The sequence below is a fragment of the Bos taurus genome, chromosome 3 (assembly GCF_002263795.3).
Source record: "Bos taurus isolate L1 Dominette 01449 registration number 42190680 breed Hereford chromosome 3, ARS-UCD2.0, whole genome shotgun sequence".
NCBI classification, from domain to species: Eukaryota; Metazoa; Chordata; class Mammalia; order Artiodactyla; family Bovidae; genus Bos; species Bos taurus.
Window position 1 is genome coordinate 8139665 of NC_037330.1, and position 129362 is coordinate 8269026.

Consider the following 129362-nt stretch of genomic DNA (forward strand, 5'->3'; position numbering starts at 1 on the left):
GACTGGGTTGATCTCCTTGCAGTCCAAGGGACTCTCAGAGTCTTCTTCAACAGCAAAATTCAAAGACATCAATTCTTCCATGCTCAGCCTTCTTTATGCTCCAACTCTGACATTCATACATGACTACTGGAAAAACCATACTTTTGAATAGACAGCTCTGTTGGCAAAGTAATGTCTCTGCCTTTTAATACACTGTCTAGGTTTGTCATAACTTTTCTTCCAAGGAGCAAGCATCTTTTAATTTTATGGCAGCAGTCACCATCTGCAGTGATTTTGGAGCCCAAGAAAATAAAGTCTCTCACTGTTTCCATTGTTTCCCCATCTATTTGCCATGAAGTGATAGGACCTGATGCCATGATCTTAGTTTTTTGAATGTTGAGTTTTAAGCCAGCTTTTTCATTCTCTTCTTTCTCCTTCATCAAGAAGCTGTTTAGTTCCTCATCGCTTTCTGCCATAAGGCTGGTGTCATCTGTGTATCTGAGGTTATTGATATTTCTCCCAGAAGTCTTGATTCTAGCTTGTGCTTCATCCAGCTCAGCATTTCTTATGATGTACTCTGCATATGAGTTAAATAAGCAGGGTGACAATATACAGCCTTGACATACTCCTTTCCCAATTTGGAACCAGTCTGTTATTCTATGTCCGGTTCTAACTGTTGCTTCTTGACCTGAGTATTGGTTTCTCAGGAGGCAGGTCAGGTGGTCTGGTATTCCCATCTCTTTCAGAATTTTCCACAGTTTGCTGTGATCCACACAGTCAAAGGCTTTAGTGTAGTCAATGAAGCAGAAGTAGATGTTTTTCTGGAACTCTCTTGTTCTTTCCATGATTCAAGGGATGTTGGCAATTTGATCTCTGGTTCCTCTGCCTTATCTAAATCCAGCTTTCACATCTGAAAGTTCTCAGTTCATGTACTGTTGAAGACTTGCTTGGAGAATTTTGAGCATTACATTGCTAATATGTGAGATGAGTGCAATTGTGCGGTAGTTTGAACATTCTTTGGCATTGCCCTTCTTTGGGATTGGAAGGAAAACTGATCTTTTCCAGTCCTGTGGCCACTGCTGAGTTTTCCAAATTTGCTGGCATATTGAGTACAGCACTTTCAAAGCATCATCTTTTAGGATTTTAAATAGCTCAGCTGGAATTCCATCCCCTCCACTACCTTTGTTCCTAGTGATGCTCCCTAAGGCCCGCTTGACTTTGCACTCCAGGACGTCTGGCTCTAGGTGAGTGATCACACCACCGTGGTTATCTGAGTCATGTTGATCTTTTTTGTATAGTTCTTCTGTGTACTCTTGCCACCTCTTTTTAATATCTTCTGCTTCAGTTAGGTCTGTACTGTTTCTGTCTTTTATCGTGCCCATCTTTGCATGAAATGTTCCCTTGGTATCTCTAATTTTCTTGAAGAGATCTCTAGTCTTTCCCATTCTATTGTTTTCCTCTATTTCTTTGCATTGATCACTGAGGAAGACTTTCTTATCTCTTCTTGCTATTCTTTGGAACTCTGCATTCAGATAGGTGTATCTTTCCTTTTCTCCTTTGCCTTTTGCTTCTCTTCTTTTCTCTCTATTTGTAAGGCCTCCTCAGACAACCATTTTGCCTTTTTGCATTTCTTTTTCTTGGGGATGGTTTTGATCACCGCTTCCTGTACAATGTCACGAACCTCCATCCATAGTTCTTCAGGCACTCTGTCTATCAGATCTAATCCCTTGAATCTATCTGTCACTTCCACTGTATAATTTTAAGGGATTTGATTTAGGTCATACCTGAATGGCCTAGTGGTTTTCCCTACTTTCTTCAATTTAAGTCTGAATTTTGCAATAAGGAGTTCATGATCTGAGCCATAGTCATTTCCCAGTCTTGTTTTTGCTGACTGTATAGAGTTTCTCAATCTTCAACTGCAAAGACTATAATCAATCTGATTTCAGTATTGACCATCTGGTGATGTCCATGTGTATTAATTATATTTATCATATTGCACATTATGTCCCTATTACTTATTTAACTTATAACTGGAAGTTTGTGCCCTTTGACCATCTTCATCCAGTTCTGCCTCTCCCTAGACTGCAAATCTAGTATTTTGCTTTCTCTTTAAGTTACTTTTTAAAAAATGTTATTTATAGTTTTTTTTTTATGCCAGAAGGTATGGCACGTGGGATCTTAGTTTCCCAATCAGGGATGGAACCTGTGGGCCCTGTATTGGAAGGGTGGAGTCTTAACCATTGACCCACCAGGGAAGTCCCTGATCTTTTTTTCTATTAGTTTGCTTGTTTTTGAGGTATATTTGATATACAATACTATGTTAGTTCCTGATGCACAACATATTCAGTATTTCTATACACTTCAAAGTGATTACCATCTGTCACTATACTAAGATACTACATTGTCATTTACTATATTCTGCACACTGAGCATGCACAAGCACCATACTGTATATTTACACTCCTAATTCATTTACTTTGTAATTGGAAGTTTGTACCACTTAACCTCCCTCACCTATTCCTGTCCTCTAGGCCATCACCCCTTTGGTCTCAGTTATCAACTTTCTTAGGGTATGAATTTATTTTTATTACTTTTATACATTACCATCACCGACTGGATGCACATGAGTTTGGGTGAACTCCGAGAGTTGGTGATGGACAGGGAGGCCTGGCGTGCTGCGATTCATGGGGTCACAAAGAGTCGGACACGACTGAGCGACTGAACTGAACTGATACATTACCTAGTCAATAATTATCAAATGTTTTTAAAATTTAAAAATCCCATTAAGACTAAATAGAAAGAAGTGTATGCGACCTAACTTTAAGTGAAAATGTCAGTGGCTATTTTGTGGAATGGGTAGCCGAATTCAAGCATGCTAAAAAGAAAAAGACACACAATATCATGAGAAGAGAGTAGTCTAGTTATGTAAAGGCGAAGTTATAAACTTTTATTACACAGACAAAGAAGATATGGACACATTAACAAAATTACAAAAACGAGAATTTCTCCAAAAATTAATTGGTAGCGTGATTTCGCCTTCGTACTCCTGGGGGCGTCCAAGCTCCACCTAACCCCTCCTTCCTCGTTTTTTCCCGAAGGCTCCGAGGACCAGCAGCTGGGCAGCGCGCGAGCCAACCAAGACGCCCCGGGATGCCGGGACAAACCCGAAACCTGGGCCCCTGGGCCAGGCGCGCCGAGGAGGAGGAGGGCCGACTCCGAGGCAGGGACCGTGCACAAAAGCCACTTTCGTCGCTTTAACTGTTCAACCCTAGAACCCTAACCCAGGACCAGAAGCCTGAGACTTGGGCAAAAAGCGGCCTAGGTTTCCCGGAAGCCTGAGAGGTCCGGTAGCCGCAGCCCGCGCGGGGCCCCGCCCGCACTCCCGCCGGCTCGACTCAGCCCGCGGAGGGCCCCGCCCCGCTCCTGCCCAGGCCTGCCGCGGTCGGGCCTTCCGGCGAGTCAGGCCTGAGTCAGGACTGGAAGGCTGGGAAGGAGCGACGGTTTCCCGGCATCGGGATCAGCATGACACGATACCAGCCACGCCACACATCGGTGGGAGGGACATGGAGTACAGCGCAGGCAGCCTCCTGCTGGTGTCCCCAGCTAGGCCCCAGGAGCTGGAAATGACTCGGCCTTGTCCTTGCTCCCAGGCGAGTGGTAAGCCCATGGGTCGAACGCTTCTCACTCGTGTGCGTGTTCCAGCCGGGTCCAGTTTACTCAGCTCCTCCAGCTCTACCCTAATCCCAGTGTTAACTGCAGGTTGACATTTGCCATGGGCACTTGCCATCTACCTCTAGAAGGACTAAATCCTGTGCTGTTGCAGCTGCTGACCATCAACACCCTCTGATGTTGAGGGCAGGAATGAGGCCCTCTGTGCTGGGGTGGGGTGGGGTGGGGTGGGTGGAGAAAGGAAACTGGCAGGACAGTTCTTTAAATAGATATTTGCAGGAGCCGCCTTTACGAACCCAATTCTTTTTTGTAGTTTATTTATTTACTTTTGACTGTGCTAGGTCTTTGTTGCTGCACATGGGGTTTCTCTAGCTGTGGAGGGCAAGGGCTACTGCTACTCTTCACTGAGGAGCACCGGCTTCAGTAGCTGCGGCGTGTGGGTTCAGTAGTTGTGGTGGCTTAGGCGCTCTTTGGCATGAAATCCTCCCGGACAAGGGATTGAGCCCAGGTTCCCTTCATTGGCAGGCGGATTCTTATCCAATGTACCACCAGGAAAGTCTCATGAACCCAGTTCTTGAATCTCCTCATATCTAGAAAATCACTGAAATCCTTCAGGGTGATGACTGTTTTCATGATTAGCAGAAAGCTTCATGAGACTAGCAGAAACCTGGAAAAAAATATGCAATCAATTGCATATATTCCCCTTTCACCAAAATCACGTATATACTGACATTCCTCCTTGCTTCGTCGGAGCAGTTTCTCAGAGGCATCTGCGGTGTTGTTTACAGGCTGCAGTCATTTTGCTATCCCAGTAACTTACAAGGTCGTTTAACCATTTTAACGATCTTATGAGATAATCATATGGGTAATTTTCCAGGTCACATGTCAAAACGTTACAGGTGAGGAAATAAGTTGTAAAGCGACGTGCCTGAGTTTCCATTCTAGTTATGGAGCTAGACCCAGACCCAGGTCATTTATACCGATTGTCCACAAATCCCTTTTTAAATCAGAGCATCTTGTCTTGGAGTTCTTGGAGGGGGCGACTGTGAGGTTCCAGTTAAACAAGGGAATGTGAGTGCCAGCCCTACCATGGAAGAGGTGGATTGCCTGGCTTCTGACGACAGACTGAGGCAGAGGGGAGACTGAGGTTGGGGTGTCAGCAGTGCTTCTTGCTGCCTTACACACCGCTGCTCTGGCTGTAACCCTTGTAGAACACTCCCAGATACTCTAATGAAACCCTGAGGTGGGGCTAGTGCTGGAAGGGCATCTGAGCTTCCCATTTCGGAGGAATGGATTTAAAAATAAAACAAACCCCAAAACCCCTAAGAGTAGGAAGTGAGAACTTGACCCGCCATCTGGTTGAATCAGTCACACTGGGAGTTGTTGGGGGCAGGGTGGATGGAGAGAGGAATGGTTTCTGAATAGATTCAATTCCCATCTCCTTCCAAGGAAAGACACCTGGACAAGAACAAACATCTTTCGTAGAAGTCCGGGAATGGGACAAGGCAGAGATTTTGCAGCTAAAGGCAAATGAATGGGGTGGGTCCATGGACCTGAGCAATTACTATCAGGTTGGCTAAAGACCCAACAGAATCAGCTGCAACTTAGCACATAGTACCTAGGGACAAGGCCACCCCAACACATCTGAGAGCAGTAAGGTCCCAGATGCCAGCCACAGGGACCTGAGGTTGCCTCCTTTTTCTGCTACCTCTAGGCCATGGTAGCTCCAGCTTCCCCTAGATGCCACCTGGAGGGGATAAGAGAGTGTTCTGGTTGTCTATTGCTGTGTAACAAACTATTCCAGAGTCGGGAATTTGGAAAGAGAATGAGGGGAGAAGCAGTTTATCTCTGCTTCTGAATTTCAGCTGAGAAGACTTAGAGGCCAGAGGTGACTTGATGACTGGGGACTGGAATCATCTGAAAAAATTATCTATTTCTGCATAATCACCTTAAAATTTAGTGCCTTAAAATAACAATTTATTATTTCTCATGGTTCAGATGTGAATTCGGCTGGAGCCAGAATGTCAGTTTAGCCGTAAGCCTTTCTCCACGTGACCTTTGTCTCTAGCAGAGTAACTGGTCTTCTTGCATGGCATGGAGTAGCAAGAGGGAATGCTTCAACCAAGGCAAGCAGAAGCTACAGATCTGTTAAAGCTCTCCCCTGAAAGTTATGTATCAGTACCTCCATTCCATTCTGTTGGTCAAAACAGGTCACGGGGCCAACTTGGATTTAAAGAGTGGGAAAATAGACTCTACCTCTTGAAGGGTAGTTTTCCAGGTCACATTTCAAAAGAGTTTATGGGGTGAGAGACATTGCTGTCATCTTTAGAAACACAGTCACTGCTACTACTTAAACAAGAACAAATGCAGAGATTTTTAACTGGACAGTTAAAGTTTCCCCATTTCTCCACATCTTGTAGGCTACAGGTTTAAGAACAGGTTAGGTCAATTATAACAGAGGCTACATGTTTTCCTGTGCATTGTTGTTGTTCAGTCACCAAGTCATGTATGACTCTTCAACCCTGTGAACTGCAGCATGACAGGCTTCCCTGTCCTTCACTATCTCTGGGAGTTTGCTCAAACTCATGTCCATTGAATCAGTGATACCAGCCAACCATCTCATCCTCTGTTGCCCACTTCTCCTTGTGCCCTCTCTGAATGTAATGAGTAAATTGTGAGCCACTACACATGTACAAGCTAGATGTAGAAAAGGCAGAGGAACAAGAGATCAAATTGCCAACACCTGTTGGCTCATAGAAAGAGCAAGAGAATTCCTGAAAAACATCTATTTCTGCTTCATTGACTCCACTAAAGCCTTTAAATGTGTGGCTCACAACAAACTAAGGAAAATTCTTAAAGAGATGGGAATACTAGACCACCTGACCTGCCTCCTGAGAAAGCTGTATGCAGGTCAAGATGCAACAATTAGAACCCGACATGGAAAATGGACTGGTTCCAAAGTGGGAAGGGATTATGTCAAAGCTGTATATTGCCACTCTGTTTTTTATAACATATGCAGAATACATCATGCGAAATGCCGGGCTGGATTACTCACAAGCTGGAATCAGGATTGCCAGGAGAATAACCTCAGAAATGGAGATGATACCCTAATGGCAGAAAACCAAGAGGAACTAAAGAGCCTCTTAATGAAGGTGAAAGAGGAGAGTGAAAACCTGGCTTAAAACTCAACATTTAAAAACCTGAGATCATAGCATCTGGTCCCATCACTTCATGGCAAATAGATGGAGAAAAAATGGAAACAGTCACTTTCTTGGGCTCCAAAATCACTGCGGATGGTGACTGTAGCCATGAAATTAAAAGACACTTACTCCTTGGAAGGAAAGCTATGACAAACACAGACAGTGTATTAAAAAGCAGAGACATCACTGTCAACAAAGATCTGTCTCCTCGAAGCTATGGTTTTTCCAGGGGTCATGTAGTAGTGAGAGCTGGACCATAAAGAAGACTGAACACTGAAGAACTTATGCTTTTGAACTGTGGTGCTGGAGAAGACTCTTGAGAGTCCCTTGGAGATCAAACCAGTTAAATGAGGGCTTGAGATTTCAGATTTTGAGAGTCAGTTCCTAGGCAGGTTGATAAGAAGTCCAGGGTCCCCGAGGAGGAGAGAGGAGTCTGGGGCTCTCAAGGAGGAGAAAAGGACAAACTTTTTTTTTCTCTCTACATTCCTTAGTCTTAGTCACATAAAACATTTTTTCTTTAAGCCCAGAACTGATGATTACACAACAAACAACTCAGTTTAAACTCTATACTAAGGATTATAGAACAACAATGTATCCTGTTTAAGGACAGTTTCTCCTTCCTGAAAACCTTCTGGCTAATCCTGTTATCTTAAAATGTAAATTGTGGGAGTGGGTCTAGTAGATCTTTACCAACTTGAGACATTCTTTTGATTTATTTTAATAAGTAATTTAAAAAGTATATGACTCTCTTGCTTAGACTAGTGAGGAGGGCACTCTCCGTCCCCCTTCTGATGTCTGTGTCAGAAGCGTTCTCTGTCCCCTTTCCTACTTTAATAAAACTCTGCTACATAAAAGCTCTTGAGTGATCAAGCCTGGTCCCTGGTACCAAAGGCAAATCTTCTCCGGAGATCAGGAATCCGACACCGTTCACTGTAAGCTATCAATTTTAGGATCTGGACTTTTAGAAACAGGTCAGTTTGCGAGTTGGAAAACTGATTCTTCACCTTCAGTTTAGTTCAGTTCAGTCGCTCAGTTGTGTCTGACTCTTTGTGACCCCATGAATCACAGCACGCCAGGCCTCCCTGTCCATCACCAACTCCCGGAGTTCACCCAAACTCGGTGATGCCATCCAACCATCTCATCCTCTGTCGTCCTCTTCTCCTCCTGCCCCCAATCCCTCCCAGCATCAGGGTCTTTTCCAATGAGTCAACTCTTCGCATGAGGTGGCCAAAGTACTGGAGTTTCAGCCTCAGTATCAGTCCTTCCAATGAACACCCAGGACTGGTCTCCTTTAGGATGGACTGGTTGGATCTCCTTGCAGTCCAAGGGACTCTCAAGAGTCCTCTCCAACACCACAGTTCAAAAGCATCAATTCTTCGGTGCTCAGCTTTCTTCACAGTCCAACTCTCACATCCATACGTGACCACTGGAAAAACCATAGCCTTGACTAGATGGACCTTTGTTGGCAAAGTAATGTCTCTGCTTTTGAATATGCTATCTAGGTTGGTCATAACTCTCCTTCCAAGGAGTAAGCGTCTTTTAATTTCATGGCTGCAATCACCATCTGCAGTGATTTTGGAGCCCCCCAAAATAAAGTCTGACACTGTTTCCACTGTTTCCCCATCTATTTCCCATGAAGTGATGGGACCAGATGCCATGATCTTTGTTGAGCTTTAAGCCAACTTTTTCACTCTCCTCTTTCACTTTCATCAAGAGGCTTTTTAGTTCCTCTTCACTTTCTGCCATAAGGGTGGTATCATCTGCATATCTGAGGTTATTGATATTTCTCCCAGCAATCTTGATTCCAGCTTGTGCTTCTTCCAGCCCAGCTTTTCTCATGATGTACTCTGAATATACATTAAATAAACAGGGTGACAATATGCAGCCTTGACGTACTCCTTTTCCTATTTGGAACCAGTCTGTTGTTCCATGTCCAGTTCTAACTATTGCTTCCTGACCTGCATATAGGTTTCTCAAGAGGCAGGTCAGGTGGTCTGGTATTCCCATCTCTTTCCCACAGTTTATTGTGATCCACACAGTCAAAGGCTTTGGCATAGTCAATAAAGCAGAAATAGATGATTTTCTGGAACTCTCTTGCTTTTTCCATGATCCAGTGGATGTTGGCAATTTGATCTCTGGTTCCTCTGCCTTTTCTAAAACCAGCTTGAACATCTGGAAGTTGACAGTTCACTGAAGCCTGGCTTGGAGAATTTTGAGCATTACTTTACTAGCGTGTGAGATGAGTGCAATTGTGCAATAGTTTGAGCAAGAGAAGGCAATGGAACCCCACTCCAGTACTTTTTCCTGGAAAATCCCATGGATGGAGGAGCCTGGTAGGCTGCAGTCCATGGGGTCGCGAAGAGTCGGACACGACTGAGCGACTTCACTTTCACTTTTCACTTTTATGCATTGGAGAAGGAAATGGCAACCCACTCCAGTGTTCTTGCCTGGAGAATTCCAGGGACAGGGGAGCCTGGTGGCTGCCGTCTATGGGGTCACACAGAGTCGGACACGACTGAAGTGACTTAGCATAGCATAGCATTGAGCATTCTTTGGCATTGCCTTTCTTTGGGATTGGAATGAAAACTGACCTTTTCCAGTTCTGTGGCTGAGTTTTCCAAATTTGCTGGCATTCTTCAACTTAACTGGCTGTATATCTTGGACATACTGTTTAAGCTTCCTATGTTTCAATTTTCTTATATACAAAATGTACTAATATTATTCTCACTTTACATGGGGCTTGCAAAACTTAAGTTTAAAAACTTTGGCTTTAATAGCTCAAAAATTTTGATGATTGTGAGAGTGAAAACTTTGATCTAGACTTTTTAGGCAATCAGTGACTTGGCCTTATTTCTGACAAAAGAAGAAGGAGAGGATAAAATTTGGGAGTGGTCTGAGGCAGTATGTTCTTGGAGAAGAGGACATTTGAGTGATTCATGCATGTGAAAAGGAGGGACACAGAACTCTGGAGAGGTGTGTTCCTCCTGGTACTTAAAATTAGACCTGAGATCTAATCCTAGCATCATTCATTAGTACCTAGTCTCATTGTTTTTTGGCAGTCTTGAGTAGAGTTCACTTTACACATTACTTTAAAAAAATTTTCTTATTGTAAAATACATATAAAATTTATCATCTTAGATGAACCCTTAAAAAGGTACAGTTCATATTGTTGTGTGACCATCACCCTTATCCATTTCCAGAATCCTTTTCATCTTGCAAAACTGAAACTCTGTACCTATTAAACAATATCTCCCCATCCCCATTACCTGTGCCCCCCCAGCCCCCATCTGTACGATTCTACTTTCTGCTTCTGTGATGTTTGATCATTAACGACCTCATATAAATGGAATCAGTATTTTCAGTATTTTTCTTTTTGTGACAGGCTTATTTCATTTAGCATAATGTCTTCAAGGTTCATTCAATGTTATAGCATATGTCAGAATTTCATGCTTTTTTAGGGCTAGTAATATTTCATTGTATAAACTTCACATTACTTTTTGTTATATCAAGAACTTTGGCCCTTTATAACATGCTTCTTATATTTTGCACACAGGAAGGGTCACCATACATAGTCGGGTCAGTGTTTTCCCTCTAGGATTTCAGTTCACCTTTTCAAAGGAGGAAGTGAAGGCAGAACAAAGACAGGAGTGACAACGGACTACAATAATCATTCAAGTGAGTGGTTATTTCCTGGACAGTATTCCTGGCTAGATCTGTAACACAGCAGGCCCCCAGAGCTAAATTAAGGAGTTAGATTTGGGGAAAGGGGGTTATCGACTCATGTATTTATTGGTAACAGCTTTATTGAGATATAATTCATAGACCATACAATTCATTCATTTAATGTTATTTAATTCATTCCTTTAACGTCATGACTTTTCACATATTCAGATTTGTATAACTGGTATCACAAAATGTTAGAAAATTTTCATAGTCCCTGAAAGAAATCTTGTACCAATTTGCCATCGTCCCCAGTTCCCTCCTCAGCCCTGTGCAACCGTTAATCTACTTTCTGTCCATACAAAGATGCCTGTTCTGGAAATTTCACGTAATGAAATCATATAATATGTGGTTCTTTGTGACTAGCCTCTTTCACTTAGGTCAAGGTTCATCCATGTTGTAGTGTGTATAGATAATTCATTTCTTTGCTTACCAGATGAGAGAAATAATAGCAGGAATTAACTTCTTTTTATTATTCAATAATGTTCCATTCTGTTGATTATACTGCATTTTATCTACTCATCAGTTTTTGGACATTAGAGTTGTTCCTGTTTTTTAGCTATTATGAGTATTGCTGCTTTGAATACTCATGTCTAAATTATGTGGACCTATGTTTTAATTTCTCTTAGGTATATACCTAGAGGTGGATTTTTAAAAAATATTTTTATTTTATATTGGAGTCTAGTTGATTTATAATGTGTCAGTTTTAGACAAACAGCTGAGTGATTCAGTTATACATATATCCCTTCTTTTTCAGATTCTTTTCCCATATATGTTGTTACAGAATACTTAGTACAGTTTTCTGTGCTATACAGTAAGTCCTTGTTGATTATCTGTTTATATACATATGTGTGTATGTGTATATATATGTGTGTGTGTATGTATGTGTGTGTATATATATATATATATATAGAGAGAGAGAGAGAGAGAGAGTAGTGTGTACACGTTAATCCCAAACCCCTAATTTATCCTTCTCCTGCAAGGAGTTAGGTTTTATAGGACCAGAAAATGAATTTAGGAAACTAAACTAACTGTTCACTTCTTTTTGTATTCTTATTTAAAACTGTAAAGGAGATTGGAGATACATGCTGAGGTGGCAAGCACTGAACGTTCTCTACAAGCCACCATGAGACAGAGAGAGGGGAAGGATGGCACACACTTTTAGCAACTGGAGCAGATGTTAGGAGAGTTTCTACTCTAAAGGCGTTTTCCTCTGAGTAGTTCCCACTCTGAGGTCAGATGAGACCCTGGACAGCCCAGAACACAAGGACCCTCCCCCTGTATCCCCACAGACCCCTGTCAGTGTGGGCTAGTCTCTGATTCTCCTCCTCTGCCAGGACCGGACCGTGCCAGGGCCTTTCCCCATGACCAGCCTCTGAGGAGGCGGAGCTTTCACACATCTGACCCCAAGGGCCAGCGGGTCTCTGGGAGAGCTGCCTGGAGTTCACCGCATCACACCTTATCTGGCTCAGGAGAATCACTCTTGATCTACTCATCACTATTTCTCACCAAGATTTTCCCCTAAAGCAACTCCATGGGGGGAGCTATTTCCCTGAGTACACAGCGACCCCGACACATTAATCACGTCTTTCTGGGCAGAGGTGGTGGCAATCCTCCAACAAGAAGTTGAAGTCCCTTTCCTTTCTGGATTGAACAACTAGATTTTCTTGGCTCTTACAGTCTCTCCTGTCTCTCCTCCCCACTCCACGCCCAACCCCATTCCGGCTTCCTTTTATTTATCTTTTAAAATTAATTAATTTATTTTAATTGGAGGCTAATTACTTGACAATATTGTAGTGATTTTGCCGTACATTGACATGAATCACCAGCTTCCTTTTAAAAGTTGACTTTGTCCCTGACTCTGGACTTTAATACTGACGTAATTTAAGGATTTGGAGACAATGGGCAAAATATTTCTTCCTTTGTAGTGTAGGCGGACTAGTTGGAAAACTAATCTCCACTAGAGGGAGACTTCATCTTAAGAAAGAAAACGATATGGAATTTGTGATGTTTAATGGAAGTAGATAAAATATAGAACATGTAGCTGCTGCTGCTGCTAAGTCGCTTCAGTCGTGTCTGACTCTGTGTGACCCCAGAGACGGCAGCCCACCAGGCTCCCCCGTCCCTGGGATTCTCCAGGCAAGAACACTGGAGTGGGTTGCCATTTCCCTCTCCAATGCATGAAAGTGAGAAGTGAAAGTGAAGTCGCTCAGTCGTGTCCGACTCCTATCGACCTCATGGACTGCAGCCCACCAGGCTCCTCCATCCATGGGATTTTCCAGGCAAGAGTACTGGAGTGGGGTGCCATAATTCATTTATATAGCTGTTGCATTTAGCCAACTGTCTCTTCTTTAAAAAAAAAAAAAGCTGTTATTTCCACATTATTTTCACAATGATAATTCATTTTATGTAGGAATTACTTTTTGTTTTTAACTTAATTTTATAATTATGTAAAATATTTACATAATTACTTAAATATTTACATAATTTACTTCCCTGGTGGCTCAGATGGTAAAAGCCTCTGCCTACAATGCAGGAGACCTGGGTTCTATCCCTGGGTCAGGAATATCCCTTGGAGAAGGAAATGGCAGCCCACTCCAGTATTCTTGCCTAGAAAATCCCATGGACAGAGAAGCCTGGTAGGCTACAGTCCATGAGCTTGCAAAGAGTCAGACATGACTGAGCGACTTCACTTTCTTTTACTTTTCTTTAATTTTATAATTATGTACAATATTTACGTATTTTTCATGTGTAATATTTGGGGGGCTTCCCTGGTGGCTCAGTTGGAAAAGAATCTGCCTGCAATGTGGGAGACCTGGGTTTGATTCCTGGGTTAGGAAGATCCTATGGTGAAGGGAAAGGCTACCCACTCCAATACTCTTGCCTGGAGAATTCCACAGACAGAGAAGTCTAGTGGGCTACTGTCCACAGGGTCGTAGAGTCGGACACGACTGAGTGACTAAGCACGCGCAGAAAATATTTACATGGTTCTAAAATCAACTGTACAAAACAAAGTATATTCAAACAAGTTTATCTTCTGTCTTTTCTGCATTATTTCTCCTCTCTCTAAAAGTAATCACTAATCATACCACTTATTTTTCCTACGTTATTTTTTCTATTAGAAACACACGTGTTTATCAGTTCAGTTCAGTCAGGTAGCTCAGTCATGTCCCACCCTTTGCGACCCCATGACTGTAGCACGCCAGGCTTCCCTGTTCATCACCAACTCCTGGAGATTACTCAGACTCATGTCCACCAAGTAAGTGATGCCATCTAACCACCTCATCCTCTGTCGTCCCCTTTTCCTCCTGCCCTCAATCTTTCCCAGCATCAGAGTCTTTCCTAATGAGTCAGTTCTTCCCATCAGGTGGCCAAAGTATTGGAGTTTCAGCTTCAGCATCAGTCCTTCCAATGAATATTCAGGACTGATTTCCTTTAGGATGGACTGGCTGGATCTCCTTGCTGTCCAAGGGACTCTCAAGAGTCTCCTTCAACACCACGGTTCAAAAGCATCAATTCTTGGGCACTAAGCTTTCTTTATAGTCCAACTCTCACATCCATACATGATGACTGGAAAAACCATAGCTTTGACTAGACGGAACTTTGTTGGCAAAGTAATGTCTCGCTTTTTAATATGCTGTCTAGGTTGATCATAACTTTTCCAAGGAGCAAGCGTCTTTTAATTTCATGGCTGCAGTGATTTTGGAGCCCAGAAAAATAAAGTCAGCCACTGTTTCCACATCTGTTTGCCATGAAGTGATGGGACCAGATGCCATGATCTTAGTTTTCTGAATGCTGAGTTTTAAGCCAACTTTTTCACTCTCCTCTTTCACTTTCTTCAAGAGGCTCATTAGTTCCTCTTCGCTTTCTGCCCTAAATGTGGTATCATCTGCACATCTGAGGTTATTGATATTTCTCTGGCAGTCTTGATTCCAGCTTGTCCTTCATCCAGTCCAGCATTTCTTATGATGTACTCTGCATATAAGTTAAAGCAGGGTGACAATATGCAGCCTTGACGTACTCCTTTCCGGATTTGGAACCAGTCTGTTGTTCCATGTCCAGTTCTAACTGTTGCTTCTTGACCTGTATACAGATTTCTCAGGCGGCAGAGCAGGTGGTCTGGTATTCCCATCTCTTTAAGAATTTTCCACAGTTTGTTGTGATCCACACAGTCAAAGGCTTTGGCGTAGTTAATAAAGCCAAAGTATTTATTAAATAAATAATTTTTATTAAATACTTTTTTTTATTAAATAAATACTTTTTTATTAAATAAAGCAGAAGTAGATGTTTTCCTGAAACTGTCTCGCTTTTTCAATGATCCAACAGATGTTGGCAATTTGATCTCTGGTTCCCCTGCCTTTTTTTATATCTCCTTTTAAATATAAACAATAGCGCACTATTCACATGTCCTCCACCTTTCTTTATTCACTTTAAAGTATTTCTTGGCGATCACTCCATAGCAGCATCTTCCTCACTGCTTTTTTACAGTAAAAAGTACTGTATAGTACTCCTTTTTGTGGAGGTACCATATTACTGACAGACAGTTGGGTTGTTTCCAGTCTGTAGCTATTACAAATAATGTTGTATACAATAGTGTACACTTTTCATACTTCTGTTAGAGTATCTTTGGGATGGGTTTCTAAAAATGGATTGCTTAATCAAAAGGCCCTGATAATCGTGCTAGTTAGATACTATCAAAGTCTCCATTGTGGAGGCTGTACCATTTTACATTTCCGTACTCAGCATATGGGAATGCCTGCTTCCTCACAGACTCATCAACAGAGTATGTTATCAAAGTTTTGGATGTATTCAGTCTCCTGGGTAAGATGTGCTATCTCCATGTACTTTTAATTTCCATGTTTTTAAAATTATGAGCAATACTGAACATTTTTCATATGATTAACAGAAATGTGTATGTCTTTCTCTGTGATAGGCTCATTTTATCAATTCATCTGTGGAGATGAGCATACATTTTTTTTTACCTTGGATCCATTAATATGATTAACTACATTAATGAATTTCCTCTGACTCTCCATTTTTGCATACATGGAGTATTATCCACTTGTTTATGATACAAATTTTTTAATGTATTATTGGCTTCTGTTTACTAATATCTTATTTAAGATTTTTATATCAGTATTAGCAAGTGAAGTTGATCTATAGTGTTTTTTGTTTAGCCTTTGTCATGATTCCAAAATTTAGGTTTGGGAATCAATATTACACTCACTTCAGAAAATGAATTTGAAAATGTTGGTCTTTTGAAGCTAAGGATTTATTTTTTTAGGTTTGATATTATCTTCTGTGAAACTATCTGGGTCTGTTTTCTTTTGTGGGGTAACTCTAATCAGTTTCTCTAATTCTTTTATGTTAAATGGTCTGTTTTTACTTTGTGTCCACATGAATCAATTCTATTAAATTGGGATTTTACACAAAATTATATACTTAATGTAGATTTTCAAACATATTTACATAGACTATTTTAAAAGTTCCTCTTCTATGTCTCTTTCTTTCTAGTTTTATGTATTTGTGGTGAAATTCCCCCTTCCCTGTTTTTTGAGTAGTTCTGCTAAGAAGTTGTTAGTTTTTTCAAAGAAACATTTTTGGATTTATTTGTTAGTTCTACTTTTGTTGTTGTTTTCAAACCCATTAGTCACTGACTTTCTTTTGACTTATTTCTTCCTTTTGCTGTTATTTGGTTTGCTTTGCTTTTTCCCTTAATTTTTTGAGTCATAATGTTTATTCATTTATTTTTGCTTTTAAACTTTAATTAATTTTTTATTATAAATCTTTCTCTGACAGCTGTTTTACCTATTTCCCATAGTTCTTGTTTTCATTATTAATATTTTCAATTTGTTTTGCATTTCTCCTTTGACCCAGAAGTGGTTAACAGCAGGTTTTTAAATTTCCCACTTGGAAATTTAAATTGGACTTTATTGAGATTTTTTTCTGTGGCCAAAAATGTTTCCAGATGGCACAGGTGATAAAGAATCTGCCACTGTAGGAGACTCAAGAGACTTGGATCCCTGGGTCAGAAGGAAATGGCAACCCACTCCAGCATTTCTTGCCTGGAAAATTCCAAGGACAGAGGAGCCTGGTGGGCTACAATCTGGGGTCACAAAGAGTCGGACATGCCTGAGCACACACATGCCATGCCAGAAGATGAATGTACACGTTTCTGTGATTTTTGTGAGTCAAAGATATGCATTTGTTGGTGTGTGTGGGGGTCCATATTCTCTATTATCAAGTTTCAGAGTTTAATATATTTTAAATATGCCTTATTTATTGTGTTGTTTAGGTTATCTTATCTGTACTAATTTCTTGTCATTTTCTCTCCCTAGATCTGAGAAATTTGTTAAAGTTCCTGTTACTGTTAATGTGTTTCTGTTTCTCCCATTTTAAGTATAATTCTTCTGATTTTTTAATTGTGGTAAAAATTTCTTTATTTCTTTTAAACCTTTTAAGTCAGAATCCTACTTTCTTGGATAATCACAACCGCAACCCCTGCTTAAATTACAGAAAAAATTCTGGTACATTTTTAGTCATTTATTTTTAGGCTTCCTGAATCTCTTCAATTTAGATATATTTCTTTTATACAGCATAGTGTTGGAATTTGCTTTGGTAGTCAATATGAAACTCATTTTAACAGGTGAGGTAAGCTTATTTATATATTTACTGATGTAGTCAATATGTCTGGCCTTAGATCCGCCTTACTTTTTTTAAAGTTGTTTATTTTTGGTTGCACTGAGTCTGTGTTGCTGCGTGCAGGCTTTCTCTAGTAGCTGAGAGTGGGGGCCACTCTTTGACTGGCATCCGAGGGCCTCTCCCTGCACTGGCGCTCCTTGTTGTGGCGCATATGCTCTGAGAGCATGGGCTTCAGTGGCTGTGGCATGGGGGCTCAGCAGTTCTGGGGTAAAAACAGGCTTAGTTGCTGTGTGGCATGTGGAATCTTCCCCCACCAGGGATCGAACTAGTGCCCCCTGCATGGCATGGCAGATTCTTATCCACTGTACTACCAGGGAAGTCCTGCCTTACGGTTTTATGTTACATATTTTTTGTATATTTAGGTCTCTCACCATATGATCTATTTCATTTGCTTCCTCCCTCCTTTTTAAACATATCTTCTGATATTTAAAAGAGTTTGTATTTTTGTTCTAATGGTTACCTTTATCCTAATACTTTTATTATATAATATGTAAGTTCTGTCTCTTTTTGGCTATTGTCTATATGAGCATGTGAGATGATCGAAAATGTATATATTGGTCTCTGCCCACGTTTTTTCCACACAGCTCCTGACCCTGGTAAATACCTAAGTGATAAAGGCTCTGCTGCTGCTGCTGCTAAGTCACTTCAGTCGTGTCCGACTCTGTGTGACCCCATAGACAGCAGCCCACCAGGCTCCCCCGTCCCTGGGATTCTCCAGGCAAGAACATAAAGGCTCTAGGAGCATCTTTTATGCTAACATTTGGTGTTTGATCCTGGTTCCTAACAGAGTGCTTGGAATTTCCTGGGTAATAGGGGTGCTTTTGTTCCCAGTGAGGTGATTCTTGGTGGGCTCCTGGATGAAAGCTGATCACAGAAAGACCAAATTGTGATTAGAGACTTAGAATTCAACCCCACCCCCATTCTCTGTACAAGGGAGAGGTGCTGGAAGTGGAGTTAAGGATGGATTAGACCTGTGTGATAAAGCCTCCATGGAAATCCCAATAAGATAAGTAAGGTTTGGAGAGTTTCCAGGGAGAGTGGCAGGCCTGCAGAGGATATGGGAGCTCCACACTGCTTCCCACACACCTTTCCTGAGCATCTCTTCCATCTGGAGGTTCATCAGTATCCTTTATCATATTCTTTTAAAGAAATTTTATTTTGGCTGTTCTGGGTCCTTGTGGCAGCACACAGGCTCTTTGTTGCATCATTCGGACTTCTCTTTTTGTGCCACGCAGACTTAGCTGCTCTGTGGCACGTGGGATCTTAGCTGACCCACCAGGGATTGAACCCAAGTCCCTTGCACTGCATGGTGGATTCTTCACCACGAGACTACCAGGGAAGTCCCCTGTCATTGCCTTTTATAAAAAGCAGTAAAGAGTACTTTCTTGAGTTCCGTGAGCCATTCTAGCAAATTACCTAAACTCAAGGAGGGGATTATGGGAACCTCTGACTTACAGCTGATTGATTAGAAGCACAAGTAGCAACCTGGACTTGGCAATTGGGATCTGAAGGGTAGGAGGGCAGGCAGTCTTGTGGGACTGAGCCCTTAACCTGTGGGGTCTGATGTTGTCACCAGATATTATCTCCTTGAGCTAAATTGTAGGATACCCAGCTTGTGTCATGGAATTACTTATATGGGTAAACCTCCCCCTGCCACATCTGGTGTCAAAAGTGTTAATAAGATAGTAGTGTGAGAGTAAAGGAGGACTGAAGTTTTTCCTAATATACAGAGCAATATTGAAAAACTACCTAGGAATCTCTTAACCCCACCTCTCCACCTGCCCACCTATTGAATTCCTCTAGCATCTTCATACGTGGTACTTAGTGTGTGTGGACTCAGTCACGTCCAACTCTTTGCAGCCCCATCGCAGGAAAGAAAATAGGGTCAGAAATTTGTAATCTATAGAGAATTTTTGAAATCGTTTCTATATTTGCAGCCAAAATTTTCAGTATTTACTGTGTACACAACTGTGTCTTCAGTTCCTATAAAAATATATAGAAAACAGGAAGTTTAAATACTTCAAAGACGGGCCAATAGCTGGTTGGATAAGATCCTGTTAGCTCAGGAAAACAGGCAAAAGCCAAGTCTCCACTCTAAGACCCATCATCACCTGCCCCAGTGAAATAGCATGCAGGGCACTTTGGAGCCATCTGGAAGAAACCTTCAAGAGCTGTTCGCTAAACTATGTAATAGATGAGATGATACCACTCTAATGGTAGAAAGTGAAGAGGAACTAAAAAGCCTCTTGATGAAGTGAAAGAAGAGAGTGAAAAGCTGGCTTGAAATTCAATTTTCAAAAAACTAAGATCACAGCATCTGGTCTCATCACTTCAAGAAAAAAATAGAAGGGGAAAAAGTGGAAGCAGTGACAGATTTTATTTTCTTGGGTTCCAGTATCACTGTGGAAGGTAACTGCAGCCATGAAATTAAAAGACGCTTGCTCCTTGGAAGAAAAGCTATGACAAACATAGACAGCATATTAAAAAGTAGAGACATCACTCTGCCAACAAAGATACATATAATCAAAGTTATGGTTTTTCCAGTAGTCATGTATAAATGTGAGAGTTGTACTATAAAGAAAGCTGAGTGCCGAAGAATTGATGCCTTAGGATTGGAACTGGAGGAATCAACCTACCTGACTTCAGGCTCTACTACAAAGCCACAGTTATCAAGACAGTATGGTACTGGCACAAAGACAGAAATATAGATCAATGGAACAAAATAGAAAGCCCAGAGATAAATCCACGCACATATGGACACCTTATCTTTGACAAAGGAGGCAAGAATATACAATGGATTAAAGACAATCTCTTTAACAAGTGGTGCTGGGAAATCTGGTCAACCACTTGTAAAAGAATGAAACTAGAACACTTTCTAACACCATATACAAAAATAAACTCAAAATGGATTAAAGATCTCAACGTAAGACCAGAAACTATAAAACTCCTAGAGGAGAACATAGGCAAAACACTCTCTGACATACATCACAGCAGGATCCTCTATGACCCACCTCCCAGAATATCGGAAATAAAAGCAAAAATAAACAAATGGGACCTAATTAAACTTAAAAGCTTCTGCACATCAAAGGAAACTATTAGCAAGGTGAAAAGACAGCCTTCAGAATGGGAGAAAATAATAGCAAATGAAGCAACCGACAAACAACTAATCTCAAAAATATACAAGCAACTCCTACAGCTCAACTCCAGAAAAATAAATGACCCAATCAAAAAATGGGCCAAAGATCTAAATAGACATTTCTCCAAAGAAGACATACAGATGGCTAACAAACACATGAAAAGATGCTCAACATCACTCATTATCAGAGAAATGCAAATCAAAACCACTATGAGGTACCATTTCACACCAGTCAGAATGGCTGCGATCCAAAAGTCTACAAATAATAAATGCTGGAGAGGGTGTGGAGAAAAGGGAACCCTCTTACACTGTTGGTGGGAATGCAAACTAGTACAGCCACTATGGAGAACAGTGTGGAGATTCCTTAAAAAACTGGAAATAGAACTGCCTTATGATCCAGCAATCCCACTGCTGGGCATACACACTGAGGAAACCAGAAGGGAAAGAGACACGTGTACCCCAATGTTCATCGCAGCACTGTTTATAATAGCCAGGACATGGAAGCAACCTAGATGTCCATCAGCAGATGAATGGATAAGAAAGCTGTGGTACATATACACAATGGAGTATTACTCAGCCATTAAAAAGAATGCATTTGAATCAGTTCTAATGAGGTGGATGAAACTGGAGCCTATTATACAGAGTGAAGTAAGCCAGAAGGAAAAACACCAATACAGTATACTAACACATATATATGGAATTTAGAAAGATGGTAACGATAACCCTGTATACGAGACAGCAAAAGAGACACTGATGTATAGAACAGTCTTATGGACTCTGTGGGAGAGGGAGAGGGTGGGAAGATTTGGGGAAAAAAAAAACAAAACACATATAACTTCCAAGCTAATGGAGAGAGATGATAAAGTAATAGAAAATAATCCAAGAAGAAGGAAAGAAGAAGCAAATAAATAACTAAATAAAACAAAGACATGCGAACAGATAGGATAAATAGTAAAAAGCAAGTAATACAGTAGCTTCAAATTTTACTTGGACAGGTAAAGTTGAACAACTAAAAAAAAAAAAAAACTGTTTATGTTAAACACCATTAAAAAAATTTTATGGAGGGAAGGGACATATGTATACCTATGGCTGATTCATGTTGACATTTGACAGAAAACAACAAAATTCTGTAAAGCAATTATCCTTCAATTAAAAAATTTTAAAAATCTTATCTTGATGTGTTCATCTCCAGTGTGACTGTATTTGGATATAGGGTTTTTAGGAGGTAATTAAGGTTAAATGAGTGAATAAAGGTAGAGGTCCTAATCTGAGGATGACAGCCATCTTTCTCTACCATGTGAAAACACAGTGAGAAAGTAGCTGATTGCAAGCCATGAAAAGAGTTGTCACCAGAATATGCAATCGACTGGCTCCCTGCACTTTGACTTCCAGTCTCTAGAACTGAAGGACATAAATGTCTGTGGTTTAAGCCATCCAGTCTATGTTATTTTGCTACAGCAGCCTGAACAGATTAAGACACTAGCTGAGTCAGCACCCTTTCATTAAAAAAAAAAAGAAAGCTGAGTGCCGAAGAATTGATGCCTTAGGATTGTGGTGCTGGAGAAGACTCTTGAGAAGCTGAAGCTCCAATCCTTTGGCTACTCGATGCAAAGAGCTGACTCATTAGAAAAGAACCTGATGTTGGGAAAGACTGAGGGCAAAAGGAGAAGAGGGCGACAGAGGATTGAGATGTTTAGATAGCATCTCGGACTCGATGCATATGAACCTGAGCAAACTCTCGGGGGTGGGAAGGACTGGGATTCCTGGCGTACTGCAGCCCACGGGGTCTCAAATAGTCGGACACGACTTGGCGACTGAAAAACAACAACAACCAAGTTTTTACTATTGAGGCTACTAATGATTCTTCTGGTTTTAAAATTGCCATGGGGGGAATTCCCTGGCCATCCAGTGGTTAGGACTGAGATTTCACTGCCAAGGGCCTGGGTTCAATTCCTGGTTGGGGAACTAAGAGCCTGCAAGCTGCATGACAAAAAAGGGGGAAAAAATTGCCATAGGAAGTAAAAATACACTGAAAGTTCAAGTAGAAACTTTTGACTGTTACTAATTAGAAAGCACTAAATGAGATAGTTTACCTAACAACACAACTTTTCTTTAATGTCTGGGAAGAGATGCAGGATAAAAGCAAACTTGAAGATCTAACCAATCTATCAAGGCTTCAAGATCTCTGATACATGGTTGGAGAGGGAATGACCTCTAGAAGGCAATTTGGCAGTATCTATCAAATTGCACATAACTTTTGACTTCACAATCTTATTTCTATAAATTTATCATACAAATATACTCACACAATGAAAAATAACACATGTACAAAGTTAGTCATTGCTGCATTGTGATAGCAAAAGTTTAAAAACAAACTAAATGTTCAACAACAGGAAACTGGTTAGATAAATTATAATACATCATCAGTGTGATACTATGCAGCTATAAAAAAGCAAGGAACCTCTTTATGCACTAATATTTAATGATATTCAAAATATATCTTTTGATCTTAAAAACGAAGTAGTATGTATGCTGTGATATATGAAAAAGGTAATGAATAAAATATGTTTTTCTATGTATTATTTCTATCCTTTAAAAAATTTGTTTTATTTTTATTTCATTTTGTGAAGCATGTGGGATTTCAGTTCCCTGATCAAAGAACAACTGTGCCCCTTGCATTGGGAACATGGAGTCTTAACCACTAGACCGCCAGGAAATCCCTACTATTTCTATTCAAAAGCATGGAAAACTACACAGAAAACTGATAACTGACTGTGGGAAAGTTATTACCTATTTGTTTAAAAGAAGATCCGCTGCTTCAAAGCAAAAGTTTTACCTTCTATGGTCTCTCTCCACTTAAACTAACCAGCATTCTTTCTGTTCTTCCCATTCCCTCCTGCTGCATTAGTTAAGACTCTTTCTCATAAGGTTGCAAGAAAGGTATGAACCCAAGTTATCTCAGGATGGTGGCTGTCAGTGAGGAAGCAAATCAGTTGGCTGATTTGAAGAGGAAAAGGAGATGGAGGAAAAAAATCTCCCTTCCTGATCATGTTCTATCGTCCAGATTCTAATACCCTCTGAGACCCAAACTATACTATCTACTTTTGAAATCTGTTATGAATATCCTATAACTTTATAAAAAATTCTCCCCTTACCTGTTTCAGGTAACCTGAATATGTATTTCTGTTTACTGGGCAGTCTTGAGCCAAATTAATGCTAAAATTATTGAACACTCACTATGCATCAAGCACCTACTAGGCATGTTATGTATGTTTAATGCTCAAAACTAAAATATGCTCATTTCACACCATAAGGGTACTCAGATCCAGGAGGATCAACTAACTTATCCAAAGTCACACATTTAGGCAGAACTAGAATTTAATCCATGCAATCTGATTCCAGTGCTCAAGGTGGTAGCTGCCCTCAATTATACAGTTCATACATTTCCTCTAGACACAAAGTAAGTTTGTTGTTCAATGGCAGATTATCCCAATCCAAATAAAAGATTTCTTAATGGTCTAAGGAACAGTATGAAAAGGCAAAAAGAAAGGACACTGAAAAATGAACTCCCCAGGTCGGTAGGTGCCCAATATGCTAGTGGAGATCGGTGAAGGAATAACTCCAGAAAGAATGAAGAGACAGAGCCAAAGCAAAAACAAAGCCCAGTTGTGGATGTGACTGGTGATAGAAGCAAGCTCCGATGCTGTAAAGAGCAATACTGCAGAGGAACCTGGAATGTCAGGTCCATGAATCAAGGTACATTGGAAGTGGCCAAACAAGAGATGGCAAGAGTGAACATCGACATTTTAGGAATCAGTGAACTAAAATGGACTGGGATGCCATTATATCTACTACTGTGGGCAAGAATCCCTTAGAAGAAATGGAATAGCCATCATAGTCAACCAAAGAGTCCAAAATGCAGTACTTGGATGCAGTCTCAAAAATGACAGAATGATCCCTGTTCATTTCCAAGGCAAACCATTCAGTATCACAGTAATCCAAGTCTATGCCCCAACCAGTAATGCTGAAGAAGCTGAAGTTGAACGGTTCTATGAAGACCTACAAGACCTTCACAAAAAACTAAAAGACGTCCTTTTCATTATAGGGGACTGGAATGCAAAAGTAGGAAGTCAAGAGATATCTGGAGTAACAGGAAAGTTTGGCCTTGGAGTACAAAATGAAGCAGGGCAAAGGCTAACAGAGTTTTGCCAAGAGAACACACTGGTCATAGCAAACACCTTCTTCCAACAACATAAGAGAAGACTCTACACATGGACCTCACCAGATGGTCAACACCAAAATCAGATTGATTATATTCTTTGCAGCAAAAGATGGAGAAGCTCTATACAGTCAGCAAACACAAGAACGGGAGCTGACTGTGGTTCAGATCATGAACTCCTTATTGCCAAATTCAGATTTAAATTGAAGACAGTAGGCAAAACCACCAGACCATTCAGGTATGACCTAAATCTAATCCCTTAAAATTATACAGTGGAAGTCAGAAATAGATTCAAGGGATTAGACCTGATAGACAGAGTGCCTGATGAACCATGGATGGAGGTTCATGACATGGTACAGGGGGCAGTGATCAAGACCATCCCCAGGAAAAAGAAATGCAAAAAGGCAAAATGGTTGCTGAGGAGGCCTTACAGATAGCCAAGAAGGGAAGAAACACTACAGGCAAAGGAGAAAAGGAAATATATACCCATTTGAATGCAGAGTTCCAAAGAATAGCAAAGAGAGATAAGAAAGCCTTCCTCAGTGATCAGTGCAAAGAAATAAGAGGAAAACAATAGAATGGGAAAGACTAGAGATCTCTTCAAGAAAATTAGACATACCAAGGGAAAATTTCATGCAAAGATGGGCACGATACAGGACAGAAATGGTATGGACCTAACAGAAGCAGAAGATATTAAGAAGAGGTGGCAAGAATACCCAGAAGAACTATACAAAAAAGATCAACATGACCCAGATAACCATGATGGCGTGATCACTCACCTAGAGCCAGACATCCTGGAGTGCAAAGTCAAGTGGGCCTTAGGAAACATCATTACAAACAAAGCTGGTGGAGGTGATGGAATTCCAGTTGAGCTATTTAAAATCCTAAAAGATGATGCTTTGAAAGTGCTGCAGTCAATATGCCAGCAAATTTGGAAAACTCAGCAGTGGCCACAGGACTGGAAAAGGTCAGTTTTCATTCCAGTCCCCAAAAAGGCAATGCCAAAGAATGTTCAAACTACTGCATAATTGCACTCATCTCACATGCTAGCAAAGTAATGCTCAACATTCTCCAAGCCAGGCTTCAATAGTACATGAACCGAGAACTTCCAATAGTTCAAACTGGATTTAGAAAAGGCAGAGGAACCAGAGATCAAATTGCCAACATCCATTGGATCATCGAAAAAGTGAGAGAGTTCCAGAAAAACATCTACTTCTGCTTTATTGACTGCGCCAAAGCCTTTGACTATGTGGATCACAACAAACTGTGGAAAGAGTACCATCTTCTTAAAGAGATGGGAATACCAGACCACCTGACCTGCCTCCTGAGAAATCTGTATGCAGGTCAAGAAGCAACAGTTAGAACTGGACATGGAACAACAGACTGGTTCCAAATCCAGAAAGGAGTACATCAAGGCTGAATATTGTCACCCTTCTTATTTAACTCATATGGAGAGTACATTATGCAAAATGCCGGGCTGGATGAAGCACAAGCTGGAATCAAGATTGCCAGGAGAAATATCAATAACCTCAGATATGCACATGACACCACCCTCATGGCAGAAAGTAAGAAGAACTAAAGAGCCTCTTGAAGAAAGTGAAAGAGGAGAGTGAAAAAGTTGGCTTAAAACTCAACATTCAGAAAACTAAGATCATGGCATCTAATCCCATCACTTCATGGCAAATAGATGGGGAAACAATGGGAACAGTGACAGACTTTATTTTTTGGGCTCCAAAATCATTGCAGATGATGATGTCTGTAGCCAGGAAATTAAAAGATGCTTGCTCCTTGGAAGGAAAGCTATGACCAACCTAGTTCCAGTTCAGTTGCTCAGTCGTGTCCGACTCTTTGCGACCCCCATGAACTGCAGCATGCCAGGCCTCCCTGTCCATCACCAACTCCCGAAATCCACCCAAACCCATGTCCATTGAGTCGGTGATGCCATCCAACCATCTTATCCTTTGTCGTCCCCTTCTCCTCCTGCCCTCAATCTTTCCCAGCATCAGGGTCTTTTCAAATGAATTAGCTCTCCACATCAGGTGGCCAAAATATTGGAGTTTCAGCTTCAGCATCAGTCCCTCCAGTGAATACCCAGGACTGATCTCCTTTAGGATGGACTGATTGGATCTCCTTGCAGTCCAAGGGACTCTCAAGAGTCTTCTTCAACACCACAATTTAAAAGCATCAGTTCTTTGGCACTCAGCTTTCTTTATAGTCCAACTCTCACACCGATACATGACTACTGGAAAAACCATAGCCTTGACTAGACGGACCTTTGTTGGCAAAGTAATGTCTCTGCTTTTTAATATGCTGTCTAGGTTGGTCATAACTTTTCTTCCAAGGAGCAACAGTCTTAATCATGGCTGCAATCACCATCTGCAGTGATTTTGGAGCCCCCCAAAATAAAGTCAGCCACTGTTTCCACTGTTTCCACATTTGCCATGAAATGATGGGACCAGATGCCATGATCTTAGTTTTCTGAATGTTGAGTTTAAGCCAACTTTTTCACTCTCCTCTTTCACTTTCATCAAGAGGCTTTTTAGTTTCTCTTCACTTTCTGCCATAAGGGTGGTATCATCTGCATATCTGAGATTATTGATATTCCTCCCGACAATCTTGATTCCAGTTTGTGCTTCATCCAGCCCAGCGTTTCTCATGATGTACTCTGCAAATAAGTTAAATAAGCAGGGTGACAATATAGAGCCTTGACGTACTCCTTTTCCTATTTGGAACCAGTCTGTTGTTCAATGTCCAGTTCTAACTGTTGCTTCCTGACCTGTATACAGGTTTCTCAAGAGGCAGGTCAGGTGGTCTGGTATTCCCATCTCTGTCAGAATTTTCCACAGTTTATTACCACAGTCAAAGGCTTTGGCATAGTCAATAAAGCAGAAATAGACGTTTTTCTGAAAATCTCTTGCTTTTTCAATGATCCAACAGATGTTGGCAATTTGATCTCTGGTTCCTCTGCCTTTTCTAAAACCAGCTTGAAAATCTGGAAATTCACAGTTCACGTATTGCTGAAGCCTGGCTTGGAGAATGTTGAGCATTACTTTACTAGCGTGTGAGATGAGTGCAATTGTGCGGTAGTTCGAGCATTCTTTGGCATTGCCTTTCTTTGGGATTGGAATGAAAACTGACCTTTTCCAGTCTGATGGCCACTGCTGAGTTTTCCAAATTTGCTGACATATTGAGTACAGCACTTTCACAGCACCATCTTTTACGATTTGAAATAGCTCAACTGGAATTCCATCACTTCCACTAGCTTCGTTCTTAATGATGCTTCCTAAGGTCCACCTGACTTCACATTCCAGGATGTCCAGCTCTAGGTGAGTATGAGTGATCACATCTTCATGATTATCTGGGTTGTGAAGATCCCTTTGGTACAGATCTTCTGTGTATTCTTGCCACCTTCTTAATATCTTCTGCTTCTGTTAGGTCCATACCATTTCTAGACAGCATATTAAAAAGCAGCTATATTACTTTGCCAACAAAGTTCTGTCTAGTCAAAGCTATGGCTTTTCCAATAGTCATGTATGGATATGAGAGTTGGACTATAAAGAAAGCTGAGTGCCGAAAAATTGATGCTTTTGAACTGTGGTGTTGGAGAACACTCTTGAGTGTCCGTTGGACTGCAAGGAGATCCAACCAGTCTATCCTAAAGGAAATCAGTCCTGAATATTCATTGGAAGGACTGATGCTGTAGCTGAAACTCCAGTTCTTTGGCCACATGATGCGAAGAACTGACTCATTAGAAAAGACTGATGCTGGCAAAGATTGGAGGCGGGAGGAGAAGGGGACGACAGAGGATGAGATGGTTGGATGGCATCTCTTACTCGATGGACATGAGTTTGAGTGAGCTCTGGAAATTGGTGACCGACAGAGAAGCCTGGCATGCTGCAGTCCATGGGTTGCAAAGAGTCTGACATGACTGAGCGACTGAACTGAACTGAACTGAATAGTCTGTTTCAGGCATTAGAGAACTGAATCAAATCATGAAAATATCGTGAGGCCTATTTTTTCAGTGGGGCCTGTATGAACCCTTCCAACTTTGAAAGAGTTGGTTTGATGAAAGAACAACAGCTGTACCTGAAGTCAAGCAGTCAATCAGAAGAACGGCTAAAATTTAATACGATTTTATTAGAAGCTTGTAAATGCCTGTTACTAATTATATTACAATTCCTGTAAGTGTCTGTGAAACACTAAGTGGAGAATTCACATAGGACTCAGGCAGGATTGAACCATGGATTTTAAAGAGACACAAATAACTTAAAATGGTCACGTCTCCCCACAGAAGAATGGGCTAGAGGATCCAGAAAGAGACCCAAATATTCGGGAATACAATAAAGGTCGTATTTCAAGTCAGTAGGAAAAGACGGCTTATTCAGTAAATGATGCTGAGACAACTAGTTAGGTATCTAGAGACTGACCTCAGCTTAGTCACCAAAACAAATACCAACAGAACAAAAATTTACATATAAAAACTGTAACCAAAAAAAAAAAAACTGTAACCAGGGGTAAATACTGGAACTTACAAAAAGCTTTCAAAGGATAAGATCTGGAAGCACAGAAAGAAAGAGTAATATATTTGACTACATAAATATTAAGAAGATGTCTATGGCAAAAAAAAAAAAAAAAAGCCACAAACGAAAATTAAATGAAAACCTGGGGGAAAATGTCTGTAACATAGTTGACAAAGGGCTGATTTCCTCAATACATGAAGTTTCAGACAGTTAATATAAATGATCAACAGCCCAATAGCAAATGGCGAAAAACATGAAAGGCTATTTTCAGGGGGAAAAAAAAGAAACAAAACATATAAACATAAGGGGGAAAAAACTCATAATTAAAGAAATGAAAATGTAAAAAATGAAACACCACGTTTCACCTACAGTTAAGAAGCAATACAGTGTAGTGGTTAAAACTGATTGCTCTAGAGTCAGAACACTTGAGATTGAATCCTGGTTCTACTCCTCACTGTGCATTCTCTTGTTTCCTAGGCCTGGGTTCTTGTGAGAACAAAAGGAGAAAATATTATAAAAAGCAATGAAGACTGCATGGCTTATAGTAACCATATTAGTTCTTATTATCGGGTGGACAAAAACAGGGAAACCATTGGTGTAGTGTTGGAAAGCGAGTGGAGAACTAGGCGCTCACGTGTACCACTAGCAGATGTATAAACTGGCAGTGTCTTTGAGCAGCAATTTGATATTGTCTACTCGTGTTCTAAGTTCATAAACCCTGTGAGTTTGCAGTTCACTTTTAGAATTATCCTACTAATCACATACATTCATAAAGACATATGCTTCTCTCTCTCTATATATATATCTTTATACTCATAAAGCCATATACTTCTCTCTCTCTCTATATATATATATATCTTTATACTCATAATGATATATAGGTAGATATAGATTTTCATTGCAGCAATGTATGTAACAGCAAAAGACTGAAGATGACCTAAATATCATCTAAATTAGACTAAAAAATACATGATGGTATACCCTAAAATGGAGAAGGCGATGGCAGCCCACTCCAGTACTCTCGCCTGGAGAATCCCATGGGCGGAGGAGCCTGGTAGGCTGCGGTCCATGGGGTCACTAAGAGTTGGACACGACTGAGTGAATTCACTTTCACTTTTTACTTTCATGCATTGGAGAAGGAAATGGCAACCCACTCCAGTGTTCTTGCCTGGAGAATCCCAGGGACGGGGGAGCCTGGTGGGCTGCCGTCTATGGGGTCACACAGAGTCGGACACGACTGAAGTGACTTAGCAGCATACCCTAAAATGAAATAATATACTGCTATGAAAAAAATCTCCAAAATGGTCAAAAAAGCAAATCACCAAACAATGTGGACAGCTTACTCCCATTAGTCTAAGAATGCCTATAATATTTCTGGAAGGAGACACAAGAAAATAATAACAGTAGTTGCCTTTGAGGAGCAGGAATGGGAGCTGAAGTCAGATGGAGATTTGCTCTTCATTAAATACCCTTCTGTAAAAATGAAACTTTTTTCCCCATGTACATTTTTTTAAATGAAACAAAAACTAGTTAATTAAAAAAATAAGAGTGCAACCATCGTATAACATTACATCTCTATTAGAAAAGCATACCAGCTAAAGACAGAAGTTCTAAGAGAGATGATGCTTGCTTAAGTATAATCATGGCTTTAGGGACCAAAATATCACTCTAGAGAGTGATGAGAACCTCAGCGACTGAACATACGAGTCTCCTTTCCAGACCTCGTATTATCCATCTGTTAACTACCTCTAAAATAAGAGCTGTTTCTACCTCCACCTCTAGAAGTGTATGAGTGTTCTTCTACTTGGTGTATTGATTGGAATAAGTACTTTGGGGGAAGAAGGACGGGAGAAGGACTGACAAGCATCCACCAAAATGCTCTCCTGGTTCTCAATGATCTATTTTTTTTTTTTTTTGACAACTTATTTCTTAGTTTTTTTCCTTTCATCTTAACACCTTACACATAAACTTTACAATTCAGAAAGCACAATTCCACTTTCTCCCTAACAACCCAGTAGATAGGTCTGATAATGCCATTTTAGATGAGCCTCAGAGAGGTCGCCTAATCCAACAGATTAGGTTTGTGTCCTAGCATCACCACTTCATCTTCTGAATCTGTTACTTTCCACACTACAGCGTTCTTTCATCCTCCCTGCTCAGTCTCATGGCACCAACTATGGATTCCAGTCAACCCAGCCTACATCAAGCACCTGTATTCTTAGGCTGTATGATTCTAGAGAGTGATGGTAGAGACAGGAGTCAATTAAGAACAAAGGATAAGATATGTTTTTCTTCCTGGGGACAAATCTGAATCGACTGCTTTTTAAAACATCATTCCTTTGTTCTGTCTGAGAAAATGAAGTAGTGTACCCTGTAAACAGGGTCTTCGCAGTACTGAGCACATGATCTAGATACTCTATTCACTTTACCTCGTTTCCCCGGTTAAGGTTCTGTTATATCATCTTCACAATACAAACGACTACAGAAATTCAGTGAAGGGATGTCAATTGCTTTATATCACACAGCTCCTGTGTTCCTGTGTTGAATAAGGACTCAGACCCCAGTGTCTGGCTCTAAAGTATGTTGTACATTACACCACTCCACCCAAAGAACAAGCACTGCTCTTGGGCTCCATGATTTGCTAGGGTGGTTAAAGAGCCCAGTCAAAGACAATCTGGAAGTTCTTAAGCATGCTAAGAACCTAGAAGTTACGCTAGAAAAGTCAGGGCTGCTATTCAACCAGTTTTCCCCCATTTATTTACTCTGTCCCTCACATCTCTAAAATGAAAATGCACCTAAGTTTCAGGGGAGAATACTGGGGGCACTATCAGCCAATAAAATGAATAACAAGAAGCAAAAGGCCGCCCCTAATTGCAAGGCCCTTCCGCAAGGGCTGCCTTCTGCGGTTGCCAGGCAACAAAGGTAAACAGCAGGAAGTGGCAGGATCATGGCCACTAACTACAGTGCCAACCAGGTAAGCACTTTTTTCCTTTTCTTTAACATTTAATTTTGCCTTCCAGAGTCCACCTTTTGCCTGACCCCTCCCATAGGATTCTCATTACTGAATAGACAGAAAAAAAAAGTGCTATGTGATAGTATTTTTTTTTTTTTAACTTCTTGGCTCTCAGGGGAGGGAGGGCCTAAAGTACAAGTAATAAGTATTTCTGCATCAAGATTGTAGGCTCTAATCCAGAGGTCAGCAAATTTTTTTCTGGAAAGGGCCAGAGAGGAAATATTTTAGCCTCTGTGGGCCAAGTGAATAAAGATACTATATAGGTATGAGAGAAAACATTTTCCATAAAGTTTTTGACAAAATTCAAAATATAACAGTATAATTTTTTATATTATTAGTGAAAAGAATGAAATTCTTATAGGATGAGAAAATATTTTTGCTTAATTGGAATACAAAGTTAGTGTTCCCTTTTATCAAATCAACTGCCAATGTTCATCTATTAAAAACAGTTCTTAGCTTTCTCAGGTCATCTCAAAACAGACAGGAGGATGGATTTGGCGCATGGGCCAGAGTTTGCTGACCCTGGTCTAGACCAGTACTATAATAAAAAGATAATGTGAATCACAAATGTAACTTCAAATTTTCTATTAGCTACATGCTGCTGTTGCTGCTAAGTCGCTTCAGTCATGTCTGACTCTGTGCAACCCCATAGACGGCAGCCCACCAGGCTCCGCTGTCCCTGGGATTCTCTAGGCAAGAACACCAGAGTGGGTTGCCATTTCCTTCTCCAATGCATGAAAGTGAAAAGTGAAAACTAAGTCGTGTCTGACTCTTCACAACCCCAGGCACCGCAGCCTACCAGGCTCCTCCATCCATGGGATTTTCCAGGCAAGAGTACTGGAGTGGGTTGGTAGCTACATGAGAAACATTTAAAAGAAAAAGTTAATTTTAATAATGTATTTAATTTAGCCTGGTAAGTCCAAAATATTATTTCTAATATTTAATCAATATTTTAAATTATAGTTACATGTTTCACATTCCCTTTTTTTGGTACTAAATCTTCAAAATCCAGTATTCTTTATATAGCTGATCCTTGAACAAGGCAGGAATTAGGGCACAGATCCCCACACAATTGAAAATCTGCATCTAACTTAACAGTCAGCCCTCCGTATCCAGGGTTCCACATTCACAGATTCAACCAACTACTGATCATGTAGTACTATAGTACATATTTTTTGAAAAAAATCTGTAAGTTAACTTGCACAGTTCAAACCCATATGTTCAAGCGTCAACTGTACATACAAAGCACCTCAACTTGGACTGGTCATGTTTCCAGGGCTCAAGAGCCACACGTGGCTAGTGGCTTCATGTTGGACAGCACACAGACAAAACGACTTACCTGCTCTCTGCAGTGAGTTAAAGCTTACTTAGCATGGTTGTTCATGCCTCTGGTCTTCAAATCTAAAGAACTGTGTCTAGCTATCATTTCCTGGGCTTGGGACCTTTGAGTCTCAGGGATTCTTATCTTTCTCTCCACAGTATGAGAAACCTTTCTCACCCAAGTATCTGCAGAACTGGTCTCTTGCGAAGCCAACAAAAGAGGTATTCCAGCTTCAGTGCACCCTCTTTACGTCATGCTCTGTAATTCACTGGCACCTCCTAAACTCTTTCAGCATTCTTTGCATTCCCATAGCCTCCTCTCCCTCGGCCCTTAATTCAAATTTAAGCCCTTCAGATACTTTCTCCCACTTTTCCACTCCATCTTCACAAGCACTTTTCTCTCCACTTCTACCCCAGAGGATTTCTTCCCATGAAGGCTACACTCAGATTATTGCCAATGATCGTGGTCATCTGTTGCCTTCAGTGCCCCGTTCCAAGGTGAGATATTCATCTCCATTCTCATCTAAAAAGTTAAAGAACCAAGGCATAGAACTGGAGTAACAGAGGGAAGACTTGTAATCTCCTGCAGCCACTACTTGGAAGATTAAAGTGCAACCTAATTCACATTGTAACAAGAGTGCTCCCAAACTTCCAGCCAACAGGATAGGTTTAACACCCAGAACTCCTTAAGTTGATGAATGACTGGTATAAAATGAACACCTTCAGGTGATAATACTTATATAGTGGGTACCCTGCCAAACTTAGGCTAAGGATGTAGAGTTTAAGCCAGTGGAGGTAAAGGGGATTAAAAAATTAGGGCAATCTAAATGAGAAAGGGGAAGAGACTGGGGAAGTTATGCTTTCAGTCTTGTTTCATGACAATCCCAAAGGTAAAAAGATGGAACTAAGACAAATAGAACAGACCTGCCAATAGGCCAGTTACTGAGAGTAAGAAGCCCTGTTGAGGAATCCCATCTTTTTCCATTTAGGCAAGTCCCTGGGGCTCCTTCATGGGCACCTGGCAAATGCCTCTGAAGGTACCCCCTGCTCGGGCGACCCTGACCTCCCGTACAGCTGCTGGTGCTGCCTCCCTCACCAGATGGATACAGAAAAATCCTGATTTACTTAAGGCTTCCAATGGGTTGCGTCCTGAAATCTTCGGCAAGGTATCTATTTCTCCCACTTAACCTCAATCCTGTTTCCTTTTCAACCTCAGAAATGTCTATTGTTATACTACCACAATCCCAGCAGGGGGAACCTTTAACCAATTCTGTCTAGTCCTTAAGCAACCTCTTTGGGATGAAGGGATAAGCTAAGGACATCTTATCCACCCCACACATCTCCCCACTTCACACAGTACAAAATGATCTGATCTCAAGGGGAGGTTAATGGTACCAATTTAACTCGTATTTGAAACCTGACTTCTTGCCCATGGGATGGGGAGAAGGGGATTTAGAATTGAGATGGATTGAGAATGATCTAGGCCTAACCGCAAACATAACTGTCTCTTCTGTTCTACCCGACAGCCCCATGATCCAGACAGTCAGAAGAAACTCAGGAAGTCTATCACAAAGACTGTACAACAAGCACCAAGCCCCACCATAATCCCAAGCTCCCCAGCCTCAAATCTCAGTTCCCCAGATCAACTCCAAAGCTCACATCCCTCTGCAGGTCACACTCCGGGTCCCCAAAGCCCACTCAACTCTCCAAAGTGCCCACCTGGAAGCCCGTGTTTGCCCCACGCAGGCCGTAATCTAGCCGAGGTCTAGAAATGCAAACCTGCAACTCCGTAAGGGTCTAAGGGACTGAGTGGCCTAAGGAAGACCCCCCTTAATCAGGGAAATTACAGATGGGAATAAAGGCAAATTTGTAAAATAAACTTTTTTTTGTTATTGGAGTATAGTTGCTTTACAATTTTGTGTTAGTAACATTGTATGTTGAGTCTTTTACTGACTTGAAATTTTTCTCTTCAGCTCTTGAGGTAGGAGGTAGATGGGCACCCTCCACCTCACTCCCCCAAGGTAAAGCAATTGGAGATTCATTCCCTATAAATTGAAACTCCACTCCAAGGCAATAGCAGGACAATTAAGGGAGGAGGCTGGGCCCTGTTCAAACCATTTCTCACTCTGGAAGTCAGGAGACCTCCCCAACCACACATGCGCAGAAAGGCTCCTTGCAGGCAGAAGCAGGGAGCAACGCCAAGGGATGCTCTACCCATAATGCCTCTTCAGTAGAATCCACCTTGGCTAAGAGATGTGTGCACTCATCTGAGAGAATCCTGATATACCACATATGGAGTGTGAACCAGACAAATCAAAATGATTGGCCAAAGGAAACCAACAAGAAATGCCTCATAAAAGTAATTCAAACTGCTTCGAGGGCGCATGTCTGGGACAGTCTGCCTGTGTGCCTATCCACATGTATTATACTCTTTTTTCTCTTAATAAATACCTTACTTGCTTCACTACTTTCTTTGTGGGAATTCTTTTCTGCAAAGTCGAAGGGCCAGGGCCCTTGCCACTGACCACTGGTCTAGTAACTAGGATTTGGTGCTTTCACTGCTGCGGCCCAGCTTTAATCTCTGGCTGGGATACCAAGCCCTGCTCTAAGCTGCTGCAGGCCGAGGCCGCCCGAGGTCACTCTGGCCACCTCTTTTAACCCATAATTAGAAGGGTTGGAGGAAATAAATACCCCCTCACTTTTCACCCCGAGCATTAACTTCAAAGTCAGAAGTACGACCATTGAGAGTAGAGCAGGTGTATGTGTATTTGGAGGTGGGGAAGAAAAGCAACGGGATGCCAGGGTAAGAGACGTGACCCTTGTCTAAGAGATCATATCTGATCTGACAGAACACACAGGGGAACTAAGAGTTGTAAAAGCAAAACTTAAGCAAAAATACAAATATAACTTGAAAACTAAAGCTACAGAAGTGATTAGGAGACAGAGAAGAAAAATAAAGGACGACACGTAAGTAGAAAGTTGGGGCAGAATTACATACATGATGACCGCTCTGCCACTCCCAACCCAATCACCTGAATGATTAAGTCATAAGTCGTAAGTTGCTCAGTCGTGTCCGACTCTTTGCAACCCCATGGGCTGTAACCTACCAGGTTCCTCCGTCCATGGGATTTTCCAGGCAAGAATACTGGAATGGGTTGCCATTTCTTTCTCCAGATCTTCCCAACCAAGGGACTGAACCCGGCTCTCCGGCATTGTAGGCAGACGCTTTACCATCTGAGCCACCAGGGAAGTCCAGGGAATGATTAAGAAGCCAAGAGTGTCCCCTATCCATTTCCCAGCCTCTCATTTCTGTTTATCTTTACCCCTGTTCTGCAACTTCCTGGCACTGGCTGTTGGATTTAATGTGCTTGCCAAAGCTTTCCCAGTTCTGGTACCCAGTTGTTCCCTGGTGAGCACGGATGCCTCACTCTGAGGACAAGCACAGAGGGCGTCTGGTGTGCACTGGAAAGCCTGTAAGTCGCTCATTCCTGTCCAACCCTTTGCGGCCCTGTGGACTATAGCCCACCAGGCTCCTCTGTCTGTGGGATTCTCCAGGCAAGAATCCTGGAGTGGGTTAGCATGCCCTTCTCCAGGGACCTTTCTGACCCATGGACTAAACGCAAGTCTCCTGCATGGCAGGCAGATTCTTTACTGTTTGAGCCACAAGGGAAGCCCCCGGTGTGTGCTGGAAAAGGCTCCAAAGACTTCTCAGGGCCAGTATAGCAAAAAGGGAGACGTGATCATCACTTAAAGCCAAAGACTACTAGGAGCTGGGATGAAGACTGATGAAGCAGCCAAGCAAGGTCTTCCTCTCCAACTGACACCAATCACAGTCACTGCTGCTTCTCTCCAACCAAAGCTTTAACTGGCTGGCGAGCAGCTCAGTGACACACTAAGATCAGTCGCCCCAGAGTTTCCGGAGCCTATCAAAACAGCACTCCCGCCACAGGGAGCTAGGGGCCCAAAAGCCCGGCCTATATGGATGGATTAGGAAAGTAGCAAGTTTTCTCATAAAACCATAAATGTCTGCCAGGTTTCCATCAATCTCTTTCTTACCTCCACTCTCCCCTCCGCTGATTTACATACTTGGCTCATGGTCCCTTGGCCATCCCCTCCATTATTCCACTGGATTATAACTTGCTGAACTGTACCTTGGGGCTTCTAATCTGTTCTCAGTGGGATTCTGGAGTTTATAAAAAACTAAAAGCTCTCCACAGCTTAACTTCCTTTCTCCTGCTCCTTTCTTCTCTGAGGTTTCTGTATATTAAATCCCTAGCCACTTTTATTTGATTCCCTGATAATTTTTGAGTGCTCACTTAAAAGGACAAATTGCTTCCCTCCGGAGGAAGGCAGGATTGGGGGATGCAAGCACCTGAGAGGAGGAGACCAGAGGGAGACCAGATGGGGCAGGGAGGAAACTGGCTCCTCCTCCCCAGTCGCCGCTGTCTTGGTTTCTCCAAGTATCAACAAGAGTCAAAGGCAAAATAATAATTTTAATTCAGTTTCAGAAAAAGATGTCACGTGATTCTGGATTAGAAAACATGACAGTAAGAGGTTTGGTTTTTCTGGAAACACAAGGAAAAGAAATAACCCGTAACAGATTCAACAATAATTTTCTGGATTTTCTTCTTGCATCAAAAGCTATATATCTTCTCCCCAAGACCTGCTCCAAGAGCCAACTTAACTCTTCTTATCTCCCGCTAGCTGGGACAGGCTAATTCTCCTGCACCCCCACCCCTCTCCTTTCAGTCACACTATGTGGGCGCTAAAGACCCTGGGCTCTGACCAATGGACAGAATTGTCCTTTGAGCCAGCAACCCACAGGCAGTGGCACCCGGATCCCCACTCCCAGTCCCCACGGCAGAGGCCACAGAGCTGGCATTGTTTCCACTGTCTCAGGAAAAAGGAGCCAAAGGCTGACCCTCAGCATAAATCAAGGCCTAACATGGAGAGAGAAAGAAGGCTCCCAAGCCCAGAGTAAGCTGCAAGCCGGGGGCAAGAAAAGGGAGTTTTTGCAGTCATTCCATCCTTAGAAATAAGGAGAAAACTGGACCCTTTTCCACCGTTATGGTTCTGTAAGGTGCTCTACTGCTGAGCTCCAAGGGGATCTGCAAGCAAAGAAGGGTCTAAACAAATCAGAATAACTTTGCCCTGGCCAAAGACAAGAGTAACAAACAGGAAGACAGGTCAATGTGATAATTTGTAGGATGATGACACTGGGAACTTCGGCTCTTCACATGGCTGCCAGCCCTACAGAGGACAACACAGTAAGAACCAGGACAGCCACTCCAGACTGGTGTAGCTGGGAAATCGTCAGGCCTTTTCCTAGATCCCACATCTGTAAAAATAAGAAGAAAAAATTTCAGCAATCAGGGTCCTGGTCACTCTCATAGCTCCTTTCTCAGAAAAGAACTCCACTTAGGAAACAGGCAATTTCTCTCAGCATGATTCTAGAGAAAAGCACTTCCTTATTCTGACCTTCACCTTCCTCGAAACCCACAATATGGTACCTGCCACCCTCTTATCCCAATGACAGCACAGGGAATCGATCCTCAGTCCCTATGTGTAAGAACTTTCAGACTAAATAGATAAAACTTTCCCTCGTGACAACAAAACCAGATCAAGGTTTTCCAAAGTGTGTTTCTCCAAAAACTAGTTTCACAGAATGTTAAAAGGCATTACAGGTGGGAAAAAAAAGTTCTGAAGTCAAATAAATTTGGCAACTGTTTAAATACAAGACTTCTTAAACAACTTACTAATGCACACTGTTAATCTCCAAAATGGGGATATAATACATGGTTTTTTAGATATAGTCAACCTCTGAATCCTCTTTGGGAAGCAACATTTGTCCATTAGGGAACTAGTATTTTTTTAAAAAAATACTCTTTAGGGAATTCCCTGGTGGTCCAGTGGTTAAGACTCCACACTTCCAATGCAGGGGATTCAATCCCTGGTGGGGAAATAATCCCACGTGACTCAAGGCATGGCCAAAAAAAACTACTCTTGGGATCTAGACTCAATTTTGTTTTGACTGTGACATGCCCCCACCACTAAAAAATATCTTTTTAGTTAGTACCCAATGTCTGTGTATATATATCTTATATATAAAAGTTCATGAAACAATAAGCAATATTTATCAACACCTTCTGTGTTATATTCTGTACGGTATATTCTATTTAAAGTTCTTTTTTGTTGGTAGCAACCCACTAAATAGATTTTCTACCCACGGAGTCAAAAAACACTAATTTAGACTTTCTTGTGTCCTAGGGACATCAACATATCATATTCTAAAAGCTCTCCTAGGGCAAAAGCAGAGTCTTCAGGTCTCACACTTTCCACACATGACTGCATCAACACAAAGAAGCCCACACTTTAAGAAAGCTTCAGAGAAAAATTAGAGCCTGGAAAAAACTCAAGATGAGAAGATGTCCCTACCTCAGGTGTCAAACAGCTTCTACCTAGATAAGATTAGGAGTCAAAGAGGCAAACAGTTGCTTGCTTATAAAGGAATAGTTCAGTTCAGTTGCTCAGTTGAGTCCAACTGTTTGCGGCCCTGTGGCCTGCAGCACACCAGGCCTCCCTGTCCATCACCAACTCCTAAAGCTTGCTCAAACTCATATCCATCGAGTCAGTGATGCCATCTAACCGTCTCATTCTCCCCTTCTCCCACCTTCAATCTTTCCCAGCATCAGGGTGGGAAATGAGTCAGTTCTTCGCATCAGGTGGCCCAAAGTATTGGAGTTTCAGCTTCAGCATTACTCCTTTCAATGAATATTCAGGAATGACTTCCTTTAGGATAGACTGGTTGGATCTCCTTGCAGTCCAAGGGACTCTCAAAGAGTCTTCTCGAACACCACAGTTCAAAAGCATCAATTATTCAGTGCTCAGCTTTCTTTATGGTCCAGATCTCACATCTATACACGACTACTGGAAAAACCATAGCTTTAACTAGACAGACTTTTGCTGGTGAAGTAATGTCTCTGCTTTTTAATATGCTGTCTAGATTGGTCATAGCTTTTCTCCCAAGGAGCAAGCGTCTTTTAATTTCAAGGCAGCAGTCACCATCTGCAGTGATTCTGGAGCCCAAGCAAATAAAGTCTGTCACTGTTTCCATTGTTTCCCCATCTATTTGCCATGAAGTGATGGGATCAGATGCCATGATCTTAGTTTTCTGAACGTTGAGTTTTAAGCCAGCTTTTTCACTCTTTTCTTTCACTTTCATCAAGAGGCTCTTTAGTTCCTCTTCACTTTCTGCCATAAGGGTGGTGTCATCTGCCTGTCTGAGTTTATTGATGTTTCTCCCAGCAATTTTGATTCTAGCTTGTGCTTCATCCAGCCCAGCATTTCGCATGATGTACTCTGCATGTAAGTTAAACAAACAGGGTGACAATATACAGCCGTGACATACTCCTTTTACAATCTGGAACCAGTATGTTGTTCATGTCTGGTTCTAACTGTTGTTTCTTGACCTGCATGCAGATTTCTCAGGAGGCAGGTCAGGTGGTCTGGTATTCGCATCTCTTTCAGAATTTTCCACAGTTTGCTGTGATCCACACAAAGGCTTTGACATAGTCAATGAAGCAGATGTTTTTCTGTAACTCTCTCGCTTTTTCGATGATCCAATGGATGTTGGCAATTTGATCTCTGGTTCCCTTGCCTTTTCTAAATCCATTTTGAACATCTGGAAGTTCTTGGTTCATGTACTACTGAAGCCTGACTTGGAGAATTTTGAGCATTATTTTGCTAGCATGTGAGATGAACGCAATTGTGCAGTAGTTTGAACATTCTTTGGCATTGCCTTTCTTGTGGATTGGAATGAAAACTGGCCTTTTCCAGTCCTGTGGCCGCTGCTGAGTTTTACAAATTTGCTGGCATATTGAGTGCAGCACTTTCACAGCATCATCTTTCAGGATTTGAAATAGCTCAACTGGAATTCCATCACTTCCACTAACTTTGTTCACAGTGATGCTTTCTAAGGGCCACTTGACTTCGAACTCTAGGATGTCTAGCACTAAGTGAGTGATCACACCATCGTGGTTATCTGGGTCCTGAAGATCTTTTTTGTATAGTTCTTCTGTGTATTCTTGCCACCTCTTCTTAATATCTTCTGCTTCTGTTAGGTCCATACCATTTCTGTCCTTTATTGTACTAATCTTTGCATGAAATGTTCCCCTGGTATCTCTAATTTTCTTGAAGAGACTGAGAGCTCTAGTCTTTCCCATTCTATTGTTTTCCTCTGTATCTTTGCACTGATCGTTTAGGCTTTCTTATCTCTCCTTGCTATTCTTTGGAATTCTGCATTCAGATGGGAGTATCTTTCCTGTTCTCCTTTGCTTTTCGCTTCTCTTCTTTTCACAGCTATTTGCAAGGCCTCCCCAGACAGCCATTTTGCTTTTTTGTATTTCTTTTCCATGGGGATGGTCTTGATCCCTGTCTCCTGTACAATGTATGAACCTCATTCCATAGTTCATCAGGCACTCTATCTATCAGATCTAGGCCCTTAAATCTATTTCTCACTTCCACTGTATAATCATAAAGGATTTGATTTAGGTCCTACCTGAATGGTCTAGTGGTTTTCCCTACTTTCTTCAATTAAATCTGAATTTTGTAATAAGGAGTTCATGATCTGAGCCACAGTCAGCTCCTGGTCTTGTTTTTGCTGACTGTATAGAGCTTCTCCATCTTTGGCTGCAAAGAATATAATCAATCTGATTTTGGTGTTGACCATATGGTGAGGTCCATGTGTAGAGTCTTCTCTTATGTTGTTGGAAGAAGGTGTTGCTATGACCAGTGTGTTCTCTTGGCAAAACTCTGTTAGCCTTTGCCCTGCTTCTTTTTTTACTCCAAGGCCAAATGTGCCTGTTACTCAAGTTATCTCTTGACTTCCTACTTTTGTATTCCAGTCCCCTATAATGAAAAGGACATCTTTTTTGTGTGTTAATTCTAGAAGGTCTTATAGGTCTTCATAGAACCATTCAACTTCAGCTTCTTCAGCATTACTGGTTGGGGCACAGACTTGGATTACTGTGATACTCAATGGTTTGCCTTGGAAATGAACAAAGATCATTCTGTCATTTTTGAGATTGCATCCAAGTACTGCATTTCAGACTCTTTGGTTGACTATGAGGGCTATTCCATTTCTTCTAAGGGATTCCTGCCCACAGTAGGAAATATAATGGTCATTTGAATTAAATTCACCCATTCCAGTCCATTTTAGTTCACTGATTTCTAAAATGTCAATCTTCACTTTTGCCATCTCCTGTTTGACCACTTCTATATATGCTAAGTCACTTCAGTCGTGTCCGACTCTGTGTGACCCCATAGACAGCAGCCCATCAGGCTCCCCCGTCCCTGGGATTCTCCAGGCAAGAACACTGGAGTGGGTTGCCATTTCCTTCTCCAATGCATGAAAGTGAAAAGTGAAAGTGAAGTCGCTCAGTCGTGTCCAACTCTTAGCGACCCCATGGATTGCAGCCTAACAGGCTCCTCTGTCCATGGGATTTTCCAAGCAAGAGTACGGGAGTGGGGTGCCATTGCCTTCTCCGCTTTTTTTTTTTTTTTGACCACTTCTAATTTACCTTGATTCATGGACCTAACAGTCCAGGTCCTATGCAATACTGTTCTTACAGCAACAGACTTTACTTCCATCACCAGTCACACCTACAACTGGGTGTTGTTTTTGCTTTGGCTCTGTCTCTTCATTCTTTCTGGAGTTATTTCTACCCTCTTCTCCAGTAGCGTATTGGGCACCTACCAACCTGGGGAGTTCATCTTTCAGTGTCGTATCTTTTTCCCTTTTCATACTATTCATGGGGCACAGTGCTTTCAAAAAAATAAAGGTACAATGCTTTACAGAAAAATTGAGTCCTACTGGGTGGTGGTGATAGGGGGATACTCTCTAGCATATCAGAGACCCTGTCACTTCCTACTCTCTTTCATCAATTCCACCCTCCACTCCATTAGATTTTTTTTTTCTTTTAATGTATGGGTAGCTATGCATTTACATGAATATGAATGTACAGGGAAAGTTCTGGATGTGATCTTGGAGAGACAGCAGTGAGCAGTCCTAGAGAAAGATCTTAGTTCCCTGCCCAGGAACTGAACCTGGGTAGCCTGGATGAAAACCAGGAACCCTAGCCACCAGACCACCAGGGGATAGAGCCCCATTAGATCTTCTGGCAGCACAACTGTCAAGCTCAGAGTGCAAGAACTATGGACTGTCACAGAGAACAAAATCCTGTCCCACTCAGAGCCAGGACTTGCTAGAAGAACAAACAAAAGCAGATTTAAGGGCTTAAGAAAAGCCCTGACTGAGTTCTGACATTTTATAAAATCTCTTCCTCTTCCCTCCCCCCATTCTGAGACAAAAGCAAATATATGGCAAGTCCCTGCCTGAGCCAGGATGCCAACAGAGGAAGCTGATCAGCTGATTCTATTGGAGAGCTTTGTTCCGTGGAATAAGAAGTCATTAATGGAAATGCTCTCCCTCTCTCCCCGCTCCCCGAGGGAAGTGAAGTCATTTTGAATCAAACTGAACACTGCCCCAGGGAACAGTTAATAGATACACTTAATTTAATAGGTCATTTAGTCTCTCGCTTTTCTGATTCCATTAAACTGTCTATTGGACCAGACTAAAATTCAGAAAGTGCTTGTCTCTAAGCTCTAATGTGGAAGTTACAAAAGGTCAAATTAAGGCAAGAACATCCAACTGCCAGATGGCTCAGGGTGAGAGAGAATGGAAAACCATAAAGAAGGAAGCTGTAATTATCTTCCTGACAAAGGAAGCAAGACCAGGGGTAGGGAGACCACAAAATATAAATCTTAAAAGTGCTGTAGGAGATTGATCCCTGAGCTGGGGCAGGTTTGATTCCTTAAAAAAAAGGGGACACCAGTTTGAACTGACCCCAAGCTCATGTAGGAGGCAACTTGGACAGAGTTCAGCTGTCAAAAGATTTCTAAACCCAATATTGAGATCCTAGACACTCGGTTTCTTGTTGAAGTTGGTCCCATTCTAATAGTTCAAAACAAATAACAAAAGCAGTTAACATAATCCAATATCAAGTTAATAATAATCAGTATATTTGACTCCAGATATGTCACTTTGTCTTGATGGGAAGATTAAGACTTCCCATCAAGCAGTAACTATGTTATCTAGTTCATAAATGAACCTCCAGTGTCTACAACAGTGCCTGACACAACAGGTAACAATTTCTGTCTGATAAATATGCCTTCTATGCCAGATATGTGGCCTGGCTTAAGGGGTCTCCTTTAGTAATGACCCTCTTAAAACTGGAAGAATTCACGGAGATCCTGAAAGCATCTGTCAGGTCTATGTCCAGTGCTCAGCTACATCACCAGCTGTGCTGCCTGGCAGTGCCCAGGCAATCTAGTTTAGCTTTGTCCAAGAGGCCCTTGAGCAAACATCCAGCACAACTAACTTTAAGAACAGTACTAAACCCAGACCAGAAAAGAGAATCCTCTGAGCCTCTCCATTCCTTGCACCTAGAAAATGTACAAGTCTACAATTAACTTACCAAGTGTCGGATCCCATTCCAGGTGTGATACATGAGAGGGAAGACAAGTGCAAATTTGGCTGTGTGGATCAGTGCTGGCCCCAAACACAGGGACTTCACAAATTCCAAATGAGACTCAAAGCTCCCAGGGACCAAGAGGGCTGACAAGCCAAAAAGAGAGACTCCTGAGGAGAAACAAAGTAAGTCCATCACAGCAGTCCATCAGCTACAACCAGTAAGACACATAAAACTGGTTTCTATGACAGTCCCTAGCACTTCACACAATTCTAAACCAATTTAAAATGGGGAAGATTTAAACTAATGTTCACATGTGTAGTAGGAGATAGGCTCCATGGAATCTGACTCCAATCTCTTAAAATTCAGAATATATATTTTAGCATCTTAATCCTTCATCCAACATTGCTCTCTATAAAAACTTTACCTACCACTTTAGACGTCACCTCTGCTGTATCTATATCATCTCAGTAAGAAAAAATAAAAACAGTATACTCGGTTCAAGAAAAAGACTGAGAAAAAAAAATTTTTAATCAATCAAATCTCTACCATACAAAAATTTAACTCAAAATGAATCAGAGACCTAAATGTAAGAACTAAAACCATAAAACCAAGAAAACACAGGAGTAAATCTTTAGGACTTTGGATCAGCAGTGGTTTCTTAGATACGACACCAAACCAGAAGCAACAAAATAATAAATTGGAGTTCATCAAAATTAAACACTTTTGGGGGCCATTTCTCCGTTAGTCTGGAAGGACGCTGATGCTGAGAATAACTACCATGGCTTTCAGTTCTTTGACGAAACTTCAGATTGTTGGAGCATTCACTGTATTCCGGGGGTGCAGCTTTCTGTAAGTTTGCTGTGGCTGAAGCAAGAAAGCAAGCATATGCAGACTACTACAGAAATTATGATTCCATGGAAGATTTTTGAGATGAGGAAGGCTGGTATCTTTCAGAGTGCAAAGTGATTTCACAATGTAAAAAATTTCTTTAGGTTGAGTTCCATGGAAGTTTTGTCACTGAACTGTAATCTGAATTACAAAACTATGACTTAAGAATAATGGAATAATTTGTGTTGATAAATCAACAAATACTATGGAAAAAAATAAAAAACTTTTGTGCTACAAGCAATGCCAACAAGAAAGTAAAAAGACAACATATACAATGAGAGAAAATTTTTGTACATTGTTATGTCTGATAAGGGACTTGTATACAGAATATATTAAAGACCCTTATAGCTCAATAATAAAAAGGCAACCTAATTTAAAAACAGGCAAAGGATGTGAATAAATCTCTCTCCAAAGAAGTAAAAGGTCCATAAGTATATGAAAAGATGCTCAATACCATTAGTCACTAGGGAAATGCAAATCAAAACTATGAGAAGCCACTCCACACCCACTAGAAGGCTATACAGTTAGTGCTCCACATTCATGGGTTCTGCATCCAAATGAACTTTTAGTCCCATACATCCGTCCCCTTCCCTGTCTACTCCCCACTTCCTCTCACTATATACACACACCTGGGAGTGGCTGGTGATCAAGCTAATGACCAATGGCCAATGATTAATCAATCTTGCCTAGGCACTGAAGCCACCATAAACTACAGGATTTGGACAGCCTCTAGGTTACTGAACACAAGGATGTGCTAGGAGGGTGGTGTGCCCAGAGAGGGCATGGAAGCTTCATACACACTTTGCTCTCTGTTCCTGTATATTTAGCCCTGTGTTATCTCCTCCATTGGTTTTTATTTTGAAAACCAGTATGTCTAAATAAAGTGTCTTCCTGAGTTATGGTGAGCTCTTCTAGTAAATTATCAAAACTGAGGACCGGGTCATGGGAACCCTGGTTAACAGCTGCAACTTTATATATATAATTCTCAAAGTCCTAGCAAGGCATTATAAGCAGAAAAGGAAGTGATGATACAGTAGCTAGTGAGAAAGTTGGAACTGAACTCAGAAATATCCAAAGTTTGTGCTTTTTCTCTACACTGTCTCAGTTGGGAATGACCAGGGTGTAACATATCACATCTAAGAATCAATAACTCATGTCCCATCTCATGAAAAGCCCAGAAAAACAAAACAGGGATTTCAGAGTTCCACTAGTTACTTTATAATCTGTCAGTTCTTTGGCTTTTCCAGAAAAGAAGTGACTACCTGAGCAGGTTTGCCTATACAGTCAAGTGACCTCTCACTGAAGTTCTGATTTTCAATCCGACCTATTTTTAAAGACTATCCAGAACATTCAGGACCATTCTTCTTCCCATTCAAGTTAACTGTACAATTTATTTCCAGCTGCGTTCTTCTAACGTATCTGTTGTTTGGCACTCATTCATTTCATTGCTGTACGTTGCATTTTGATTACCCTTTCCCAGTCTTATTCACATTGCAGCTTCAACTATGCCATTTTTAAGGAATTTATCTAATTTCACCTATATTTTTACACTGTTGCTATGAAAAATCACAAGTATTTTAATCCCTTACAGAACCTAAGCAATGGAAAAGTGTTACTGGCTTCTTTTTCCATCTTTTAAAGAACTGCTTGTAAAGTTCTTCCTCAATAAATTCTATTTAAAGTCAAACTAGTGTCATCATGCTTTTTTAGTTCAACATGCTCTTTAGAGTATCAGCCACAAAATCTCTACAGTATGAATAAACACCTAATCATGGATTTGTCTAGCCCAGTTTGTTCTGTTACTGAAACAAATGAGAACATAAACCTTTTTTGATTTCTTATGGGATCAAGTTCCACCTTTTTTGATTTCTTATGGGATCAAGTTCCAACTTCTCGACACAGCGGTCAAAGTCCTTTACAGCCCAGGACACTTCCCAGCCTTATCTTTTGCCACTTTTTCCATAACACAACTCTTAAACAAGTCCATCTAGTTATCATGATCCAACCTTATCTTCTGCCACTTTCGTAACACAGTTCTTAAACAAGCAGACCTACTTATCATCATCCAAGATTCTGGATGCTTTGCAAACCCTGTGCCTTTGCATCCAGTGGCTTCTCTGTCGGAATACAGAGAAGCCTCCTCTACCTCCGTTTCATGAATTCTCCCACTCGTTCTTCTTTCAAGATCTCTGACTCCTGCAGAGTTGGTCTCACCTCTGGGACCTCATATCTCTATTAAAAAATTATCCCAGTGCATTACAAATATTTATTTGTCTTATTCCTTAGACTCTTTTACCCTTGAGGGTAGATGCTTTTATCACTATCCAATTTCTAATGCATGAAAGAAGATTAATTAGAAGTTAGGAGGAACTGGTTCCAAATAGGAAAAGGAGTATGTCAAGGCTCTATATTGTCACCCTGCTCATTTAATTTATATGCAGAGTACATCATGAGAAATGCTGGGCTGGAAGAAGCACAAGTTGGAATCAAGATTGCCGGGAGAAATATCAATAAACTCAGATACGCAGATGACACCACCATTATGGCAGAAAGTGAAGAAGAACTAAAGAGCCTCTTGATGAAAAGTGAAAGAGGAGAGTGAAAAAGTTGGCTTAAAGCTCAACATTCAGAAAACTAAGATCATGGCATCTGGCCCAATCACTTCATGGCAAACAAATGTGGAAACAGTGGCTGATTTTATTTTTCTGGGCTCCAAAATCACTGCAGTTGGTGACTGCAGCCATGAAATTAAAAGACGCTTACTCCTTGGAAGGAAAGTTATGACCAACCTAGACAGCATATTAAAAAGCAGAGACATTATTTTGTCAACAAAGGTCCATCTAGTCAAGGCCATGGCTTTTCCAGTGGTCATGTATGGATATGAGAGTTGGACTATAAAGAAAACTGAGCGCTGAAGAATTGATGCTTTTGAACTGTGGTGTTGGAGAAGACTCTTGAGAGTCCCTTGGACTGCGAGGAGATCCAACCAGTCCATCCTAAAGGAGATCAGTCCTGGGTGTTCATTGGAAGGACTGATGTTGAAGCTGAAACTCCAATACTTTGGCCACCTGATGCAGAGAGCTGACTCATTGGAAAAGACCCTGATGCTGGGAAAGATTGAGGGCAGGAGGAGAAGGGGACAACAGAGGATGAGATGGTTGGATGGCATCACCAACTCAACGGACATGGATTTGGTTGGACTCCGGGAGTTGGTGATGGACAGGGAGGCCTGGGTTGCAAGAGTTGGACACGACTGAGTGACTGAACTGACTGAGGAGGAACAAACATTTCTGAACTGACCACCATAAGCAAAGTGACTGACATGGTTGCATTCATTTAGCCTAAAAATCACTGGAAGGACAAGAGCAGTTTGTTTATTAGGTTAATAGTTTCCATTACTGGGCTTCGCTGGTGGCTGAGAAGGTAAAGAACCTGCCTGCAATTAAGGGAGACCCAGGTTTGATCCCTGGGTTGGGAAGATTCCCTGGAGAAGGTAATGGCTACCCACTACAGTATTCTTACCATGGACAGAGGAGCCTGGCAGGCTATGGTCCAGAGGAGCCTGGCAGGCTATGGTCCATGGAGTCGCAGAGCTGGGCATGACTGAGTGACTAAGACACTCACAGAAGCACCCACTGAGTGCTAGAGGATATGAATGGTAAATAAAACAGATGCAGGGCCTGCTATCTGAAGAGTTTACAGTCTAATCAAAGAGACAGATGTATAAAAAGCTGTGAAGAAACAGTGCAATAAGAACTATGAAGGAATAGTGTTGTGAAACTGAAAACTAATAACAGAACTAGAAACAAACCAGAGCTACTATTTTAGGTATGGTGGTGAGTAAAGTATCCTTTGAGCTGACAATTTTGTGGAGAGCTACGAAAGAAGGAACTAACCACACACTCTGTAGCAAGAGGTAGGAGCGGACATTTCAGATCAAGGGAATAAAACATGCAATGACTCTGGGATGAGAAAGAGTTTAACCTGTTCCAAAGAATTCAAAGACAAGTGTGGCCAGAATAGAGTACGAAAGGGGAGAAACGGCTGGATGACTTAGGCAAGGGCCAGATCAGGTAGAGCATTTTAGGTCATGGTGGAGAGTTGAATTTTAATCTAAGTGCAAAGGCAAATACTGTAATAGGAAGATCCTAAGTGTGACTTGATTCAATTTATTTTCAAGAGATTTTTACTGTTCTTGCTGTTGTGTGAAAAATAGATTGGAGGAGTGCAACAAGATTGCAATGATCACAGCTGCTGGGACTGACTTCATTTCAGGTCAAATGATCCAATTCTTCTCGCCATTTGGTCCAGTACACACCATCTTCCAAGAGACTACTGCTATCAAATTTATCATGCTTCTCATCCCTGTTTTCCTAAGTCAACACCCAGAGTGTAGTTTCTTGAAATCCCATCAACTCTGGAATAGGCACTATTAATATCTTAAAATGAGGAATTAACAGAGGCTTACTGGTAGGCTGCCGTCTATGGGGTCGCACAGAGTCGGGCACAACTGAAGCGACTTAGCAGCAGCAGTAGCAGTAGAGAGGTAACTAAGTTACTAAATCATCCACCTAGCAAAAATCTGTTCCAGTTTTGAAGTAGGGACTTTCAGAATTTAAGGGAAACATGGTAACTACTATTCTACAGCAATCAGCTACTGTTACGGAATTAAAGGAAAAGGTTTGGGAAAAAGGGTATACATGCTAACAAATACAAGATTATTCAAAGGGGTAAAAACAGAAAAAAATAATTATTAAGTTCAGCTGTGAAAAAAATACATACAACTTTAGCCATACTTAGCAAACTAATATTTCTTTACACTATAGTCTATGAAAGAGTCAATATCCTCTTTTTTCATTCAGTAGCGATAAATATACTGAGATAATAATGAACTGTGTGTATACTCAGTCATGTCCTACTCTATGCAACCTCATGGCTCTATGCAACCTCATGGACTGTAGCCAGCTGGGCTCCTCCATCCATGGAATTTTTCAGGCAAGAATACTAGAATGGGTTGCCATTCAAGATCCAGGAGATCTTGCCAACCCAGGGATCAAACCCACATCTCCCACAACAGGAGGTGGATACTTCACCACTGAGCCACCTGGGAAGTCCAATAATTGAAACTATAGCCTAATAAATAAATAGTTCTTGTTCTTCCAGTGATTTTTAGGACTGAATCTGTTTTATAAACACCACCAAACTAAGCAAAAAGCATCAATCTAAAAGTTATGAGAGTCTAAGTACGAAAAAATAAAGTAACTATGAATTTATAGTTAGAACAGGCTAATCCTAAAATCTATCCTATTATTTAAATGCAAGTATGTTAAAAATCAGAAACTGTACAGATTCTCAGACAACACCAATCATCCTTATACCTGGATTCCATTATTACTTTACCAACCACAGAAAAGGTAACACAGGAATAACAACATCGGATCTTAAGATAGGAGTTCCTATCCTTACTTGATTACCAACAAAACTAATCTAATTTTGAATCACAGACTTAGTTTTAGATAATTTCTCCAATGCCTCAGCAGTAGCTTCCTCAATGCAGGATCCCTGTACTTGAGCCACTAGTCCTGTTGATGACCACTTCAGTAAAAACATACTCTATGGAAGACTAGGAGGGACCCCAAAGGATATTATGAAAAACAAATGCTGCAGCTGTATTTCATATTATATAAATAAACAAACAGAAATTGTGGTTTGTTACCAGGGTCTTTTTGAGAATGGAGAATGACTTAGTATTTCTGTACTTGATCAATTCCAGGTGACGAAAAATGGGTGTTAAAATGGATTTTCTGAAAGAATAAGGTTGATGATTAATCCGTATTTCTGTACTTGATCAATTCCAGGTGACGAAAAATGGGTGTTAAAATGGATTTTCTGAAAGAATAAGGTTGATGATTAATCTTGGACTGTGTTTGGTCAATGTTCTGTCAGCCAGTCTATCTCCATTATATTTCTGTATCTGTTCTCTGTAATGTCAATAAATATAATATCAGGACGTGCTGGGAATAGTTTAAAAACTGGATAAGAAAAAATAAGAAAAATTTTTAAAAAAGGAAAAAAAAAACTGGTTAAGAAAAGAACGTGAGCATTGTGGGAACTCATAATTAACAGTTAAAAGAAATGAATAAACAATAAACTTCAATGGACTTATCGTTTTCTCTAAATTAAGCTGCTGGGTTGCCAAGGAGGCACTATCAAGAGCCACAGAAATAGCAAAGTTTTTCAAAGAAATAATGTGTGTATGTGTTTGTGTGTTCATACGCAGATAAAAACATACATACATACCTGCACTCAAGGCAATACCAGTGCCACGGTGGCAAATGGACATCGCCATGGGAAGAGACCAGCTGAAAAGAAACACACAAAGGCAATTTATAAGAGGAATAGAGGACACCATTGTAGAGAATCTATCTTGGAAAAGGAAATATAAACTACTTTGGAAATAGGCAACTATTTATCACAAACCAAAACCAAACAGCTTTCATATTCCTGTGTTTTTCACTCTCCAGTTTAAAAGTAAGAAAATGATTTATTTAAGAAGTCCCTCCCTTTTCTAGACTGCATCACTAACAGAGATGAGAAATTAATTAAGACTCAAATTCCTTTCATAAAAGAACATGGGTCGAAAACATCAATTAAAGTTGCATACAGTTAGAAAATAAACACTAGAATACAACCATCTGGGTCCTTCCTTTCCTCCAGTAGTAAGACAGAAGTAGAAGAAAACTTGAGTTTTATTTATCTACTGTTTCATATAACATAGTCATCCATGAACTTTATTATTATATAACCAAAAATATCCAAATTGAGCATATCGTTCATTCCCTAGTAAATTACTTAGCCCAAATTTAAAAATCTAATTTTGCTGGATTTAGTATATGTTTCTTAAATCCACAGGTGTTTTGAAATACTCTGTCATCAAACCCTTTTAAAAATCATGTTCTCATCTGTCAATGCTTTTCCTTAGAAGGATAACCAATACTTGTATAATCTGGACCTAGTTCTCTTGCTCAAGAGAGAAATGGTTAGTAAAATGGAAAGAACAGGCATCTTTGGATAAAGTTAACATTCATCCTGGCAAGTCAGCTTAGATAGAGAATGTTGAGCATAATCAGACTACATAATCCATACACCAAAGGAAAGGAATTCCAGCAGATTGAAAAGATCATGAAAAGAAATTCTATGTAATAAAAATGGTCACAGTAAAAAAAGAAAAGAGCAATGTTTATGTAATAAAAAGGTCACAATAATAAGTGTAATAAATAATGTCTATGTAATAAAAATGGTCACAATAATAAGTGTAATAAATGTCTCTGTAAAAAAAACTCTACGTTAAAAAATGGTCACAGTATTAAAAAAAAAAAGAATAATGTCTAAAGAAACCAAGAAAACTGACTAGACACCACTCTAGGTTAACTCAGACTAACAAGATAAATATAAAAGGCAGAAGAAGAGCCTCGTAACAAAGGACAATCAGAGAACAATGGCATAATTTGATCAGAAGAATCAGGAGACTAAAACCCAGAATGAGCTGAGGCTTGCAAAAATGTCAAGGACAACAAAAAGGGGCTTTTAAGATTGTACTCAGGGAAAGCAAGCCTCCGAACTGGGGCTGACGATTTTATGTTAATGGATGACAGAGTGCAAAGCAGATTGCTCAACTATTTTATTTGTCAAAGAGAATGATTATCAGACAAAAAAAGACAGAACAAATATTGATTTGAGAGAACTGGGGGGAAAAAAAGTGGGGAAATTATAAGACATTACTTTGCATTCCAAGTGCACTTAGGACTCCTGGCCAGATGAACTAAATCCCAAGAGCTAACACATGAAATATAACCACTGATCTTGTAATCTTTAAGAAATACTGAAATGGAAAATGGGAGTGATATGAAGTCAAATGTTAACCTAACTTTAAAAAATGGTTAAAATCATAGACTTGTTAGCCTAGTACTGAGCTGCTAAAGGAAATTTTCTTTTCTAAATAATCATGATAGTATTTCCAGTCCCATACGATCTTCTAGAATCTTGTCACTCCTCATCACACTATATTTATATTTAGCCGCTTGACTCTGGGCAGAACTTCATGACTGACTGCCTCAAGATACAGAGCACAGATCTGGCACCGCATGACTTCCAAATCACTTGTGCTCCTTCTGTCCCTTCATCCTTCTTTCATGCTGTAAGGAAGCCTCAAATAATCTATGCAGAGAGATCAAGTAGAAAGATCAATGCAGAGAGAAAATGAAGGCCCCTCTAAAAGCCAGAATCAACCCAAGACATGTGAGTAAACGAATCTTCAAATTATTTCACCCCAGTTTGTGTTTTCTCATTGAGGCCTCAGAAATCATGGGGCAGAGACTAACAGGTCACCCCCACTATTTCCTTCTGAACATTATGTAAGAGTCTAGCACAGAAAATCAAGACTGATTCAACTCAGTTAGAGAAAAGTGACGATTAGAAGCCAGTAAGATTTCCTTTAGGAACATTTTTTTTCAGGAAACACTGAGATCCTTTTCAACACAGGTTATATCTTATTCACCTTCGTATTTCAACTTCAAAGAGTACCAGGCACACTGAGCAATTAACACACATCTCCTGATTTGAAGAGTGTTAATTCTTTTTCCTTTTTTTGACTGTTAGTAGAATGTTAACCAATAAAAAGCTAGAGACACAGGATATATGAATTTCAACAAGTGATCTAACAATCATACTGCAAACAATACCATCAAAAAACCAAAAAGCAAAGAAGATACATAAATGGCCAGTTAAGTATATGAAAAGATGTTCAACATCACCAATCATTAGAGAAATGCACATTGAAATCACAATGAAATACCTCTTCACATTCATTAGGATGGTTATTATTAAAACAACAACAAAAACAGTAAATCACAAGTGTTGGTGAGGATGTGGAAAACCTGGAGCCCTTGTGCACACTGCTGGTGGAAATGCAAACAGTGCTACTGCCCCTAAGGTCAATACGCTGTTTTCTCAAAAAATTAAGCACAGAATTACCATAATCCAGCAATTCCACTTCTAGGATATACCCCCAAAGAATTGAAAGCAGAGGTTCAAAGAGATATCTGTGTGCCCATGTTCATAGCAGCATTATTCACAACAGCCAAAAGATAGAAACAATCCAAATGAATGGATAAGCAAAATGTGGTACATATGTACAATGGGATATTATTCAGTCTTAAAAAGAAATGGAATTCTGATAGATTCTTCAACACAGGTTAACCTTGAGAACATTATGCCAGATGCAATAAGCCAAATACAAAAGGAAAAACATCATGTGATTCTACTTTATGAGGTCCTGGTGGCTCAGCGGGTAAAGAATCCACCTGCAATGTGGGAGACCTGGGTTTGATCCCCAAGTTGGGAAGATCCCCTGGAGAGGGAAATAGCAACGCACTCCAGTATTCTTGCCTGCAGAATCCTTATGGACAGAGAACCCTGGTGGGCTACAGTCCATGGGGTTGAGAAGAGTCAGACACAACTGAGTAACTAAGCACAACATACAGGTAGTCAAATTTATAAAGATGGAAGCTCAAACGGTGGTTGCCAGGGGCCGGGGGAATGGGAATTACTGTACAGAGTTTTGGTTTGGGAAGATGAAAAGATTCTGGAGATGAAGAGCAGTGACGGCTGCACAACAACGTGAATGTACTTACTGCCACTGAACTGTACACTTAACAATCAATAAACTGGTAAATTTTGTTATGTATGTTTTACCACAAATTTTAAACAAGGATAAAAGGCAATCCAATATAAAAATGAACATAGGACTTGAATATTCATTTCTCTAAAGAAGATATACAGGTGGCCAGTAAACACATGAAAAGACGTTCAACATCAAAAAAGGTCATCAGGGGAAAAAAATAGGCTTAGATCTATTTTACATAGTTTATGGTAGAACTAGAGCCACTGTGCAGACTGCAAGGAGATCCAACCAGTCCATTCTAAAGGAGATCAGTCCTGGGTGTTCTTTGGAAGGACTGATGCTAAAGCCGAAACTCCAATACTTTGGCCACCTCATGCGAAGAGTTGACTCATTGGAAAAGACTCTGATGCTGGGAGGGATTGGGGCAGGAGGAGAAAGGGACGCAGAGGATGAGATGGCTGGATGGCATCACCGATTCGATGGACATGAGTTTGGGTGAACTCTGGGAGTCGGTGATGGACAGGGAGGCCTGGCGTGCTGCAATTCATGGGGTTACAGAGTCGGACACGACTGAGCGACTGAACTGAACTGAATTGTGCAGAAGATATAAGTTACAGTAAGTTCAATAAAGTAAGGGTCTTTCTGATAATACGAGAAATTTCCAAACTGGAAAAGGGTGATGTGAGTTTCTTGTCACTGGAGGCATGCAAGCCTAAGTAGACATTTGTTTATGAAAGTACTGCAGAGGAAATTTACTCATCTGTGACTTTTAAACTTTTTTCTTTTTTTGAGTAGCACCCTTTCTTCAAAGGCAAAATCCTTAAAGTCAAGTTGCTTTGGTTATAGCCAGGTCTAAGGGCCTACAGTACAATCTGCATGTTGGCCAGCCCCACACAACTACCCACAGAAGTGGGTAGTTGTGATACTTAATGGAATATCCCAAGCCCCAAGCAGCACTCTTAAAACCAATGTGGTTGAAAATTAAATTAAAATCTAAGAACTCTTCCAACTCTAAATTTTTAAAATATTTTTCTAACATCTTTTAAAATGACTTGTTTTCCTGAAAATGCAATTCCCTATATATACTTTTGCTTTGATAATAACAGTTTACTAAGAGATAAAGAATACTTCAGAAAGGCTAACTTAACCATATATTTCCATGCTACCTCCAAAAATTTATAAAAGTTAGTAACAGAAAATATGACTCCAGATATCTCAGGTATCTTTCCCAGACATATCACCTTGGAAACAGCCCCATGTTTCCTGCTATTTCTTTTCTTTTTTTCCCATGAGTATGTCTAGAGTTTCATCATCAGAAGAGCAAACAAAGTGGTTTAAGTCTCATCCCACCAGCTTATTATCATTTGTTAATATGACTTGTGAAAAAAGGCTTTAAATATAGACTCAAGGTAATTTGACAAATTCTTCTTCATTATAATCCTCCCCCAAATCTCTCATCTCTTAAAAAAAAGTTTTACCAGAAAGTAGCAAACACTTATTCATCTTCTTCTGTTTTAGTAGACTGTCCAATTTCTACAATCAGAATTATTTCAGGAATCTAGTTTGGAAAAAATCTGAAGGGTTGTGGTATTTGTGGAGGTGGTTAAAAAATGACCAGCTTCCCTGGCAGGAACTCAAGAAAATACGGTAGCAGAACTCAAGATGCTTTGCTGGGTTAGGAGTTTTTTGGGAAGACACTAGCATAACAGCCATCAATGCTACTTCTGAGGACAACAAATTAACAGAAATAGATGTACATATGTATATACTCATATATACACATGAACATGTGTGTTTGTGTGTGTGTGTTTGTACTTATGTATCATAGCTCTGTCAGGAAAAGTCTAGAAGCAATGATATCCTGTTAGCAGTGAGCACATCTAGCACCCAGATCTTGATTTCACAGGAGTCATCTTGAAAAATTTCCACCAGCCAAGTCTGGGACAATCTGAACATCAAAATAAATCAGAGTAATAGTGTAACTCTGGGCAAAACAAGAATTGTGAAGTAATGTGGTGGTGTGGTGGGGGGGGGGATACACACACACACACACACACACACACACACATCTGTTCCTAGTTTCTGAACCCTTATCAGTGTGTATGTGTGTGTGTGTGTGTAAAACATATCTGTTCCTAGTTTCTGGACCCTTATCAATCTCCTCACTGATACCGGTGCTAGGAGGATCTTTTTATTTGGTCTTTGACTCTGGTTCCCAACACACAGTTCCTAAATCCCTTAGAATTTCCTGGGAGGTAAGAGTGACCTCTGTTCTAATGAGGTGACTCTGGATGGGGGCTAGTTGCCAGAAAGACCAACCCGTGACCAGAAGCTTGGACCTTTCTGCCCCACCCCCACCTCCATCCAGGGAGGGAAGGGCTAGAGATTAAGTTAATAACTGATCACGGCTACATGATGAAGCCTCCATAAAAATTTCCAAAGTACAGGGTTTGGTAAGTTTTCAGGTTGGTAAATAAATCCATATATCAGAAGGATAATGCACCCCAACTCCATGGAGACAGAAGCTCCTATGCTCAGGATCCTTCTAGACACAGAGGGACCTAAAAGGGCACCTGGCTATTCATCTGTATCATCTGTAATATCCTTTATAATCATAGTAAACTTAAGTAAATGTTTCCAAGTTTCTTGAGCCATTTTAACAAATTACTGAACCCAAGGAAGAGTTTGTGAGAACTCTTGATTTATAGTTGGTTAATTAGAAGTACCAGGTGGCGCTAGTGGTAAAAAACCTGCCTGCCAATGCAGGAGACATTAAGAGACATGCATTCGATCCCTGGGTCAGGAAGAACCCCTGGAGAAGGGAATGGCTCCTCACTCCAGTATTCTTGCCTAAAGAATCCCATGGACAGAGGAGCCTGGCAGGCTACAGTCCATGGGGTCGTGAACAGTCAGACACGACTGAGCAACTAACACTTTCAGTTAGAAGTACAAGTAACAAGCTGGGATTGGGGATTGGCATCTGAAGTGGGAGGCAGCCCTGTGGGACTGAACCCCAACCTGTGGGGTTTGTGCTAATTCCAAGTAGTTAAACAACTAAATGTAATACATGATCCTCAGTTGGATCCTGGACCTATAAAGGACATTTTGGGGACAACTGGCAAAATCTGAATGGGATCTGAGGATTAGGTGATTAACACAGGATCAATGTTAGTTTTCTGACTGTGATGGCTATAGTATGGAGAGTCTCCTCAAATTTAAGAAACATACACTCAAGTATTAAGGGACTGCAGCAGGCAGAAAGATGTCCACATTCTAATTCCTGAAACTTGTGAATATTTACCTTAAATAGCAATGGAGAATTAAGGTTGTAAGTGAAATTAAAGTTGCTAATAACCTCACCTTAAGATAAGAAGGCTATCCTGGATTATCTGGATGGGCCCAATATAATACAAAGGGTCCTTAAAAGTGGAAGGGGCTGGCAGAAGGAGGGAATCAGGGAAGAAATGTAACAATGAAGAAAGTTTAAAGTGATATGATGGGAGAACCTGACACACCACTGCTGGCTTTGAAAATGGAGGAAACGGGTTCCAAGCCAAGGGATTCAGAACAGCCTTCAGAAGCTGGAGAGAGCAACAAAACAAATTCTCCCCCAGAGCCTCCAGAAATGAACGCAGCCCTGCCAACACCTTAATTTTAGCCCTGTAAGACCTAAGCCAGACTTTGAACTACAGGACTGTTAAGATAATAAACGTGTTATTTTCAGTTACCAAGTTTTTGAGTACTTATGACAGGAGCAATAGAAACTAACACAGGAGTAATGAGTATCATCATCGCTGCACTTTTCAAAAATCATTCAGACATGTTAACACACTGGGAGTCTGCATAAGGGTATACAGTAACACAGCACACTATTTCTGCAATATTTATGCAAATCTGAAATGATTTCAAAATAATTTCTTTTAATTAATAGGAATTACATTTTGATTTACCTCTAGAACTTTTACCTGCTACTACTAAATTCCCTGGTTCCAGAGCCCTTACCCGTAGATGCTGATATGGGGAGACAAAGGACGGTTTAAAGTAGTGTTCTTACTCCAGAACCTCTCCATCTCTTCTTTGGCTGTGGTTCCCAAAGGAACAGCACTAAAATAAAACCAAAAGGTTTAAATGATTAAAAGTAAACTTGGTTTAAAATTTTACATAATAAAAAGTTAAAGGTAAGCTGGGCTAGATGAACCCATATATTAAGAAAACAAGTCTGTCCACTCACCTTATCTTTCTGCTAAGTACGACTCAGCTACTAATAACCTCAACCACCCAATGAGGTCATATTAGAGAGCAACTCTTCTTCTCAATCCCCCAACACCCAAGTACAGTAATGGAAGATTAACTTTCTTGTTGGGCAGCAGGGCAAATACAATATTTCAAAACCATTTACATATCACCCAGGTCATGTGTGATATCTCATACATTACCACCTGCTCTCATCTAGCTCTTCAAGACTCCTTTCCAAGTTCTCAAAAATTGAGAACTAGATTCAGTTCAGTACCTCTAAATAGTTTCATGATTTTTCTCGTCACTAGGCTAGGCTGATGAAACAGGAGAGTGAAAAAGTTGGCTTAAAAGTCAACATTCAGAAAACTAAGATCATGGCATCTGGTCCCATCACTTCCCATGATGTTTCCCATCACTGGGAAACAGATGGGGAAACAGAGGAAACAGTGAGAGACTTTATTTTGGGGGGCTCCAAAATCACGGCAGATGTCGACTGCAGTCATGAAATTAAAAGACACTTGCTCCTTGGAAGAAAAGTTATGACCAACCTAGACAGCATATTAAAAAGCAGAGACACTACTTTGCCAACAAAGGTCCATCTAGTCAAAGCTATGGTTTTTCCAGTAGTCATGTATGGATGTCAGAGTTGGACTATAAAGAAAGCTGAGTGCTGAAGAATTGACGCTTTTGAACTGTGGTGTTGGAGGACTCCTCAGAGTCCCTTGGACTGCAAGGAGATCCAACCAGTCTATCCTAAAGGAAATCAGTCCTGAATATTCATTGGAAGGACTGATGCTGAAGCTGAAACTCCAGTACTTTGGCCACCTGATGCAAAGAACTGACTGATTTGAAAAGATCCTGGTGCTGGGAAAGACTGAAGGCAGGAGGAAAAGGGGATGACAGAGGATGAGATGGTTGGATGGCATCACCAACTCAATGGACATGAGTTTGAGTAAGCTCCAGGAGTTGGTGATGGACAGGGAAGCCTGGCGTACTGCAGTCCATGAGGTTGCAAAGATTCAGACGTGATTGAGCGACTGAACTGAAGCTAGGCTGAAGCCAATTCTTAGACAGCTATGTTCAACAATTTAATTTACTATGTACCTACATTAAACATGATCCATCCCCCTCAAGAAAAATATTTCCCCAAATATTACTTACAAATTACAAAAGTTAAAAACAGTAACTTCATACTGGGAAAAAACTCAGCAAACATTTCTGTATTCAAATGGCCAAAGTTAAAATCACTGATAATGGGACAAATGACAGCATATGTCCCTGATGTGATATAGTGAGGATAAAACATCATTAATGTATTACTCCTGCCAAAAATGCATAACCTAACTCATTAGAAATCAGACAAATCTAACTTGAGAAAAACTCTGAAAAATAACTGACCTGTATTCTTGAAAAAAGTCAATGTCATAGAAGACAAAAAAGGCTAAGAAATAGTTCCAGATTAAACGATACTACAGAAATAAGACAATTAATATAACATGTGAGCCTAATTAGATCCTGGAGAGGGGACAGACAGTCTGTTTGGGACAAATGAAAAATCTGAAAATTGACTTTATATCAAGTAAGATTAGGTCAAAGTTAAATTTCCTGAGTTTGATAACTGCATTTGTATAATTATTCTGTGTTTTATAAGATAATGTTCTTGTTCTTAGGAGAAATTAGGGTTTATTTTGCTGTGCTGTGAGATATGTGAGATCTTATTTCCCTGACAAGGGATCAAACCCATGCTCCCTGCAGTGGAAGTGTGGAGTCCTGGCTATTAGAACACCAGGAATTCCCTTAGGAGAAGTATTTGGAAGAGGTCATGATGTCTGCAGCTTAATCTCAAAGAATGCAGAGAAAATCATACTAATTAAATTGTGCTGAACCACACTAAATTATCAGTATTACACAAGTTTTGAGCTACAAAAATATAATTTCATATGGCACAACCAAAAATATAGAGTGGTATGTAAACACAGCAAAATGTTAACAACTGAGAATATAGGTGAAAGGTACGTAGAACTTCTTTGTACTATTTTTACAACTTTTCTGAAAGTACCAAATATGTCTACTCTCCCCCCGCCCCCACCCCAGGTGCATTGCTCAGCATGCAGAATCTCAGTTCATGGAACAGGGATTGAATCCAGGCCACCACAGTGAAAGCCTGCAATCCTAACCACTAGGAAACCAAGGAACTCCCTAAAAGTATGAAATATTTCTAAAATTAATAAAAGTTAAAGGGGGATTAAAAAAATAAGTAAAAAGTTATGCTGCAACTACTGAAACCCTCATGCCCTAGAGCCTGTGCTCTATGATAAGACAGGCCACTGCAGTGAGATGAGCCTGCACTGCAACTAGAGGAGCCCCTGCTTGCCACAACTAGAGGGAAGCCCTCACAGCAACGAAGATGCAGTATAGACAAAAATAAATTAATTAAAAAAAAAAAGTTAAGGGGTACTTCCCTGGTAGTCCAGTTAATACTCCAACCTTCCAATGCAGGTGCACGGGTTCAATCCCTGGTCAGGGAAGTTCCACATGCCGTGGGGTGTGGCCATAAATAAATATTTTAAAGTTTTTTATAACAAAAAAAACCATACAGGGGCAACTGCTGAGGTCAACAGACTAGAAATGAATACTGTAAGAAGAAACAGATTTAACTCCTGGGAGCTGCCCAAAATTAAAGGTTACAAGAAAAAGGAAGTACAAAAGGAAAAAAGACTAGACAGAAGAGAATTAAATATCAAGAAAGGAACCAAAAAATGGAGCAAATAAATGATTTTTAAAAAAGCAGAAAAGCTTAAAGTGAGGAAAATTAAGAAAAGACCAAAGATATATTCAAATTCCTTCTTTCTTCTACTACCAGGTAAGAAAACTAGAGACCATGGTCACTAAATTTTCAGCCAACCATCTACAATTACCTGCTTTCGTATATATCCCCAAAATCTCAGTCAAAAACCTACTGCTTTTCTCTGATGAGAAAAAGTTTAAATAATAATAATCTCCACAGATTTAGGAACTTACTTTCTGATACAGAGCTGAGGACTAAGGTGGGCACGGAGGCAGTGACGGCCAACATGTCTGCAAGATAAGAGAACCAATAGTCAATAAACATTTAGAGACCATTTTTAGTGTACCAACTTTAGTGTATCAACTTCTCTATTTTTGTACTGTGTAAGACTTTAGGGTGGAGGGGAAAATTAGGAATAAGATGAGAACAATGACAGTATCAGGATTTTGAGATTTATCTTCTAGTTGGAAAGCTACAACTTTAATAACTTGAGAATAATCACAAACATTATTTTCAAATGCAAAATAAGGTTTTAGCTAAACACAAATAATACAAGGTAGAAGAATAATCAGAATTGGTTAATACTCAACAAAGAAATATAGAAAGTGGGACTTCTCTGGTGGTCCAGTGGTTGACACTCCATGCTCCCAATGTAAGAGGCACAGGTTCAATCCCTGGTTAGGGAACCAGGATCCTACATGCCACAAGGGGCGGCCAAAAAAAGAAATATAGAAAGCAATTTTTTTCAAGCTAGGTCTTAAAGGAGGTGATGGTTAAAAGACAGGGTTTTTTCTGGGGGGAAAAAAAAAAAAGGCAGAGGGACAGAATAAGCCACTGGCAACACCAAGAACTGTGTGTGTGCTGTGTGCTAAGTCGCTTCAGTCACGTCTGACTCTTTGCGACCCTATGGACTGTAGCCCACCAGGCTCCTCTGTCCAAGGGATTCTCCAGGCAAGAATACTAGAGTGGGTTGCCGTGCCCTCTTCTGTGGGAGCTTCCCCACCCACAGACTGAACCCACATCTCTTTACATCTCCTGCATTAGCAGGCGGGTTCTTTTAGCACTACCGCCCCCTGGGAAGCCCCCCAAGTACTATACAGCTTAGCTAAAGCAGACACCTGCACAAATGGATGAATTTAAAAGGTTTAAAGAACAGGGGTTTGAAGAGTGAGGGTCTAAGTATTAAACTGTTATTTTAGGGAACTACCACCAGGTTCTAGACAACCCGGATGACCTTGAAGTGAAAAAGGCCATCATACAATAATGCAAAAAATATGAGAATGCAGATTTCTCTGCTATCCACATGAAAAGGTACTTGAAGAGGATACACAAGCTTTCCACTAAAATGCTGCTATTTTTTAAATAGCAATCAATACCAGAACTGCTTTTCAAGTCCAAGACTAAAATGCGCCCAGCCATTCTACCTAAAGAAGCTCTGATCCAGCGTTTACATGGTATCATGAAAAACACATGATCACTACACCCCTTTAACTCACATTACATCAAATCTTTAAGAAAGGTATCAGAGTGAAGCTCTGGGACCAAAATTAAAAATACACTGAGATTCTACAAAAGTTTATCATATATCCACTATGTACATGGGGGATACGAGATCACATTAAGATCCAACACTTCTAAAAAAAGTGCATGATGTCCCTCACATCATTGATATCAGAGGCATAAACATTTCAAGAACCTTATGTTTTACACTAGAAAACTAGAAGGGCCCACTACTGGAAGGAAAAATAATCCAACCAACACTTCCTTCAGCTCTTCCCTCTTCCCAGCTTTGGAGGCAAGGGGTGAATACAGACATTGTGCACCCAAGACTCCCAGAAAGAAAGAAGTGGGAACAAATCTCTTTATATCAATTGAAGTAATTGTGACTCTGAAGTTGCAGGGCACGCATTCCTCACACCAGGCTAGGTCCAGTTACTCAGCTACCCAGCGAGAGTTTTCAGATGTGGGTTGGAATCTACAGCACTCTCTGTCTAATGCTATTGTTTCCCAGACAAATACCAATGTAAACTTTCCACAAGGCCCTAACAGAATCTGGTTGCACAACTACATAACCTTATTTGAAATATGACAAGAGTAGATGTTTAATCTATCCTTGCCTTTCATGTGAAACCAGAAACCCTGAAAAGATTTCTTTTCCAACCCAGGAATAGCACTTTATGTTACAGCTAGAAAGTAACAGTAGTTGCCTTGTTTTGTTTTTAAAAAACCAGAACTTATAATTTCCATTTAGGGCTGTCCCTTTCTAAATGCACTACACATGTCTCCCCCTAAATGTAATCATTGCTCAAATTGTTCCTGAAGCTCTTCCCTGTATCGAGGCAACAACAGTAATGTAGAAAGAACACTGGACAAAGTAATAAAAGTCAGACTGGAGGTCTAGATTGCCCTAATGTATATAGTGAGTAACTGAGCTTCAGCTTTTTCATTTGTAAAATGGGATTGATAAAACCTACATTACTGATTACTAGAAGGATAACATGAGAAAATGTATAGGAAAGCACTCTCTAAACTGCACTATACCACATATATGTAATTTATTAATATTCCACTGGTTTCCCAAAGGTCTTTAGAATTCACATCACATTCTCTTTAAAATTCTTTGTGGTGTTAAAAATCTTCATCTGCTGAAAATGGATCTGACTTCTGGAAAAAAACAAAAGTTATTCAAAGCCAAGTCTATGTCATCAAATTAAATAAAAACCATTTTTAGTCCAAAACAAGATATGAGTATAATATAATGACTTTCTTTTGCACATCCTCTACACCTGATCTGATGGCACATGAAAACTTAGTTTCATAAATGTCTGAGGTTAACAACAACATTAAAATATATAATCTTGAAGGACACAATGAAGAGCAATCATTTATACATGAAAGTTCTGATTAACTGTATGAGCATCCAACCAACTCCAGCAAGAACTCCTGAACTGATCTCCTAGCACCACCAATCTCTTCCCTATCATTCAATATAACCAGTTAAGTTACTGAAAAAGAAAGCTGACTTCATCAATCATCTGCCTAAAAGTCTTTAACAGTGAACTGGTATGAACAGTGAACTGTTCATACCACTTTAACTGTGGTATGAACCTTGATTACAAGGTTCATACCACAGTCAAACAAGGTCCTTCTCAACATGACCCAATCCAGTTCTCTAGAACTATTCCCCCACAAGTTCCCTTCAGCCCCCTATACTACCAAACTGAAAGTCACACTGCCCACAGATAGAGCAATAGTTTCTTTTGACCACATGCCTTTGCTCAGGCTATTCTGAGTGGACCTCCCTTACAGTCTGATAAAGTCATCCTTCAAGACCCAGCAACTCCCAAATGGCAACTTCACTCCTAAAAGGAAGCAGCCTTACCTGCTGCACCTGCTATGCTCCCAAAGCAACTGTTCATATCTCTAAGTCAAAATTAGGTTGCTTATTAATCAATCTCCTGTGCTAAACTTTGAGTTCCTCCAGCATAGAATGGAATACTTTACATCTACAGCACCTATAACAACATGACACATAGAACAGGCTCAAAAAAATGGTCTGTGAATGAGTATGCTTATTTTAAAAAGCAGTCTTAAGAATTCAGACTTTAAATAAATTAAGCCTTGTTTTTAGAGGGGCTTTATTTAATACGATGGGCAATGCCAGAGGGTTAATGACTCTTGGTGGGTTTGTGCTTAAGTTGCATGAATATTACAAGACAGAAGCCTAGCTATTCTTAGCTTAGTTCTCCATCTAGGTCTTCTTGGCTTTGGCAAATCATTCCCTGACTATCAATGGAGCTTGTGCTACATAGCTGGTTATTCATCCCTAGCTAGTCTGTGAACTGTTCAGGGACTATACAGAATATAGAATACTATTCAAAATCCATAACATACAGCACTGCCATACTAATAATTTTTAGTTAACCAAGCATTAAAAACATTTAGAAAATATTTCTCCTGAGTTCAAGTTATGACTTTTTTTTTTTTTTTAATTTTTAAACTTTACATAATTGTATTAGTTTTGCCAAATATCAAAATGAATCCGCCACAGGTATACATGTGCTCCCCAACCTGAACCCTCCACCCTCCTCCCTCCCCATACCATCCCTCTGGGTCGCCCAGTGCACCAGCCCCAAGCATCCAGTATCCTGCATCGAACCTGACTATTTTCATTTGCAAAGAAATGACAATCATCTAATCAATGACCCAGACTTGTCTAAAATAAATGGAATTAGTGACACTACTAGAACTAGAAACCAGCTCCCAGAATTTCTTAGAAGGTATTTTCCTTTGAGGTGAGATCAGCACATTATAAACAAATCCCTCTAGTGAAATGGAATTAGACCCCAGAACTCCCAAAAAGAAAAAAAAAAAGTTTTTTGAAATCTCCTACTTCTTTTAAAAAGCCCTTGTAAGAAATGAAGAGAGGTGTCCCTCCCATAAGAGTTTTGTACTATCACTAATGAATCCTAATAATGATAGTCCTATATAGCTCAAAATTAGTTTGGACATAGTCAATGAATACAGTGATCCTCATTTCTAAGTACTAAACATGAAACTCCTAAAATGAACTGTTCAGACCCAATATGATCAATACAAGCTATAAGGTAATGCCACCAAAAAGCCTATGACATCTACTGAAATGTATATACCAAGGAATTTAGAAGCATTCAATTATGGTCAAACTACCTGTAATAAAGGAGGCAATCTGGCAAGACTAGCCCTGACACATTTTAGAAAGAGATACAATTGGAAATAACAGACAGGGAGAAAAATGAAGGATCAAGGTAAACCATTCCTGATCTCAACTCCCAAGAGCAATCATTTTGTCACAGAGAAAAACTAAATAAAGTCCGTCTATTTTTATGCCGAGTGACTGAAGTGGAAAGAGAACGAGAAGATATTTGGGGAAATCAGGAATTAAATCTCAACAGCATTTAAGCTAACTTTCCATAACAAATAGTTTCTAAAAATAGTGCTGGCACGAAACTGTGCTGGGATTTGTATCAAGTGCGTCTAAAGTCACTAAAGCGGCTACAGCTACACAGGCTGTGAGAACGAGTCCTCTTAAAAAGCGGACAATTCAGAATGGAAGAAAATCTAGGGTATTTCTCTGGACGAGCTGACACTGCAGAGAAAAACTGAGCTATCTACTCCCCTCACCCACCAAATAAAAAAATAAACTAAAATTGCATTTCCGGGCTGCTTTGGCGCAGCAGAGCGACAGCTATAGGCGCTGTTACTAATCGTCAGCCCGGTGGGGTTCCTGCACTTTCTACCAGGGGCCGGTTAGGAACTCGAACAGTGCCCACCCATTGCCAACAGCTGGTGTTTGCAGGAGTAAAATGCAGAAGTAAAGTACAGCAAGATTCTTCTCGAAGCCCAAGCCCTAAATGAAAAAGTTAGAGCTGTTTTCTTGAGCTCGGCTCTGGCCGTGGCCCAGAGAGCAAGCTGGCGGAGAACTATTAGAAGTGGGGAAAGCAAAAGAAGCGAGAGCCCCGCGACCCTTCCGTAAAACGGAGTAAGGAAAAGATAATCCGCCAGTGACTACGAAGCTCTCCACGATATACAGGAGCGGCTGGGGGAGGGGAAGGGGTCTCTAGGACTCGAGACCGCGTCGCCTCCACCCACGGGTCCTTTCCGTGCCCAAGCACGGGGTAAACAGCTATCAGCAAGACGTGAGGGGGCAATACAGGTCCCCTGAGGGCCGCCGGCACGGACTCCCAGCCCCAAATTAAAGTCACCTCAACAAGAGCGCAGCCATCTTGGGATCCGGCCTGACGGAAGTGACGCCAGACGGCCCCACCACCTCTGGGCGGGGCTTCCGTCACGTGACAACACCGACTATGTTAGAGGCTTGGGCATCTGTCGGGTTCAGTTTGTTGGCTGGTTTTATCTGCTCTCATGGTGTCTGCCTCTTCTCTCTCAACTGACTTCTATTTGAAAGTGAGAAGATTTCGGCAGAATTGCGGCTGGGTCAGATTCTGCAGTGTACATTTCACCGCTGTACACACTGATTTGTTCAGCCCCACAAAACAGGACTTGCCTAGATTCTTCACTGAAGACATCTTAGTCTGGTTTCACTCCTTCCCCCTTCCAGGTGGGACTAAAAACGTCTTATAGGATGATTGACACACCGAGGGAAAAGATACTTTGGGTTTACCCAACATGGATGAACCAAGAGATTAGTATACTAAGTGAGGTAAATCAGAAAGACAAATAGGATATCATTTATATGTGGAATCTAAAATATGACACTGATAAACTTATTTACAGAACAGAACACATAGACAGCAAATGTTTAATTACCAAATGGGGGTGGGGGTGGAATAAATTAGGAGTTTGGGACTAGCAGATATAAATTAACTATATATAAAATAGATAACCAAGAAGATCCTACTGCATAGGAAACTACATTCAATATCCTGTAATAAACTGTATGGAAAAGAATATATATATATTTATATATTACTAGATACGTGACTTTGCTGCACTTTGCTACTATTTGCTGCACTTTGCTGCACTTTGATACTATGCACTTTGCTGCATACTAGAAACTAGCACAATTTTGTAAATCAATTATACTTTTAAAAAAGTTTATTAAAGATACTTGGGGCTCCTTCCCATTCTTATGTGAACCTTCTTCACCAGAAATAGTGCACAAGTTGAGATCCGTGGGGGAGAGACCCTCCCAGACCACTATTCGCCAAGGATGGGGAGCATCCTCTAACCACCTCCACGAGCTTTATGTCTCACAATTCCTGGGCTTGAGCTGCCACATGAGCTAGATGCCCACTAACAACAGCGCTGCCTTGTTTCTTGTTTCAGGGCTGTGTGGGCGACACCCACTGCCAGAATAACCTGGGGTGAGGGTTGGGGAGAGCTCGCTTTGATTTGTATGCAGGAAAGCAGTTCTGAGGAAACCTAGCACAGCAGTCACTTCCAGAGAACTTGGGACTTAAAGGAGAAGCAAACAAGTGGCAAGGAATGGAAGAGAGAAAAAGTCTGCCCTTTTTGAGGAGGTGGGGTGAGGAGAAGTGAAGGAGACAGCAGCCCAGGGCAACTCCTGTTCTACAATAAAAACATATTCATTACATTAATATTCAGATCTTATTTATATTTAGCACTCCTGTGCTTTTCCTTTCAGGACTTACATAGGGGAGATTCACTTATTTCTGCATCAAATGAAAATACTATTTTGCATTTCTATAATGCTGTCAAAGAAAGCACTTTAACAGGCCTCTGGTTTTGGAAGAGACCTTTGAGGCACTCCAACCTGCTTTTCTATCTAGTTCAGGAATCTCCTCTGCAACACAGCTGACAGCTGATCTTCAAGACTGTGCCTTAATGTATTCCTTAATGGGTATCTCAAAAAAACAGGTTTCATTTAATAAACAATTTAGTCTTTAGGAAGTTGTTATGTTAGAGTTTTCTGCTATTGATCTTCCAGTCATTGGCCCTCTGAAGTCTTACATTAACAAATCCAATGAGTGTCTTTTTCACTTAGCTCTTTAAATAGTTTCACTTATCTGTCTTAAAACTCAGCTCTGACTATATAGACACTCCCATTCCTATCCCCAAATACAAACCCCAAACCTTCAGCAAATTCTTATAATGTACCAAATTAAATCCACCCCTTTAGTCTGTCATTTAAGGCCCTCCACAAACTGACTTCAGCTTTCCTGTGCAGCCTCCTTTCCTGTGATGCCTGTTCAAGATCCCCCATGTCAAGTCAAAATGGGGGATACTAGATCTGCCCTGAATATTCCCCAGACTTCACAAATCTACCCAACGCCTCCTCCACACACACACACATGCTTTCTTATCTCTTTGTCTTTGCTCTTGCTCTTCTACCTTCCAAGATATCTGCACTGCCAATTTCTCCTCTTCAAAATGCCATGCATCCTTAACAGCTGGTCTGCATCTAATACTGACTTCTAGACATGATTCCCCCTTCCTCTGAACTTCATTTATTAAATGAAAGTTATTTTTGTGTTTAATATCTGTTACACAACTTAATCTTCCTAATGTAGATCTGCATGCCCTCTTTATGCTCTTGGCACTTTGTTCATCACACTACTATACCAAGCATCATGGTTTATTATAGTTCATTGTTAATGGGTTTGTTCTCTGATTCTCCTCTCTCTGCTTCCCCAAACTGAATTTTGAACTCCTTGAAGGAAGATCTTAATTTTTATTCCTCTATTACTCAACTACCCACATACTCACATACTCATCTATGTAGCTGGCACTCAATGTGATTTTGCTGCCTTGCTCTTAACTGAAATGGACTTAAACTTCAGCATGAGGCAGTGAAGAGCTTCCTGAAAAAGAGGGTAAGATCAGAGGATTATCCCCTGGATATTTTCCCATGGAGAAAAGGTTTTATCTGGAAAGAATCACCCAAGATGCAGAGAGATGAAAAAAAAAAGAAGACTCCCAAAGGACCTGGTCATCTCAAGAAGCCTGTATTGCAGCCCATAGTAGTCAAGATAGTAGGGATATCCTGTTTTCAAATTTCTCTGGGGCTCGCTAACTCCCAGGGCTCTAGAGGAGCCACTCTCAGGCAAGGAGACTATGGAAAAACCCCTTTTCATAGGTTTAAGACTCAGGTTCTCCTGCCCATCTGTCCCTCAGAGAAATGTGTTTGTGTCCCTTTTTCTGTCCCTCTCCTTCACCCCCCCCCCCCACCACATGACATTCCAGCCTAGGCCAGGGGAAGGCCAGCAGACACAAAGCCTTCAGTGTGTGGGGTGGTATGTGACCCCCAACCTCTCCACCCAGAGGACACAATGCCACTTCTGCTCCCTGCACTCTGCCCCGCTCCCCACCACCTCTCAACTGCACATGCCAGGCTGCAATTGGTTACTGGCTCAGGACAGCCCCCTCACACTGGGGTCCCGGGGGATTTTAAGCGGGTTCCAGGAACCCCCGCTCAGTTCCTTGTCCCCCACTCTCCCAACTGCGCAGGCGCTCTGGGCCCTAGCCCTGCCCCAGCGATGGCTCCTGGGGCTCCCTCGTCCAGCCCCAGTCCTATCCTGGCTGCGCTACTCTTCTCCTCCTTGGGTAAGTTGAGCTGACCCAGTCTGGGAGCCCTGGGGCTCAGGTTGTCTCTCAGCAACCTTTCCACGGCCTTCGCTGCACTGCCCTCTGCAACCAAAGAAAGAGTGAGCAAGAGCAGGAAGGTGATATTCTCTGTAGAAAAATATATATACATATAGTTTGGAGAGAAGCTGTTAAGATAAAGGTATTCTGTGAAGGGAGAAGGGAGTGTAGAGTGTTTCCGGAACCAAGGTGGACTTGACTGGATAGGGGTTGGAAACTGGTCCTTCTCATTCCTCAGTAGTGTAGGAGGTAACTTAACCTTAGTCTCCCCAAAGAAAAGAGTCAGGGAACCTGATCTAAGGGTGGAGCCCAAGGGTTGTGGTCCCAGCTCTTTGGATCTGCTGCCTCAGTTTCTAACTGCATCTGTTGTCCATTACGTGGGTGAACAGAGTACAAGGGAGGTTCCGTGAGATTCCAGGGTCTTGTTGCATCTAAAGCTATCTTCCACAGAAGCTGGCCAACCCTCCCATGGCAGATGCTGACTGAGCAAGAAAAACTCAAAGCAGGGTTATCTGAATGGATCCTTCCCCTCTCCAAACTGCCCTGAAGCCTGGTGCAATGGGCGAGAAGTAGGGCAAATGGGAGAGAGAGGGGAGGAAGAGCTGTTTAGAATGTCTGAGTTTCTCTGCTGTCAGCTCCTTTAGGGCTGAACCCAGAATCTAGACTCCTCTGGGCTGTACTGGACTATTTGAAGGTACCCTAAGAAAATGTTAAGGATAGGGAATTGGAGAAGGGCATGCTGAGGGAAATGAGGAGAGGGAATCTTGGAGTTTAAGAGGGAGAAAGGGTACTGTCCAGCATCTGCCCCACTCATAGAACCATTGAACAGAGCTGAAGGGCAGTGGTTTATACTTGAACAGGAGGAATAGAAGTTAGATCCATTACTTGTTACATTTGGGATTCCCCAGAAGGCTCCAAGGCTGAGTTCCAGGATGTGAATCACTGGTATTGCATGCTGAGGTGGGAGATTTGGGACTGTGGAGTTGGGGATGGGATCGGGGGAAGGGGAGAGGAGGCATAAGCCCCCAACACTGGTCAATGGTCAGACAATGGGTCTCTATTTATTTGGTTGCTTCCTCCCCCTCCCATAGAACAAAAGGGTCTACAGTTGCCCCCAGCCAGGGCCAACCCACACACATAATCTCCCTGGAATGGCCTTCCTTGTATGGGTGAGTCTTGGGAGTGGCACTGGGCCAGAATGGTCAGAAGGAGGGTGAGGAGGGTCAAATCAGAACCACAGAGGGCTCACAAGCAGAGTCATCTGAGTTTGGGGCTTGGGGCGGGGGCGGGGGTGGTTTCCTGCTTGAATCCAGCTTCCCCTGAGAGGGCTATGAGGTGCTCCCCTCCCTGACCCTTCCAGTCAGGAGCAATTGTATGGAAAGTAGGGATTCAGCAATGAGGACAGTTGGGCCAGGGAAAAAGACTTACAGTCTCCAGTTATCTTCATCTTTTCTGCAAGAAACTTGAGTTTGCCATTCTGTGAAATACTATCAGCAATAATATTGATCACTAGGCATCAATGTGGAACACCCTCCCAGACACCTGTATTCTTTTATATACGTATATTCTTAAGGAAAAAAGTAGACTGTAATGCAATATATGTTTTTTTAAAAAAAGCTTCATAGAACAAAACTATTTGAGTTTATGCTGAGTCTGATACAGAGAAAATGATCACACATTAAACTAATAACATTGGTTCTATCTGGAAGGAGACCACAGAAGAGGAATTGGTTGGGCGCTGTCAAGACAGACTTTAGCTTTCTTTATCTATACTGCTTGCATAGTTATAAGAATGCACAGGGTGTTACCTGTATAATTTATAATAAGTTTTAAAAATCATTAAGCCTGCATCTAAAGGATAGCTTAAGAATTAGATACTGATCTAAAGGCAAAGGAAGATTCTGGAGACTGAATCCAACATCTGAAAGTCCTCCGGAGAACTCTGGTACTGTTGTCAAACATGCTGAAGAACTTGAGCCAACACAGTATTTCTACTCTTCTATTCAATTAGTCCAGAGAGACCTGGGCCTCAGAATTCATCATTTTTGCCCCAATCTTCGCTATGGTCTGTGACTCAGGCTTGACTTCCCATTGGTCTCACTCCTTCTATACTCCTTGCCGGGCCCACCCGTGCATCTGATTTCCCCTCTATGTTTGCAGTGCTCTCCCCTGTCCAGGCCATTGTGGTCTACACAGACAAGGAGGTCCACGGTGCTGTGGGCTCCCAGGTGACCCTGTACTGCTCCTTCTGGTCCAGTGAGTGGGTTTCAGATGACCTCTCCTTCACCTGGCGCTACCAGCCCGAAGGGGGCCGTGATGCCATCTCGGTGAGTGCCTGGGGGAATACTGGGATTGCATAACAGAAAGGGGGTTTCAAACAACCACAGGAAAGAGAACTTGGGCTAAGGAAGGAGAAATCCTTTTTGAGCCGTAACCCCAACTTTGGCAAGGTAAGTGGCAAGTCTTGTCTCCCTGCTGGGACCTACCAACACCGACACGCCCTCCCCAGCCCTACCCTCTCCAGCCCAGAATCCTTCACCCTGAGGCGAGAGTTGCATGCTTCCCCTCATTCCTCACAGATCTTCCACTACGCCAAGGGACAGCCCTACATCGATGAGGTGGGGACCTTCAAAGAGCGCATCCAGTGGGTAGGGGACCCTCACCGGAAGGATGGCTCCATTGTCATACACAACCTGGACTATGGTGACAACGGCACTTTCACCTGTGACGTCAAAAACCCCCCAGACATAGTGGGCAAGACCTCTCAGGTCACGCTCTATGTCTTTGAAAAAGGTGTGAGAGGAGGTGGGACGGGAGTATGGGAGGCAGTTCACAGAGGGGATCAGGCCTGGCTGAGAGGCTGGGGCAAGGGGCAAAATGTCCCGGCTAATGCCCCTCACGCTCTGGGACAGTGGGCAGAAGGCAGCCTTGTTCGGATATCTTAGATCCCCAGCCGCAGGGAATAGGTGTGTGGCTAGGAACCAAAGACACTTGTCTCTGCTCATTCCCCACGTGTTTTCCTTGCCCCGTTTAGTGCCTACGAGGTACGGGGTGGTGCTGGGAGCCGTGATCGGGGGCGTCCTGGGGGTGGTGCTGTTGGCGCTGCTGCTTTTCTACCTGATTCGGTACTGCTGGCTACGCAGGCAGGCGGCCCTGCAGAGGAGGCTCAGGTAAAGGGCGGAGTCTGACACCCCTTCCCCGACCCACTACTCCCGGTCTCTGGGCGGAGACTACTTCGATGGGTGGGAGGGTGGAAGGGAAGACGAAGCCCCCGAATCCACAGCACACCCTTTCCCTGCAGTGCCATGGAGAAGGGCAAATTGCACAAGACTGCGAAGGACGCCTCAAAGCGCGGCCGGCAGGTTAGCGGGGCTTGGGAAGCCGCCGGGCAGCCCGTCGAGGGCGGGCTGGGAACAGTCAAGCCCTACCCAACGGGTCCCTGATGCATGCGCTCCTCCCCACAGACGCCGGTTCTGTATGCCATGCTGGACCACAGCAGAAGCACCAAAGCTGCCAGTGAGAAGAAGACTAAAGGGCTGGGGGAGTCTCGCAAGGATAAGAAATAGCGGTTAGCGGGCCGGGCGGGGGATCGGGGGTTAGGGGCGGAGGCTTCCAAAGGCCCTCGGGTGGTGGTCATCGAGATGGAGCTACGGAAGGATGAGCAGAGCGCGGAGCTCCGGCCTGCCGTCAAGTCCCCCAGCAGAACCAGCCTCAAGAACGCCCTCAAGAACATGATGGGCCTGGACTCAGAAAAGTGATCACCCGCCCCAAGGCCCTACCAGAGCAGGGGGACCTCCGGTCCTCTATCCCCCGTCTAGGTGCTTTCCTCCTTAGCTCCCCAGCCCTGCCCTGCCCTCACTTCCTTTTGAGATGTAAGTTTCATTCCAGACTTCCTTACCCAGGCACTTCATATTCTCCCCCACTTTCACCCCCTGGCTTTCTGGAAGCCCAGGCCCCATCCTATCTTCCCCTTGCCCCAAGGACTGTGTGTTTGGTGCCTGTTCTTCTGGCGCCGAGAAGAAAGGGACCTTGATACCCCTGCCTCAAATCCAGGCCACCTGACGTTTCGATCCCCTGCACCAGCTAGCCTGTCCCACTGGCTCTCTTCTTTCTGACCCTCCATCCCCTCCTTCAGGTGGTCAAGCTCCATACTCTACCCTCCTAGCTAACACCCAGGTCACCCAAATCAGACTCTCCTTCAGGGTTTATTTAGGTTGTTAGTTATTTTTTATTCTTTAATCCATTCTTCTTTGTTTGTTTATCTGTACCCATGCTCTACCCTCCCCCCATGACTGAGTACCAATGACGTCATGTGGCTTTTGCAAATCTTCACCACCACCACGACCCCCCCTTTAAATCCTTAATGGAGAGCCAGCCCAAGCAGAGCAGCTCCTGATCCTCAAACCTCAGCTACAGGAATGGTGCCCCCTGATCACTCTGGAGCACTGTTCTGGGACTCAAGGTGATGGGAATGGAGAGAGGGAGACAAAGGATCCTCACAGGTCAGGGGTTGAGGAAGGGGCAAATGAGCCTTAAGAAATAGCTTTTAAATAATCAAAAAGCAGAAAAAACAAATGGGAAATAGGGGGAAAGGGAAGAGGTTGCACTCCCAGCCACAGGGGATTCTTAAGATTTTTCTACATCCTGTATATTTCTTCTCAAACCCCCCAAATGTCCTTAAATGTTTAATAAACACTGACATTTCCAGAAGCTGCTGCCTCCATCTCCAGTTTCCTCATTCTCCTGGGAGTAATCCCTGCCTCTAATCCCCAGTCCCACTCTTCCCCAACTGATTTCAGTTGTTAAGAATTTGATTTCATGATATGGGGTTACATAGTCTAGTGGAGAAGGCAATGGCACCCCACTCCAGTACTCTTGTCTGGAAAATCCCATGGATGGAGCAGCCTGGAAGGCTGCAGTCCATGGGATCGCTGAGGGTCGGACATGACAGAGCAACTTCACTTTCACTTTTCACTTTCATGCATTGGAGAAGGAAATGGCAACCCACTCCGGTGTTATTGCCTGGAGAATCCCAGGGACGGCGGAGCCTGGTGGGCTGCCATCTGTGGGGTCACACAGAGTCGGACACGACTGAAGTGACTTAGCAGCAGCAGCAGTCTAGTGGAAAGAACTGTGAGACAGACTCATAAGATGTAGTCCGACATTCAACGACTATCCAGTGAGCTTGTACTATGTGCTAAACTGTGTGGCAGGCTCTGCGTTTACATGGGTTATAACAGATTCCCTCTTCACCAAACTGTGTATTCTTAAAATATCTCAGCCACTCACAAGCTGTGTGACCCAGGGCTAGTTACTTGATTTAAGTAAACCTGTTTCTGCATTTGTAAACAACTGAGATAATGATACCAACTCAGCTGAATTCCCAGGATTTTTGTAAGAATCACATGATTCCATGCTGTGTATGGAAACCTTTGTAACTTATAAACTGATACACAACAAAGATATTAAGGATCAGTCCTTTACAGATGTTTTTCAGTCTTGCCTAACAGATTACACTTTACAAGCTAGCACTAATTTCATTCAATCATATAAACTCATGCACACACAATTTTGTTTCATTGTTGCATTTTAGGTATACTATTAATAGCTCATTAGCTAGTTTGTTGGCATGCTAAATAGGTACACCATTAATATCCAGAGTCCTTAAATAATTATGGAAAAACATATATGTATCTTTTTACCTTGGTGGTTACTGATGGCAAAAAACCCAAGAGTCTCATAAGTCATTTCTTCACCTTGTTAAAAGGTTAAATAAAAGATTTTTAATAGCAGTTTTGCAAAACCCTCAGTGCTTCCATTTATTTCAAGAGCTGTCTTCCATTTCTCTTAAAAGGAAAATTAACCCAAATCCATTTTAATGTAAAAGCTAATAGATTCCATTGTGTGTGCATGCACAGTCACTTCAGTCATGTCCAACTCTTTGCAACCCTATGGACTGTAGCCCCCTAGGCTCCTCTGTCTACAGGATTCTCCAGGCAAAAATGCTGGAGTGGGTTGCCATGCCCCCACCTCCAGTGGATCTTCCCGATCCAGGGATCAAACCTGTGTCTCTTATGTCTCCTGCATTGGGAGCTGGGTTCTTTACCACTAGTGCCACCTGGGAAGCCCAATAGATTCTATTAGGCAAATACAAATCAAAACTATAATGAGATACCACCTCATATCCATTAGGATAGCTGCCTTCAAAAACAAAGCAAAGTATTGACAAGGGCTTGGAGAAGCTGGAATCTTTGTGTACTGTTTGTGGGGATGTAAAATGGTGCAGCCTCTGTGGAAAGTAGGAAGTTCCTAAAGAAAATTAAATATAAAATTACCATGTTATCCAGCAGTTCCATTTTTGGGTATATATCTAAAAAAATTAAAAGCAGGGTCTTGATATATTTATTAGTATACCCATGTTCTTGGTGGCATTATTCACAATGGCTGAAATGTGGAAGTAGCCCAAAAGTCCATAGACAATTGATGACTAGATAAGCAAAATTTGGTATATCTATACATACGATGGGATATTACTCAGCTGTAAAAAGAAAGAACATTCTACAACATGAGTGAACTTAAGGACATTATGTTAAGTGAAATAAGCCAGCAATAAAAAGACAAATACTGTGATTCTACTTATATAAGTTACTTATCATAGTCACAATCATAGAGACAGAAAGTAGAATGGTAGTTGTCAGGGGCTGGAGAAATGGGAGAATGGGCAGTTACTGTTTAATTAGGATAGAGTCTCACTTTTACAAGACGATGAGTTACGGAGATGAATAATGCTGATAGTTGCATACATTATGAATGTACTTAATACCACTGAACTATACACTTGAAATGATTAAAAGGTACATTTTATGGTAAATGTATTTTACTACTATTTTTTGATAAAATAAAAGTTAACAGAGTCAATATAGCTTTTTTCAGGGAGATAGAGGAAGCTTAGTCACAACTCAATAAAGTTGAGACTATCTAAGATAAAGAATCTATAAGTGAACCAGAATACAGAGTTCAGAAATGCATATAAGTGTGGGAACATACTATATTATAAAAATAACATTCTAGTTAAGTGGTAAATGAATGGATTATTTAATCAAAAATAGTTATATTGACATATGTCTAGAAGAAAACAAAGTAAAATCTTTATCTTACATCATATATAAAAATAAAACCCAAATATTATGAAATAAAATACAAGAATCTGAAGGAGATAAGCATATTCATTTAATCCTCAAATGGGAAAGGCCTTTAAATAAGGGCCTTTATCTTAAGGGAAGTAAAATCTTAAAGGAAGTACATGAAAAAAAATGTAAAAATCTTAGAGGAAGTACATGAAATCTTGAACCTCTTTAAAGGCAGAATATATTATAAATGAAACCAAAAGACAGTTGGTAACCATGGAGAAAAACACAGTGCAAATGTATTTGCACTTCTTCACATAATAATCTAGTATCTCTGTTATTCCCATCTCCTGCTACTGTCCCATTTCTCTGCTTCCCTCTATAGCAAAGCTGCTTGGACAAGTCTAGGGCACTGTCTCCAACCTCCCATTCTCTCTTCAACCCTCTGTGCCCCACTCTACTGAAATTGCTCCTGTCGAAGGGCACTGGTGATGACCATTTCACCAAATTCATTTTTCAGCCCTTCTCATCTGTTTAGCAGCATTTGACATTATTGGCCACTTCCTCTTTTGGATGACACTTCATCACTTGGCTTTTTTGAGACACACTCGCATGGCTGTACCCCTACCTTTTTGGCTTCCCTGGTGGCTCAGATGGTAAAGAATTTGCCTCAAATGAGGGAAACCCAGGTTCAATCCCTGGGTCAGGAAGATCCCCTGGAGAAAGGAATGGTAACCCACTCCAGTACTCTTGCCTGGAGAATCTCATGGACAGTGGAGCTTGGCTGGCTACAGTCCATGGGGTCGCAAAGAGTTGGACATGACTGAGCAACCAACACACACACACATTTGGGAGATGCAGCTTCCCAGGTTGCACTAGCAGTAAATAATCTGCCTGCCAATGCAGGATATGTAAGAGACCTGGGTTTGATCCTTGGGTCGGGAAGATTCCCTGGAATAGAAATGGCACCCCACTCCAGTATTCTTGCCTGGAAAGTTCCATGGACAGAAGAGCTTGGCAGGCTACAGTCCATAGGGCCACAAAGAGCTGGATACAGCACATGTGACTTAATTTTATTTTATTTTGTGTGTGTGTGTGTGTGTGTGATTTAATTTTAAAGTAGAGACCAAAACAACCAGAAAGACATCTTTTGTTTGTCCCATGTGATGTGTTTGTTTATTTAAAGCTACATTTGGTCATCACATGGCAACAATCATGCTGAACTGAATGTTGTTTTTTCCCTTTAGATAGAGCCTGAATTCTCATCACTCTTACTTCCTTACCTGCTTGACCACTCTTACCATACTCTGTCTTACCTGCTCTGTCTTAAAACGTCTAAGAAACTGGAGATTTATGAGTGGGAGTGAAGTTGCAGAATTGAGGTGTAGTCAGACTACACCCCAGACTTCCCTGGTGGCTCAGACGGTAAAGCGTCTGTCTACAGTGAGGGAGACCTGGGTTCGATCCCTGGGTTGGGAAGATCCCCTGGAGAAGGAAATGGCAATCCACTCCAGTACTATTGCCTGGAAAATCCCATGGACAGAGGAGCCTGGTAGGCTACAGTCCATGGGGTCACAAAGAGTTGTACACGACTGAGCGACTTCACTTTCATTTCAGACTACACCCAGAGTTTCTCACAGTTCCTCAAACAGGCCACCAGTCACCATGTTCTTCTCTGGCTATATTAGTTACTCATCAAACACAGAGTCCCACTGAATTCTTTGTTATCTAAAGACTAAATGGTAGGGATTTTCCTGGTAGTCCAGTGGCTAAGACTCCATGCTCCCAATGCAGGGGGCCTGGGAGGGAACTAGATCCCATACGCCACAATCCCTGGTCAGGGAACTAGATCCCATACGCCACAACTAAGGCCCAATGCTGCCAAATAAACAAGTATTAAAAAAAAAAAAAGACTAAATTGTGTGGGACTTCCCTGGTGGTCCAGTGGTTAAGAATCCGCCTTGCAATGCAAGGGATGCAGGTCTGATCCCTGGTTGGAGACTAAGATCCCACATGCCCTGGAGCTACTGAACCCACATGCTCTGGAACACGCCGGCCACAACTAGAGAGCCCAGGTACTGCAACAAAAGATCCTGGATGACACAACGAAGATCCTGCATGCTGCAGCTAAGACCCAACACAGTCAAATAAATAAATTTTTTTTTTTTTTTAAAGAGAAGTGCTAGGGACTTCCCTGGTGGTCCATTGGTAAAGAATACGCCTGCCAATGCAGGGGACACAGATTCAATCCCTGGTCCAGGAAGATTCCACATGCTTTGGGACAACTAAGCCCAGCCGCCACAATTACTGAGCCTGCATACTCTAAAACCCATGCTACACAATGAGAGAAGGCAACGACAACAGCAACACTACACACAGCAACTAACGAGTAGCCCCTCTCGAGAACTAGAGAAAGCCCCAGTGCAGCAACAAAGACCCAACACAGCCAAAAATAAGAATTTTTAAGAAGACTAAATTGGGAAGTTCACTTCCAACAACTTGTATAATAACAAAAATGGAAAGAAAGGGAGAGAGGAATAAAATGGTTACTTAGACAAACACCTAAAACAAACAGAAAATACGCTAAGTTACAACAGTCCTCATTTCTGTAATTGGTTAGGAAGCCATAACTGACATCTCTGAACCACTTCCACTGCTCATCTCATATTTCCCATGTCTTCAGCCAGAACTTCAGATAGTCAGGGTTCTTTACGTGGTAGAATGATCAAAGCTTTCGTTGCCGACTCAAGGTCTGTGCTGCATTTTTTTCCCCTTCGGTTGCTATGTTAACCTTTACTACCAGGCAAGGAAGTGCCCCAGAGACTCTCCTGGGCTCCAGAAATGCTCTCCTTCTCTCATTGTGTAGCAGCATCCCAATCTCCCCTAGGGAATCAGGATCAATCACACCAGCGAGCCAAGCAATCACTTTTTTTCTTTGCTTCTTGATTCAGTGATATATAGACCCCCAAATGACTAGGTGGCAGATTCTTCTAATTCAATGGAACTGTTAGGTAGGTAGAATAGGGAAAAGGAGTCCAAAATGGCGGTGGCTAAAAGACAAGGAAGGTCAAAGGAAGGTCCGAGGACCAGAGTGAAAACTTCAGGCAGAACAAACAGCACTCCTGGCTAAGCCCAATTTGCATAGGGCAGGCCCAGGTGGGGGAAAAAAACATATAAAAGGAGGAGCCAAAGCGCTTTCTCTTGGACTCTCTTTCCCGAGTGCATACACGCACTCTCTCTCTCTTTCTCTCTCTCTCTTTCTCCCTCCCCACGCACTCCTCCACTCTCTTTTCTTCGAGTCTTGGATTCTCCTGCTATCTTATAAATAAAAACGGAGCTGTAACACTGATTTGCCTAAGAGCTGTAGCAAGGTTTGTCCAAGACCCAAGAGCTGTGACGCGCCGAAGGCTTTAATGTCCATCGCTCCAAATCTTTGTTGTGACGAGACAAAGAACCGAGGAACATACACTCAGAGTCACGATAGATGTCACGCGAGTGTATGTTCCTCGGTTCTTTGTCTCGTCACAACAAAGATTTGGAGCAACGGACATTAAAGCCCTCGGCGCATCACAGCTCTCGGGTCTTGGACAAACCATGTTACATCTCTTAGGCAAATCAGTGTTACAGCTCTATTTTATTTAGAAGATATCAGGAGAGAGAGAGAGAGAGAGAGAGAGAGAAGAGCGCATGCACGCGGGAGAGAGAGTCCGTGAGAAAACGCTTTGGCTCCTCCTTTTATATGTTTTTTTCCTCCACCTGGACCTGCCCTATGCAAATTGGGCTTAGCCAGGAGTGCTGTTTGTTTTGTTTGTTCTGCCTGAAGTCTTCACTCTGGTCCTCGGACCTTCCTTGTCTTTTAGCCACCGCCATTTTGGACTCCTTTCCCCTATTCTACCTACCTAACAGAACCATAGTGTCTAATGGTAGAAGCATTCTCATTTTGGAACCCAAGTTCTCCAAACCAGCAGATCTCAAAGTTTCTAGGAAACACAAAAATTCTGTAAGTGGATTATTGGGTATAATAGTGAAAGAGCCACCCCCACTTTCAGCCTCTGACTCCGGAACCCTTATATTCTGGCCATGAGGGAGACAACACCATGTAATCGTCCCTGATTCAAAGCTTATATCACATCTTGTAAGACAGAACTTCGTACTTTCAGAGAATTGTCTCCCAACTGTTGCTGTGACTCTTCAGTAAACATTCCACATTTAAAATAAGCATCTGCTTTCAAATGGGGTACATGGAGAGATCACTTAATTTAATGAGCACAAGTACATTTCCTTTGCTAAGTTCCTTGTGCTATGGGGAATACCGTAACTATGAATAAGGCATATCTGTGAATCTACCAATGCTGGTGCTGGCAGCAGCATTTTGAGCAAAGAAGGTGAATTCATGTCCAAAATGTGCCTGTTTCAGTAAAGATAAATCTACGCCCTCTCCACGAAGAAAGAAATCCAATATAATTAACTTGACATCAAATGTCTGGCTGATCCCCACAAGAAATAGTACATGTCAGGGACTCAGTATTGGCCTCTGCTCTTGATATATTATGCACTCAACTTTGAAGTCATCTGGAAGACTTTAAGTTATATTTATCTTTCTAGTCCTGAAGCCCTCCTAATATTTACCATGTAATTTAGTGTATTCTTCCCTTAGAAAAATGGAATTAACAAATATGACTATTAATTATTGGATCACCAGGGAAGTCCTGGTATAACTTCTTAAGAATACGGCTGCCTGTGCAGGGGACATGGGTTAGATCCTTGGTCCAGGAAGATCTCTCATGCCTCGGGGCAGCTAAGCCAGTGCTCTATAACTACTGCGTCTTGGAGCCTGCTAGCCAGAACTACTGAGCCTGGGTGCTGCAACTCCTGAAGCCTGCACACTCTAGAGCCCGCGCTTTGCAACAGGAGAAGCCATAACAATGAAAACCAGTGCACCACAAAGCACAACATCCTCCCTACCCCCGCCACAGCTAGAGAAAGCCCCCACCACAACAAAGACACAAGGCAGAAAAAAGTGAATAAATAAGTTATACCAGTGTATCAGTAAGATTACAAGTTCGGGGATCAAATGTACAACATGCTGATAATAGCTAATAATACTGTATCATATAACTGAATGTTGCTAAGAGAGTAGATCTTAAATTACTCAGCATAAAAAAAGAATTGGTAGTTACGTGATGATAAATAGCAGTAGCTAATACTATGGTGGTTGTCACTTTGTGATTTATAAATGTGTCTAATCATCATGCTGTATACCTTAAACTTACACAATGTTATGTCAATAAAGCTTGGTGGTGGGATGGGTTATACTAAAATCTATGTCACAAATATTCACTTATTTATTTGGCTTCACTGGGTCTTAGTTGCAGCATGCAGAAGTATTAATTACAGCCTGTGAGATCTAATTCCCTGACCAATGATTGAACCTGGGTCCCCCTGAATTGGGAGAGTAAAATCTTAGCCACTGAACCACCAGGGAAGTCCCAGAAGACAGTTTTGATGTATTGAGATAAATGGAACATGTAATGTTTGCAAAGTTCTTGTGAGAAATTAGATGAAGAGCAGAGAGTATCTTGTCCATTGAGCCAGGCTCCATGAGATAGTGGAGTCTTTATTGGCTCTCCTGCCTCCTGGTTAGGGACACACAAGAAGTAAAAGGATCAGAACACCTCCTCCTCAGGAAGCGTCAGCCAGTGTGGGTGAAGCTACATGTGTGGTCTCCCCAACAAAAGCGGGGAGTCTAGGTCTTAGCAGATGTGTGCGTACACAGTGAGAGAGAGGTCTTAGAAGCTCAAGTGATGTGTGTGAATGCTCTTTAACATTGCTTTAGGGTGCGGGATTCTTGGCCCCCAGAGGAGAAGAATTCAATCCGGGGCCAGAGACGAGGCTTGATTGCTCAGAGCTTTTGTGTAATAAAGTTTTATTAAAGTATAAAGGAGATAAAGCTTCTGACATAGGCATCAGAAGGGGGCAGAAAGAGTACCCCCTTGCTAGTGTTAACAATGAAGTTATATAATCCAAAGAATGTCTGGAGGTTGTAAAGACCTCATCAGACCGACTCCCAAAATTTACATTTTAAGATAACACTGTCCTCAGGCAGGATACATCCTTGTAAAGACCAGGTCTACTCCCATAATTTACATTTTAAGATAACAGAAGGTTTAATCCAAAGACTATCCTTAGGCAAGACACATTATTGTTATATAATCCTAAGGAATGTGGAGAAAGACAAAAAGTTTGTCCTTTCTTCCTCCTTGAGAATTCCAGACCCCTCTCTCCTTGGGGACCCCTAGACTCCCTATCAACCTGCCTAGGAAATGACTCTCTCAAGGGTAGAATAAAAATTCAGCAGAATCTCTGATTCACTTAAATCTTTTTGCTTATTCTAAAAGAACCAAAAGTTAGGAATTGTCTAAAGAAGGAACTCATCCCTGTTTTGGGGAAGATCTAAAACAGAGATCAAACCAGTCCTGCTTTAATTCCTGCTGTGGCTCTCTGTGACCTGGGACAAATCACCTGACTGCAGAACCTTGAGTTTTGTTAAGCTGATATCTACCCCATGGTGCATTTAAAAGAAGAAATTGAAAATATAAACGACACCACTAAGTACTTGACATGGAGTAGAAGCTCCACCCATGTTAGTTCCTAGTCATCCATCCTCTTCCTCCTTTTTCTTCCTCTGTTCAGCGAAACAAGTGGGGGACCTCTCACCCAACGCACACTCAGGCAAGAGGGCCTAACTCGCTCACAGGTTAGATCTCTGTCTATGGCTGTCTGCTTTACAATTCAGACATCGTCACAACACAGACACAATCCTGCTAAGGCTTTCCTTTCCGGGCAGTAAGTGTGGCTCCCAGGGGAGCCCCCCACTGTTTATCCTGTGGCCTCGCTCTGAGTGTCCAGCCCTAACTTACAGCTTGGCAGCAAGGTTCAGGGGGCTGTGTTAGAGAGTAAAGGGTTGGAGGCAGGAGGAAGATGAATTCCTGAATCTTCAGGCTAGTGCTGGGCATGGCTTTTCAAAACCTCAGCAATAGTTCCCAAACCCCTCAGACCCAGTGTCCCTTTTATTACCCAGGAATGATATATGTATATAATATAAACTATAAACATAATTTTAGAAGGTAAATATAATACTCTAACCATAATATAAAGGTGAAATAAAAACATAATTTATAATAATATTATAAATATCTGAATATGTAATATTCAGACCTAACTAGACTGGAAGCATATATAGTATGCTGTATGTAGTATATGTAGTAGTCAGAGACCTGAACCACGTGTGGAATCACTGTGAACACAACAGCAACAAATGCCAACTGGTGGGTTTGCATAGGTATCAGTGACTCTGATGCCATAAGCAGCACTGTTGTTGATGACATAGATTTCTGAAGTGGTAAGCAATTCATGGTAAAGTTCTGAACAAAACAAATTATAAATCCCCTCAATCTACATCTTAGTTGCATTTCTGGGAAACTCGATATTTAAAATGGTGCAAAAAGTACTTTGTGTTTATACGTAAAATCAGGTTGGATTCTAGGTGCACTCAAATTGTAACAGATTTTTCACATTAATATCCAATGTTATTTTTATTTACTTTTTTAATACTTTTATTTATTTACTTATTTTTGGTTGTGCTGGGTCTTCACTGATGCAAGGGACTTCTCTAATTGTGGTGAGAGGGGGCGACTGTTCACTGCAGTTTACAGGCTTCTCACTGCAGTGGCTTCTCTGGTTGCAGAGCACAGGCTCTAGGCGTGCAGGCTTTAGAAGCTGCAGCTCGTGGGCTCTGGAGTGTGGGCTCAGTAGTCGTGGCGCACAGGCTTAACTGCTCCCTAGTACGTGGAATCTTCCCAGACAAGGAACCAAACCCCTGCCCCCTGCATTGGCAGGTGGATTCTTACCCACTGTACCACCAGGGGAGTCCTCAATGATATTTTTAAAGGACATGTGGGATGTGGGACAATTTTATCTTGTGCAGCACTATCCTGGTTATTGCAGGTTACTATCCAGGTTATTGGAGAAGGCAATGGCACCCCACTCCAGTACTCTTGCCTGGAAAATCCCACGGATGGAGGAGCCTGGTAGGCTGCAGTCCATGGGGTCTCGAATAGTCTGATACGACTGAGCGACTTCACTTTCACTTTTCACTTTCATGCACTGGAGAAGGAAATGGCAACCCACTCCAGTGTTCTTGCCTGGAGAATCCCAGGGACGGGGGTGCCTGGTGGGCTGCCGTCTATGGGGTCGCACAGAGTCGGATACCACTGAAGTGACTTAGCAGTAGCAGCAGTATCCAGGTTATAACATCTTTTGCTCCTGAGCACTCACAACCGTGAAACCCTACCCATCCCTACCCCACCCCCCAATATAGCATGACAATCGAAAAATACCCCCATGGATTTCCAGAACATCTCCTAGAGGGCAGTACATCCTCCCTTTGATAACTCTGCAAACCGTCCTCCTGTAGGCTTGGGGGGTAAGTGGGACCTAGCGCCCTCCCAGGAGTTACAGTCTGATTTAATTTCATAATGCCCACGTCTATTCACCTTTTTAAAAATATATGTATTTATTTTTGGATTCAGCGGGTCTTAGTTGTGGCATGGCATTGGGGCTCTAGTTGCAGCTCATAGGCTCAGATGCCTTGAAGCATGTGGGATATTAGTTCTCTGACCAAGGATTGAACCCTCGTCCCCTGCATTGAAGGGCAGATTCTCAACCACTGGACCACCAGGGAAGTCCCTTCTATTCATCTTTGTATCCTAATGTGAGTCTGTTGACCTTTCCTCCTTTCTGAGCATGCATATCAGCCCTGCCTCCCAAGTTCTGAGCCCCAATTCTCTGTTCATTTCACTTCAAACAACTTTTAATTCCAGAGAGCCTTCCCCTGTGTTCCTTGGAATACCAGGAGAGGCAGCTGGATGAGATCAAGCCAGTGATAGAACTCTGGGAGGAGTTTGGCAGAACAATCAGGTAAAGCCAGAGCTGGTGGTTCTCTAGAAATATGAGGGATTGAGAGGGTCTAGATCTTGTGTGGGCTGTGAGGGACTAAGTAGGTACGCCTAGGCTCAGCTAGGGGCAACTTGGCCCTCTCTACCCTCTGTATTAGGCTAGACAACGTCCTTAATAACCAAGGTCTCTATCCTTCACTCACCCAGTCCTTTATCAAGGTGGTATGAAGAACACAGATTCTGGAGACAGACTACCTGAGTTCTGATTGTAACTCTCTTATTCACTTGCTTTGGGAGGGTTATTTAATCTCTCTGGGTCTCAGTTCCCTCATGTGTAAAAGAGAATAATATGTCATAGGGTTGTAAGAATTAGATGGGTTTACATATGTAAAAGTACTTGGAATAGGGTCTGGCACACAGTACTTTCCAAATCTAGATATTACTATTGTCATCACCATTCATGCCCTGAAGGTAGCATAAAACTATGGAGTTGCCCCAACTTGGGGGTTGAACATCCCTGAAGACACTATAAAGAAACCTATGTTAACAGAACATTATGTGTAGGTAAGAATACTCAGGTGATCTAGGGAAGAAGGCTCTCTTGCTTCATTCTTAAAGATCTAGGTGGTCAGGGCCTAAGAAAAGCCTATTTGTAGTAGTAGTAATAATAGTCTAACAAGGGGAGGCTAAAATGCTTAGCAGGAGGGAGGGCTGTCAGTGTCACCCCAACCCAGTGCCTGGAGGAGGGAAGTAGTCCAAGAGGGAACTTCCGCAGAAGCATTTCCTGCAGCCTTGTGAACAGGTTGACTTTCTGTCCATCTGTGGATTGTGACTTTCTGCCTTTGCAGATCTGGAGTCAGGACTGCCACCCAAACAGCCAGAACAGAAGGTACCAGTGATGTCCATCTCAACAAACTACCTGAGCCCCAAAGCGTCCATTTTCAGAGGCACAGAGAGCAGGGGATTAACACGGGAAGACAGCAATTCACTGAAGAGTGCTTCCAGTGAGGACCAGTTCTCAGGGATGAGGGCAGCAGGAACAAAGGAGCTGCCAGGAGCCACCCCCACTGAAAACAACTCCAGAAATAGAGAAAACTCAGCAAGGACAAGAAGGGCAGACAGAGAGAGGCAGAGGTGGACAGGAAGGAACTTCCAAAATGGACAAAGAACAGGGGTTCCTTGTAACAGTGAACGACGGAAGAGATCAAAGTGGGAAAGCTGGCTCCATACCGGGGCAAGTTCAAGCAGAGGGGAAGAGTCCTACCTAGCAATGACACCAAGTCCCTGAAAGTCGGTTGTCCAGGGAAGCAGAATCCTTGTCCCTTTGGTTACCTGAGTTTCTCTGAAGACTTTCACCTCAAGTCTGGGCTTTGGGAGCATGTCTCAAAGTAGCCCTTGCTCAGATCTCCAGCCTTCCACCTTTGTCAGGACCCGACTCCCAGCTCCCACTCCTACACAACTGAAAAAACACCGAAAGAGTTTTCAGTGATACAGGTGTGATAGCTGCATTTGCTTTCCTCCCTGACTGTTTCTAATGTGTGTGTCTTCTACCTAACCACTTATTATAAAAGCATTCACTGATCCCTCAAAGAACTTGCAGGTTTTGCTCCACAAAACAAAGCACTCAGGAATAATTCCTCAGTGATTAGAACTGAAGGATCATGTTTCCAGTAGTAGGAATTAGAGGGCAGAAAGACAGATTTCTAGGGCCCCAAGAAGGAGTTACAGATGTCAGACAGCAGAGGCTCAATCTGAGTGCTCCGTGGTAGAAGTAGCCTGGGTAGATAGAAAGCAGCTTTCAGAACTATTATGGGAGCTGCCACTTGTTTAGCAAAAGCTGCCTAAACCTTTCTTTCCAGTTTGAACTATCTTTCCCAAAGCAACAGATTATGTTTTGCTACCATGCCCTTTCTTCAAAACATGCATGAGGACTTCCCTGGTGGTCCAGTGGTTGGGAATCCACCTGCCAATGCAGGGGACACAGGTTCGATTCCTGGTCCAGGAAGATTCCACATGTCACAGGGCAACTAAGCCCACGAGCCACAGTGACTGAGCCTGAGGTCTGGAGCTCACGTGCCGCCGCTACTGCCTAGAGCCTGTGCTCCACAAGAGAAGCCGCCGTGAAAAGAAGCCCACGCCCCACAGCTAGAGAGCAGCCCCCACTCACCTCAGCTAGAGGAAGCCTGAGCGCAGCAACAAAGACCTGCCACACCAAAAGTAAATTAATTAATTTTTAAAATTAAAAAAAAATTCATGTATGAAGACAAGTGTAATACTCTGGAGCAGGGGTGAAGGGAAAAAAAAAATCATTTCAGCACCATGCTCCAGATCAATGTGGTAAAAAAAACAAATCAGCAGATATCTTCCAGGCGGCGAGCCTACAGGAGAGCACCGGTGCCAGAGAAAGCCACCACTGCTCAGCAGCGGTCAACTCTCTGCTTCCCACCTGGGCTTCCCAGGTGGCACAGTGATGAAGAATCCAGCTGCCAATGCAGGAGACAAGAAGACGCAGGTCGGGAGGATGCCCTGGAATAGGAAATGGCAACCGACTCCAGTATCCTTGCCTGGAAAATTCCATGGACAGAGGAGCCTGGCGGGCTGCAGTCCATGGGGTCACAGAGTCAGACACAACCGAGTGACTAAGCACAGCAGACAGTCGACTCTCAGATGTCTGTATCACCAGGAACAGGAAACACCTGTTTTACTTCAGTGGCAAGCCCAAGGTGCAGAACATTCGATCCCCATCTTGTGTCCATGAAATAAAACAGGAAGTCCTCCTGTTTTACCAGGACATACTGGACACACACTGGGTGTGACAGTGAGGTCATCCTTTTATTTGGCCCTGAGTCCCGGACTAAAAGCCACCATCACTGCTATCCTGCACTTAGAACATATTTCAAATGTAAAATGGGTTGTTGTGAAAGTGTTAGTCACTCAGTTGTGTCTGACTCTTTGTGACCCCATGGACTATAGCCCACTAGGCTCCTCTGTGCATGGGATTCTCCAGGCAAGAATACTGGAGTGGGTCGCCATTCCCTTCTCCAAGGGATCTCCCCGACCCAGGGATCGAACCCGGGTCTCCCACATTGCAGGCAGATAGATTCCTTCCCATCTGAGCCACTAGGGAAGCACAAAATGAGTTGTTAGGCATGGATAAACTTTGGGATATAGGTTGCCTTCCAGGGATATTGTTCCTTGCTTCCTACTCAGAGCTGTACATGGTTTCAACTTCTGTATTCTTTTTATTTTTGGCTGTTCCAGGTCTTAGCTGCAGCACTCAGGACCTTTAGTTACAGCATGTGGGATCTAGTTCCTGGCCTAGGAATCGAACCCAGGCACCCTGCATTGAAAGCTCAGAGTCTTAGCCACTGAGCCACCAGGGAAGTCCCTCAACTTCTATATTCTTATATCAATACTAAGAAGTGAGGACGGTGGGAGCGAGAAAGTGTTCTTTGTCTGATCTTTAAGCATTTGTCTTCCGGTTACTATATATAGAGTTCCTTTCTCAGCAATGTAAGCCATGATTTTATTCATAGTTTAACATCTTCGGGGTGACAGTGCTGCTCTCTATTGACCCAGACTCATCTACTTCTTCTCCTAAGTTTGATAAACAGTGGGAGGTAAGGAGGGACGGTTAGCACAGGTCATTCGGGGATAAGGAGCAAGGACGATGGGGTTGTTTCCAGAGGCAGATGCACCAAGCATACACTGAGCTGGGAGGGGAAAGAGAAGGAGGCAAGCACCCTTGCAGGTGCACTCCGGGGGTGGCAACAGCAGCAGATAAAGGCAGTGTGGGTGGTGAATCAAGGTGAGGACAAGGTCAGGGAAAGAAGGTAGGAGGGGGCTCCAGTCTGCAAATTCTCAGCCAGCATCAGTTTCCTGAGCCACCGTGGCATCTGTGCAGTTGCTCCACCACCTCCCTGAGGCCAGCTCAGACTTACATTCATACTCCTCCGGAGAAAAATATAGAAGTAGAGGTCAAACGGCTCTACTTGAGGGTTTTTTCTTTTTATTGTTCTCATAATTATTACACATGCTAAAATCACACAGAGTGGTTATTCCAACTCTGCTCTGACTCTACCACGAGGCAGGTGGGAACTCTAGGGGTCACTTGATTTGTGTGGCCTCTGAGGCTATCTAGACGTGAGGGGTTAGAGGTAGGCAGGTTAGCAAAGCCCCAAGAATCCTTTACATAGTACACCTTTACCAGCAGTAACTTGTATCTTTAAGGACCTCCTCCTCCTTCATTTTTCTTTCCCTCCTGAACCTTCCCATTTCCCTGCCTGTGGCCCCTTGAACCTCTTCCATGTCTGCCCCTTATGGTTCTCGACTAACACGATGAAGGAAATTTTTCCTTGTCCCAGTCTCCCATCCTTGGAGCTAATCTACTCAGCATGCACTAACATGGAAGCAGCTTGATTTAGGTCTGCCGAGGGGAAAGGGAGGCTCCAGTTCCCACTGTGGCTTAGCTCCTAGGAGGGGAGTTGAGGTGCTGATGAGAAGGATGTGAAGGGGAAAAGATGCTAACTGAAGTGAAACGTTTGTAACCAGTGGAACAGGGTATATGCCCCACCACTGGGCACCCTACTCTGAAGGCATTCCCCTCCCTCCCACATTACCAGGGGTCCCTCTCTCAACCTCGAATCCTCTTGCTCTTCAACCTCGTAGGGAAGGCATAGGTACTGATCAAGATACTGGCTGTATCTCCAGGGGAAAATGGTCCACCCTTAGACAAGTGGCTGCCTATTAAATTCTTCATCTTGCCTATGTTCCTTGTGCCTGTACAATGACAATGGCTTGAGGGGCTGGAATAAATAATGTACGAGGGTTGAACCTGCCTCTATGAGAGGCTAGTGGAACAAAGAGACAAAGACACAGGGGAGTCAGAGCTGTGGAAAAGGAGAGGGAAGGGAGCAGAGTGTAAGGAGAGGGTAAGCTGGTTATTCAGGAGCTGGGATCCTTTTTCCTTTTCTGGAATCGCCGGAACTTGCCCTGAATAGCAAGGGCAGCCTTCTCTGTTTCTGGTGCCGTCAGATCAATGTCAATCTCCTCCTCCTCATCCTCAGTCTTCTTGGCACTCCCAGCTTTCCCTGCAGACAGTTGAGAGTTTCATTAATGAGGAAAGGGCCCCAGCCTTTTCCCCAGGCCCCAAATACAGTGGTTAAAGTCCACTTTCTGCTTAGACTCTGTTTGGGCCTCCAACCTTTGCTAGGACACAGAATGTCTAATCCTAGGAGCTTGAGTCAGGGTACCTGGGCTGAGAATTAGTTATAGTAATTACTCAGGAGCTTTGCAACTCTTAAACCAAGATGACAAATGTCTTCTGTCGTCACTTATTCCTAAATGCTTCCTTGGTGGCTCAGTGGTAAAGAATCCGCCTGCCAATGTAGGAGACGCCAGTTTGATCCCTGGGTTGGGAAGATCCCCTGGAGAAGGAAAATGGCAACCCAATCCAATATTCTTGCCTGGGAAATCCCATGGACAGAGGAGCCTGGTGGGATACAGTCCATGGAGTCGCAAAGAGTCAGACATGACTTAGCGACTAAACAACAATTCAGAGTACCAGAGTGCACTCTCTTTCCCCAGCTTTCTCTCAAGTTCTGATTGAGACAGAGTCTGGGATTATTTGATGTGTTTCTTCCTGTCACTGTGTGCCTGTTTCCAGGCATTCCAGAGCCAGTTTCTAAAATCAAAGAGTAAATAGTGGTAGGTTTACTTCTTAGGAAAAAAGTAGAAGGAAGCCTATAGATATAGTGGTCTTAAACTAGTGCTTTGTTTCACTTATTACATTCTTATTCCTGTTACATCTGACTTTAGGAGCTTCCAGATTTACAGCTCTACTTGTTTTCATGTCCTTATATTTACCTGCTCTATAAACTTCCTAGCCCATCCCCACTCACCCTTTTCCTCAGGACCAGGTGCCTGGTTGGTTGCTGGAGATGTTTTGGTGTTAAGCTGGAAACGAAAAATCAGAATAAAGTATTAAGGTACCATCCCCTTAGAATCACCATCATAATTTCCAAGTCCTCCTATTACCAAGTACATCTCTTAGCCTTTTGAAGAAGTGAGTCTTGAGATCAGACAGAGGGAGAAAAATCAACAAAATTTATTCAAAAAGTATTTGTTGCTAAGGAGATCGTAGAGGACAAAAGAGGAAAAACCTGCCCTCGTTGAATTTGCATTCTAGGATTTAGATAGACAAATGAATAAACAAAACTATTATTATGTTATTATGGACTTCCTACTGGTACAGTGATTAAGAATCTGAGTTGAGGGGGGAGCAGGTGAGATCCCTGCTTGGGAGCTAGGATCCCACATGCCTGTGGCCAAAAAAAACAGAACATAAACAACAGAAGCAATATTGTAACAAAGTCAATAAAGATTTTAGAAATGGTCCACATCAAAAAGAATCTTTTAGAAAATTATTATTATGTTAAACGGTGAGGAGCGCTATAGACCAAAGACAGGGAAGGGAGGTAGTGAATGCCAGGTGGGAATGGAGAAATACAGTTGTACACAGAGTGGTCAGGAAAACCCTCTCTGAAAGGTGGCATCTGAGCCAAGAGCTGAAGGAGATAAGGCAGTAAGGCCTATGGATGGAGGACAAGAGCTTTCAAGGGGTGGAAGTGTCAGGGGAAGCACACTGACTGAAACTGCCCACCCTCGCCCGGCACCATAGTAGCCATGTGTGTGAGTTATTTTATAACAGGAGGTCCCAGCAAAGAACACGGAACTAATAAGCCACCACCAATAGAAAGAGTTCGGTAAAGGTCAAAAGGCAACACCATGTGTCCTTCCACCTCCCAGAATCCTTCTTGCTGGCATCCATCTTGGCTGAGCAATGCGTGTCCCACCAGGAAGGACCCTGAGTCAGAATGATTGGCCAAAGACAACCTGGGAACTAATCCCATCACCATAAAACCTGAGACTGGGAGCCACGTGGCAGAGCAGTTCTCCTGGGTTCCCTTACCCCACTGCTCTCTTCCCCGGGGTTCCCTTTCCAATAAAGCCTGTTGCTTTATCAGCTCATGTGTCTCCTCGGACAATTAATTTCTGAGTGTTAGATGAGAGCCCACTCTCGGGCCCTGAAAGGGGTCCCCCCTCCTGAAACAGCAGTGTCACTAGCCTGTTTGAGGAACAGCAAGAAGCCAATGTACCTGGAATGCAGAGGAGGAAGAAAGAGGAACAACAGATGGAGATGAGATCAGAAATGACTGGGAGTGCAGGCAGACCATGCTGGGCCTTGGAAGTCATTTTAAGAAGCTTGACTTTTACCATAAGAGGGAGGAGAAGCCATTAGAGACCTTCAATTTGCACATAAGGGGCATTAGGGAGGAAGCAGAACAATCTGCTAAGCGATTATTGCAGAAGACCAGGCAGGAGATAACGGTTGCTTGGATCAACAAGGTGGAGGTGAAAATGGTGAGATCAGTCACCCATCGTGTTTGACTCTTTGCCACCCCGTGGACTGTAGCCTGCCAGGCTCGTGTCCAGGCAAAAATACTGGCGTGGGTTCCATATCCTACTCCAGGGGGTCTTCCAAACCCAGGGATCGAACCTGCTTCTTACATAGAGGCTGGCAGATTCTTTACCACTAGCGCCACCTGGGAAGCCTGTGGAAGCGGTGAATAGTAGCTCAACTCTGGTATACAGTTGTCTCTCAGTACCGCAAGGGATGGGTTCCAGGACCACCGAGGATACAAAAACCCGTGGATGCGCACGTCTGTATAAAATGGCGTAATGTTTGCACATAACCTATGCACATCCTTCCACATATTTTAAATCATCTCTAGATTACTTATAATATCTAATACAATGTAAGTGTTCTATAAATAGTTGCAGCAAATTCAACTTTTGCTTTTGGGGATTTTCTGGAATTTTTATAAAAATATCTTCAATCCTCAGTTGATTGAATCCACGGGTGTGGAACCCTCAGACACTATTTTTGAGCTACCACTAAAGTGATTGGTTGATTGGATAAGTGGCACTGTGAGACAGGAGTCAAGCATGACTCCACAGTTTTAGGGCTGAGGAAATGAAAAACAATGGAATTGCCATTTTCTGAAATGAAGAAGATAGCAGGGAGAACAGGTATTAGGGAAAAGATCCAGGGATTTGTTTTTGGACAAGCTTGACATGCTTACGGAAGTATCCAGCATTTGCTTTGATACACTGTTGAATAACTCATTTGAATAATAAGTTAAAGAGAAGGCCTTGGCCCAGAGATATAAATTAGGCAATTATTAACATGTGGTTAGTATTTAAGCCATGAGACTGAGTGAGATCACCAAGGAAGTGAGTTTGAATAAAGAAGAGAACAGGGTCAAATCCTAGGGCATTCCAGTGATCAGAGGGTATAGAAATGACAAAATGTCAATTAAAAAATTAAGAAGAAGCCAGGAGAAAAGCCAGGAGATTACAGTACTTGAGAAGCCACACAGAGAAACTATCTCATGGAGACGAGAGTGATTGTGTCAAATTCTCATGTAGGCCTAGTAAAATAAGGATCAAGAATTGACCACCGGGTTTTGCTATGGGGAGATCACTGGTGACAGTAACAAGAGAAGTTACAGTCGAGGAAGGGAGGAAAAATCTGATTGTAGTGTGTTCCTAAGAGAAAAGGAGGACAGGCATTAAAGCTGCAGATATAGAAGGAGTTCCAAAGAAATAAGAATGGGGGCTGTGGCTTGAGGGGAACATGGGGTCATGAGAAGATTTTAAGACAGCAGAAGTTACAGAATATTTGCTTTGTGGAAATAATCCATTAAAGAAGGAGGAGAGAAAGAGCAGGAGAAAGGGGGAAAGATTCAGCGCATGAGTAGGGGGTGGCCTTGAATAGGAGCTAAGAACAGATCATCCAGAGTAACTGGAGGGGAAGCAGAGCCACAAGAGCCCAGATACAACGGGGGGGAACATTTTCAAGGTCTCTTTTAATTGCTTCTGTATCTGAAGTAAAATAGGTAACAAGGTGATCCTTCAAGAGGCAAGAAGAGGTACTGAAGGAGGAGGGCAGAGGAGAAGGGATGAAATACTCATACAGGAGAGGAGGAAAGTGAGTGGATTAGGAAACAGTAATAAGATTTCTGGGAAGCATTAAGGCCCCTCACAAGGCCAAGTTCATGAATACGAAGTGAGATTTGTCAATTCGTATGTGTGCTTCTTTCCAGCCTCTCTGCTCAGATGGAGAGTTAGATGTAACATAATAGAAACTCCCCTTCCTCAGAATCTTAGCAATAGAACTGCTTCATCTGGTCATTCCTCAGTCTCAAGGTACAATTCATCTTGAAACAGTCACTCCTGTAAGCTTCTGGGTCCCCGTAGAGTTTGTTTATTTCACAATTTTGAATACTTGATATTTTCAAAATACAGAAACTGGTTGCTTTCAAAAATGTTTTCTCATCTCGTCCTTGGGAGAGCTCAATGGAGTATAAAATATTATTGCTCATTTTATAGATGCAAATCTTTGTTAAATGACTGCCAGATATAAGGGTTCTACTTTAGGAAGCTGATAGAACCCAGTTTATGTTATGCTGTTGTTCAGTCGCTAAGCTGAGTCTGACTCCTTGCGACCCCATGGACTGCAGCACGCCAGGTTTCCTGGTCCTTCACCATCTCCCAGAGCTTGCTCATACTCATATCCATTGAATCAGTGATGCCATCCAATCATCTCATCCTCTGTCGCCTCCTCCTCCTGCCCTCAATCTTTCCCAGCATCAGGGTCTTTTCCAATGAGTAGGCTCTTCGCATCAGGTAGCCAAAGTATCAGAGCTTCAGCTTCAGCATCAGTCCTTCCAATGAATAATCAGGGTTGATTTCCATTAGGATTGACTGGTTTGATCTTCTTGCTGTCCAAGAGATTCTCAAGAATCTTCTCCACCACCACAGTTTCAAAGCATCAATTCTGTAGATTATGCTGTTTCCACCCTATTTTTATCAATACTTATCACAGACTTATATTTGAGTTTAGCACTGTTCTATACATGAAAAGGGTATAAAAGAAGCACAACATTCATTCATTCAACAAATATATCACTGCACAGTATATGCCAATTACTGTTCTAGACATTAGGGATACAGAAATGAGCAAAATTATTAATAAGTCCCTGAACTCATTAAACAATTATGCCAGTTAGTGACAAGCGCCAAGAAGGAAAATAAAAGAGTAGTCTAGGAAGGCCTCTCTGATGAGTGACATAGAGGTTTGAATGACATATAAGAGCCTTGCGGGCAGATGAAGCAACAAGTGGAAAGTCACTGAGGCAGATTTTGTGCCTAGTGTGTTAAGGGAAGAGTAAGAAAATCAGCACATCTGGAGTTGAGTGAGAAAGGGAGAGAGTATAGAAAATAAAGTTGGGTAGGTGATAGAATATGAATGTCTTTGGACCAGGGAAAAGATTAGATTTTTTTCCTTTTTCTTACTCATTTATTTTGGGCTGCCCTAGATCTTCATGCAAGTATGTGGGCTTTCTCTAGTTGTGGCAAGCAGGGATTACTCTCTAGTTGCAGTGCATGGGCTTCTCACGGCAGTGGCTTCTCTTGTCGCAGAGCACAGTCTAGAGTGTGCAGTCTCAGCAGCTGTGGCATACAGGCTTAGTTGCCCCGCAGCATGTGGAATCTTCCCAGATCAGAGATTGAACCCATGTCTCCTGCATTGGCAAGCAGATTCCCAACCACTGGACCACCAGGGAAGTCCTGGATTTTTTCTGAGTTGACGAAAAGGCATCACAAGGTTTGATGCTGAAGGAAACATGGTCTGACGTGTTTTTAAAGGGTCACTGACTGTGGGGTGGAGAACAGATTAGAGAGAGGCAAGAAAGAAAGAGGGGAAACAATTATGAGGATCTTACAAGTCAGATCGTGGGCGTTTGGACCAGGGTGGTAGTAAGAGAGGTGATAAGACTTGAGACAGTTTTCACGGTAGAATAAGTTGGATTTGTTGATGGATGTGTGAATAAAGATAGCTCTTTCAAAGAGTTCTGCTTTAAAGAGACCCAGAGAAATTGGACAGTAGCCGAGATAGGATGTGGGGTCATGGGAATGATTTAGTAGAGAAGGAAAACCTGATGGTGCAGAGACAGAAGTCGTAAGTACTAGAGTGATCTTGAATAGGCAAAAGGAAATGGATCTAGTGCACAAGTAAATAGGTTGGCCTTAAACAGAGCTATGGACAGTTTATCCACAATATAGGAATGAAGACACAGAATAGGGGTAAAGATGGAAGAAAGGTGGCGAGAGTAACGGGAATGTATGAAAGTTCTCTTCTGATTGTTTCTATTTTCTCAGTGACACAGGCACACTTGTCAGCTAAGAGTGAAGAAGGGGCAGAAAGTATTTAAGATTTGAGGAGAGAGGTGACTGAGTGAAATAGTCATCAAAGTTGAGAGTGAACGACTGGTGAGATGTGGCAGGACAACCAGGCAGCCCTAAGGACTCACTTGAAGTTAATGGGCATAGATTTAAAGTAAAAGCAGTCAAGATGGTGTCCCTATCTTCCAGGCTGAGCGAGCAAATTGGACAGGTTCCCAAATAATACTTCTCAATCATTTATTATGTCCCAAACCCTATCCCATATCATCCTCTGAAATCTCTGAGATGTCATCCTGTTTTACAGGTGAGGAAACAGGCTTAGAGACACTAAAAATTTTGCCCAAGTTCAAGCCACACTTCTAGAAAACAGTGAAACTTGCTCTGGGACCCAGGCAGACTGACTCCACACTTTTAACCACTGTACTACGTCCCCAAGATCGAATACCGTCACACGCTGACACAAATATGCCAATATATTAACAATTACTGAGGCTAGGTGGAACGGATACAGATGTGCATTGAACAATTCTTTCAACTCTGACAAATTTTTCTAATAAAAAGTTAGAGGGAAATAAGAAAATAACAGTTTGGGATTTCCTTGGTGGTAAAGAATCTGCCTTGCAATGCAGGGGGTGCAGGCTTAATCTCTGGTCGGGGACCTAAGATTCTACACGACATGGAACAACTAAGCCCAGAAGTCACAACTTCTGAGCCCACATGCTCCATGCATCACAACAAAGATCCCGAGTGCGACAACTAAGACTCAGTGAAGCCAAACAAATAAATAGTTTTTAAAAAAGAAAATAAAGTAAAACAAAGATTATGATTATAAGACACTGATGCTGTACTGTATTTGATAGGGAAAGTGTCTTTAAAAGTAAATTACAAATTTAAGAATTGTTAGGTAGATAGACAATCCCAGCCTTTTGGATATTAAAATGTTGGGCCAAACTAAGATTGCTTTGTTGACCATATGTGATTTTATTTATTTACTTATTTGGCTCCGTCAGGTCTTCATTGCAGCACGTGTGATCTTTTGTTGAGGTACACAGGCTCTAGTAGTTCCTACTCAGGGACTGCGCAGCGAGAGGGCTTCAGTAGTTGTGGCGTGCTGATTTAGTTGCTCCCAGGCATGTGGGATCTTAGCCTCCAGACCAAGGACTGAATGAACCCATGTCCCCTGCATTGCAAGGCACCTTCTTAACCACTGGACCACCAGGGTTAAGATGTGATTTTCAAAGGATACACTGGTCACATCTACACTGCTTTTTCAAGTCTTGTGATTTATTTGTGCTTTCCTAACATCTTGTAACGGAGAAGGTGATGGCACCCCACTCCAGTACTCTTCCCTGGAAAATCCCATGGACGGAGGGGCCTGGTGGGCTGCAGTCCATGGGGTCGCTAAGAGTCAGACATGACTGAGCGACTTCACTTTATTTTTTCACTTTCATGCACTGGAGAAGGAAATGGCAACCCACTCCAGTGTTCTTGCCTGGAGAATCCCAGGGATGGGGGAGCCTGGTGGGCTGCCGTCTATGGGGTTGCACACAGTCGGACACGACTAAAGCGACTTAGCAGCAGCAGCAGCAACATCTTGTAAAGTACTGGAGATAGCAGACAGTTATAAAATAACTATCTAATTTTTAAATTATTTTTTAAATTTTATGTAAGTATAGTTGATTTACAATGTGTTAGTTTTTGCTCTAATGTTTTTGAAAGGAGATTATAAGTTGATATGGTCCAATTTTTATAGAAGATATAAATTGCTTATCTATGTATATGTACATTTTTATTTAAAAATCTGGAAGAACATGCACAAAATTGTTCCCCAAACCCTATAGAATTCCTCCTTGTCCCCCTTTGACAAAAGAAAAAAAAAAAGGTTTCACAAGAGGAAGGGTTACTCCTGAGACTCTTGGGAGACTGGCCACTCAATACTCTTTCTTTTCCCATGGTTTTCCTGTCTTCCTACAGTAAAATTTTTTTCACACGATCAATATAATGATCCAGTAGTTAGCTAGGGGACACTTTCCATGATGCCACAGTGTCATCACAAGAGGTCTATCCACACTGAAAAGCATGACATGGATGGGGTGTTTAGTAATAGGATAACATTCAATAGTCCAGACAAGAGGGTCACAGGTCTAGAGGCAAGTTCTATAGTCCCACGATCTCTGACTTCAAATCCTACTTTCTCTATTACCAGCAAATCTGCGAATCTGATCCTTGCTTTAACTATTATCCCTCTCTCCCTCCCTGTCTCTCTCTAAGCCCATTCCCTTAATCTACCAATTCTTTTCTCTCATCCCTCTCCTTTGGAGGAAAATCTGGACTCCAATTCTAAATATCTCCCTTCAAGTAGCTGTCTCTTCCTCTACAGCTAACCTTGAGAATCCACTAAGCAGGAGTATGTATCAGGACTGAACCACACAGGCCACCCCTTTCCCTCTGCCTGGGCAGCTGTTGCCTTCCTGAGTCTCTCCTGAGATTACTGACCCTGGAATGGAGCCATGGCACAGCAGCTGTCTGGTCACCCAGGGCTTCTCAGCTCTATTTGACTTAAATTTATGACAGGTCACTGGGGAGAGCAGAAAAGGGTTCTAAAAAGGAGAAGAAAACCCCTATTACTCACAATCCTCCTTGAAATCTCTCTCATACCTTCTACTAAAACGTAATATGTTAGAGCTTCAACTTGCCCCTCCTCCCTGCACCCTCTGCAGCCAGTTCTCAAAATAGCTGCTTCAAACACTCTGGGTTTCTGGATTTAGTGGTTAGTGATTTGGTGCGGTGTGGGGGTTGCGGGCAGTTAAATCACAAGTTGTTAGCTCCCACCCTCTACATCATACTCAGCCCTTTACTGGTCTCTGGTCCATGCCCTAACCCTCCTGTGTATCTCCTAGAAACTCAGTAATTTTAGGTGAATAAAGATCCTCTAGTTCATCTATCTGGAAGCCATCAGATTAACTATATTTTAGGCAAACCAAGGAGGCAGGGAGGTCCACTCTATGTGAATCACATGCTCTATGAGCGTCTCTCACAAAACCTTACACCTGCAGAGGATCGAGTCTAACCCACAAGAGCTGTGACAGGTGAGTGTTTGTTTCTCAGCTGTTCTCTCTCTCAGCCTCTCATTCTGGCCAGGTATGGATTACTCTCAGATGCTCTTCTACTTCTTTCAATACTGAGCTCCTCTGATCTCAGAAATAATGACAGTTAAATTGCTTAGCAAATCCTTCCATGTCCTTGTAGAACCCATCTCGGGGAACTGGAGGGAATCAAAAGACTTTAGAATGCCACGCTACCTCATCTTCTCACCCAACCTCATCTTAAGGCTTCCCTGGTGGTTCGGATGATCAAGGACCTGCCTGCAATGCAGGAGACCCAAGTTTGATCCCTCAGTTGGTAAGATACCCTGGAGAAGGGAATGGCAACCCACTCCAGTATTCTTACCTGGGAAATCCCATGGACAGAGGACCCTGGTGGGCTACAGTCCATGGGGTCGCAAAGAGTCAAACACGACTGAGCAACCTTCATTAGCTCATCTAATTAAAAATCATATATATATATAAAATACTTTGTACCAGTCACTTTTCTAAGTACTTTAACACGTTGAATTCTTACAATATAACACATTGAATTCTTACCCTATAAGATAGGTAATGTTACTAGTCTCACTTTACAGATAAGAAAACTAAGGTCCAGAAGAGGTTAATTAACTTACCCAGATGTTCAAGCTGGTTTTAGAAAATGCAGAGGAACCAGAGATCAAATTGCCAACATCCACTGGATCATGGAAAAAGCAAGAGAGTTCCAGAAAAACATCTATTTCTGCTTTATTGACTATGCCAAAGCCTTTGACTGTGGGGATCACAATAAACTGTGGAAAATTCTGAAAGAGATGGGAATACCAGACCACCTGACCTGCCTCTTGAGAAATCTGTATGCAGATCAGGAAGCAACAGTTAGAACTGGACATGGAACAACAGACTGGTTCCAAATAGGAAAAGGAGTACATCAAGGCTGTATATTGTCACCCTGCTTATTTAACTTATATGCAGAGTACATCATGAGAAATGCTGGGCTGGAAGAAGCACAAGCTGGAATCAAGATTGTCAGGAGAAATATCAATAACCTCAGATATGCAGATGACACCACCCTTATGGCAGAAAGTGAAGAGGAACTAGAAAGCCTCTTGATGAAAGTGAAAGAGGAGAGTGAAAAAGTTGGCTTAAAGCTCAACATTCAGAAAACAAAGATCATGACATCTGGTCCCATCACTTCATGGGAAATAGATGGGGAAACAGTGGAAACAGTGTCAGACTATTTTTTTGGGCTCCAAAATCACTGCAGATGGTGATTGCAGCCATGGAATTAAAAGACGCTTGCTCCTTGGAAGGAAAGTTATGACCAACCTAGATAGCATATTGAAAAGCAGAGATATTACTTTGCCAACAAAGGTCGGTCTAGTCAAGGCTATGGTTTTTCCAGTGGTCATGTATGGACGTGAGAGTTGGACTGTGAAGAAAGCTGAGTGCCGAAGAATTGATGCTTTTGAACTGTGGTGTTAGAGAAGACTTTTGAGAGTCCCTTGGACTGCAAGGAGACCCAGCCAGTCCATCCTAAAGGAGATCAGTCCTGGGTGTTCATTGGAAGGACTGATGCTGAAGCTGAAACTCCAACACTTTGGCCACCTCATCATAGAGTTGACTCATTGGAAAAGACCCTGATGCTGGGAGGGATTGGGGGCAGGAGGAGAAGGGGACGACAGAGGATGAGATGGTTGGATGGCATCACTGACTCGATGGACATGAATCTCAGTGAACTCCGGGAGTTGGTGATGGACAGGGAGTCCTGGAGTCCTGCGATTCATGGGGTCGAAAAGAGTCGGACACGACTGAGCGACTGAACTGAACTGAACTGACTGAAGGTCATATAGCTAAGAAGTAGCAAAGACAGGATTTGAACCAAGACAGTCCAACTCCAGAGTCCACCCTCTTGAATATGCTATGCTATATCCCAGTCTCCAGCCAAAGACATAAGCGTGTGTATGCATGTGGTACACACATACCACATGAGAAGCATGTCCAACGTGAAACTGACTTAGACAAGTTCTCCCGCACAGCAGAGCAATCCCTGGGTAAGAAGGAAAGTCCTAGGGATCATGACTTCCTTCCATTTCCACAGTTAGACAGCTGTACTCAAGACTACTCTCTCAATCCATAGTCCCCAACAGCTTCTTGGTATACACTCTAGAGCAGGGGTCCCCAACTTCCAGATCCAATGCCTGATGATCTGAGGTGGAACTGATGTAATATTAATAGAAATAAAGTGCACGATAAATGTGATACACTTGAATCATCCCCACCACCACCCCCACTCCCCTCAACCCCTGGTCTGTGGACAAATGATCTTCCATGAAACCAGTCCTTGGTGCCAGAAAGGCTGAAGACCACCATTCTACAGGACCCCGTCCTCCCAGGACGGGGAGAGCTCATTCGTAATTTAAGAATCTGACCCAAGACCATGCCTACTGATTCAGATTCCTACTCTGAGAGTTGAGCTAACCACACTGACTCTGGTTTCCATCTTCTAAAAATATATATATACAATTTAGAAAATATTTATGTATTTGGCTGGGCCTTAGTTGCAGCATGCAGGGTCTTTAGTTGTGGCATGTGGGATCTAGTTCCCTGACCAGGAACAGAACCTGGGTTCCCTGCTTTGGGAGTTTAGAGTCTTAGCTACAGGACCGCCAGGGAAGTTCTTGGCTTTCATTTTAATGTTTGCTCAGTGGGCCTCCTGACACACACCAGGCTAGCCCCTGGGGGTTAGCCGTAGCCTGTTTGTGTGTTCTTCACTCCCAGGGAGATGCTAGCCTTTCAGATTCTGAGAATTCCATGTGCAGGATCAACCTACTGGTTTCCATTCCAAATGACTCCCTTGTGTCCACTGAAGCCTGTTACTCCAAGCTTCTAGCAAGCTGAAGCTTGGTTCAGTTGCACCTCACTGTGCACAGAAGACTAAATGTTTCTTACTTCTCAAAACACACCAAACACTAATTAGCAACTACGAGGCCCATCGACTCTTGTTTTTCCCTAGAGGGCCCTCATTTCTTTCCCTGCCTTCCTTCCTGTATTCCCTTTTTCCTCACCTCTGGGCCTGACGTGTTCCAATGTTCCATTCGATCATCTTGGCAGTAGCTGCCAATTCCCCATGAGTAACTTTTGTTTCCTCTGCTGTTCAAAGTTGTGGACTTCCCCTTCCTGTGGGGAAGGAGGAGAAGGAGAGGCCTGCTGGCTTAGGAGTCTTTTGTCTTCAGGCATTGAGACTGCAGAGAGAGGTATGACATAGCAACGTCCTCCCTTTCCCCACCCCACACCTCTTTCCAGGGCATTTATCAGCGTTCAGATGATGTCTTGTCCTTCCATTTGAGTTTTAGAGCCTATTCCCCTTTTCTCCTTCTCAAGAAGCTTTACAATCAATGTTCCTCACTTATAAATAAAACCTTGTCCTTTCTCTAAGACAAAAAAAAAAAAAGCCTTCATCAATTTGAATTCCTTCTCCAGCCACCACTGGAGTGAAAAGAATCAGATCTAGGACCAACCCTGGAGGAACCTCAATATTGAAAGCTTAGGGTGATCCATTCATAATAGTGCTAGAATGATTGGCTGCTGCTGCTGCTGCTAAGTCACTTCAGTCGTGTCTGACTCTGTGCGACCCCATAGACGGCAGCCCACCAGGCTCCCCCGTCCCTGGGATTCTCCAGGCAAGAACACTGGAGTGGGTTGCCATTTCCTTCTCCAATACAATGAAGTGAAAAGAAGTGAAGTTGCTCAGTCATGTCCAACTCTTTGCGACCCCATGGACTGCAGCCTACCAGGCTCCTCCATCCATGGGATTTTTCTAGGGAAGAGTACTGGAGTGGGGTGTCATTGCCTTCGCTAGCCATGTACAAAAAACCTCAATCTATACTTTGCACCTTATACAATAATTAACTTGAAATGAATATAAAACCTAAACCTGTAAAACTTCTAGAAGAAAATACAGGAAAAAAATCTTTGCAACCTTGGGTTAGGCAAAGATTTCTTAGATACACCAAAAGCACAATCTATAAGAGAAAAAAATTATAAATTGGACTTTGTCAAAATTAAAAATTGCTCTGAGACTTCCCTGGCAGTCCACTGGTTAAGACTCAATGCTTCGTATAGCACATGGAACTCTGCTCAATGAGACGTGGCAGCCTGGATGGGAGTGGGGCTTGGGGTAGAATGGATATATGTATATGCATGGCTGAGTCCCTTCACTGTTCTGAAACTATCACACCATTGTTTGTTAATCAACTACACCCCATATAAAGAAAAAGTTAAGGGAAAAAAAAAGAAGACAATGTTTCCACTACAACAGGCACAAGTTCGATCCCTGCTTGATGTATTAAGATCCAACATGCCTGCTTGGCATGGCCAAAAAATACACACACACACACACACACACACACACACACACACACACACATATTTAAAACTGCTCTTTGAAAGACACTTCTAAGAGAATGAAGAGACAAACCTCAGACTGGAAAAAGTATTTGCAAATCAAAAATCTGATAAAGGACTTGTATCCAGTATATATAAAGAACTTTCAAATATCCATAATATGAATACAATTTGTAAAAAGGACAAGATGTTTGGACACTTCACCAAAGAGATGCATGGATGACAAATACGCACGTGAAAATTTGTATAACATCATTAGTCACTTGAGAAATTCACACTAACACCACAATTAGATCTCATTATATACCTAATTCCTTGGAGAAGGAAATGGCAACCCACTCCAGTATTCTTGCCTGGAGAATCCCATGGATGGAGGAGCCTGGTAGGCTGCAGTCCATGGGGTTAATTGGAGAAGGCAATGGCACCCCACTCCAGTACTCTTGCCTGGAAAATCCCATGGAAGGAGGAACCTGGTAGGCTGCAGTCCATGGGGTCTCGAAGAGTCAGACACAACTGAGTGACTTCACTTTCACTTTTCACTTTCATGCTTTGGAGAAGGAAATGGCAACCCATTGCAGTGTTCTCGCCTGGAGAATCCCAGGGACGGGGGAGCCTGGTGGGCTGCCGTCTATGGGGTCACACAGAGTCGGACACGACTGAAGAGTCTTAGCAGCAGCAGCATATACCTAATCAGAATTTTTGTTATTGTTGTTTTGGGTTTTTTGTTTGTTTTGTTTATGACAATACCATGTGCTGGCAAAGATACAGAGTGTCTGGAATTCTCAGACATTGCTGGGAATGCAAGACGGTATACCTACTGTGGTAGTTTCTTTTTTTTTTTTTCTCCATTTATGTTTTGGCCACAGCATATGGCATGTGGGAGCTAAGTTCCCTGACCAGGGATCAAACCCGTGCCCCCTGCAGTGGAAGTGTGGAGTCGTCCTAACCACTGGACCACCAGAGAAGTTCCTGCGGCAGTTTCTTAAAGTGACGTCACTCAGTTGTGTCCAACTCTTTGCGACTCCATGGACTGTAGCCTACCAGGCTCCTCAGTCCATGGAATTCTCCAGCAAGAGTACTGGAGTGGGTTGCCATTTCCTTCTCCAGGGGATCTCCCCGACCCAGGGATCGAACCCGGGTCTCCCACATTCCAGGCAGATGCTTTAACCTCTGACCCACCTTAGGGAGTATCAGTAGTTTCTTAAGGGTACATTTATCATATAGCCCAACAATCCTACTCCCAGGTATCTACTCAAGTGAAATTAAAACTTATGTCTACATGTAAACTTGTTAAGTGAATGTTTATAATGGCTTTACCTATAATCATCAAAAAGTATAAACAATCAAATGTCCCTTAACTGAGGAATGGATAAACAAACTGTAATACATCCATACAGTGTAATACTACTCAGCAATTAAAGAAGGAATGAACCATGGACACACACAACAGGGACGAACTTCAAAGGCATTATGCTACATGAAGGAAGCCAGACCCAAAAGGACACACACATACTGTAGGATTCCAGTTATGTGACATTTCTCGTAAAGGAAAAACTCTAGGGATAGCAGGCAGACCCGCAACTACCAAGGGCTGAGGGGTGACTGTAGAGGGGGCTGGGGGAATTTGGGGATGATGGAACTGCATATATCTTGATTGTACACAAAAATTTATATAACATGAAAATTTGTATAACATCATTATGATGAACGGTGGTGTTTATATGACTATTTGTTAAAATTCACAGAACTATACTCTGATAAGGCTACATTTTACTTCAAGTAAATTAGACTTTATTTTTTTATTAAGGGAGATAAAAAGGTTAAGGAGAGGTCAAGAAGCTAGCAAAGACTGAGAGCAACGGAATAGAAAGGTGACTGGGGTGGGGGTGAGGGCCAGGATCTCTCACTTCTCTCTTCTTTTCATAACTGGGCTCCTCAACACATTCACTGTTTCCATTTCCTTACGTCCCACACACTCCCCAGCCCACTTCAACCTAGCTTCTACTCCTTCTCCACTGAAACTGCTCTTTAGGAAACCAAAGTTCTCTGTAATAGTAAATCAAATGCAAAGTTTCAGCTCCACTTGGCTTGACCTCTTGAAGCATTCAGCAGTGTTAATCATTTCACCTTTCTTGACACACATTCTTTCCGTGGCTCCTGGGAAAACAAACAGTTTTTCCTGTTTGTTTGTTTTTTTTCTTTCTGGACACTTCTGCCAACATTTAAGTATTGGAGGCTCTCAAGGTTTGGGTCTAGGCTCTCTTCTGTTCTCTTTTCCCAGATGATCGTATATGTTCCTATGACTTCAGTTTATCATTTATACCAGAACCATCCAACAGAACAAAGTTCGGCAAACTACTGCTGACGACTAAATCTGGTCTGCAGCCTGTTTTCCTAAATAAAGTTTTAGTGGACCACAGGCATGCCCTTGTTTGCGTGTTGTTTGTGGCTGCTTTGGCACCACAATAGCAGAGTTGAGTAACTGCAACAGAGACCACATGGCCCACAGAGCCCAAAATTATTTGCTACCTGGCCCATTACAGGAAAAGTTTGCAGACCCCTGCAATGGAACGTTTTGCAATAATAGAAGTATTTTGAAATGATAGAGTGCCATCTAATATATGGCACTCCCTAGACACAAGGGGCCACTGAATATTTAGAAATGTGGCTAGTGCAACTGAGGAATAAAATTTAGAATTTTTAATAACTTAATAATTATTATTATTAATAATTAAACCATATTCAACAGTGCAGAATGAGACTGAGGACTCAAATGTACAGCCTCCCTTTGTTATCCAAAAAGGATTGGTTTTAGGATCCCCAAGGATATCAAAATCCACAGATGCTCAAATCCCTTATATAAAGTGGCACAGTACAGTTGGCTCTCCATGGGTTCTGCCCTCTTAGATTCAGAAATCTGATCCGCTGTTGGTGGAGCCTCTGGATGTAGAGGGCAGACCACATACCTCTACCCCAAACCTCTCCTCCGAGCTTTAAAACGTCTCCACTCGAGTGTTTTATGGAAACTCCAAACTCTTCAGTTTCAGACTAAATTCATACTCGTACCTACCCAACCTAGCCCTCTGCAGTATTTCCCATTTCATCCAATTGCACAAGCCAGAAACCCAGAAATTGTTTTTGATACCTTTCCTTCCTTTATATTGCATATCCAAGTTCAACAGTAAGTCCTGTTAACTTTATTTACCAAACCCCTCTTAATCCCTTCACTTCTCCCACTGTTACCACCCTAACACAGCTGTTTCTTATGTAGACCACCTTAAGAGCCCAGGTGTTAGCAATGCTCCTAAGACAGAGATGCAAATTCTTAACATTGTCTAAAAGGCCCAACATCGTGCAGGCTCTGATGCCTCAGTAGCCTCGTCTCTGTTCCTTTCCGCCTCGATACCTTGACACGCGGTTCTCTCACCCCTGTTCCCCTTTCACCTAGTTAATTCCTATTCTTCAGAGCTCTCCTCAAGAATTGCTTCTTCCAGGAAGCTTTTCTAAGTGCCCCCAGACTAGGCTAGGTCCCTCATTATAAGTTTTCATAGCATCTAGTATTTCTCCTTGATAGTACTTTTTATTAACGTAATTACATATTAATTTAGTGGTTAGATACTGAATGTCTCCCTCATCTCAGTGTGAGCTTCTGTGAGGGTAGCGGCAATATCTATCTTATTCACTCTTGTACTCCCAGGGTCTAGAACAATGCCTTTACACACGATATATACTCAGTATTTGTCTCCTTTTCAGTCTAACACTTTAAAAAAATATTTATGTATTTGGCTGAGTCAGGTCTTAGTTGCAGCACGCAGAATCCTCAGTGTGTCCTGTGGGACTTTTCACTGTGGCACACAGGCTCTAGCTGTGGGCCTTGGGCTTAGTCGCTCTGTGGCATGTGGGATCTTAGTTCCTTAACCAGGGATCGAACCCACAATCCCTGCATTACAAGACAAATTCTTAACCACGGGACCACCAGGTAAGTCCCCAACTAGCATTTGTTGAAAGAATGAAGGGATCTCCAACTCTGCTCTATTTGCCACCACACCTAGCTTTCTAAAATCTGTTTCCAGATAGCTGAGGGCCTCATTTTGTAGTGGTTCAGAAATAGTGAAGCTAGGTCATTGTTTTTCCTCACTTCAGTGGATTTACCTGAAAGACAGCTGAGGGTGAAGGGGAAGAACTTCTCTAGAAGTATATTTCATATTACTTGTATTATGGTTATTGTGTGCTTGTCTTACCTCCCTTTCCCCACCTTCACCACCCCACCAGAGCCCACTTCCTTGAAAGCACGGTCCATTCATTTGTGTATCACTAGCAGTAACTGCAACCTATACCTTGCACATAGTAGGTACTCAATAGATATTTGATTACATGAATTAAACTTTTCTTAAGCCTCAAATTCCTGGTGGAAGCAGTATGTCATATCAGGTAGAGTTAGACAGATCTGGGTCCATACCCTGGATCTGAATTGACTGTCCCAGCTCTGCCATTCCTAGCTGTGTGACATTGGGAAGGCAGTTAGCCTTGCTGTGCTCAGATCTCTCATCTGAAGAAGAGAAATATCTATCCTAAAAGGTAAAAAGAACCAGAAAAATGTATGTAAAATGTCTAGTCCATATGAACATAAATAGTTATTATTCTGAAGTAAGGTAACTCTGGGTTGAATGTAAGGACAGGTCAAGTTACTAGGGTGTTGCATGGTTCAAGTCCTGGAATGAAACAGCAGAGCTTTCCACGGAGTAGATCTTCATAAAGTGGGCCTGAAGAAAGAAGAGAATACCTGGGATGGCTCTAAAGGCCCTGGAGGCTTATTCTGGTACAAAAGGAGTTTCATAACTGATCTCTTTTTACTCTAAACTAACCCTGGAAATCACAATCTCCCTATCTTCCCAATCAATGCCTGACCCAAAAAGGCTGACAAGGGCTCTAAACCTTTGGTAAAGGGTCCAACAACAGACTGCTTGGATAGAAATTGTATTCTGCACAGGCCCTACCCATGTCTGGAGTCCTGGAGCCTGCTGGAACCAGTCCCAGGTCAGGGGTGTACAAGAGGAGAGCTCCAGTAGAGTACCTCCAACAATGTTCATGTTTTACTTCAAAGAACCCTTAGACACAAACACACTGTTTGCTTTTTTTCCTTTCCTTTTTTTTTTTTGAGTTATAGACCACAGGGGGGTGATTAGTGCTCAGGAGCAAATAAACCACGTCTCTTTGATCAAGTTCTTTCATCCATCTACGTATCACAAAGATGTTTGTGGAAATATACTCCTTGCCTCAGAGGACAGTTTGGTTAGTATTGTCTTGGCAAAGCACCTAAAAACAGTCAAAATGGTAGCAACTTGGGTGCTGTTTCCTTGCTACCACTGTTGGGAAATAGGCACCCTATAACTCTAGGCCCTACTTGCCCCACCCCCTTCCTAGGCTGCAATTCTTCCTTTCTTAGTCTCTTTCATCTTCAGTGGTGTTGCCACAGCAACCACTGTCACAGGGAAGAGGCAAGACAGTGTCACCCGCTCTGCTCCAAGCAGCAAGTTAAAACTAACCATAGGAAAAGTAAACGACCCAGATTTTCCCATACTCCTCATCCTACTGGCGTCTTTCAAGAGGTATCACAGGTTGTTAGCAGCAGTGACAGACAGGAACAAAGGAGCATCTCATCATACCTGGGCAACACGTACCCTGCTTTTGCATGATATAACTTGGATGCTGGGCAAATGAAAGCATGTGATACACACATTATAATACTGTTAGAATCACGTAATCCAGATGAATAGGCACAAGGGCTTAGAATCCTGTCCTACAGTCCAGGGCAGAGAACTCTAAAAAGGGACTGAATCCTAAAAATCCCAGATATGAATCCCAGACACCTCTTTCTTGCCTGAGTATTGACATAAATCCTAGGCTGTGTAAGCTCCGTTTGCTTTAGAGGCACAGAAAGGGAAGAGAGACAGGGTTAGTGCATCTGCTTTCAAGGGGTGACAGAGAGGCTTCAGCCCCCCAGAGACCCTTCTATCCCTGTTGACATGATCCCCCCCAATGTGAAATGAAGTTCACTGCTAAAGATCCTTAGAAAGGCCTTTGGGATCCCCTGGTGCCCCTGAAAGACCCCAGACTGCTGTTCTTGGAGCACGGTTGGAACTGTTTCAATTCTTTCAGTGTAGCAACCAGCTGCAGTCCTCAAACAGCTTCAGAAACACTTTCTCAAGGTCACCCTCAAGATTATAACAGGAAAAGAACTACGAATCCTTACTCCCAGTTCTACATACACATCTTCTTTTCCTAACATAAGGCGTATAACTCAAATACCTTATAGCTCGGGTGCCTCCTAAGACAGGAATAGAATCTAAGCAGTCCGAGCTCCCAAGCCCCCTGGTCTGTCCTTCCCCATTCAGCCACCCCACCTCTGTTTCCTGGAATAACAGTAGCCCCCACCGGAGTCAGGCACAATTCCTTGTTTATGCCAGCTCACGGTACGCAGTGAGTCAAAGGCCCCGGCCCGTTTCCCCTCAGCATGGACTGCCACAATTTAATGAGTGTTATTTGTGGTGCTTTGCACACAGCTTGGAACTGTGCCTTCACCCCATACTGAGGGAAGGGGGTGGGGGAGAGAGAGTAGTGCCAAAGCATCACTTATTACTATAATCTTCAATGTGCATCCTACCCATGGCGTTAATGTCCCAAAATAAACGTATTAATCCCACCACAGCCTACAAATCAAGCACGCAGCTGGAGGGCTTCGCGTGGGAGGGAGGCACCACCAAGGACACCGGAACAGTAAATGGCGCCTCTTTTCCCTGGATGGGGGGCTGGGAAACCTAGGTGGGCCTGCCTTCTGGTGTCAGCCTGGAACTGAGCAGTCGTCAGGCTTCAAGGAGGAGAATGTGATAAGGTCCAGGCACCTGCAGAGATGCAGATTTCTTAGAGAAAGTGGTTTTGGATCTGCTTCTGGCTTGGCTTACTCCTGCAGGTAAAATAATCCTGGGCAAGTCAAGCCATTTTGAGGAGCGGGTTTGGAGTTTGGATTTAGACAATTATGCACTTAGTATTGATCACTTACTTTGCCAGCCTAATACATTCTTCTTCCCCTCTTCTAGATTTCTCCTCCAGAAGCCACTATACTCTCTTTGGAAGTCAAGTGGCCAAATAAAGGAGGACTGTTCAGCATCTGTTTGATCATCAAGTACAGCAATTTTACTTAAATACCCACTTTTCAGCACTGGGTCCTCCAAGTCAAATATGTTAGAGTTAACAGAATTGGTCATTCCTTTCTTCTCTGAAAGAAAACCTCTCCTTCTGGTCCTTGATGCTCTACACTTAAGGAAATAAATGATGGACACCAGGAGCTAAAAATGCATGAAAAGAGGGCCTCCGGGCTTTCCCTTCCCTTGATTCCTATTAACTTACCTACTCCACTTCAGCACATTCATTGCACACATTTTTAAGGTGATGAGGCATCTCAAGGAAGAACAGTGCTTTCATTCCTATGTTGGTCTCTCCTCTCTCTCTATTCTCTTACTCAGGATTTACTAAATCATCCTGCTTAGATTTCCTATATAAGGTATTTGTAGTATTGTCGTTCAAAGTTGCATGCAGACTTCATGTCACTCTATCACTGGGGTCACACACTAAGTCTTAGGGAGAGCTCTCTGGGGATAAGAAGGCAGTCGTCTGAGCCCACAGTTGACTCTAATGCTGAGGTTTGGGCCTCAGTTTCCTTGTCTGCACAATGAGAAGACTGGACCAGATGACCTTTAGGGCTCCTTAATGAATCTGAAATTATATCACTAAAATGTTTTGATATATTATTTGAGATTTTCTTGATGAAAAATATTACCTGTATTTCTTCTAGAAAGATTTTTGCAAAACTAAGCTTATTTTTTCCCATGATAACATAGACTCATGAAAGATAATTTGGAACTACAGGAAAACAGAAAGAAAACAGGAGGAGACATTTATAGAATCACTACCTTGAAAAGACAGTTATTAACCTGATCCTTCTTCCTCCACTGCATCTGCAAGCCTATACCCATCATTTTGTTCAGGGTTAAGACCCTCCACGGACAGATATGAAAGACTGTATGTTTGCATATTTGGACTTCAGCCACATGACTTATGGATACCTGACCCTAAAGAGACTTGATATTCTAAAGTGTAACTGATCACAGCTGCAGCTTAGGAAAAAGAGTCATCTATATTCCTGGGTCACAGGATGACAAAGTCATCCACTTGGACCATCCAGAGAGTCTCCTGCTCAAGCAGCCAAAGTCGACGACCTGGATGGATGACTAAGAAGAGGAGCAAATTCTAGAACCAAGTTATGGTTTCTCTTTCTTTAGAAGACAGATATTTCTAGAGGTAGAAAGGTTTCTAATATCAAGTTTTTCTGTTTTATATATCCAATATAATTGTCATCATAATTAAATACAATGAGAAAGAGAGAGAAACTTGGATTTCCCCCAAGTCCCTACCAGGTTCCCTAACAACTGGTTCACAGAAGATATAACAGAATGATGTCACTCTGACCAAACTTACACTGTGGAGAAGGCTTGTAGACTCAGACAGATATGCACAGGAAGAAGAATGTGATCCCCAAAGTGTGATATGTTATGTTAGTCACTCAGTCATGTCTGACTCTTTGTGACCTCATGGACTTTAGCCCACCAGGTTCCTCTCTCCACGGGATTTTCCAGGCAAGAATACTGTAGTGGGTTGCCATTTTCCCCTCTAGGGGATCTTCCCAACTCAGGGATTGAACCCAGGTCTCCTGCATTGCAGGCAGATTCTTTACCATGTTCCATTCCTATTACCGAGGAAGACAGCAAGCAGAATAATAAAGTACTGGTTCTAGTGAGGTTTCTAACTGATCTGTCCCTTGCTCCATCCCCTGCCAGCCTGGGGACAGATACTATGGGGCAGACACCATGGGACTAGTTATCAGACCTCCATAACCTTTGTTTCAACAGAATGACTGCTGGACCAAGGGATTCCTCCAGCTGGGCTTTTTTACACTTGAGAAGTGCAACAGGATCACAGAAAAACTTTCAAGTGTGCTTTAAGCAGCCAGCTACACCATATGAGAAGGGATTATAGGAAAGAGCCCTCAGGGACTGGATGCATCTCCCATTCCCATTCTTCACCGAAACTGGCAAAAAGTTATTAAACTATAAGAGACAGGCTGATTGTCAGCAATCAAGTCCTGCCAGCAGCTGTGAATGCAGACAAGCTGGAGATGAGCCTGCAGCTCCTCTGCGCATGAGCACACACACTCACAGGGAAATGCTCTGCTGCAGTACTGAGTGACAGCAAAGAGCCAGGAAGGCAAAGTGTAACCAGAGACCCTCCCCAGCAGTGCCACCAGGACCCTACACTTTTCCTCTAGGTCTGGAGACCACCTTCCGCTCCCAATTTTTGCTCTTCATTTGAAATGAGAATCTCTTAAAGAGATCCCAAATCCTCTTATTTCATGCAGTTTCTCTGAAGCAAGAAAATAAGCAGGTAGAGGAGGTGAAGCTTACATAAGATTCAGAGTGCACAGGGCTTTCCTGGCTAGAACTCAGCCTGAAATAGGAGACCCCTGGGGCTGGGCTGAGAGAAATAAAGGAGCTTGGAGTCTCCCTGGAGCTTCAGAGCTCTGGGCAAAACTTCCGCTTTTCATCATAACTTTTACAGGAGGAAGAAAACAGGCTGGGTCTTGGCCTCGATGGAATTCAAGGCCCTTTGGGGATCTGGTTCAGAGACAGTTAGTCTCTGTGAAAGCCCAGGTAGCTGTTTCTGGATTTCATAAATACTCATCCCTGAAGTCGGGCTCAGCTCCGTATTAGGGGGCAACTTTGACGGCTAAATTGATAGTTAGAGCCAGATCACGCTGACAGCCTGGACGTCTGGGCAGCCCTGCAGACAACGGATGGTTACTTCCCATTCAAGGATCCTACTCTCACCATTCTACTTGGGTTCCTGATTGAGGCTAGCCAAGTACAGCCGCTAAGTCCAGACTTGACGTTCCCCTCAAACACCAAATTGCTTTCCTTGACACTGCTTTGTGACAGTTTTGTCACTCCACCAAATACCACTCTAAATCCCAGCCTCTGTAGCATATTCTACAAAAAGGCTGTGCACTTCCCCTTAAAAGCACAGACTAACCATACATCTTTGTGTCGGCATAGCCCTCAGATCACAAAACCCCAGGGGATGGCTTGAATTGCAACTTTCAGATTTAGAAACACTGGAGGGGGGCATTGAACTCTAGACCTTAGTGAAAAGAGGAAATGGAAAAACCTCTCCTCTCATATTAGAGCTGAAAGAAGCAAAAGGAAAGAAGATTGAATCTTTTTTTTTTTCTTCCTTTTCTTTCTGAAAGGCTGCTGTAATCACAGTCACAACTATCTGAGGGACAGGAAACCACTTTAGCTCATCTGCAGCCCCAAGACTAGCTGGATTTTCCAGGATGAATTTAGTGGACATGGCAACCAACACACAGTAGTTGGCACTAATTGGCTCCCTGGGTGACAGCTTTTGGTAGCCAGCAGAGCTCTTGCTAAAGATGAAGATCTAAGCTGAGACCTCGGCTCCAGCATCCTGCCCCTTCACTGATCTGTATTCTTGAGAATTCTCAAGCTAGTTTTTCTGAAACACTCTAAAATAAATGCTTTTAAGTTAAAATTTTAAACAGAGAGAGAGAGAGAATAGCTAACATAGATTGAGTGCCTACTCTGTGCCGGGTACTAAGTACTTGGCATATAACATCTCATTTAATCATTAGAACAACCAGTATTACCCCCATTTTGCAGATAAAACACTGAAGCAGAGAAAGGTTTAGTAAACTTGCCTAAGGCCACATAGTAAGTAGTAGAGCTGGGATCTGGCATATAGATGAGAAGTTGGATTTAACACAGGATCCTGGGTTCTAGGAAAGGGGTTGCCAAGACCAAGCCTGTGATGTCACTGCCCATACTGACTTCACTCAGAAAGGAAGATCCTTGTCTCTGGATGCCTGCAAATGCAGTCAAACAATGGCACAGGTCTTTTTCCCAGTTTCTGTTTTGACCCTCACAGATGGACAGTGTTCTCTGAATAGAGGAAATCACAGTTAATGGACTGGGTCTGGCTCAGATGACCACGGAGCCTCAGGATGTAACAAGCACTGCAGAGGGAGGTCTATTCTTGAAGGGGACATCTCCCCAGGAGCCGGACAGGCCTCCACTACAAGGCTTCTGAATGTCAGAAATGGTCCTTCCAACAGTTGGCTCTTGATTGAATGAATGGAGGGTGGGATGTCACCTTCCTAAAAGGGGCAAAGTGGCCGAAGGCTGGAGTTCTCGGCTGAATGCTACCTAAGGAGTGTAAAAGCAATACAGCCCTAGGAGGACAGAAGTGAACGGTTTTCTCAGAAGTCAGGGGAGTGAAGGGAAGCCCGAGTAACCTCGGAGCAGTAAAACAGATGCAGAGAGGCGCATCCTGAGGGTAAGATTTATAACCAGAGACCTCAGCCTCCCTCCATTCTACACTCGATTCCAGTCCCCCCAAATCGCCACCCTCAGTCGGGAAACTTAAAGCCCCCCTTTTCCAATCGCTCCCAGCGCCTGGATACGGGAGCTTTACCAGAGAAGCAGGTGGGCGCCCCGGGAGGATTCTCCGCGGATGTGGACTACAGCACCCTCCCGAGCCGCCCTGGGACACGCGAGCCGCGGCCTCCCAGCGCCGCAGCCCTAGCCCGCAGCGGGGAGTCGAGCAGCGCCGCTCACCTCGCTCATCTCTGCGACCAGACGGGGCGCGCGGGGCGCGGCACGTGCAGGGGAGACAAAGGGCCCTCGGGTTGCACGGGCGATGGCAGCGAGTTACCGGGCTCTGAAGCAGGGTCCCCGCTGATGAGGCGGGGAGAGTCGGTGCAGAGAGCCGTTGTTCTAGTGCCCGCACCCCAGCTCCAAGCGCTCAGCTCCGCGCCGGGAGTCCCCTTCCGACCATGTCCTGTCAGAGTCGTGCGGTTAATCACCGCTGGCCCCACTTTTTATAGTCAGCGCCATACCCGCCTCCAAACCAACCAATAGGAGCTCTTCCTACCTCAGAGTGACAGCACCTCGTAACCAATGGTGGCAGGCTCAGAGGTCTGCTGCATTTCCAAACTAGGGTAAGACAGAGCGGGAAGGAGGGGGAGACCGTCGGGGGATGAGCGGATGGAAAATGAAGTAGGGGGAGCAAAGAAGGAAGGAATAGTATACGAAGGAAGGAAGGAGAGAAAGGGAAGGAAGGGGTGTGTGAGTTTGAGAAAGTGAAGAAAGAAGAGCTGGAAGGAAATCAAGAGGGTACATGTGAAGCCGGCAACAGTGAATCAAAGGGTAAAGGGAAGAGATGTTGCAGATTAAGATTTAGTTATAGGATGGCAGTCTGAATAAGAGAATGGCGGAAAGGAGGAAGGGAAGGAGAGGGACAGAGAGACAGAGAGATGGAAGGGGACAGTGTTCTGTAGCAAAGAACAGGGAAAATTTTAAGTGCCTGATTCAGAAGATTTTATTCTTAGGAGTTGAAAGACATTTTCAGGTTCATAAATCCTACCTCCCACATAATGCAAAAAACCCTCTCCAGCAAAATGATGGTTCCCTAGGGTCCACTTGAATAGGTAGTGAGCTCCTCCAAAAGTTAATTTGCAACTGTTTACTCATTCAATCTCAATCTGTCAGCACATCCTCCACTGTGCTCCACTGTGGTGGAGAAACTATAAATAAAAATTAAAATTAAAAATTAAAAGAAGAGAGACTTCTTATGACCTTACACCTTTTGTTGCTATTAAAATAGATTTCACTCAATATGCAAGTCCTATCTCTTAAAGTCTAACTTTTTTCTTCCTGCAATTCAGGTAGCAACCCATTTGGTGGTACATGTTTGAGTACCAAAACTAGCAAGTGGACTCTGCCCAGGTGTAGGGAGCAGATGTGAAAAACGAAGCCCACAGTCCAATCTATACAGATTATTTTTCAGGAAGATGGAACTTTACTAAATAGTCACTATGTTGTATAAGTTTTAAGGAAAAACATGATGAGAGTAAGATGAAAAGAAATAGAACACCTAGGTAAAAGTCATGAACTTTCTGATAACTTCAACTACTATACCTAAATACCTAGTTTTCGTTCCTACTTTAAAGAAATCCTTTAAATGCTCTTGCCTGTGATACTTCTAGACATTGCAAAACCTCTTAGCCCTCTTGAAGCTTCAGTTGGCCAAAGCCAAACACTTTTCAGCTTTAGCTGTTACATCCTTTTATTTTTTTAATTTATTTATTTTAGTTGGAGGCTAAATACTTTACAATATTGTAGTGGTTTTTGCCATACATTGTTACATCCTTTTGATAGTTTCTTTCATGGCCTGCAATAACTGAGTCATTAATAGCTGAGCTTCTGTAAGTCAGCAACCACTGATCCATTCTCAACAACTAGATTCAGATAAGACCTCAAATACCCTTTCACTAGCTAGACCCTCTGTGTGTTTACATTTTCTCTGCCACTTCAGAAACAGAGAAAATAGAAAAAAGATCATATCTTTTCCCCTACACCTGGGATCCCCTGACCGTCACTTTCCAATGGGAATCTGGTTGCCTAAGTTACTAAATTCTAAGTAGGCTAGCTCCTACTCTATGCAGCCTACTCTCTGGCTTCCCCTACCTTTCTAACAAAGGGATAATTAGCCTTGAAAAGACTGTCTTTAATGAAGCAGACCTCTCCAAAGTTTTTGAATAGTGATGCAAGGATTATACAGAGACTTCAAAATCCTAGATCATAGATTAACAAGCTTTTTCTATAACAGCCAGAAAGTAAATAATTTAGGCTCTGCAGGACCTATAGTCAAACTACTTGAGTCTCCCATTATAGCTTGGGAGTAAACAAAATAGACATGACTATATTATCATAAAACTTTATTTGTGGACACTAATGTGTGAATTTCATATAATTTTCATGTGCTATGAGTGAAATACTCTTTTTCTTCTTTTACATTTTTAATGTAAAAACCATTCTTAGCTCACAGACTCTGCAAAAACAGGCAGTATGCCAGATTTGGCTTACGAGTCATAAATTGCTGATACCTACCATGTGCCGTGCTGTGTCAAGTCGCTTCAGTTGTGTCCTACTCTTTGTGACCCTGTGGACTGTAGCCTGCCAGGCTCCTTTGTCCATGGAATTCTCCAGCAAGAACAATGCAGTGGCTTGCCATTTCCTCCTTCAGGGGATCTTCCCAACCCAGGGATAGAACCCGAGTCTCCTGCATTGCAGCAGATTCTTTACCATCTGAGCCACCAGGGAAGCTCTATAGATGATTAAATGGGATATGATCCCTACCATAGATGATTAAATGCTCAAGTATGCTACAACAGTAAGTTGTATAGAAGTAAATAGTAATAGGTCTAAGAAGAATGACATTGTCTAGGACTGAAAGACTCAAAAGATTCCTGGAGAAAATAGGATTTGTGTTGGATAAAGGATGGGTAAAATTTAGACAAATGGGAGAAGGAAAGCGGAAGGAGAAAAAGGTGTGGATCTGGCATCTGGGTGGTAAAAAGAAAAAAAATTGTGAAAGAAGACTGAGGTATATGATGGGGACGTTTCAGGAGATGTGTGAAGGTCTTGAATGTCAGAATAAGGAATTTAGACCTGATCCTCACACAAATGGCACTTTTAGATTACTCTTTTTAAAAAACATTTATTTGGTCGCACCAGGTCTTAGTTGTGCCATGCAGGATCTTTCGCTGCAGCCTGCAAACCCTTAGTTGCAGCGTATGGGATCTAGTTCTCTGACCAGGGATCAAATCCCAGCCCTCTGCATTGAGAGCACAGAGTCTTAGCCACTGGACCACCAGGGAAGTCCCTTTAGATTATTCTTGCAAGGTAAACATAAGATTGATTCGACAAGAGGAAGACCAAGAGCAGGGAGACAAAATGGGGATGTCGTAGTTGTACAAAGTGCAAAAGTCTGGGTGACTGTAGGAAAAATAACAGAAGAAAAGGGACAACATCAAGAAACATAAGGCGTAAGGAATCAATAACAAGATTTAGGAGAGGATTCAAAGTGACTCTTGGAATTCAGGACCAGAACACGGGAATTTATTCAATTATTCATGGGCTGTTAAACACACATTAGGGCCAGAACATATGCTAGGTGTTGGGAAAAGAAGACCCACAAGACAAATCACTGACAGCCTAGAAGGGGAGAGATGGTCATGTGAACTCGAAGGCGCAATATTATTATGGGTGCTGCGATGGAAATCCGGGCAAGCGTGGTGAGAGTCCAGAGAAAGGAATAGAATGAGAATAATAATCTGAACAGGCATCAGAAGGAACTACTAAGAACAGCAAGACCCCATGGATAGAACCAGAGTTGATTTGTGGAGACATTCACATACTAGAATGAGGATAAGTGAAATCAGATATGTAAAGGTACTCTGTAAACCATGATGTTAAAATGTGAGCTATTTTTATATTTTACCAGAGCCTTGTGACTAGATGCACTACTAGGGAAGCACGTAGAAGAAGAAAGTTGGAAAGGTTTAAATTGAGTCTTAGAAAAAAAAAAAACCTCAGTTTTCCATAACCAATTGCCTTTGGAAAAAATGAGAATCCAATAGAGGAGAAAGAAAAAAGAGCTATTAGAAGTACAGGTGGAGAATCAGGAATGCATAATATCATAGAGGCTAGGGAGAAAAGGCATTTCAAAGAAGATACTGTAATTGTCAAGGAGTCAAAAGCAATAGGGAGCTTCCTTGGGAGAAAGCCCATTGAAGTCAACAGGTCACAGATCTTTGATGAATTTAGAGAAAGAAGATCAAAACTAGATTACCAGTATAAAGGAAAGGAGGTATCCCGAATCCCTCTTGTTCAAAGAAGTTTTTGTGCCAAAACTTGGGAGGCCAAAGAGGATGAAGCAGGCCCAGACTGGAAATTTGACTCAGTGGCCACCTGAGTGAGGCTGACCACATGTCAACCGCAAACAAGGCAGGTACGAACAGCAGGCAGCAATGGTTCAGAAGTCAGAAAGGAGTCAGGAATCAGACGAAAAGACTGATGAGTATCCTGTTAGAAACACAGAACAGCAAAGGATAATCAGCTGTGAGAGACAGCAGCTAAGAGGGAAACAGGAATGTACCCAGAAGACATGTAACATATGTTACTAGCAAATGCCTGAAAAACCAGAAACCGATTAAGTATTTATTTCATGAATGAATGCATTCACAAATAATAATATGATACCACATGGAATGCGCATGAGTTTGGAATCAGACCTCAATATCCTAGCTCATCTATTCACTCCATAAACTTTTTTGTATGTGCTAGGAGTATACAAGACCCTAAGGATCCAAAAAACTGTATGCAGGTCAGGAAGCAACAGCTAGAACTGGACATGGAACAACAGATTGGTTCCAAATAGGAAAAGGAGTACATCAAGGCTGTATATTGTCACCCTGCTTATTTAACTTATATGCGGAGTACATCATGAGAAACGCTGGGCTGGAGGAAGCATAAGCTGGAATCAAGATTGCCAGGAGAAATATCAATAACCTCAGATATGCAGATGACACCACCCTTATGGCAGAAAGTGAAGAGGAACTAAAGAGCCTCTTGATGAAAGTGAAAGAAGAGAGTGAAAAAGTTGGCTTAAAGCTCAACATTCAGAAAACTAAGATCATGGCATCTGGTCCCATCACTTCATGGCAAATAAATGGGGAAACAGTAGAAACAGTGGCTGACTTTATTTTTCTGGGTTCCAAAATCACTGCAGATGGTGATTGCAGCCATGAAATTAAAAGACACTTGCTCCTTGGAAGGAAAGTTATGACCAACCTAGACAGCATATTAAAAAGCAGAGACATTACTTTGCCAACAAAGGTCTGTCTAGTCAAGGCTATGGTTTTTCCAGTGGTCATGTATGGATGTGAGAGTTGGACTATAAAGAAAGCTGAGCACTGAAGAATTGATGTTTTTGAACTGTGGTGTTGGAGAAAACTCTTGACAGTCCCTTGGACAGCGAGGAGATCCAACCAGTCCACCCTAAAGGAGACCAGTCCTGGGTGTTCATTGGAAGGACTGATGTTGAAGCTGAAACTCCAAAACTTTGGCCACCTAATGTGAAGAGCTGACTCATTTGAAAAGACTCTGATGCTGGGAAAGATTGAGGGCAGGAGGAGAAGGGGACAACAGAGGATGAGATGGTTGGATGGCATCACCTACTCAACGGACATGGGTTTGGGTGGACTCCAGGAGTTGGTGAAGGACGGGGAGGCCCGGCATGTGCGGTTCATGGGGTTGCAAAGAGTCGGACACGACTGAGCGACTGAACTGAACTGAACTGAAGGATCCAAAAATAAAAGACGTAACTCTGGGCTTCAACAACTCACAATTGATTGACAGAGTCAGAAAGAGACAATTGCTCTGCGATGTGGTGAGTGCTGTGACAAATGTGTGTGCAGATGTGTAGCTCTAACCCACAGGCTCTCAGAGGTGATCTGCTGGACTCAGACCCAAAGGGCAAAAAAGATCAGGAGGACTGGGTGGGAAGTGTTGGGGGGGGCGGTCTGGAAGCAGGGTGTGTGTGGCGGTTCCAACCAGACAGAATAATGAGGGCAGATATTCAGAGGTGTGTGAGCATAGCTTGCTCAGGGAGCTAAACACATAAGCACATCTAGAGCGAAAGTACAGACATTAGGTCAGGAGAGGGAAATGGGTTTGGACAGATGAGGGCAGAGTGATAAATAGGAGCCAGATCATAAAGGACTTTGTGTGACATGCTAAAGAGATTGGATTTTATCCTAAAGGTGATGAGAAGCAAATGAAGAATTTTAAGCAGGAGAGAGACAAGATCAAATTTGCATTTTAGAAATAGCAACAGCATGGAGGATGGGTTGGAAAGAGATGAAGCTGGTCATAGATAGAATCATTTAATTTAATAATTTAATTCCACTACTTGCACTGATAAGTGGAAAATGATGAGGGCCTGAATTCAGCTAAGAGGTAGAGGGCATGTAGAGGCCAGGAGACAGGAATGACAGAGCAGGCATCTGATCATTTTTAAGGAGGGAGAGAAAAGGGGCTAGGTGAGTCCTTGGCTTCTGGCTCAATATCATGGAGAGGGTAGCAATGGAGAGGAAGGAAACAAAGAGGGCAGAAGAATGAACATGTAATGTTGAAGGCCAGAGGTACGTCTTTTATTTTTGGATCCTTCAGTTCAGTTCAGTTCAGTCGCTCAGTCGTGTCCGACTCTTGGCAACCCCATGAACCGCACATGCCGGGCCTCCCTGTCCTTCACCAACTCCCGGAGTCCACCCAAACCCATGTCCATTGAGTAGGTGATGCCATCCAACCATCTCATCCTCTGTTGTTCCCTTCTCCTCCTGCGCTCAATCTTTCCCAGCAGCAGGGTCTTCCTTCCACTGTGTAAGGAAGTTTACATATGTTAATTTATTTAATTTTCACAACAAACTCAGCTAGTGGGTATCACTAACCCCTTTTTCCAAATAAGAATAATGAAGTTCAGAGAGTTTAACCTACCAGGCTACAACCAACACAGATGTTTTTCAGAACTGGGCTGGGACAAGCATGATGGAAGAGGGCAAGGACATGAGTTAACCCTGAAAACCTGTCCACTGTGGCTGCCACGGGCATTCTGCAGCACCTCCCAGTCTCAGTTTGCTCAAAAGGAGAGACCCTGGAACTGGGGGAGCATTTCTGCATTTCTGCACACAGAAGAGCACAGTCAGAGATGTGTGTTCCTAAAGCTACTCCATCTCAAAGAACGGCAAGGTGAACTCCTCCAAGAATAAGAAGGCTCAGGGCCAGGGAATTCCTGGAGAGTCCAGTGATTAGGGCTCCATGCTTTCACTTCCAAGGGTGAGGGTTCATTCCTCAGTTGGGGGAAAAAAACAGTTCAGGGCAATTCCTTTGCCCAGGTGAAGGGCAGCCCTCAGCCAGAGAATCTCTCCTCTAGCCTGAACTCCTCCCTAATCAATACTGATCTAGGAAGAGGACATCAGCCTCCCTTCCCCAGTCTGGGAATGGCCCAGCCTGATGATATCTGACTCTCATGGAACTGGGTCTCAGTGACATCAAATATTTAGGAAAGGAGCAAAAAAAAAAAAAAGAGAGAGAGAGAGAGAGAAAGAAAGAAAGAAATTCAACAAGCAAGAACCAGAGTCAAAATTTGAACTTAGGTCTGTATGACTCCAAACTCCATGCTCTTTGTACTTTTGCACGTTGGGATAGTCACCAAGTTAGGTTATATAGGATATGCTAGTTTGTGGGAAGTTGACAATGATTTCTATTTTGTTTTATTTTTTCCATTTTTACTGAGCTACAATTGACATATAACATTGTATAAGTTTAAGGTGAACAGCATCATGATTTGATATGTACATATTGAAAAATGATTCATCACATAATTATAACTTTTTTCCTTATAATGAGAACTTTTAAGATCTTCTCTCTTAGCAATCTTCAAATATATAATACAGTTTTATTAACTACAGTCACCATGTCATGTATTACAACCTCAGAATTTATTTAGGTTATAACTAGGAATTTGTGCCTTCTGACCAGCTTCACCCAAAGACCCTTTCCCCCTAACCTCTACCAACCAAAAATCTAATCTCTATTTCTATGAGTTTGAGTTTTTTTTAGATTCCACATATAAGTGAGATCATACTGTATTTGTCTTTTTCTTATTCTGTTAGCATAATTCCCTCAAGGTCCATCCACTTTGTCACAAATGGTAGAATTTCCTTTTTTTTTAATGACTGAATTAAATATATAACATATCTTAAATGGATATAATATGATACATATATAATATTGTATATGTATATAACATATATATTACGTCTCCTTTATCCGTGTATTTATTGATGGCCAGTTAGGTTGTTTCCATGTCTTGGCTATTACAAATATGGCTGCAATGATCATGGAGATACAGATAACTCTGCGATTTTGTTCCCTTCAGATATGCCCCTAAATGTGGAATTGTTGGATCACATGGTAGTTCTATTTTTAATTTTTTGAGGAACTGCCATCCTTTTTCCACAATGGTTGCACCAATTTACATTCCCACCAACAGTACACAAGGTCTCCCTTTTCTCCACATCCTTACCACCAATTGTTATTTCTTGTCTTTTTATTTTTAGGTTTTTTTTATTGAGGTATAGTTGATGAACAATATAAGTTTCAGGTGTACAATATAGTTCAGTTCAGTTCAGTCGCTCAGTCGTGTCTGACTTTTTGTGACCCCATGAATCGCAGCACGCCAGGCCTCCCTGTCCATCACCAACTCCCAGAGTTCACTCAGACTCACGTCCATCAAGTCAGTGATGCCATCCAGCCATCTCATCCTCTGTCGTCCCCTTCTCCTCCCGCCCCCAATCCCTCCCAGCACCAGAGTCTTTTCCAATGAGTCAACCCTTCACTTGAGGTGGCCAAAGTACTGGAGTTTCAGCTTTAGCATCATTCCTTCCAAAGAAATCCCAGGGCTGATCTCCTTCAGAATGGACTGGTTGGATCTCCTTGCAGTCCAAGGGACTCTCAAGAGTCTTCTCCAACACCACAGTTCATAGTAGTTCACAATTTTTATATTTCTTGCCTTTTCATGATAGTCACTCTAACAGCTGTGAGATGACATCTCAATTGTGGGTTTGATTTGTATTTCCATAAAAATTAATGATGTTAAGCACCTTTTCATGTACTTGTTGGCCCTTTGAATATCTCCTTTGGAAAACTGTCTATTCAGGTCCTTTGCTCACTTTAAAATTGGATTATTTGGGGGTTTTGCTATTGAGTTGCATGGTATTTTGGATAATAACCTCTTATTTTGGATAGTAACCTCTTACCAGACGTGTAGCTCGCGAATGTTTTCTCCCATTCATAAGTGGCCTTGTCATTCTGTTGTTCATTTCTTTTTCTTGGCAGAAGCTTTTTTTTGTCTGATGTACATGTTGTACCATGCATGCACAGTCACTCAGTCATGTCCTACACTTTGCGGCCCATTGACTGTGACCCGCCAGTCTCCTCTGTCCATGGAATTTTCCACGCAAGATTCCTGAAGCGGATTGCCTTTTCCTACTCCAGGGGATCTTCCAAAGCAGAGATCGAACCTGAGTCTTTTACATCTCTTACATCTGCATTGGCAAGCGGGTTCTTTATCACCAATGCCACCCGGGAAGCACAAATTGTACTATTAATACCTGTTTTTTTTTAATTATTATGTTGCTTGTACTTTAGGTATCATAAAGCTCCATTTTAGACATACTGAATTTGAGATGCCTATGTGACATCCAAGTAAAGTCATCTAATAAACTACTGGGTATAGTAGTCCTTGCACAAGTTATTTACACTCTCTGACCTCAGTTTCCTCATCTTTAAAGGGGTGATATTACCTATCTTTTAGGGTAAATATTAGTAAGGATTCTTACACAGTACACTGCTCATAATAAGAACAAATTAATGAAGCAATATCTATAATATGAAACATGATCTTTACCACACAAGTTAGAGTTTGATTATACATTTCCTTGTAAGAGCTGGGAGTTCCATTTATTTATGCAGTCTCCATAATCAGACAGTAAATTCCTTGATAATAGGAACCCTCTCTTTTCTCCTTCCCCATAGTTCCTCACCACAGAGTGGGTACCTAATAACTTAATGCTAAAGGAAATTGGCAACTGTGAAAGTGGATATGGGCCCAAGCATGGAAGGCCCTACACTCCTTCTGCAGTCTCTACCCCAGTTGGTGGTACCACTGTTCTCTCAATCACCCATGCTAGGAACCTGGAGTCATCTTTAACTCCTCTTCCTCTTTCTCAACCCAGACATGCCAGTTATCACCAAGTTCCAAGTACTTCACCTCCCGTGTATTTTTCAAAACCCTCTCCTCCACTGTATCTTCCCACTATCCTAGATCAGGCTTATCAACCCTGCATCTACTGTATGGCAAGAGTTCCAGCTGGTTTCTTTGCCTCCAGTCCTGCCGGGATCCATCTTCCAAACAGTTGGTAGTTACATATCTACAGTAGATCTGACCATGTAATTTCCCATTTAACCCTTTAAAAGCTTCCTGATGGACTTAAGTTGCTATCTCCAGCACACAGGGTCTCCCATGAACCAGCACTGCCTACATCCTAGCCTCATACCCCATCTCTCTAGACTTCTCTCTTCCCACTCCAGTCTGAAATGTTATGCTCCAGCAAGAAAAGCCTGTTTGTGGTTCTACCGTATCTACTTTATTGTATCTGGCTTCTCAAACTTCTCAGGTTGCACCCTCTACCTGAACTACCTTTTATTTTTTTATCTGGCTAACTCCTCATTATCCTTTAAAAATCAACTCAGTTGTCATTCCTCCAGAAAGCCTTTCCTGCCTCCTTCTCAACACCTCTTTGCCAAAGCAAGATTAAATGTCCCTCTTCTGTGGTTCCATAAAGCTCTGTGCATAGCATCATCAATGATTTGATTATATTTCTTTTTTTTTTGCATCACCACCCAGTGGGATCTTAGTTCCCCTGCCAGGGACCAGACCTGCACCCCCTGAATTGAAAGCATGGAGTCTTAACTACTGGACTGCCCGGGAAGTCTCTGGTTATATTTCCTTATATCTATTTAAAGGTCTGTCTCCCCACTCCGCACATTTAAACTCCACAAGGACAGGAGAGCATCTTATTCATCTTTTTTTCCCTTGGGCTTTTATTCATCTTTTTTATCCCTGCTGCTGCTGCTGCTAAGTCACTTCAGTCGTGTCCAACTCTTAGCAACCCCACGG

General features: G+C 42.4%; 4 protein-coding genes across 6 annotated transcripts; 2 read left to right on the forward strand and 2 right to left on the reverse strand.

Moving 5' to 3' along the window:
- Nucleotides 1-3394: 3394 nt before the first annotated feature.
- Nucleotides 3395-35945, forward strand: CFAP126 (cilia and flagella associated protein 126). Of its 2 annotated transcripts, XM_024987335.2 has the most exons (6): nucleotides 3433-3636; nucleotides 31946-32119; nucleotides 33638-33700; nucleotides 33896-33976; nucleotides 34468-34644; nucleotides 35005-35945. In XM_024987335.2, the coding sequence occupies exons 2-6, from the start codon at nucleotides 32093-32095 to the stop codon at nucleotides 35245-35247; spliced, it is 591 nt and encodes a 196-aa protein (XP_024843103.1). In that variant the 5' UTR covers nucleotides 3433-3636; nucleotides 31946-32092; the 3' UTR covers nucleotides 35248-35945.
- A 2006-nt stretch (nucleotides 35946-37951) lies between these two features.
- On the reverse strand, nucleotides 37952-68394 carry SDHC (succinate dehydrogenase complex subunit C). Its single transcript, NM_175814.3, is given in 6 exon segments — nucleotides 37952-38816; nucleotides 45013-45176; nucleotides 52198-52259; nucleotides 59582-59683; nucleotides 62837-62893; nucleotides 68348-68394. Coding segments are annotated over 6 exon segments (510 nt in total). The 5' UTR covers nucleotides 68368-68394; the 3' UTR covers nucleotides 37952-38711.
- Nucleotides 68395-71552: 3158 nt separating this feature from the next.
- On the forward strand, nucleotides 71553-76418 carry MPZ (myelin protein zero). Of its 2 annotated transcripts, none has more exons than NM_001079507.2 (6): nucleotides 71553-71669; nucleotides 73869-74035; nucleotides 74288-74501; nucleotides 74743-74878; nucleotides 75010-75070; nucleotides 75173-76418. In NM_001079507.2, the coding sequence occupies exons 1-6, from the start codon at nucleotides 71603-71605 to the stop codon at nucleotides 75272-75274; spliced, it is 747 nt and encodes a 248-aa protein (NP_001072975.1). In that variant the 5' UTR covers nucleotides 71553-71602; the 3' UTR covers nucleotides 75275-76418. Both variants share the same exon structure in this region, with proteins under 2 accessions (NP_001072975.1, NP_001303288.1).
- Nucleotides 76419-91779: 15361 nt separating this feature from the next.
- PCP4L1 (Purkinje cell protein 4 like 1) lies at nucleotides 91780-118531 on the reverse strand. The gene is made up of 3 exons (NM_001110445.1): nucleotides 118334-118531; nucleotides 93693-93747; nucleotides 91780-92882 (listed from the first exon to the last, which is right to left on the reverse strand). The coding sequence occupies exons 1-3, from the start codon at nucleotides 118340-118342 to the stop codon at nucleotides 92737-92739; spliced, it is 210 nt and encodes a 69-aa protein (NP_001103915.1). The 5' UTR covers nucleotides 118343-118531; the 3' UTR covers nucleotides 91780-92736.
- Between the last annotated feature and the right edge of the window lie 10831 nt (nucleotides 118532-129362).

What these genes read in the sequence shown, in the direction of transcription:
- PCP4L1 (NM_001110445.1), bottom strand. An exon ending in ACCTGGTCCTGAGGAAAAGG is followed by an intron (nt 92,883 to 93,692) that starts GTGAGTGGGGAT and finishes AACTGTCTGCAG; the next exon opens with GGAAAGCTGGGAGTGCCAAG.
- CFAP126 (XM_024987335.2), top strand. Translation starts at nt 32,093, where the DNA reads ATGGCCACTAACTACAGTGCCAACCAG. An exon ending in TTGCGAAGCCAACAAAAGAG is followed by an intron (nt 33,701 to 33,895) that starts GTATTCCAGCTT and finishes CTTCTACCCCAG; the next exon opens with AGGATTTCTTCCCATGAAGG. An exon ending in GTCCTGAAATCTTCGGCAAG is followed by an intron (nt 34,645 to 35,004) that starts GTATCTATTTCT and finishes TCTACCCGACAG; the next exon opens with CCCCATGATCCAGACAGTCA.
- MPZ (NM_001079507.2), top strand. Translation starts at nt 71,603, where the DNA reads ATGGCTCCTGGGGCTCCCTCGTCCAGCCCCAGTCCTATCCTGGCTGCG. An exon ending in GGGGCCGTGATGCCATCTCG is followed by an intron (nt 74,036 to 74,287) that starts GTGAGTGCCTGG and finishes CATTCCTCACAG; the next exon opens with ATCTTCCACTACGCCAAGGG. An exon ending in CCTCAAAGCGCGGCCGGCAG is followed by an intron (nt 75,071 to 75,172) that starts GTTAGCGGGGCT and finishes TCCTCCCCACAG; the next exon opens with ACGCCGGTTCTGTATGCCAT.